The following is a 117,608-nucleotide window of genomic DNA, read 5'->3' on the forward strand; positions in this document are numbered from 1 at the left end:
ACTCCAAATTTACTTGAAAGGCTCGTGATCTGCGAGTCCGGCCATGCTATTGGCTATTATCCCACCCCAAATGAGGCCAAGCTAGAAAATTCCACTCTGCACAATCCAGAATGTAAGAACATGAATCTGGTGTATAGTTCACAGTTACAATCCTGATTCTTATTTCAAGCACGGAGGTTTCTGATATGAGCCTCTGCTTCCTTACGGCAGTGTTTACACCCCTTTAGACTTAGGAGGAGCACACAAAAATATCTGACCGTGACATCAGTCCCAGGCCTGGATGTGCATAATGAAGTTATTCAGCTGTTAAAGCCACCTTTTATTCAAAAGCAAGAGTCAGCCCAAATTTAAGGCTACGTTTAATGTGTAATGATGCAGAGTTTTAGGTATACTCTGCCAATCGTTACAGCACCAGATAGTTTTTTTTTTTCCTTCCAGAAAAGAGCTCTCTTTCCTGTTGTTCCTCCTTCTTCCTTCATTACTCATTTTTGCAGACATTTCTAAAAATGTATTTCTGGAAAAGTTTATTAATGAATATTTGAAAGGATGAAGTCATGCTTGTTATTTATGTAGATCAATCAAGTGTCTTTGCTTCTCAAAGATTTTATGTACTTTCCAAATCATGTTGATTTACCAGGTTGATTGAACTGACTTATGAGAACGGAGAAGAAATCTGTGCTAAACAGAAAGACAACAACAACAAAAAACAGCAACAAAAAAGAGAAATTAAATGGGAAAGATATCCACATGTTATTGCTGGTGCTTCATTTTCCAAATACACCAGGCATATAACTTGTCAACGAATGCCTTTGAGTGAGCTGTTTTGTTCAAGTTCGAGAAGGCAGGCTCAGTGTTATCTTAGGTTTAAATTTCAGTTTCAACGGCGTGACACCAAAGCAATATTGGCTTATTTTCTTGTGAAGAATGACATTGCTGCCTTGTCTAACATGAATAAAATGCACTGTCACTAAAATTTTGAAAGCAAACAATAGCTCCTTCTTTATTCTTTCCAGAGACTATCCCACATTCCCCACCAACCACAGCTATGCTGGAACTGTCTCTTGTAAAGACGGTGCAGGTAAACCGGGCTCAATTTTTGTCTGATAGGACAAAAAGCTTTTCCTTATGAAGTACCTGTTTCATAGGTGCCTACTTACAAGCTGATCCAGTCTTCCTGCTAATCAAAAAGAAAACTAAGTAGAGGTCATTGCTTGAGTCTCAGATATAAAGCACCTTTTTCAATTGTTTAATTCTTGAAGCTCTTCTTGCAATTTTTTCAATGTTTCCTGAATTACTGGTACAAAACATGGACACAATATTTAGCAAGCAATCACATTAACGTCAAACTAGAATCCGTATGTGTACTCAATATTGCCTTGTAGTCAAATCCAGAAAACGATCCTTTTGCCAAATGAGCTGATATTCACATAACTTTTTCAGACCCATCTGTTTTATTCCCGTGACTTTTAGAGATTATATACAGTTACTGCTTCCTGAGAAGGAGCTACATTTTAGTGCACATTCTTTTTTTCCAGGTATACAAGCTTATGTCTGATTCCGTTAAAATAAATCTCATTTGCTTATGTATGAGGTCAGTATGAGATTCAGATCCAAGACAGCCTCTCTTCATCACTTACCTCCAGCTGACAGACTTTGTCAGGACTTACTTTGTGGGAAGGCCTTTCAGGTTGACATGACTACTTGAGTGCCAGCGACCACAACTCCTTTCGAACCCCTTTAGACATACCCCCAGTGGATAATGATTTTCTGTTTAAAATATTACAAGTTTAGATCTGCTGGGTAGACAGTTTTATACTACTTAATGCAGACAGCCTTGTTTTTGAACCATTCCTAGTTTCTTTAGCCAGGGCATCAGGTAGTATTGAATCAGTCCCATACAGCAGTCCCACCAGTCCCTCGGACAGCCTCCCTGGTCTCTGCCAGCACAGCCAGGCCAGGAGAGTCCCCTCGTGGAGCCGAGGCACATGAATACAGAAGCGGTGTTTCTGCTGGCATAAGTACCACTTTCTCACGCTCAGACATGAACCAAAGCCAATGAAGCCACTCTCCTATCGACCTAGATGTAATCACAGCAGGAGTTTGGCCATGTGTAGTTGTATCCCAGGCAAGATGATTACGCTGGCAAAAGTCTGCAAAGTACTACTCATTACTTTAAATCTTTATCTACCGAGCTTTGCCTCTCAGAAACAAAAAGGTTGATTTGATGAGATATTTATTCCATAAATTCATGCTTAGGGTTGATTAAAGCAATAAGTAAACCTGTATATACAAACATTCAATTACTTCCCTGGGATTGACAATCTATTACTAAACCACCTCATTTAGTTCTTTCTAAACATTAGGTAGCATTAGTGCTCTTATTCGGAAGGTGTTTCGTGTTTCAAACCTATTCATATCAGTGTTAATTGAGAAGAGAAAGACTCAGTTAGCTCTCTATCTGCTTTACAGCAAAAACATTGGTATCAGCTAGTCGACAAATATTTGCTTGAGAACGGTGGAAAAGTATTTCATCATGTGTTCTGTCTGCAATATTTGTCTTTTTCCCAAGTGCAGTACAGGAATATTTGATACAAACCTTTTCTGCCTCTTTATCGTCAACTTTGCTGTATCATGCGATGGAGCAACATTATTTTCAAGGTTCCTTTGTTCTCAGTATACATTAAAAAATAATACCTACAGCCACATTTCTACTGTGCTTTACTCGGCTGGCCACATTTCAGCTAACCTTCTATAGCAGTATCCGTTTGCCTTCTTTGCAGCATTAAAGGTCATTCGCTTCTTTTTCCTCCCAAATTGGCTTTTATAGATCTGCATATAAACCCAACCCCATACAGGCCTCAAGGAATACAAACGGCCCATCTCCCAGAACTGTAAATATCATAAAATCCCTGGTCAGCTATGGCACCGTTAAGTAATTCAGTTGCAAAATTCAGTTCCACCTGTCTCAAAACCATATAATCACTGTTTGATTTGAAGAAGAAAAATAGGCTTTTCGAGTTCCCTGTTGTGAAGGCAACCTACAAAGTAACTCTCGCCTGCAGCACCCCTGCCTCCCAGGTCTGCATTCATACAAAGTCTAGATGAAGCTTTTAGATTCTGTTACAACTTGGATTTTCTATCAGTCCCTCTCATCCTGCGCTAAAGTACAGCCCAGAACAGGAACAAGTTTTAGCTCAGAGGAGTCAGAATGAATGAAAAAATAAAAAAGGGGAAGGAAATTACTAGAAGCTGTAAAATAGAACTTAGGCTGCTGGTTTGAGTTTCACGTCCAACCTAACTCCTGGATTTTGTGGTGCGTTTTCCCGAGGCGCCGAGGTGAACACGTCTTCTTCCCAGTTTAAGCACAGCCCAGCGTATGACGGGCGCTTCGGGTGGGTCGAGATTAAACGGTGAGAGATCACGTAGCTGGTTGACCCTGTCGCGGCCTTTTCACAGGGAAGGTCAGGAGAGGAGAACATACTTCTGAAAGGATGAGAGAAACAGCCTGAGCATATACAAAGGAGAAAAGGCGCCTGCAGTACCCGAAGACCTAACACACAATTAATCTGGTCTTTTATTCCTCATTTTGCACTTCACACCGCCTTTCCGCGCTCTCAAGAAGAGCAGCGCTACGGTTAACCCCAAGACCTCGACCACCCTCCCAACCTGCTGCCTCACAAGATCCACCCATGGAAACACCTGCATGTTAGGCCCCGTAACAGGGCCGACACAACGACGCACGGAAAAGTTTCAAGCTTCCCAGCCCTCTCCCACCACCCGGGGTTTCAGACCCCAGGGCAACGCCGGGGAGACGGGGAAGGAAGGCGCGACGGAGCGCGGCGCGGCCTTCGCTGGTCCCTTCCCTTCCCCTCGGCCGCGGCCGCCGGCGGCAACCTCGCACCGCGAGCGCCTTGCCGTTGCCAGCGTTTTGCTCCCAAAGCGCCTCTTCTCACGCCTCCTGGCGGCTGCCGAGGCCGTTGTGGCGGGCAGCACTCGCCCCGGCGGCGAGCGCTGCCAGGCGGCCCACGCTGCGGCCGCGGGGGGGGGGGGGGGAGGAGGAGGAGGAGGAGGAGGAGGCGGCGGCTGAGGCTGCCGTCGCGCCGCCCGTGAGGCCACCGGCCGAGCTAACGGCTCCCCGCAGCCGGGCAGGCGGCGGCCGCGGCCCGCCCCGCCCGGCGGGTGTTGGCGGGGCCGTGGGCGGCGCTCTGCCGCGCCACAGCCATGGCGGCGGCGGCGGCGGCGGTTCGTTGCGCGCCGTGGCGAGGCGGCCTGCGGCGCTGGTACCGCACGGAGCGCGGCGTCTACGGCTACAAGCCGCGCAAGGCGGCGGGCGGCGGCGCAGCCCCCGCGGCGCCGCAGCCGCACGGCCGAGCAGGTCGGGGCACCCCCCCCCCCCCATCCCCTTTCGCCGCGGTCCGGGCAGCGGGCGAGGCGCTGCCGCCCCCCCCCCCCCGCCATGCTGCGGTGCGGAGGCGGCGGGAGCGCGGTGCCCGGCGCGGCCTGCTGCGCGGGGAAACGGCCTCTTGCCTGAGGCGCCCCGCGCCGCTGTTACTGCTCGGTTGTCCTGGGCTCGCCTTGCTCAGGTTGTTATAACCGCTGAGCTGTTTCCCTCGGTTCTCGGGGAAGCGTAAAATTTTGGTGTGAAGCCTGTAAAACGCCATAGGCGGGAAATAATTGCGCGCGGAGCGCTGAAACGGCTTTAGGGAGCGTTGCTTGTGTGGAGCTTTTTTGCTCCTTATAAAAGTACCTGAGCCGTGAGCCTGAGTGGGTTCGGGTGAGCGGGGGAAGTCGTTTTCTTTTTTCATTTTTTACCCATAATGTACCTAAGTACAGATAATTCTCTCCCATAGCAGTGAGTGCGACGCTGCTAGCTGTATAGCGCAGAAAATAATCCCCCACCGAAAACTCTCTGCTGTAGAGGAGAGTCGCGGCCGTGCTACGGCCGAGGCGACGCTGATGCGAGCTGCGCGCGCCGGTTAACGTGATCGGCCTAGGGTCAGGAACGAAAACTGTGCGTTAGGTCCCCGGGGGGGACCCAGGCCCGTCGCTCTGTAGCCGGCTGGGTAAGCGAGGGAAGCGTTAATGCAGTTTTCTAACGTTAAATTTTAAAATTAGTTTTTCTAAGCGCGTTCTTGATGAGAGCGTTACGTCGGCCTGTTGCAGGACGCAGTCGAGACAGTGACCGGTTTGAACGCTCAGACTGCATAAAAACAGGCGACGCAGAAGGCCAACAGCTCAAACAGAAGTGTCAAAGACATAACGGTGTGCAAGAGTCTCACTCCGAGACTCTCTTGTTTTGGAAAATGAAAGACTTCAGACCCTTTATCGGAGGGGCAAAAAAAAAAAAAAAAAGCATTAAAAACATTAGAAACACAGTCTGAGCTGATGCATGTAATTCAAGCAGGAAGCTTCTGCTCGCTCTCCTGCTGGTTAACAGTTGACCCCGCTGGTCTGTGCTCTGTGCCCGCTGATAGTAACATCGTGTGCGTGACCTTTCTGTCGGTCACGTTTTGCTAGTGTTGATACGTCTTTGACCTCGAAGCAAGGAAGGCTTCAGCACTGCGTTGATAGCGTCTGTTGAAAAATATGTTCACGTAATTACGTTTTTAGTATGTCTGGCTCAGCATAGGGATAGTGTCCTGGCTGTTATCTTTTAAGATTTTCTACTAGAAACTCATCCTTGAAAAGATCACTGTTTTCTTAAATCTGTTTTAAGCTGTTTCCTGATTAGCTTAAGGAATTAGTATTTGACTGGAGATTCTTTGTGTTGAACAAAGTCTTAACGGACATGAAATCTAATTGTCATCTTCAGGGAGTGTGTGCAATTAGTGACCGTCCAGATTCTCCTCTTAGTTTATCTTGCAGCAAGTCCAGTATGAATGCTGATCAGTATTTCTGTGTGTAACAGAGCTAACGAGTGCTACATTCCTCTGTTTCTAAATCTGTCCACGCTCCAAGGACTCCAGCTCCTCTCATTTTGGCCCCACTATCAAAGACTGTATTTTGCAGTTGCTGTAGTAGTAGCTGGTTGTCCGTGATGCATATGCTATTGGCCTGTGGCTCCTGGCTACACTTTTATTAGGTTGTAGGAACTAAATTATTGGTGAGACTCTACTGTCCTGTCACTCAAACAAGGAATAGGGAAGCACAGGTGGTCTGATTGAGTCAGCTAGGGAAATAAGACTTTACACGTTGATCCCTTAGCCATTTTCGAGTTGAACATATCCATTGTTGTAAAGAGATTTCATGGAAAATAAAGTAGCTTTGCACGTGCTTACAGGAGCCTAACTATGAGGGGAACCATGAGGGAAAATGTAGACTGTACTTACTTGAAAATTTGACAGGTGAGCAGATCTAGCAATTTGATGTTGGGAGCTGTTGTCATGAGCTAATTATGGTAGAAGCCAGCCTCAGTACTGGCTGAGAGATGATGATGATCTTGATGATTTGGGTGGGGAAATAGACCAAGGAAAGACCAGCAATGTAGGTTTGATACTGTAAAGAAAAAGGAGGGATATGGAGTGGGGTGATAGGGTGAAAACAACTGACTGGAAAAATTATCTTTCCAGTCACAAGCTTGATGAATATCAGTGGGCAGCATACCCCTGTGTTGGTGCTGTAAATGGAGTAAGCATGAGCACTTGTGCTATACTGTCCTGTTTTCTTTTTGTGCTTAGTTGACCATGGTCTTGCTCGTTTAATAACTGCATACTCCGAACATGGCCACAAAGCGGCGAAAATAAACCCGTTATTTGCTGGCCAAGCTGTTATGAACATGGTACCTGAAATTCGAGAGCTGACAGAAGTTCTTCAAGGGCCTTTCGTTACCACAGGTGAGTCTGCAATCTTTTCACAGCAAATTGCAGCTGTGTCCTCTGCAGAGGAGCCAAGTATTTAACGGTGGTTCAATCAGTAACGTACTGTTGGACAGAAAATTGTCAACTTCACCCGACTTATGTGCTTACTGTACAAGTCATTGTATAATGAGTGGCCACCTTCTAGCATCTTTGGAAACGATGCAAATTTTCACTTGTTCTTACAGCTACTGAGGTTATACATTAATTGCTTTTGTTACTGTAACACTCCATATTTTAGCGTGATGTTTGACACTGCAGTGCAAATGCCAGGGCACTGGGATAGAAGTGAAGACTTCTTGTCTTTTCTTGGATCTCTCTGACTCTCACTGTGGCCTTGAGCAACCGAGAGTTTCTCTCTCCATGCTTTATTTCCTCCGTCTGCAAAATAGGTGTTTATTTGCTTGTGATGCAACTGCGATTGCATTGTCATCTCTCTGAGCCTCAAGATACCGAGTGGTATATATCGAGTCGCAAAAACACTAACTCGGTGTCATTCATGGCAAGCTCTTACAGAAAAGCATTTAGGACGCTTTATTAGTGAGGCAGTGAGGCCCACGTATTAATAATACTGAAGTGTGCTTATAAAGACTTTCCGAAGAATTTTGTTTTTAAAGGAAGGATGGGAAGACAAAACATGAAATTTTACTCTCAGAAGGTTAATGTAATTGCAAGACAACAATTTAGTCCTTAGTGGCTTTTTCTCTTCCTGAAGTGGCTAATACATTTCTTTCTGACCAGGGCTTCTAAACATGGGAAAAGAAGAGGCCTCCCTAGAGGATGTGTTGACATACCTTGACCATATATACTGCGGGCATATTTCCATAGAAACAAGCCAGCTCGCAACCTTGGAGGAGAGAAAATGGTTTGCTAAAAGGTTTGAAGAGTTAAAACAGGAAGCATTTACAACTGAAGAGAAAAAGCATTTGTCCAAACTGATGCTGGAGTCCCAGGTATCGTATTCACTATTATTTGATTGTAAGAGAGCTGTGGAGTCTGTCACGGCCCCTCTGCTGTCGTGAACATTGTTCAAGCAGAGAACAAAAAAGAACGATCCCTGTCCTGAAAGACTTTGAGAAATATGAGTATGTGAGAGGGAGAAATGCAAGGTTTTGTCTGACAGATCTTGATCGAGTTTGTTGCTGAGTTTACTTGGCAGCCATTACTGAAAGAAATAGCAATGTTTTATGGTTAGTACTGATTACTTCGGAAGTTAGTCCTATGAAAATATTTTTAGCCAGTTCCAAATTCAAAAGACTTTTGTGACTACAGAGAACATGTATTGTTGGTAAGGTATATTCTTGTAACATGTGCTGTAACAGCTGGAGACACAAAAAAGACCTTACAAAGCCCAGAGTAATCAATATTAAAAAGTGAAATTCTCTCAGACCAATGGTCTGACAGCTTGTTTTAAATGTTACTGACCAGAACACAAGATTAGCCAGAGCCATATGAAAGTTTGTGCTCCAATTTAGCTGTTCTGTGTTTTGCTTTCACTGTCAGCCTCGTTCTGTTTTGCTTTACGAGCGTTAAAGCACAGTCTCTCTCAAGTTTGCTGCCTTTCAGCAAAGGAACCGTTGTCCAATGCATTCTGTAAGGACAGTGAGAGATTTGTGCTTGCAACGTGTATAGATTTGAGTGTTTTACGGAATTAATAGAGGTATTTCTATACTGTGAAAAATTTTCTTTTTTCTCCTCTCTCTCCCTGCCTAATCCAGAAAGATGCAAAGGTAGAAGAGCAGGATCTGGGAAGGTGTCCCTGTTTCCAGTTTTCCAAGTGGAAGGAATATTAAATGTCATACTTACCAATGACTAAACAGAAGCATAGGGCACATTTCATTGCTTTCTTGCCTCTTTCGCAGTTAGAGGAATTTGTTAGTGGCACAGGAGGGTGAAATCAGGACTCTGATGAATCCCTTGTTGACTTCAACATGACCAGAACTCTGCTCAGACCGTAGAAGTTACACCTGAAAGGAAAAGCTGCTTTTGTGCGTGATTAGTTCTCTGTACGCTGTTCCTTAGAACTGAGTGTTGCTTCGCTAGAAGATGTTCAGCAGTTGGCACAGGTCTCTGGCTGTTGCTCGGTCTTCCCTTCTCCGTTACGCTCTTAGTCTGTTTTCAGTTTTGAGTTGGAAAACACTGTAGAAACATGTAGCACTCCAAAACTTTGCCGCTTGTGAAAGCTATCTAGGAGTAGATGAATGGAGAGTAGTGGGAGGAGTGAGAGGAAACTGAAATAAGTCCAGATTGTTTTATTTTCCTTCTCTCAAGCGTTCTTCCACCTATGTACCAAGGATTGTGTCTGATAGTAATCAAAGTGAAACATGGTACTGCCGTAGCTCCTAAAACAGGTAAACTATTAAGGAGTTTACAAATTTCCTTGCTGTCGCGTTTCTGTAGGTGTCTCCTTCCATGTTAGAGAGAGACAGTTTGGTCCTTAATCCAACAGTTTTCTGCCTAAGAGGAGATGCTAGCTGATTTCTTGCATTCATCACAGCTTTTGGTCTTAGAACGTGTGGGTGGAGAATGAGCTGAAACTCTCCAAGGGTATGCTTACCTTTGTGTGCCATAAAGGTACAAACATAAATGATGTTTCAGTTCTATAAACTGAACGGTGCTGTTTAAAACAGCCTAATACACAAGTTCCCCTGTTTTTAATAGGAGTTTGATCACTTCTTAGCCACAAAGTTTGCCACAGTGAAGAGATACGGTGGTGAAGGAGCAGAGAGTATGATGGGTTTCTTCCATGAGTTGTTCAAGATGTGCGCGTACAGCGGTGTGACAGATATCATTCTTGGAATGCCTCATCGTGGAAGACTTAATCTCCTCACAGGCTTACTTCAGCTTCCACCTGAGGTAGAGGTTTTCAATCTCGTTGGCAGTTGCTCTGTGTCTGGTTTATTTTTCAGTGAAATAATAATGCAAAAGCTTGTCCTGTTGCTAACGCTTGAGCAATAAATAAGTTAACTTGTGAGAAAACATATTCCTTCCTGTCAGTAATTTAGCCAGATCTCCCCAGGAGACTCCTAAGAAAACTAATAAAGGAGTTCATGCTGTTTTCGGAAGCATCTTGACGATGGAAGCAGTAGTAGGGCGTACAATTCTGAAAATGTTTTTCTTTTGTGTCAATGAATTGGAAAGAGGATGTGCTTTAACCAGGTTTGTTTCCATGCAGCTCATGTTCCGTAAGATGCGTGGTTTGAGCGAGTTTCCAGAGAATTCACCAGCCATTGGGGACGTTCTCTCGCACCTGACATCTTCTGTAGATCTCGACTTTGGTTCACACAGGCCAGTGCATGTCACCTTACTACCTAACCCCTCACATTTAGAAGCAATCAGTCCAGTGGCCGTGGGCAAGACACGGGGAAGGCAGCAGACTTTGCTTGATGGAGATTACTCCCCAGAGAGCTCTGCACAGCCTGGAGACAGAGTCATTTGCCTGCAGGTATTTTGCTCACAATCTAACTGAACTGTATGAGACTTCCCTAGGCTAGCATGTAAACAGAAATGGTGTATATAAAAATATCAAAGAAGCCTGAATTAATATAGAAAATGAAGAACTGGGATTGTTTTTATGGAAAAGGAGGAGGGAAAGGAAGATTTCTAGGTGGCACAAGTGACACTGTTGATATTTAAACAATTCCACTTTTAAGATTTCCAAAGAACTGACTCTGATGCCTTCCTTGAGGTTAAGGCTACTCTGCACCAAAAGCCACGTGTGTCTTTTTCCTCACAGACCACGTCTACATTTAAGCTACCACTGTTAGCCTTCTTTTAAACTAAAGTGGCCAGGTGAAAAACTAGCAACAAGGTTGCAAAAGCTACAGAAGAGTTTAGAAGTTAGCCATCTTATCATGGTACTGTTAAAATAAGTCTTTTCTTGCCTGCTGGAATTAGTTCTTGCTCCTTTAGCTGTCTTTTATAGTCGTGGAAGCAGTCCTAAACAGTTATTTGGTAACTTTTCTTTCCTTGCATTCAGAGATACAAGTGGTCATTCTCTTAAATGCTTTTAAAGCCTGGAGTAGATAGGATTTGGGGCAGAGCTGTGTTCCTGCCACACATAACGAACATGGGGGAAGTTGCTGGTGAAAGTGACTATGTGTTTTGGTTAAATAAATGCTTTACTTCCCTCTGGAAGGAGGTTAATACCGAGGAAAGAAACAGAAAGGAGTATCTGAAATACTGAGAGAACTGAAGGCAGGCAAGTTCAGCTTTAAATAGTTTAACTGATTCTTATTCCAAAAAAAAAAAAAAAAAGCTTCTGGAAAGCTTTTGGGCATGTGAGTCCAGGAAGAAAAGCTTGTTGCCTGATCCTCTCCCCTCCCCCCAATCTTTTAATGCAGTTATAGTAGTCAGTCTGATAAGGCACTATTATTTCTTACGTTCTGCCAGGGTCGTAATCTTAGATCATCGCACTGTAATAATGAGAATACTGTGCCTCTTTGAACAAAGTTCTTCAGGAGAAAGGAGACCTTTCGTATAACTTAGTTGTGATCATGTCTTTAAGAAGCCCCCCCCCCCCCCCCCCCCCAAAAAAAAAAAAAAAAGTGAGGGGTAAATTTTTACGCTTGTGACTGTTAACTGGTCTCATTCAGCCAATCTAGAGGAAAGTTAGAAAAGCAGACACCTCCTCTTTCAGAATCTTGATTCTGAAGTTTCTCTAGGGGCTTCTGTTTCATAGCACTTTCTGAGCTAGGTCTCTCTAGAAACATTAAGTCTAGAAACTGTCATTTGAAGTTTTTTCTGGCATTCATTCTGCTCTTCCACTAGCTTAAGTGCCGGAGCTTAAAGGTAAAATGAGCAAAGATCATCTAAGGTGCTGGTGTCAGTGAAGCAGGAGCAGTGACTCTAGTTGTCCAAGGTCTGAAGATCCTCTTTTCTGGAACTTCCGTGTCTTTGGAATCTGACAACTGTAAAACTCTTCCTTGGATAACTACCGTGATGTCTAACTTTCCATCTCTGCTGGAAAAAAGCAGTTTTTTCCCCTTCTCCCAGATCTTGATTCCACCTCCAGGACATCAAGCAACTGTTGGTGTATATGATTTAAACTAAAGTCTAGGAATAAGATCTGCCTGAAATAAATTTCACGTTTGATATTCCAATGTCACAGTCACTGTTTCGGGAATGCAAGTTGGTGATGACTTTGTTTTTATGCTCTTTCCCAATGCTGCCTGCAATAAACACATGCTAGCAGAAACTACTTAACGTATTGCTGGACTATGTAGAATCCTACCCGCAGCAGAAGATTTAAATGCTCTGGGGTAAGAGACACCTGTGAAGAGTCCTGTGTAGCTGTGTAGATGGCTGGTGACGCACTTAGTCACGCTGCCTGTGGACTATAATGCTTTGGGATGTACTGAAGGCCATAAAGTTCTTCCAGATGTTCTAGCTCATTCGCGTGGTATCTCTGAGAAATATAGTCTTCGTAGGCAGCAGAAGAAACCAGAAGAGAAAAGTGAAAAAAACAGCACTTTAGGAACAAGCATAACGTGGTAAGGGGTAGAGTGGGGATGCTCTGTTGGCTCTTTCTTGCAATGGTTAACTTTGTTTTTCTGCTACGCCCTTTTTCAAAAGTATATATTAGAACTGTATAAAACTCAGTGCTGCCATTTCACTGGTCCACCCAGTTCACTAGTTTCACATCTCTACTCTTTTCAGAGTGTGCTTATACCCCCAAAAATCTCTTCTAAGCCTTGAAGCCATTAGCCCATAACTAGAAAGTAAAACTGTCATCTGATTTTAATAAGAAACTACATCAACCTGCTAATCTTTCAGGACTTTGATCTGCGAAGTATCACATCTGCGTTCTAAGAAAACTGTGTATCCGAGTCATCAGTGGAGAACTAGCTCTAGTTTCAAAGCAAGTCTTTCACTCGTTCTGGTATCTCTAGCCTTGGAAACCCGACCTGAACGTCACAGCTGTTTCTCTTCCCCCTTCCGATCCATTTTTTATTTGCGAGGTTTATTTGCAATTTTGAAGCTTAAGAACCTAGCTTTTATGCCCTTCTCAAGCCTTTCATTTGCTTTCACGTGCTTCCTTCAGTTCCTCTTCTGCTCCCTTTCCTAATGTGTCTGTTCTTGTCTCTATTTAGTAAGGTGTGAGTAGGCACAGATCACTTGCAGTTCACCACCATTTAGCTTTCAGCAAAGAGCATAGTACATCCTTTGGCAAATAGCTTGGCTTTGTTCATTGGTCAGTAACTGGCTAATGATTGTTGCAGCTTTGCTGTAGCCTTGATACTAGCGATACACTCATGGGCTGATTTTAAGAGATCATAGGTCTGTTCCAAGTACACGTGAGCTCAGGCAGTACATGGACAGATGTTTGCTGCTATGGCCTTCATTTGTGATAAGATTACATACATTCTGAAATCGTGAACGCGGTAGTCGGAATGAGGGGTAAGAACTGGATACGGGTAGAACTGTTTCTATTCCACCTACTCAGTTTAAAAGGTCTTGCATATTGAGTTGTTTTGATTTTGCTATTCCTCCGTTTATTTTTCTAATGAGACTTTTCCATCTTCTTCCTTAATATAGGTTCACGGTGATGCTGCTTTCTCTGGGCAAGGGATTGTTCCTGAAACACTGACCCTCTCTAATCTACCACATTTCAGAGTTGGTGGGAGCATCCATTTGATTGTTAATAACCAGCTGGGCTACACCACTCCTGCAGAGCGAGGAAGGTCATCTCTGTACTGTAGTGATATTGGTATGTATAGAGGAATCAGAAAGGGATTGTCTAGTGTGTCAGGAAGGATTTTAAACTTCAGTATGGATATATGCTATGTATTCTCATCTGGGCTTTTTATAGCAAGTGCTCACAGGCTCTAGGGAATTAATCTAACTTCATTTTTCTAATAGACTAGCAATTCAAATTATTATTGGTTATTACCTCCTACTCGCAAAAATTCAAATACTTAAAACGTGCCCTCCTTGCCTGCTTCATGGCAAAGACTAAACATCAATGGAAAATCTTGTCACATTTTTGCAGGATGTTGTAAAATACTTGCAAGGTTACAGTGGAGTCTTTGTATTCATTTAACTTTTGCCATGGCGTTGACAAGTTTTAAAAATGTGTGGTATAATAGATACATACTGAGTATGTCTTATTGAATTTAACAAAAACCTTCCCAATGTGTTTTTGGAGGAAGTTTATTAGTCAGATTCTCCTTCATTTTTCTGTTTTGGTTGTTACCAGACGAACTTGCTGAGCTTTTAATTGAAAGATGAGGCTGATGCCATTTCTAAGCTTAAACTAAAAGCCTTTTGTTCTGGACTGTTCTCTCTTACTGATTAACAGATGTATTGTGACCACCAAGATCTCCTAAAATTAAAAATGTGCTAGCATATATCTATATGACTAACATCTAATGATTGCCTTATGGTTTCATCAGATTAAACAGGTAAATTCATTAGATCTGTTAAAATAGATGGTAAGTGGCGGTATTCTTCTTTTCTTTAACTTTTTTTTTTTTCTCTGCATCCTTAGTTTTCTACTTTTCTTATCTGGCTAGTGGAGGGGGTGTTACTCATTTGGCCTTCAGGTTTTTGTAAGGGAGGGAAACTTCACCCACGTGGGTCAGAAATGGCTGAAGCAACTTAATTTCCCAGAAGCTGGGAATGTAAAATACAAGAGAAGCGCTCCATTACTGGGAACATTTGCAGCCAAATTGCCAATAGGAAAGAGTATTTGTTGTGACTCATGAATTTTTATAGTGCTCTCTTAATGACGAGACCTTTCTGCCTGGAATTGCAATGGCTAGAATGACTAGTTACAAGGGCAAGATTGTTTCTGGCCTGTATGGAATACATAGGGGTGATAACTTATGTAAGAAGGAAACAAATCTCTCTTCCCCCCTCCCCGCCCCCCCCCCCCCGAAAGAGAGGTGATTGAGAAGTTCTCTCTGATTCCCTGCGGACTTCGATCCAGATTAAGTGGATGTGGGAGCTGTGTGTAGAAAGCCATCTAGGAATTTAGTGCTGGTTTGAAGAAAAAAAAAAAATTTTATTCTAGCTATAACAAATACAACAGGTTGAACCAATTGCACCTTCTCTCAGGGAAGACTTCTGCCTCTTTTCCCTTGCTGTTAAGAGCATCTTTTGTGGGTTTTGTTTTGTTAAATACGCTACACAAAAGTTGCCTGTGCATCTCGGCTGAGCATGTCTGTGTCCGTTTTTTTTTGGAAAGAGTTCGGTGTGATTGTGGTTGTTATGTTTTGAATCCCTGACCAGGTAAAATTGTCGGGTGTGCAGTTATCCACGTGAACGGGGATGATCCTGAAGAAGTTGTCCGTGCCACACGACTAGCTGTCGAGTACCAACGCCAGTTCCGCGGGGATGTGGTAGTAGACTTGCTGTGCTACAGACAGTGGGGCCACAATGAACTTGATGAGCCGTTCTTCACTAACCCCAGCATGTACAAAATCATCAGGTAAGGGTAACACCACCACCTGATGGAGGAACCCAAAATGTACCACCTAAATATTGTACAGAACTGTAATAGAAAGTCTGTTGTATAATGAAGATCCTTCGCTGTACTGACAAGTGGTAACGTAAGTGTAGCTACGCTTTTGCAGCCCTTGATTAAGGCCCGAGTATGATAATGGTGTATTAATGAAGATAACCACTAGGGTTGGTTCTTGAATATGCAGCTTGGTGCCTCATAGAGAAATATCTTGCATCTTAGATTTCAAATACTTGATTGCTCACAATCAGAAGGCAAAATTGTCTCCTGTGTGCAGGAGGGAAGGGTAGACACAGAGGGAGAGCTGTGTGCTAGAAGCCTGTGCAGTAGCTTTCTCATCTTTTTCTGGTTCTGCTGGTTCAATGGGAGCCTTGTCTTTGTGAGCAGGTAAATATATCCAAATTCCATCCTGATCCCCAAAACAAGCACATAACGTAAAAGTATATTGGTCAATAAATTCTGTTCTTTTAGATGAAGCATTTGGGGAATGGATGCCTTGATTCTTAGCTGTTACTGAAGTTGTGCTGTGAGTTTGTCTGAAGAGTATGTGCAGGATGGAAAGGGTCACACCGACTGGGAGGCTTTTTTGTACTTGCTTTTAGCTGTAGCTGCCAATTACAGGCACTTTTTAAAGGCCAATAAGGCACGTGTCCAAGAGAATTGTTATCCTTCTTAAAATGCCAGGAAAGCAAGCGTGAATGAGCATAATGTACCAGGTCACCGTTTATTTCAATTTTTCATGGTATCTGCCAATAATAAGGTGGTATTTCCTTGTTGCTGCAGTGACACTGTCTTCGGGCTCAAAGTCTGTGGGGTTTGATTCCCTTCTTGACAGATCCCGTAAGAGTATCCCAGACACATACGCAGAACACCTAATAGCTGCTGGGCTCATGACTGAGGCTGAAGTATCTGAAATAAAGACAACATACTATTCTAAGCTGAACGATCATCTTGCCAACATGACTTTGTATAGTCCACCTCCTACCAACCTGCAGGCTCACTGGAAAGGCCTGGTCGAGCCTTCTGCTAAAATCACCACTTGGGACACAGGTATGCCTGTGCCACTTCTCCAGTTTATTGGAATCAAGTCTGTAGAGGTGCCTGAAGAACTCCAGATGCACAGCCATCTTCTGAAGACTTACGCACAGGTCAGTAGAGCATAATGATGACCTGCTTCTAGCCCATTGCTCAAAGATACAACCTGATACAGAAAAACTCTAGCATAACAAGGATGTCAATTAAAGAATAGCAAAGTCTTCTGTAGGGCAAACAGCTTGCTTTCACTCCTTTCCCCTTCCCACCCCAGGGCTGGGATTATGCCATTTTTCTCCTGGATTTGAAGAAAACCCTGTCTTCTTCCCAGGCCAGACCAAATACTTAATACTGTTATTTTGAAAGTGTTTTGTCACAGTAGAAAAAAAAAAAAGCATGTAGAAAATATGGCTTGTTATTCTTGCAAATAATAGAAACCATTGTGATAGATTGCTATAATTTATGTACTTAATGATTATAATGAGTACCTTGTGAGAGAGTGAATCAGGAAATTGGTAACAGTGTATGCAGTTTCTGAAGCCAGTAGTAGGTGTTTACGTATGTATACGTGAACAGGTACATACACATGAAAGTCCCTGTGTCTGAGCGCTAGTAACTTGGCATGCCATGATTAGATTGGTTTGGGTCTGATACTACGTGAATGTTTCCCTATGATGAATGATGGCCACGGGCTGGTGTCTGACTGGCAGCGATAGAGAGGCCATGAGTTGGGTATTTTAGAAGACTAACTGTTCTTGTCTCCCCAGGTCAAGGCGAGAAAACCTTGTCTGGGTACAGTCGTTTCTCTGCCGTTCTGCAGACCAGAACGAGGAAATTCTGGAGACTGAAATGCCTATACCTGGCGTCTGTCAGCACTATTAATTCGGCCAATGAAGAGTATGTTAAAAGCACAGTCCGTGCTGTGCTTAGATTTTAAGACTAATACCTAATTTGTCAGTCCAGAGTTCACTAATTGTATAAGTGAACGCATGGGTAATCCACGGTTCTGTGGTCTGTAGGCATCCTTCTTCAGGATGTGCAGGAATAGAGTACATGTATTCCAAACCAATCTAAGTTGGTTGCGTTTCTCTCTATGCTTTTTTTATTTCTAGCTTCTAATGTTGATCTGTCACAAGAAGAGATACGAATGGAAAAAGGCAAAATACTAACTTTTCCTTGTTGTTTATTTGTTTAGTCAAGAGTACAAAAAATAGAGGAAGGAAAAAAGCTGGACTGGGCAACAGCGGAAGCTTTAGCCTTTGGTTCGCTACTGAGCCAAGGTAAGAGGCAACTAGACAGCAGACAATTAAAAATGATTTTTTTTTTTTTTGCTTGAAGATAATAAAATATAATATTAGCCTTCCAAGGCATTTCTAAGTTCAGAAAGTGATACGATGTATGCATTAGACGGTTTGCATCTACATGATACTAAAATAAGGTAAATGAGTCCTGTGTGCCACTAATCCTTATAGGTTAGGTACTCAAAGTCTTCAAACAATTGTTGCGCCAACACGCGCACACGCACTCCCACAGAAGGTGGTGCATAGCACTAAGCACGTGAGCAGGGCAGCTGATGTCAGTGGGGCATCCCGTATGCTTACCTTTAAGAGAATGTATTTTTCTAGAATTTTTTTCCCTCTTCCTTAGCCTGAATTCAAATACCCATTTACGTATGATACAGGATGCACACGTTTTGCGATTTCCTTCAGCAAATTAAACCACTTACCACAAAAGAATTTTCAGCTGCAGAGAAGAGTAATTAGAGGTGTCTAAGTCTGCCTGTGCTTGTGAGTTGGAGCTGCTGGTTGTTAAGAATTCCCACTCGTTTTGATGCAGCTGAGGAGTAGAATTTTAACAAGAGAAGTGATATTTAGAGGTAGGGAGTTGTTGTCCTGCATGTGTTTTTTTTTTCTTATATGATTTACTAATCCAGCGTTTTGCTTATTGCTTGACAAGGTTTTAATATCAGACTAAGCGGACAAGATGTTGGCAGAGGAACCTTTAGCCAACGACATGCGATGTTGGTTTGCCAAGAGACAGATGATACCTACATACCTCTCAATCATATGTCCCCAGACCAGAAGGGTTTCGTAGAGGTAGGTTCTGTGGTCTGCAGGGCCCCCCTGTTTACGTTGTGCCGAAATAGAACGCATATATTCCAAAGCTGCTGAGGCAGGTATGTCCAGGCTATGTATGTAGCTTGGATAGTCTGACAAACCCCAGATATGGAGGCATAAAAACTGACAAGGCACTCCCACCCTGTGTGAATAAGAGGAGGAAATTTGTGTGCACAGCACGTAGCTGCTATCATGTAGGTTGCACCCGATTCTGGGTTACCGAGAGCCTGGCTAGAGGATGTCATTGATTTATGTTTTACTGAGGTGCATCCATAGGTGTAGTACATGGTTAGTTACCCTCTTTAAAAAAATTAACAAGGGGTTCCGCTTTTCCTTGGAGATCAGCTACTCTTCTCCCCTCAGTGTCTTCATTCAAAAGCAAAAAAAGAGGTGACTCTGAATTGCTTTAGGACTACATATCCTCAGTGTACCTAGCACTGAAGTGCCTGGTTCCAAAGGTTCTTAAACCTGAGCTGTCTTCTTTCTCACCGGCTTCTCCCAACAATTTCCCTTTGTTAGGTGAGTAACAGTCCCTTGTCTGAAGAAGCTGTGCTTGGCTTTGAATATGGAATGAGTATTGAGAGCCCCAAGTTACTGCCCATTTGGGAAGCTCAGTTTGGTGACTTCTTTAATGGAGCCCAGATAATATTTGACACTTTCATCTCTGGAGGTGAGTGTACAAGGAGCTAATACATTTAAAATAAAGCATATGTAGTAAGCATATCCGTAGCGAATCCTTTGGCTTTAAAGTAAAGGTACAAGGTGTTGAGAAAAGAAATCAGTTTGATCAGGAAGTCTATGAGCTTGCCTATGCGGTCCCAACTTCAGTGTTGCTGTTCTATTATGACAATCCATCCAAAAACGAAAGACATCCCCTTGGCAGAAGACCATCATTCCAAAAGGGCACTTGATTAGGCCTTGGATTTTTGTTTTTTCTTCCCCTCTTACATATATGTATGTAGTTTACTGTATAGGTATTTGATAGCTTTTTCAGCTGTACCCAAATGCCTTCATGAAGCATCTGAAAAATGGGTGATGCAGAAGGAAAACTGTGATTATAAAAACAACAGAAAAAGAAAAACAACCGACTCAGTGAAAATCTTGCAAACCTCTCAATTTGACTCTAGCACATTTGCTGAATGTTCAGATGTTGCAAAAAGACCTTTCAGAGCACCAACGGGCTGAGCAAATGCTAAGCTGGATTTCTGGAGTTTGTAAAGGTCCACAGTTTTGGTATCTAGTCTCAGTTAGACCTCTGCACTCCCTCTGTAATGGGAGATGGAAGCTGCCAGAGGACCCCTCATCCCCCGCCAGTCCTCAACATGCATTTCCGGCTGGGAAGAATTGCCCTCTGGTTGTGATTATAATATTTTAAGTAGGGCAGGAGCTCTGGCAGAGCCCTTGGAAGCTAGCCCCTAGCTAGCACCACCAGGTTAGCTAGGACTGGCTCACAGGCTGGTGCCAGGAACATACCAGCACAGGACCACATGATGCATTATACAGAAGATCTGCAATAAATCTTATTTTTTACTGAGGAGGGTTACCTGTGAGGACCCCTGTAAATCAGGAGGACAATCCCATTAAGAGGATTCTTGCATGATGTGGTGGTATTTCTGTGCAAGTTTAAAAGCTTTCACTGATTCCCTGCTTTATGTGGAGGCTTAAAAATCTTATGAAAGTCCTAAGTTACTTGACAACGTGAGAAGCTTCAGATCATCCTGTGTGCTGAGTCATAATTGTGAATTTCATGGCTAAATGCCAGCATATTTCAAGGTTGTATTTAATGATGTAGCAAATAACTCCCCCCCCCTCCCTCGCCTCGAGTAGTTTATGCAAAGTAATATGTCTTTCTGGGCTTTATTCTGTGGAAATCATTCTTCTTCCTCATCATGTCTTTTCAGGTGAAGCAAAATGGCTTCTGCAGAGTGGAATAGTAATTCTTCTTCCCCATGGCTATGATGGTGCAGGCCCTGAGCACTCTTCCTGCCGTATGGAACGTTTCTTACAGGTATCTGCCACGCTGGTCAGATTCACATATCCCTGTCACAGCACTCCAGTGCTCTGGGAGTCCTGTCACAAGATGCCACATTCGTCATGTACCTCCTGGCGGTATCAGAAGCTGGAGGTTTACCAGGATCACACTGTCAGGATGAGATATGATTGGGCTGGGCTGGAAGGGGAGAGGAAGAAAGGAGACCGTGAGGAGAAAGTGCAGGTCTGGAGATGGGAGGAAGTAGTTCCTGTGTAAATGCTGCCGCAGCAGCTCTAGTGCAGTATCCTGATCGAATCACGCGATAAATACTTGCGTATAAATAAATACTTGCTGTTCCCTCTGAGTTATCTTCCCAAGTTGGTGTGTGGTAACGTGAAATTCGGTGACATGAAATTCACACGTTTGCAGAGGGCACCTGGCCTTTGCAAACACCCCTTGTGGGATGTGCATCAGTACTACCTGCTGTCCCTTTTCGCACTGGTGTTCTTCAGCAGTGTCATTTTACAATGGAATGAGTCCAGTGGCAAGACAGAATCGCTGTGTTGCCAATAGCAGACCTCTAAGGGGGTCTTCTGTAAGCCACTCAGAGATGTTCCATAGAGCATACAAAGAGAAGGCTGGACACAATTAAATATTGGTAAGTAAATCTGTGGCACGTTTTGACAGAAAATAGCCACTATTGTACCCTTGCGACTGTATCGGTAACTAAATGAAAGGCTTTTCATCTAAATAATGACTTGAGGAGATGTTTGCTGCGTGTTTAGAGGGATGCTGCCATTCTTATGAACAAGTCATGGCCTTTTCTCGGTCAGAAAAACTGTCATGTCCTGGTTAAGAAGTAGTTGAAATTGGTGGTTCAGATATAATCTTATGAGTTGAATACTAGAGCCCGTTTCTTTTTTGAAGTTGCTCTTCCCTTGTAATCAGTGCCTGAATTGGAATATTTGGTCTCCTACTCTTACAAGCAGTAGTGAGCGTACCTTATGTGCCTGGATTCTGTCCTGCAGGTTTGGCTCACTGCTTATTTCTTGACAAGATATTACTATGTTTTCCTTATGTAGATGTGTGACAGTGCAGAAGAGGGAGTTGACGGGGACCAGGTGAACATGTCAGTTGTGCATCCCACCACCCCAGCACAGTATTTCCATTTACTGCGGCGGCAAATGGTCCGAAACTTCAGGAAACCTCTGATTGTTGTATCTCCCAAAGTGCTACTCAGGCTCCCAGTAAGCGGAAAAACCTTATTCTCCTTTTTCTTTGTTTTTCTCCTCTTCCTCCTGCTCTTCTCTGTCCTCTTCCTTTTTCCTCTTTGTTTTTCTGTTATGTTGTCCTCTCTATTTGGGGGTCAAATCAATGGGGTTTTGCCTGGCAGGATAGATTGAGGAAAAAAAGTTAGGTGGAGATGAGCCAGAAATGGGGTTGAGTCTGGTGGTTTTCTTGAGAATCTTATTGTCCTACCTTTCACCTGTGAGAAAGGGAACGAGGAGGAGAAGGAGAGGGAAGACTGTTTGGTTTTTTTTTATTGTGCTTGTCAAAACCCTGTGCTTGTCAAAACCCTGTCTCAGTATCTTTTCTCTAACCCTGGCCAGAGGGAAGAGGCAGCAAGGTTTGGTAACTTCCAGCTATCTCCCATTTAGGCTGCTGTGTCCAGTTTTGAAGAAATGGCTCCAAGGACAACATTTAAGCCCATCATCGGTGACTCCTCAGTAGATCCTAAAAGGTAGCTTTACTTTCTTGCAGGAAAGCCTAGAAATTAAATCTTGCTCCCTTTTCCCCAGCTCAGTTTTGAGGTGACGTGAAAGAGATGACATCTGAGGGGAAAAGCCTCTGTAGGGTGGCTGACATGGAGTTTTGTTCATTTCTAAATGGCAAATCTGCTCTCCTTTTCCTGTGTCTACTTGTTAACAGTTATTGTATCTGTCTGCTTAATAGTTGCGTATTCAGGCCTTTGGTCCTTGCCCCCAAGGATAAGAATGTAATGTAACATTGTAGTCCCAGAAGTACCCAAGTTTGATGGTGTCTTTAATGTTTACATCATCACCCACAATCAGAAGGCTGGAAGTGTCTTGGCGTCTTGATTTTCTAAGCAGAGTGGTGAGAGACAAAGGGTGAGGTGTCTCTCCTTGCCTTTGTCCATTAAGGTTAGTCCACCAAGACCTCTTTTGTTGTTGGAGAGAACTGTCTACCTCCAGCAGGCAGTCCGTCTTTGGGACAGGAGAGAATTGTCCTCTGGAGGACAATCTCTGGAGGATTCCCTCTGGTTCATTCTCTTCAGTGTAGATGATTAGCTTTTAGACTAGATGTTTCAGTTTTAGATAGTTAAAGCTAAGAGAGACTGAATCCTATTGTATGTAGCTTTCCCGGGATTACTGAAGAAACAGGACCTCTGGGCCCTGGCACAGTTGTGCCCAAAGGTTAATTTGTCAGCTCTTGGTGGGAGGGAGGGTAAGGCAAAGAAGAGAAGAAATGGTCTAGGGTAGCAATTTAGCTCCATAACATTGTCTTTAAAGTTTGGTTATTTTTTGTTTAAAGTGCAAGACTGTTTTGCACAGAATTTTTGTAAAACAGTAAAGTTGGAGGCATTCCTGTTTTTTCTTTAGTGTCACCCAAGTAGTTCTCTGTTCTGGCAAACATTACTATGCTTTGGTGAAACAAAGAGAGACCCTAGGAGAGAAACAACACAACACAGCTATTGTGAGACTTGAAGAACTGTGTCCTTTCCCTCTGGAAGCTCTACAGCAAGAGCTGAGCAAATACAGCCGTGCCAAAGGTCAGCCAGATTTTTACCTTTGTGTTTCCAAACTCTTTGAAGTACTGAACTAAATCTGTTGTCCGCCTTTTAGCGTGAAAAGTTGTAGTAGCTTTTTCCTCTTTGTTCCTTCCCCCATACTTCTAATGTTTCTATAAGACCAGTCTTTGCCCCTTGTGCTGAAAGAACTTATGTCTATGCTATTGTTAACGTCTGTGAACTGCTACTAAAAATCAGAGTAACCCATTTGGGGCACTTTTGCATTGGTGTTTGCTGTCTAGTCCTTTAAGTTGGAGAACCAGAGAAAGTAGTTTTTGAAAATGGAAGAAAAAAAGAAGAACGTGGCCACAGCATACCCTCATGATGGTCATACTTTTTGGTTTGGCTGCAGCAAGCTATGACCTGCAAAGGAATCCAGCCTGGTGAGCCTTCATTTCAAAGGTGGTGCCAGGGCAAAAAAAAACGCAGAAGTGCTACAACAGAAAAAGTTGGGTTTTTTGAGCTCTTGGAAAGACAAACGCGTGTATTTGTAGTGTGCCCTTATCTTTCCTTTAGACTTTATCTGGAGTCAGGAAGAGCCACAGAACATGGGTCCATGGTCCTTTGTGTCGCCACGGTTTGAAAAGCAGTTAGGAGTTAAGGTAAGGTGTCCACATGGTGCTTTAGTCTTTAAAAGTTTGTTCTCTTCCTTGACTGCAAAATTCTGTGGTGCAGATACAGAAAACTAATCCTAATGCCTAAACCAAAATTGTGTTCTCATTTAGACTACTTAAGCTTTTTATAGCACCATTTACTGGTGATGAGCAGGACTGGAGCTTCCTTTCACTAGGTGCTTAGTCTACCAAAAAAAAAAAAAAATCAGTCTAAGTAAATAGGATGAACAGAGATCCCAGGTAAGAAACAACATGTTTGACATGGCACAGCATGTAGGAGGAGACTCCAAAGCAGCTGTTCTTTGTGGCAGACTGCAGGCTATAAGGTTATTGGAGTCATGGTCTTTGGAAGAGGGAGGATAACTCCTGAATTACTTCCAGCTGGAACTGACGGATGTCTGACAATAGGTTATCACCATGTCATCAGAGGACTTCAGAATATGGTCCTGTGTTTGTGCTTTGTTAATCATTTCCTCCTGACTCTAATTTCAGCTCCGTCTTGTGAGTAGACCTCCTTTACCAGCCCCAGCAGTTGGCATTGGAACCCTGCACCACCAGCAGCAGGAAGACATTCTTACCAACACATTTGTCTAAGAGCTTTCAGTGGACAGACTACTTCTGCTGTCGGTGATGTTTGTTACCTCCTCCTGTGAAGAAGAACAAAAGCCAGACTCTTAATTCTCTAAGACAGAAAACAAATGGAACAAATTTTGTAATGAGGAACCAAACTTTACATGTAGAGATACGTGAGGATGACAGCTGATGCCTGTTACTCTAGATATTTCTTGTCCTCTTATATTTTCTACAGCCGATCTTTTAAAAGGAAAAAAAAAGTCCAGGGGGCAGAGCAGTGAGGTGGCTATAAAATACCTTGTGTCAGGTTGCTTATCTGCACTTGACAGTTCACTGGGATGGTGCATGTGTAAAAATGGTTTCTTATTTCCATAGAAGTGCTAGTGCTGTTTGTTTGAATAAATGCTGCCCCGTGCCTGGGAATCAGCCATTTCTGTAGCAGTGTTGTGGGGTTTCTCATTCCTTTTCCTAGGGGCCAGGAATTAAATTTGTTGCAGCAGTTGGTGCTCTTCCCAAGGCATGTTCTGAAGGAGGTGAGAGCTGTTAAAGCACGTTTCCTGGGGTGACCTCACAGGACAGGCCCTGAAGGCTTCAGGCACCTGAACCTGGGTGTTTCTCCCACCTGGAGAAGCAGCACCTTCATATCAAGCTTGCAAGGTGCGAGGCTTGCTGCAGGGCTCTTGTATTTTAGAACCCTCATAGAGGCTTAGAACCAGTTTCTGGAGGCTAGCCTGAAGGGTGGTGCTGTCTCCTATCCAAGAAAACTTTTCTCCATTTCCCTTCTCCTTTGTTTTTTAACCTTAAGGTTGTAGTGTTAAATTGGTCCATTGGTTTAGTTTTCTGCGTTGACAAGGAATTTGTAACTTCTCTTTGGTTTTACCAGTGAGAAGTATGTTTAACAGACCATCTTTTTTCCAGTTCCACGCTCTGTGCTCTTTCGCCATTTCAGGTGAATGTGACTTGTTTTCAAGGGGTTTCTTCTGCTCACTTTCTTCCTTCAGTGGTCCCCAGTTTCCATACAAATTCTTGCTTGTGTTGTAAGAAGGCTGAAGTTGTGACCAAGTAAGAGCAGCAGAAAGGATCCAAAACGAGCAAGCTAAACGGAGAAGTGCAACAAGGCAGGCCGCAAAGAGTTTGCAGGGCAACTTTCGAAAAAGTGTAACAGTGAGGCCTCTTTCAAATGCACTAGAAACTTGAAGGGTGAGAGGCAGGGGAATTAGCCCCATCAACAAGATGGGGCTGTAGAAAAAAATCTCATGTGTTTTCCTGATTTTTATTTATTTATTTACTTGTTTGGGTTTTTTTTTTTTTTAGCAGAAAAGGGTATCCTCCATCTGTAGGCTTGCTAGGAGGTTCCTCAGCCAGAACTCTTTGCAGTGTAGGTATCGGAGGCTCTATCTTCAAAAGGTGTATTAATAAAACAGATTATAGAACAAATCTGTGAAATGAAGAGCAGGAGACGACAGAACACGAAGGCTGTCAGCCAGGTTTTCTGAAGGAGCTGGTGTGATACAGGTGTTTGAGCTACTTGCAGAAGTTCCCAAAGTGCAGACCGCATACAAACAGAAGGATTTCTCTTTCTACCACTGTTAGCACATTTCTAAATTTTGTGAGAAAATGTATTGGTTTGCAAACAAAACAAAACAAAAAAACAACCAGTATTAAACTGTGAGCGGGTATTTAAATCATGGTCTCCTACACAGTGATTTGAACTGTTCCCTTTGAAGCATTCCAGACTTGATCCAAAGCAGTATGGATTTAGTCCCAGCTTCCTAGCTGTCCTATCCAATAGATGAAGCTGTCTGTTATGAATTCCAGCTCCTTAGATGATCGTCTGTCATCTCTTTCAAACTCTTATGCTGAAAAGTTCCTCAGTCTCCTTTCCTTCAATTTAAAATTGAACTTTCCAGGCCCCAGTAGCCTTTCTCTAATGAGTCACACTTAAGAATCATGTAGTTTGGAAGAGCTATAGGCCAAGCTCCTACTGAAAACAGGCCCAATAAGAGCAAGTTATGCAGAGCCTTTTCCTGTCAAGTTTTGAGCAGCTCCAAGTATGGGGATTCCACAGCCCCTCTTTGGTCCCATGTCCTGTTGTGTGACTGCCTTCAGGGTGAAAATTTTTTTTTTCTCATCAAGTCTGCATTTCCAGTGTCCCTGCATCCTTTTGTTGTCTCTTAAATCTTCCGTGGTGCACTACTAGGAAAAGTCTGGCTCTGTCTTCTCTACATCCTCCCACTAGGTAGTTGTAGATAGCAATAAGATTCCCCGTGAACCTTCTCTTCTCAAGTGTCAGCAAACCCAGTTCTCCTAGCCTCTCTTTGTATGTCATATCCCCCAGTCTCTCACCATCCTGGTGCCCTTCTGCTGGACTTGATCCAGCACACCGATGTCTGTCTTGTATGAGGGACCCAAAACTGGACACGGTTCCCGGATGTGGTCTCAAAAGTGCTGAATAGAGAGGAAGAACCACTCGCTTGACATGCTGCAATGCATGTGTGCTGCACTTGTATGCAACCCACGTATGTAAGCAGTTGACCTTCTTTGCTGCAAGGGCTTTCCTGACGCCTGTTGAAGTTACTGTATGCCAGGTCCCTCGGGTCTTTTTGAGCAAAGCTGCCTCCCAGACAGGCTGCCCCCAGCCTGTCCTGCTGCGTGGTGTTATTCTTTCCCACATACAGAACTTGGCATTTGCCTTCGTGAGGTTCCTGTCAGCCTATTTTTGCAAACTGTCCCCAGTCCCTCTAAATAGCAGCCCTGCCCTTCCACGTATCAACAGCTCCCCCCACCAATTTGGTGTCACCTGCTGAGAGTGCCCTTCATCTTATCATACTGGTTGTCAATAAAGGTATCAAGTCCCTTTGAGGGGAGTGTCTTCTCAAACGTTTCAGCCATAACACAACACAACAATCTGAAGTTTGCTCACCAGTTCAAGCAATCAAACTGGAGAGGAGGGAGGAAAGGGAGACTGCCAGGCAAATTGGGTCCGACTGTCACTGCCTCCATTTCAGGAAGACTTTCTCCAGGCTCCCACCTTGTCTTCTCCAAGTTAAGGACGCTCTCTTGACCTGAGATACACAAGAAATGTAGGAGGATGAACGGACAAGGGCAGGTTTAGATTTTTCTGCTCGTTGATGAAAGTACCTCTCTTTACCTTGGAGCAGTTTGTAGTTCTCTTACCGCAGTAACCTGTAGCAGAGGTGGACTGTTGGTTTAACATTTACATGACTTTCTGTCTTAAGTTTGCTTTACAAGCAACGTTCATAACAATTTCTAAGGCGGAATTTTATTTTATGAAATGCGCTAGCAAAAATAAGTATGCAAGATCTCTGGCTCCCTACCATTCAAAAAAGAAAAAAAGGCAGGCTCTTCGTCCAATGCTTTTCAGACCCCTTTCTTTCTGTGAAGGTCTGGAAACTACACCAGCGTGTGGTTGCCTTTTTTCCTTCCCAATAAAGGTGTACTACTTTTTCTTGATAATGGCTTTCCTAGAAGCATGGCTGCTGTCACGAGAAGAACTCAACAGCTTTGCGTGCTCTTTTTATGGTCTTTAAAGGTTATATGAAATTGTAGCTCAGCATTTTTTGAAATATGGCATAAAAAAACCATAGCTTACAGGTAGCACCCTTTTCTGCAGGGGGAAAGGGGTCAGGATTTGGTTTCCCACGTACAGTCCTTGAAGAACAGCAGTGGGGTAGGACTCTTGTGATTTCTCTCCCTTCCCCTAGCAGCTGGGGTGGTGTAGGCCTTGGAAGAGCTGCAGGTGGATGTGTGGTTTGTTGCCAGTGATTTTCGAATTGTCTCTCAGGGGGGTGGTCAAAGTTTTTCCTGCCTGAAAGGAAAATCTTTACAAATGAAAAGCTAATTCTCACTTAAAATCCTAAATGTCAGAGAAAAAACCTAAATGACAGAGATTGCACCAACTGCAACAGAACCTTGCACTTCTGTAGCACAAAGCGGATAAAGAGCCATGAAAGTTTCTAGGAATTTTCTTCTTTGTGATGAGGTAAAGACAGGCTGGATGGCTTGATTTTTCCTCTGGTGGTTTTCAAATCTTTATTTTTCCCAGGAACATCAGAGCTTACAGCATTCTTCATATTCCCCCCCTCCCCCCCCCAATAAAAAAACAACAGAACAAGTACAATTCCACATGAAACACTTTCAGGATATCAATGCCCCTGCCCCTCCTCTCCCCCAGAACCCCCAAGACACTTCAAGATACCGTAATCTTACTGGATAGACCCTGTTTGTAGTAGGCTCTCATTAGCTTGAGAAAACTCAGGATTTTCTTCTCCTGCTGGGTCACAGGCTGATATCCAGCCTGGCTTAAAGGTCCGTGGGCCTCCAAGGCTTCCCCCATCTCATTTCCACCTATTGCAGTCATTTTGTGGCTCTCCAGGTTCACACGTCATTCGTGCTCTCCGGAGGGGCCTCTTTGTGACCTGGTAACCCAGAGAGACACGGTCCTGAAGCACTGAGCTGCCAAATGACCTGAGAGGAGTGGAAAGCTGTTGCCTTGAGATGCGCATGAGCATAGTCAAATGCTGGAGGACTGAGCTCCATAGCCTAAGAATCCTAGGGCTCTCCTGGGGCACCACATGCCAGAGGGCCATGCCTGCCTTCCCTGGGCTCTGTTTGGGAACCAGGGCCCTGGCAAAAAGACACAAACTGGAGCTGGTCTAGAGGCACAGCCTGTTAGCCTTGGAGAACCTCTGCTCTAGCAACAAGACAAGGTGAGCAGGAGGGGAAGGTGACAGTGACACGCAAAGGAAAGACAGGCCACAGAAAGCTGAGCCTTCACAAGCAAGGAGTGACCACGGGTCTTTCCATTCCCTTTCCTCCTCCACAGAGTGGTTTTGCTTTCCTCCTCAGTATGTGGGAACTCCATGTCCTTTTGGAGGGCTAGTGTGAGTGCCAATTAGAGCTCCCTAAGGGCTCTGACGGTTTCACTGAGCTTCCTAATGAGAGTTAGTGGGGAGCAATGGCATGGGAACAGTCTCCACAGGGATGAGAGAGAGCCAGGAACACCAGACTGGCAGGGCCTAGGGGAACAAACAGTGCTGCTGTTTGGAGACCCCTGTCCACAGGAAAAGAGAAGTAGTAGCTCTAGGGAAAGCAAAGGGGAAAGAAGAGCTGTCCATTTTCCAGTAGCCCCAGAGCGGATCAGAAAGCCATGCCAAGAGCAGAGGACTTTTGGCAGTTGGGTTGCTGGAGAGGTGAGCACTTTTCAGCACAGGACAGCAGGAAGTCAATTGGATGCAGAGATGCCAAGGCGCCGAAGACTCCCGAAGCAGTGAGAACGAGCAGCCACAGTGCCCAAACTGCCATGGGGAACATGGCTTTGGGTCCTAGCTGATGCAGGCTGGCAGGCAGGGCTTTTAAGGACTGGACACTGCTGGGGTGAGAAGGGCTGGGAGTGCCCCAGGGCACAGCTCAGTGCCCCGGGGGGCTACCAGGCAGCCAGGAGCCCCCTGACTACATACACCCATTGAGGCAACCCCTTGGGTGCCCCAGGAGCGGGGAGAGGAGGCTGAAGGACTCCTAGAGCATCTGTGTGGGCCCAAGCTCGGCCAGGGACATTTATGGGCTGTGGAAAATCCTGTCTGGGGAGAAAAGCAACCCACCATTTTATATGGAAAAGAAAGATCCCCTCTACAAACCTGACTGGGAGCAAAACAACCAACCCAACTTCTTACGTGGAAACGGCAGAAATGTTCGCAAGCCCTTCTGAATCACAACTGCTGCAAAATTTGCGTGATATAAGGCAAATACAGAGCAAATGCCTTGCTCACAGAAAGTGACTGGAAACCATTTTGCTTTGCAGTAATCTAAGGAGGTGAAACAGAGTTGCTCCCCAGTAACAAAGTCCCCGCGCTGGGAGAAGGTCCTGGGCTCTGATGGTGACGGCAGGGAGGATGCGCAAAGAGCCAGAGTCCCCTGCTCCAGCCACCATCCTACCACCTCTCCACACAAATAATTTTCCCTTGAAAAATAGGTATCTAATTCTTTTCTCGAACTTCTAGTTATAAGCAGAACACCAAGCTGCCCTCATCCCAGCTGCTTGCTAGGCTTTGAACAGGATCCTGTCCAGATCCCTGTCCGATCCCTCCTCCTTGGTCTCTTTCGCCCCTCTCCTTCTGCTATTGCCTGTCCATTAAAGCCAAAGACTTGAACAGCTGCCATCGCCAAGCGCTCTTTTTATAGCACCCTTTCTGCAAGGGCATTTGGCTTGTGAAAGAAGTTAATGTAAAATGCTTCCTCAAAGAAGTTACATTTTGGGTGTCCAGCAGAAAGGTGAATGACCTGCGACTTTCCTCTCCTTGGAAGTGATATTTGTGACCCAGGTTGCTGGGCATTGAGAAAATGAGCCTCAGCTGATGAAACCAAATGCCTCCTGCTCCCTTCTTCTGAGAAAAGTTTGGGAAAAAAAGAAAAAAATCCCCCAAAACATTCCTGTCGAGCAGCTAAAGCAAAGGGCACCTGGCTGGAGTGTGCCCTGTGTTTCCTCTGTTTCTCTTCTCCCCTCTGGCAAGAAAGAAACCCTGAGTCTTTTGCTCCTGTTGCAGTGGCTTTTTGGGGCTCTGAGAGGGAGAGGATAGCCCTGTGGCATGGGGGACACTGGGCAGCATGGAGGAGCCTGAGCCCCTGCTCCAACTGCCCAGGAGCTGTCAGAGGGAAAAATATTTCTCTGTAAAGGCGGTGAAATCTCCAGTCTTCTCCCTTGCAGAAATGCCACCCTTCCCTTGCCCCAGCTGCTTCTAGGCTGAACTTTGGGCTTTGTCTGGGACTTGTGCCTCTCTGAGCACAGAGACTGATTTTATTTATTTTTAAATAGAAATCAAAAAAAAGCCCTAATCTAAGCGTACCAAATTCATGGTTGCTAACCGGTGGTCCAGGCCTTCAGTAAGATGGAGAAGCCCTCAGTGATGCCCCTGCGCTCAGGTGGCCAAGGCCAACCACCGCTCTGCCGAGATGTCCCTGAGGTTTCTCCTCAATGCCCCTGCAGGGCTTGAGACATTTCAGTTGTCTCTCCTGAGTATTATATTACTACCCTTTTTCTTCTGCTTGTGTGTCTTTCAACTCAATACGTTTTGAAGGAATGCTAAAAAAGCCCTTTGCCCACTTGTCCCAAGCACCGTGAAGTTGTCACCTCCCTAATGAATAACCTCTGTCAGCTTGCTGGATTTGTTAGGTTTGTCCCCTTAAATGGTAGAAAATTATGTTATCAAAGTTATTTGAGGGGTCATGCTTGAATAAACCAAACCCACCATCAGCAAAAGACGTTTCCCAAAAGAGCCAAGTGGCGTTTAACCAAATTGGGCACTTCCACATCTTCCACATGTGAAGTCATAGCATGTTAGGAGCAGACAAGGCTGAGGCTGAGATTCAGCTTTGCCTGGGGGAACTGCTCCAAAAAGCTGCTCTGAAGCATGGCTTTGTATCTTACTCTCATTAGTTCACGCATTCATTCTTTATATGACTTTATATGACTCGGAAATAACTCTAATCTCTGTGCTGTACTGTACTGTTGCACATAGCTTCATTAGCAAATCTGTCTCAGTGACGTGAAATAATATTTCTTTCACCTTGTTCTAGCATTTTGTTTTAAAAGAGCTACTTCAATCCGTTCTGAATAGCTTTATCTAATCAAGACATATTCCAGTTTAAACTTCTGCTGTGAGCTTTCTGAGGATTTCTTACCATGTTGTTCAGGCAGCATTTCTTCCAGGAAGAAATCACCTTTCCTGAGAACACCTAGAGCTCTTTACTTCTTACTGATTTTAATGACCAATCTTATCCAATAACAGCAGCTGCTGTTTTAAAGGAATTTGGTTACATTTTGTTTAGATAGAAGAAAACATTTGGGGTGTTTGCTGAAGGCTTTCCTTAACGCAGATAGGCACCTGTGTGCCGTGCCATGCCGTGGAGCCCCTCAGGGATGCCACCATAAGGAAGGGGAAGCTTTGGCACTGCTACCTTTGGTATTGCCAATACCACATTCATCTACAGATTATTCCTGTTTCGTTGATGGCTAACGGCTACCAGGAGCAAGGGAAAGCGCTCGGTGCGTTAGGGATTAACACCGCTTCTCCCAGCGATTGTGGATGCACGCAAGGCTGTCTCCCCCTGCGCTGAGCTCTGCAGGCAGATCTGGCTGACTGACTAACTGAAAACCAACGGGAAGGTTTGGAGTGGGAAACCAATGAAAGAAAGGAAACTGAGACCTGTGGGACCTGTAGCTCTTGCGAAGGACTCAAAGGAAAATGATGTACCTGATTTAAAAGCGTTAACAGAAAAGAGGCAAAGAAATCGTGCAAGCTCTTTGTGCAGTAGAAGGTAGCAATCAGGTAAAGGCTCAGGGACAGAAAACTGTTAGAGATGCGTTAATGCAAATGACAGGCGCTGGGTTACTGCAGCAGATGGGGTGCTGCTTGCTGCGGGGCCTGAGTCAGCGGCGCCTGCAGCATCACCTCTCCCACTACATCTGTTCACACACACTTGCAGCAGGACCCAAGCTCGCGTGTCCGTGTCTGTCAGTGTCGCCTGCCCGTGACGCATGTCCGTGTATCGGTGTCATGCGTGTCAGTGTCCATGTCGCATGTCCGTGTCGCGTCTCCGTCTATCGGTGTCATGCGTGTCAGTGTCCATGTCGCGTGTCCGTGTCGCGTGTCCGTGTATCGGTGTCATGTGTGTCAGTGTCCATGTCGCGTGTCCATGTCTGTCAGTGTCGCGTGTCCGTGTCGTGTGTCCGGGTATCGGTGTATTGCGTGTCAGTGTCCATGTCGCCTGTCCGTGTCTGTCAGTGTCACGCGTCCGTGTCTGTCAGTGTCATGTGTCCGTGTATCGGTGTCATGCATGTCAGGGTCCATGTCACGTGTCCTGTCAGCGTCGCGTGTCCGTGTCGCGTGTCTGTGTTTTGGTGTCATGCGTGTCAGTGTCCATGTCACGTGTCCTGCCAGCGTCGCGTGTCCATGTCGCGTGTCCGTGTATCGGTGTCATGCGTGTCAGGGTCCATGTCATGTGTCCTGTCAGTGTTGCGTGTCCGTGTCGCGTGTCTGTGTTTCGGTGTCATGCGTGTCAGTGTCCATGTCACGTGTCCTGCCAGCGTCGCGTGTCCGTGTCGCGTGTCTGTGTTTTGGTGTCATGCGTGTCAGTGTCCATGTCACGTGTCCTGTCAGCGTCGCGTGTCCGTGTCACGTGTCCGTGTTTCGGTGTCATGCGTGTCAGGGTCCATGCCACGTGTCCTGCCAGTGTCGTGTGTCCGTGCCGCGTGTCCGTGTTTCGGTGTCATGCGTGTCAGGGTCCATGCCACGTGTCCTGCCAGCGTCGCGTGTCCATGTCGCGTGTCCGTGTTTTGGTGTCATGCGTGTCAGGGTCCATGTCATGTGTCCTGTCAGTGTTGCGTGTCCGTGTCGCGTGTCTGTGTTTCGGTGTCATGCGTGTCAGTGTCCATGTCACGTGTCCTGCCAGCGTCGCGTGTCCGTGTCGCGTGTCTGTGTTTTGGTGTCATGCGTGTCAGTGTCCATGTCACGTGTCCTGTCAGCGTCGCGTGTCCGTGTCACGTGTCCGTGTTTCGGTGTCATGCGTGTCAGGGTCCATGCCACGTGTCCTGCCAGTGTCGTGTGTCCGTGCCGCGTGTCCGTGTTTCGGTGTCATGCGTGTCAGGGTCCATGCCACGTGTCCTGCCAGCGTCGCGTGTCCGTGTCACGTGTCTGTGTTTCGGTGTCATGCGTGTCAGGGTCCATGTCACGTGTCCTGTCAGCGTCGCGTGTCCGTGTCACGTGTCCGTGTTTCGGTGTCATGCGTGTCAGGGTCCATGCCACGTGTCCTGCCAGTGTCGTGTGTCCGTGTCACGTGTCTGTGTTTCGGTGTCATGCGTGTCAGTGTCCATGCCACGTGTCCTGTCAGCGTCGCGTGTCCGTGTCGCGTGTCTGTGTTTCGGTGTCATGCGTGTCAGGGTCCATGCCACGTGTCCTGTCAGCGTCGTGTGTCCGTGTCGCGTGTCCGTGTTTCGGTGTCATGCGTGTCAGGGTCCATGTCACGTGTCCTGTCAGCGTCGCGTGTCCGTGTCGCGTGTCTGTGTTTTGGTGTCATGCGTGTCAGGGTCCATGCCACGTGTCCTGCCAGCGTCGCGTGTCCATGTCGCGTGTCCGTGTTTTGGTGTCATGCGTGTCAGGGTCCATGTCATGTGTCCTGTCAGTGTTGCGTGTCCGTGTCGCGTGTCTGTGTTTCGGTGTCATGCGTGTCAGTGTCCATGTCACGTGTCCTGCCAGCGTCGCGTGTCCGTGTCGCGTGTCTGTGTTTTGGTGTCATGCGTGTCAGTGTCCATGTCACGTGTCCTGTCAGCGTCGCGTGTCCGTGTCACGTGTCCGTGTTTCGGTGTCATGCGTGTCAGGGTCCATGCCACGTGTCCTGCCAGCGTCGCGTGTCCATGTCGCGTGTCCGTGTTTTGGTGTCATGCGTGTCAGTGTCCATGTCATGTGTCCTGTCAGTGTTGCGTGTCCGTGTCGCGTGTCTGTGTTTCGGTGTCATGCGTGTCAGTGTCCATGTCACGTGTCCTGCCAGCGTCGCGTGTCCGTGTCGCGTGTCTGTGTTTTGGTGTCATGCGTGTCAGTGTCCATGTCACGTGTCCTGTCAGCGTCGCGTGTCCGTGTCACGTGTCCGTGTTTCGGTGTCATGCGTGTCAGGGTCCATGCCACGTGTCCTGCCAGTGTCGTGTGTCCGTGTCACGTGTCTGTGTTTCGGTGTCATGCGTGTCAGTGTCCATGCCACGTGTCCTGTCAGCGTCGCGTGTCCGTGTCACGTGTCCGTGTTTCGGTGTCATGCGTGTCAGGGTCCATGCCACGTGTCCTGCCAGTGTCGTGTGTCCGTGCCGCGTGTCCGTGTTTCGGTGTCATGCGTGTCAGTGTCCGTGTCGCCTGTCCGTGTGTCAGTGCTGTCTGTCGCGTGCCCAGGGGTCAGTGTCGTGAGTGTCGCGTCTCCGTGTGCCTGTGCCAGTGTCCGTGTCCCTGTGTTAATGTCATGTCCGTCGCGTGTCTGTGGGGCCGTGTCGCGGCCCTGTCGTGGCCGTGTCGCGCGGCCGGGCTGCCGCACAGCCCGCTGGGAGCCGGCCCCGCCCCGCCCCGCCCGGCAGCCGGCCCCGCCCCCAGGCCTCGCCCCGCCCCATCGCGGGGCACAACGGCTCCTCTGGGTCCTTAGTCGCTTTAGCTGCCCGGAGACCGCCTGAACCGGCGGGTAGCAGCGATGCTCTCCCTGCTCCCGTCGCTCGGCGGAGGGGAGGGGAGCGGCGCGGCGCTGCGGCGCCGCCCGTGGCCGCCATATCGCTTCTCCCCGTCGCGCGGGGCGGCGCCCTGCCCTCAGGGAGGAATAGTCGTCCGCGGCGATGCCTGCGCGTCAGGAGGCTCGCGGGGAGGGGTTGGGTCCTGCGTCCGGCGTCACGTGAGGGCGCCGGCCGGCGGCGGCGGGAGCGGCGGGAGGGGAGCGGCGCGGCGCGGCGCGGCGGTGAGAGCGGCCGAGGGAGGCGGGCGCCTGGCCGCCCGCCGCCGCCGCCATGGGCAGTGAGTACGGGCCGGGGCCGGGGCCGGGGCCGGGGCCGGGGCGGAGCGGCGGGCGAGGGAGGCGCTGCCGGGCTGAGGCGGCACCGCTCTTTCTGCCGGCCTGGATCCCCTCCGTGAAGAGGCCCCGCTTGCGGGCCGCGGTGCGCGAGCCTCCGCGAGGGTTTGGGGTTAGGAGAGGAGGCGCTCGGCCAGGCGGAGTGGGGCGCAGGGAGGTAAAAATGTCCTTTCCGCGCGAGCTGTAGGTGGCCTCACCCGCGGTGTCGCGGATGCGCTTTCCTGAAGAGGGGCTGATGAGCGGTTTCTGTGGTTGTCCGTATCTTCTGGCGCTGGGGATGACGTGCAAGTACTAGCCACCAAAAAGCCTGTGTTTCAGGATGTTTTCGGTCGAAGAGCTTTTCGGGTGTTTTTAAAGGAGAGCTGGTGAAGAGGGGTGCATCAGGCGTTGAAGCAAAAGCCACAAAGTCCTAGTCAGTTAATAGCTGCAGTGATTTGAACTAAGTTTTCTAATTTGTCTTTATTTTAGAGATTTACTTTGCACCGAGCGCAAGATGTCAGCCTCTGTGCGGGTACTCTTTGATGTCAGCATGCTTTGTTTTGGCTTATAACTAGCACGGAATGATACTAGGTCACTTATTTTTAGATGAAATATAATTTAGTTCATTTCTGGTGATTCACGTGGTGCTGCCTCTCATCTAAAATGATGCTAAACCAGCCTAGGGGGAAAAAAAGGGGGCAAATCGATATCTGATGTTTAAAACAGTTTTGCCCTATTTTGATCTGGTTTAAAAAAAAAAAAAAGGGCATCGATTTTACAGGCATTGAATTAGGTGTTAACGAAATAGAATTCACTTATCAAGCATTTTTATTTAAATTTTGGTTTTTCTCTCCTGAAGTTAAATAAAATTATATGGAGTTTTATGAGTGTATATAAGTTCATTAATACATTCCTCTCTCTTCTTTTCTCTTTTTCTTTGAACAGTTAAATTTTTAGAAGTTATTAAACCATTCTGTGCAGTTTTACCTGAGATCCAGAAACCAGAAAGGAAGGTGAGCAGCACATTACGTTTTTACTTCTGTTGATTCACTGGTAAGACAATGTAGTCATATTTGAGTCCAAACTCCACTATAAATATAGACAGTGAGCGCTACAGTAAGACATACTCTTTTACGAGGAGGGGCAAGGAGTCTAACTTAACGTAACAGAATTACCACGATGATGACTGTCTTACTCTGGTAAGATGGCTCTGATAAGTTGTTCTAGTGGGTAATTATACTAACTTGTTTTTCTAAAGTGTCATGTTTCTAGGCTAAATTTTACTTTCAGCTTCCTATGATTGTATTTGCTTTTATATTCTAGAGCAAAGTTTTCATGCTTTTTTTCCCTGTGGGTACAACTGTTGTCAATGGCTTTGAGTACTGGTGGTAATGCCAGGCTTTGGGCTGGCTTACCTATTACTTTGAAAAGACTTGTGCCATAATTTAGGAACTAGAAATTTAGTTCTTTCTTTCCCACGTAATATTTTCTACTCCAATAGCTATATGTCTCTTTGGTGAAGTTGGACAGTGATCTGTGAGGTATTCCGGGTAATTACTCCCAGTTTACCTACTGTATGTACCACTTTGTTCTGAAATAGATGAGCTGACTTCAGTTACAGCTGTTCTGTTTACTCCTTTAGCCGTAGAACCTCCTCACAGTCCTCTATGCATTTTCTAGATCAAAATTAGTTAATTTCTGTAGATTAAGGTGATACTTGCCCTATCAGAAAATCATTTTTTCGTTTCCTAATTTGAGGCTTAAAAAGACTCAGGCAAACACACATCACCTAGGTTACAAAGGTGGCAATTAGAATAACAGATGTACCTAATAGTCACCATCGTGACTGGTATGAAAATTTCATAATTGATAAATACTAATTTTTATTCTTAAAAGAAAGTGCGTAGCTGAGAGCATGGCACTATAGCTTCTCTTCAAGAGAATCTCCTTACGCTGATGAGAGATTCTGGAAGGTCAGGAATGGCTGCAGAGATGGTCGTGCCAGTAACCATAGTTGAGTATGCTAGATTGACAGGAAAAGATAGAACAAGATCTGCTGATTATTCCTCCTTGGGACTCATATTTAAGAAGATAGGGATTTATTCCTTGGCTCTTTGCCCCATCTGTCTTTCCTTGTTGCCTGCCAGTATCTTTCCCTCTCAGGACAGGTCTCCAAATAAATGATTTCAGTCAGACAAAGGCATCTGCACAGCAGGAACCTCCAGAACCAAACCCTGTTTGCTACAATTAGGATGCACGTGACTTATATGGAAGTACCCACTCTTGTTTCTGCAGCAGTGAACCTTAGTGCAGTCTTCCGGTGCTGGTTTCTGACACGTCTTTGATTGGCCACATCCAGCTATGCCATTATCTCTGGTGAAATGGATGGGTAGAGGAAGCTAAGACAAGTCTGTAGATGTTGACGTTTCTGTAATTCTCAGGGCCAGTTGTGGGTTTTCACTTTGTTTCTTCCTGCTCCCTTTCAACTTGTCGGAGTGGAGGAGAGGCTGTGTCTGTGTCCCCCATCAGCAGATGAAGGTGCTGAAATTCCTGTCCTTGCTCCTTGGCTCACTTTCTTTTTCACTGTCTAGGTCAGTGACTGCCAGTTGTCAGCCTTGTAGAAATCTGAGATGAAAACATGCTTGGGAACATCTTTCCTAGACTGAAGAGCCCTTTGTCTGACTGTTTTAAATGATATCGCTTGCTTGCGTATGGCCTACTGAGTGACCTAGGTTAATTCTTATAACCTGTCCTCTTTGTTATCTGTTGTTTTCTTGCAAGCTGTCACTGGTAGCCATCATTAGTAACCATTTTAGCGGGTTGGTTACGGCCAAGGCAAGAAACAAAAATATCGAAATAGGAAAAAAAGCTATTTTCTATAAACTTTTGTTGATTGTTGAATGAAGATAAAGTTCTGGTTCAATTAGGCTCCCGCTGAACTGTGTTCCTGTTCTTTTTGGTGACAAGTTTTATTTTTCTGGCACTAAGGAGTATTAGTTTTGTGTTTTGGTCAAGTTCATTGACAGAAGCAATTGCTGCTTTTTGTAGTTATTCGTATTGGTTTATGTTCCCCTTGTATGCGCAGACTTCCCTAAGAAACGGAACAGACTGTTCAGAACAGCAAGAAGATGGTGCTTAAGTCACTTGACTTCAACAAGTGAGAAAAATGTTGAAGGAATGAAATGTCCAATTGGATCTGATCAGATGATGAAACATATTGTCTCTGTGCTCGTTATTGTTTGTGGTTGAAGAATCTTGATACCCCTTTGTATTTTGCTGTTCCTGGCATATGGCTTCAGGGACTGTTACTTGTGAATGAAGTGTGATTTGGGTAATACAGAATTTCTCTAATGCTTGCATTCACCATAGTTATAAAGAGAGTCAGAGGTGCTGCAGAGCCTGATACCTCAGAAGCTAAGGTTTAACTGTTGTGCTGCAGAGTTAATTCTGTTTAGCATATTATAGTGTTCTACTTAGCATTTTTGTGTTTGAAAGTCTGCACTTAAAATCTGAAGTATAGAATTCAGACAGCACTTGGTAAAGTCTGTTAGCGCTGCGTAAAATCTAACATAAGATACTGTTTGCTGCTGTCATTATCATTATTTTTTTAACTTTGTACTGTAAGTATTTTTAGCACCTGGCCTCTTTTTTTTTTTTTTTTTTTTTTTTAAGAGTGGGGCTATATCAGTAAATACATTAAATTACTGGGCTTGTTTTCCCTCTAAGTAAGTGTATGCTTTTAATTATAAAGATACAAACTTTTTCTTTTCCTGGTCTTAAGAAGTTGCACTGCTGTATCAATTCATATCTTCTCATTTGAGGGTGTTCAGGACCTATGAAATGAGGCACTAATCCTTTTTCTTGTTACTTCTGTGCATGCAGATTCAGTGGCTGGAGGCAGCAACTAGTACTTCTGCCACTTCTATCTTACGTGTTAGTTCACGTCACATTTTAGTAGTTGCTGTGCTCTTGGCTGCAGTGAACATCCCAGTGTATGGGATAAGCTCGTAGAGCAGAGGTGCGAACTGGACTATAACACTGAATCTTTGCTCTCTTGAACTCTTCAAGTGCATTTCCTTCTGTCTCAGGCTTTAAGTAGTCTCCTGATTAGAAATTAGATCTTCTATTCTTGCACCTGGAACTAGTTACAGTACTATGGCTCGATGTTCTGACCCCGGGGTTCTCTTCCATACATTAGTGACTGATTGTCAGTGATCTGACAATCTTTTAAAAGTAATAAATGAATTGCAGAGCTAGAAATGCTTTGGAAGGAAAAAGTCTGAAAACGACTTTGTGGTTTGTGTCCATGAACATCATGGTGAATTTAAGCTTCTTCTTAACTTCACTCTAAATATTTCAAGTTACTATTCAAAACTCATGGTTCTTCTGGTTCTTTTATTGCTTGCCTTCACTGCAGTTAAATCTCTTTCGAAACATTCTCATACTTTAGTCTAATAACTTCCAGCATTACAAAATAATGCCTCCGTTCCCTTGAAACGAAGAGTTGGAATCGTTAGAATCACTGAAGATTAAGGGTTGTTTGTTTTTTTGAATTAATCTTTCAAGTTTGTTAAGGTATGTCTGTATTTGTAGCTCATGCTGGTGTTTTTCTATAAAAACGCACTTTGTTAGATTATTATAGATAAAATATGTTCTGCTAACTCAATTCAATATCAGGTGCACTGCCATATCCCTTGAGTTTTCTTTGACGACACAGAAGCCCCATGAGCGTATCTCTGCATAAGAGCTGAAAATCATATTAAAAATAATTTCTAATGAGAAAAGATGCTTTCTAGTTTAATGTGTTCATGTTTAATTCTGAGTGATGTAACATTTAGTACTAATATGGTAGTAGAAAGAAAATTATAGATACAACGAACACGTTAATTGCTATCTACGTTCTGTTCCTTAGATCCAGTTCAGAGAGAAGGTACTATGGACGGCTATCACACTCTTCATTTTCTTAGTATGCTGCCAGGTAGGTACTGATATCCTTCTTGTAACACAAAAAAAAATGTTCTGTGCATGTAATATATGCAAAATGAGTGTATAAAATACGCTCTGTGTATATAAATAATGCTAAAAGTGTGAGAAATTCTTGTTTTATGCTGACCTAACAGTTTCAGTTATATAGTGTTAGCAGTGGCAGGGTTAAAAATGAGGTAGAAGCGGGTGCTTTTACTTGGTTCTTCTTGAACAACCTCATGTGTTGTAAAGATTGCAGGAAAAGTATTTAAGTTGACATTTACAACTTGGTCTTTGTGAAAGTACTGACAAATAAGTTAGCTAAAACTCTCCAAAATACGGGTCTTTGTAAACATTCCCATAATCTTTATTACTCATAGTTACAAGAGTTCCTAGAACCTGTACTTGGGTTATAGATGGGTAATATTTTTTTTTTTTTTTTTTTAGAGAGTACTTAGATATTGCACAAAATTAGTGTCCATGTATTGCTGCATTTTTTTAAAGAACATTTAGTCCTGTTAGATCGTTTAAAATGAACCTGGCATCTCCAGAATCAACCTTTTAGTTTATGAACTTGAATTTATGCTTTACACTCCGAGTCTGGAGCAGTAGTTTAATAATTTTGATGTTTAGAGCAGTGAATGGCTATTGAAAGGCTGAAAAGCAGCTCTCGTAGGTACCTGTTTTTGTGTATCTAGAGACAGAAGAACGTGTATTTTATCTGTATTTCTTAGCTGCAGACTAGAGTGCAGTAATCTAGAAAAACATAGATTTCGGATTGTGTGCACACCCAGTCTGCTGCTTTCCTAATTAACGAGACTTTAGAAGCTTGGAAAGATACATGCATTGCAGTTTATGCTATATTTTTAATTTGTATTGAAAATAAATGTTCATGACCCTTAAAAAATTAATGCTTTTTTTCTCTCTCCTTAGAAATGCTTAGTTACTCTTTGCTTTATTTTTGTAAAACTCAAAATTGCTACAAAAACGTTGATGAAATAAATAACGGCATATTGTATAATGTTTTTAGGGTCTTAATGATTTGTGGTAGCTAACCTATTTATTTTATGTGTTTTCTGTTTTCTTCAGGGGATTGTATTACTCCCTAGCTGCATCTAACAGGCGTTCATGTTTTCACCTTTAGTCATCGGGCTAATGTGTTTTGAATCCCCTTTGTAGAGATTTCTGCTTTTTTCTGTAGAAGAATCTTAGGTTCCATAGTGGAGACCTCTGAGTCATACCTCAGTTGGAGGATTAAAATAAGTGGTGTCAGTATCTCTGTTAATGTATATTCTAGTTTAGTTTAAATTACAAAAAAAAAAAAAATTGGAATGAATTATTCTAAACCGTACAATAGTGGAGTCATTACAAGCTAGGATTCTTGGATTAAGGCAAGCTCTCTTTGTATATATGCTTAATACTGCCATGTGCTTCAACAGATACCTTTGTTTGGAATCATGTCATCAGACTCTGCAGATCCTTTCTATTGGATGCGAGTCATTCTTGCATCAAACAGAGGTTAGTAGATCAGTTCGTTCTTCTCTGTTTTGAATCAGCATAAACAGACTGGAATAAAAATTGGTGGCTGTTAAACTGATCTTGAAATACTAAATGTCGCACGACCCAGATGTCTAGTTGAAACGCTTTGAAAAGTGCTTAACACAGATGTAATGTTTTGTATTCATAATTGACTTGATCTCTGAGGAATACTTTATCATAGGAACGGGGTTTCGTTTGACATGTAAACGAGATTCATTTTGATCCTCAACTTTAGGGCTGATTCTGTTTCAAACGTAGAACCATCTTTTTCTGATTAATTTGTGGGACGTTGTCTTCCCCTCACCCCGGCTAACGAACCGCAGTAGTATGCGCTATGAGAGCCTCGACTAGAAAACGCCTTACACTTGCAGGTCAACAATGCCTCATAATATTTTGGCAATGTTACGAGTGAGTAATTTTACAGGTGGGAAAGCTAAGGGCAGAGACATAGTTTACCTTTAGTGAAGTCAACCTAACTTTTTTTAAAATAGACAACTGTACCCCAACCAAACGTATAAGAACTTTTGTACTCATGCTAGATATCTGAAACTAAGATGGGTGACCTAGCATGCATGACTTTAAATGAGAATGCTGACCTCATCTGTGTCTTAGAAAATTGATTGGAAGCAAGAAAATCAGTGGCACCCTCTAATGTGAAGGTACAAATTATTTAGGAATGGCAGAGTGGGTCATACTGGTGAAGGTAATAAATTAAGGTAAATAATTTAGCTGTTTCAAATTTTACTGCAGAATTTGTGTATAAACAATCTGTATCTCAGTAGTAGCGTGTGATGCCAAATATACTATCCACTGCGCAAGCCAGGTTGGGGTTAGTGGCCAAGAAAAGACTAGAAAGGCTGTGAAGGCAACAAAAAAGGGGAGCGGGAAATTTAATTTACACCTAATTCCACTGACTGGATGTCGTTGTAGGATGTGAAATGAAGGCTAATGTTTTTGATATCCTAATGTTCTTGCTTGTTGGAAAAGTAGAGATTTCCTTGAGAGAGGACATATTTGATGCAGTACCGAGCGGTATGTAAATGTTAAGATGGAAGTGTGAAAGAACCAGAATATGATCATGACTTAAATTTTTTACTTTTTAGTAAGGAAAAAACCCAATATATTAAACGTTTAAAAAAAAAAAAACATAAAATGAGGAATTTGGTAGTGAAAAGGAAATGAAAAGAAAACTCCAGACAGGAGGGGAGGCACTTAAAAACACTGAACTTTAAGTTCAGATTACTTATCAAAGGCTCTTCAGGGAACTTGTGGGATAAGAGGGAAGACCTGCTAATGGCTTAAGAACTGTTGAAAGAATACAAAGAAATGTCTGTATAAATCCATAGGGTGCCACAAATTGAATATTGCATGCAGTTCTAATCCACCATCCCATGAAGGACATAGTGGATCTAGAAAACACTCAGGAAAAGACAACAGGGCAAATCTAAGGTAGGAGTTAATATATAGAAAGACATCCTAAATAAATGAGGTTTCTTCACATATAATGTGTTATGTCCCAGATGTCTTTAAAACCTTGATCTCTGGGAAAAAAAGTGAATGGGGAATGGATGATCACTTTTTCTCATAGTGTAACGGGGTAGGGGCAGCCAATGTGATTAGTAAGCAGCAGATCTAACACAGAATAGTTGGAGAAGATGCAAGATGCAGCTTCTGAGTAATTTAATTTATAGGAAAAGGGGCAGAGTGATACTTCCCGCAAAGAAGGGGCCCTGTTCAGAGACAGATTGTGAGGATACGTAATTTTCTAGTCTGATCAGCTATGAATATCCTTTTTCTACTTCCTGATCTTTCGCATGACCCTTCAGACCTTGCCTCTCATGTCACTAATTCTCCAGTCTGCAATGGCTAAGTACTTTTGTGTTAATAATTTTGCTGCTAACTTTATGATGGGTCACAAATATGCTACACGTAAGAGCAGAGTTATGCTTGGGTGTTCAGAGTTCAAAATAATTGTGAGATGATTCTCGTCTTGTTCTTCCTAGTGGGTATTGCAACTTAACTTCAGAAAAAATATATACTTTTTTATATCCCTTGAGTAACCACATAAAAGATGGTTAAGAAGTAATTTGATTTGGCTTAATTTAGTAGTAAACTTTTAAAATGTATCCTCACACAAACTTTTTTTCTTAGATTTAAAGTTCCACCTTGGGAAATGTTGGAAAGATTGATCACTTGCTAGTTTTGCTTCTTAATTTTCATCCATATTTTCAGTATTTTCTTTTTCTAAGCTTGCAGCATCTTCAGAGAGAAGAGATTTACTGAATTTACTGAAGGAAAAATTAAGTTTCAGAAATGATCTTTTTTGTAACACTGTTGCACTAAAAAGATCACGTGGAGGAATGTTTCTGTGTTAAGGTGGGAGAGTATTTTTTCAGGCAAAAGGTGAGCTTTTTCTCCCTGACTTTCATTGCTTTGAGTAGATTCAGTTCTGCTTCCATAGCACTTTGATACCTCCTGCAGTTTATATTATAGTGCTTCAACAAGATCTTGCTGGGAATATATCTGAATCACAGTATTTGGTGATAGTGCTGGTGTTGTAGGTGTGGCAGTCTGAGGATGTAAGCAAAATGAATTCTGCTCTGCTTTTTATTATACCAGGTGAAGTAGGTGGGGGGGGAAAAAAACAGACAGATTTTCTGGTACGTGAGTACATGCTGCAGAGGTAGCGTTTTATGAAGTCGTACCTTCCTGATTAAGTTGTATACCATTGGAAAGTTGATACCTAGCTGACATTATGCTACTTGGTGAGATGGCAGAGTAGAACATCTTAATGACATGGGTTTTTTTGTTAAAGATTGGTTTAATCCTAAACTCATGTGCTTTTAACTAGAGTCATATGCCACTCTCAGAATCACTGAACTCCTGTGGATCTGCAACATCTTTCTTGTAGTCTTCACAACTAAGCTTTTTGAAAATGTGACAGTTGCAGCTGAAGCAGTGAGAACCGAGGAATGAGAGGGCTTTTTCCAGTGAAAGCTTCCTTGCTATGGTATACCAAAAAGCTAGCTATGTAACTTGCTTAGCTTCAATGTGCATCAAACTTCAGTGTTAGCACAGTTTCAAAAAAATATTTAAAGTGAAAGGCTATATATGTTTCCTCATGCTGCCTTCAAAATTACAGATTTTAACACAGCATCCTTTGTATGAGGAGATGATATGGGTCTCTTTTTGATTATCCTGTTATTTGAATACATGTTTGAAGGGTTACGGAAAATGTTCTCTATAGGTCAGAAACCTTTCAACAGGCCTAATAGCCTCAGTTTATAATCCCTTAGGAGAGATTCTTGAACTGCAGTTGTATTAATTTTTATTTCTATTCAGGTACGTTGATGGAATTGGGTATTTCACCCATTGTGACATCTGGTTTGATAATGCAGCTGCTAGCTGGAGCAAAAATCATTGAAGTTGGTGATACTCCAAAAGACAGAGCCTTGTTCAATGGAGCCCAGAAATGTAAGCACTGTTCTGATTAAAACTGACAAGCATATCTTTAATCTTGGGAAAGCAGCCTACCTAAGTAAAATACTAGGTGTGAGATTTCTTTAGTAGGTGAATTCAGATATTTTTAAAGGATTTGCTTTCTCTCTTGTTTTAGTATTTGGGATGATTATTACCATTGGGCAAGCCATTGTGTATGTTATGACTGGAATGTATGGAGATCCTGCTGAAATGGGTGCTGGAATTTGTCTTCTTATTATAATCCAGGTTTGTAACGGGCTATTTTGTGTGTAACTGGGACTGGTTAGCTACGGTATAGCTGGAGGGGGAAAAAAGGCTTTTTTCTTTCCATGTCTGGTTGGCTTTTATTTATTTGCTTATTTGTAACGCCATAAAGCATGATCCTTTCTATCTATTTATAAACATATATGGGAAATTCTAAATCTTACCTAAGGGAGGAGAAAGTTGGGATAATTAATGTCACAAATGTTTCAGAAAGGAGTGGCTGTTTATTAATTCCTGTATTTGGAATCAGACTTTGAAAGCACCTTAATACTGTTAAGTACCACAGAGGATTTCTGATTAAAGGATACAGATGCAGCTTTGGGACATTAATCCTGTAGAGCAAAGTAAATGCACAAACTTAAACACTTTTTTGAAAAAAGCACTTCCTGAGTAACCTGTTTGTTTGCTAGCATCAGTGTCGAAGTCACAGAAAATATTACAAGGTGAGATGTGTAGGCATGTGTACAAGAGAAGGCAAAAGTACTGCTTCAATGGTGCTTAGAGTAAATGCTTAATGATCAGTCTCTCCACTATGATGAAAACACTGAGGCATGGAATTAATTCGCGACTTGAATTATGCTTGTTTCTGCTCTGTTTTGTTTCTTTTCCTACAGCTGTTTGTTGCTGGTTTGATTGTGCTGCTGTTAGATGAGTTGCTACAGAAAGGTTACGGCTTGGGGTCTGGTATTTCCCTGTTTATTGCTACCAATATCTGTGAAACTATTGTCTGGAAGGCTTTTAGTCCCACTACGATTAACACTGGTAGAGGTACGTGTCCCGTTACAATTAGTTACGACGCATTTCAGTGGATGTATACTACACAAAGTTTTGATAACCATCTGATAAATATCTGATTAAAAAGTTGTTTTAATGTGTCACGGTTAGCCCCTAAAATCAATTGTCTAACGGTGAAGATGAAAATGTTGTCTGACTTAATTAGAATAACTACCTGAAGATTAACCTCTGTTTTTTAAGGCAGTGTTTGCCTTTGATTTGAATTGCAGTAGTTAAAATGGGAACAGTAGCCCCTTGGCTGAAGATTTTTTGCATTTCCATCTTATCTTAGCATAATTTAGCCCAAGAGCAATGCGCTCTTATGGCCAAGAAGGTCAATGGGATCCTGGGCTGCATTAGGCAGAGTGTTGCCAGCAGGTCGAGGGAGGTGATCCTCCCCCTCTACTCAGCCCTGGGGAGGCCTCACCTGCAGTACTGTGTCCAGTGCTGGGCTCCCCAGGACAAGAGACACATGGCACTGCTGCAGAGAGTCCAGCGGAGGGCTACAAAGATGATGACGGGACTGGAGCATCTCTCCTAAGAGGAAAGGCTGAGAGAGCTGGGACTCTTCAGCCTGGAGAAGAGAAGACTTGGGCAGAATCTCATCAATGTGTACAAGTATCTGAAGGGAGGGTGTCAAGAGGATGGGGCCAGACTCTTCTCCGTGGTGCCCAGTGACAGGACAAGAGGCAACGGGCAGAAACTGAACCACAGGCAGTTCCATCCGAACCTGAGGAAAAACTTCTTTGCTGTGAGGGTGACAGAGCCCTGGAAGAGGTTGCCCCGAGAGGTAGTGGAGTCTCCTTTGCTGGAGATACTCAGAACCTGCCTGGATGCGATACTGGGAAGTGTGCTCTAGAGGACCCTGCTTGAGCAGGGAGGTTGGACTAGATGATCTCCAGAGGTCCCTTCCAACCTCAACCGTTCTGTGATTAATAAGTTCCGAGATTAATTTAGAAATAGAAAAGATAATAGATTCTGTTTGTTCAGGGGAATTGTTTATGATCCAAGTGTTGTCTGTGGCTACAGGTTATAGTTAGTGCCTCCAAATTACTCTAAGCCTATTTGATATGTCAGAGTGCCCTCTGTCCATTTCTCAGCCATTCTTTGACCATATCTGGTTGTCTTGAGACTATGGATTTAGCAAATCAAGATACAACCCGTACCTGCGTCAAGAAGTTCAGTAGTTTAATGCATATATTTGAAATCCTGAGACGTGTTTTTCATTTGCTTTAATTTTCACCTCTGATTTCTATCACGTCCGTTTGTTGTGGTTTATTACTTTTTCATAGCTACTTTTCTCCTCTTTTGTTATTTTTCTTCTATTCTTCCCCATGCCCCCAGAAAATAAAAGGAAAAGTCTGTTTTTCTCACGTATGTGAGAATTCTAGTTTTTTATTGTCAGTAATGTTTGACAGATGATTCTGAATTACACAAACGAAAAGAAACTCCTAGATCATGATATATTTGTTGTAACAGGATTTCTGTCCTATTATATCTGATTATATATGTGTGTAATTTTTAAAACTGTAAATTAAAGCCAGATCTCTTTTGTTTAAAGAATCACATCTTCCTTTTGAAAACCTTGATTTTCTTTTATTGCTTTATGCAGGAACGGAGTTTGAGGGTGCTGTGATTGCATTATTTCATCTTCTGGCCACACGAACGGACAAAGTCCGTGCTTTGCGGGAGGCCTTCTACCGACAGAATTTGCCCAATCTGATGAATCTGATTGCTACAGTATTTGTGTTTGCAGTAGTCATATATTTCCAGGTAAAATGCAAAATTCCTCATAGCAGAAGTGCTTATGAAGAAGTGCATGGACTCTAGACACTGCATTCGTTGAGCAAAAAATTATTGCAAAAGTTGCACTAGAATAACTGAAGTATCCTAGCTTTGAGTAAGGAGCTTCCTTCATTCTATTTTTCTTTCAATACTGTTATTTCTGTAACATAACTCTGCAATAATACGGCTGTTAAAATTTATAGCCAGAAGGACTTTTACTCAGGTAGGGATGTAATCTCACTAGAGCGTTCTGTTAAACGCCACACCCGCTATGAGACTTCTTTTTACTAAAACCGGATTCTGAGACTGCAGTGTTTTTTTTATCATACAAATAATATACTTAATATTCATAGTTAACGTAAAAGATTATTTTCAGATAGAGCTACAGAACCTTGCTGCTTTGGGGTTTGCATGATATAGATTTGTTCTAGAGAACAACAGTGCGGTTAATGCGTAGCTTACTGGGTTTTTTCCCTATTTTTTTCTCTAAATATTCAGCTCTCTGTTTTTAAATTTGAGTGTTCATTAAAATGGATGCTAAAGGATATCCATATGGTATTTTTTGCTAATAAAATATCTTTTTTTTTTAAGCTGTTGGGACTGAGTGCTGGCAAAAAGTTGGAATTCTCTGTTTTTTAAATGCAGCTTTTCTTGGGCCTACTCAGATAGGAGCCTAACTCATAAACAGAATGTGCTGATGCTGACTAGTTAAAAGCCATTCGAGGTTTTTATCGAGCCCTATGCTACAAAGTAATTGTATTTTAGAGGAATACCATTAAGCAGATGAGAGATTATGTTTATGTAAAAAGTATGTAGTACAACCAAGCAGTAACGCTTAGAAATCCTCAAAATTTCTAATCTGGATTGTAGCAGAAGGCCTTTGGGCTTTACTGTTCCATACCTTGCACTCCTTATTTTTATCTAGCAAAAACTATCTTACAGGAATAGCTTTGAAGCATACTAGGAGTACCTGCTATCTTAGAAATAAACTTGGTGCATTTGTGTTCTTTCCTTTAGGGATTTCGTGTTGATTTACCTATCAAGTCTGCACGATATCGTGGACAATACAGCAGCTATCCTATCAAGCTCTTTTATACCTCTAACATTCCCATCATTCTGCAATCTGCCTTAGTTTCAAACCTCTATGTTATATCTCAGATGCTGTCTGTTCGTTTCAGTGGCAACTTCTTGGTGAACTTATTAGGACAGTGGGCAGTAAGTATTTTACCACTTCCTATAGAAATATATGTATATTTATATTTCCCTTTGTTGTAAAACTTTGCTATTTTACCCATGGAATACTTCTTTTTAACACTTACATGTAAATGCCATTTTAAACATGGAAGAACTATTCCTCCATAAATGTAGATAGCAATGTGAGAGATCTGTGAGCAATAACTAATTTCCTTTTTCTTCCTCTTTCGTAGGATGTCAGTGGTGGTGGCCCTGCTAGGTCCTATCCTGTTGGTGGCCTCTGCTACTATTTGTCTCCTCCAGAATCCATGGGTGCAATATTTGAGGATCCTGTCCATGTAATAGTTTACATAATTTTTATGTTGGGATCCTGTGCGTTCTTCTCAAAAACTTGGATTGAGGTATCTGGATCATCAGCAAAAGATGTAGGTGTTCTGATGAGCGTGCCTAATTATTATGTTTTCAGATGTAGCCTCTAACTTAGAACTGACTAGTTTATAGCTGATCACAGTTATTACTCTGACTAAATATCAGCTGATTATGAAACAGTGAAGTAGTTTCATAAAATTATATTTCTGCAGGTTGCCAAGCAACTCAAAGAACAGCAAATGGTGATGAGAGGCCACAGGGATACCTCAATGGTTCATGAGCTTAACAGGTAAGAAAATGCTAGCTTCCAACAGCGCTGCTGTACTGGGTGGTGGAAAGTGGGACTGGGGAGGTGTCAACTGGAGCAGATGCTCTCTGAAAAATCAGAGACTTGTTTCCACTGCAAATCTCAAGTTTTTTCCTATTCAACTGTCTTCTTTCCTGATAAGGTGAAAGATGTTTATAGCAGTAATTAAGAGATTATCCTATAGTTTCTTTTGTTTAAGCAGAAAATAAGGCAGGGATTTGGGATAAATCTCTTCCATCTTTGTGAAAGGAAAATACCTTGACTTTTACAGGTGCTTAATTTACTATTACTGAACGAAGATGACAGTACAATAGTGGTATTTTCTGCAGTATGCAAAGTCTGCAGAAATATATGGTGGAAAGACAGATTTATCCCTACATAGATATAACATTTAGATGTCAAAGCAGTTGTTCTTGGTTCTTTTGAAGGTCCGTACCATGCATATATACAAAATTGTTATACTATTAATTTAAAAACTTTGCCAGTATTAAATGGTTCACATAGTTTTTCTACTGGCAAATATGTATCTTAGTTTCTACGCTTTGTGTACATATAATTTAGAAGATTTTTGAGAGTTTATGGCCAAGTTGCAGCTCGGAAGTTCTGTAAATATGCTGGCTGTTTTTTTCTGTATAGATGTATTGCTAGGCCCCTTGGATGAAAAGGAATGATTATGAATACTTTTTTTTTTTTTTTTTTTTGCTACAGGTATATCCCTACAGCAGCTGCATTTGGTGGTTTGTGCATTGGTGCCCTTTCAGTATTAGCTGACTTCCTTGGAGCCATTGGGTCAGGCACTGGCATTCTGCTTGCAGTCACCATTATTTATCAGTATTTTGAAATATTTGTAAAAGAACAGGCTGAAGTTGGAGGAGTAGGTGCACTATTTTTCTAGATGTCCAAATATTTCATGGTTTGTGTGAAAGAGAAAGTATTTTGACAACATGCATCATTTAGTCCAATAACGCTATTTTCCTTTTACTTGTTTTAAAGTGCTATGTGCCCCATTATTGCAATGGGCATTGAGCAACGCCTGTGTGCAGCATTAGTACCAGCTGCCTTAAGAATAAAGTTTACATTATCTTGTTTAAGTATATCTAGTGTTGCCTGTAATGCTGGAAACCGATTCATCTACCTTGCTGTTCAGACACTACAGTGGGATGGTAAAATGTATCAGTTCGATATTGGTAAACATTTTTGCACACAGCATTAAAATGTTAAATTTATTTCCCTGTTCCTGGTAGGAAAAAAAATCTGAGTTCAGATTGTCACATGCCATTATTCTTGACAGAATTTATTTGTAACCTGTATTTTACATGAATCTTTAAAATACTTTTATAACTTGCATTTCCCCGTTATTGAACTCGGCACTCCTTATTCCTTTGTGGTATCTCCACCTAGGCACTATTCTCTTAGCTCTGAGGGTGGACAAGCAAACATTTTACCTGAGACTGGTACTCATCTCACCTATGAACTGGTTCTGTGGTGGATTGCTGCATTGCGAGGCCCAGAGACTTCAGTTTCTTGTGCTGGGCTTCCTGTGAGACAGCACAGTAGCTGCTGTCATGCTAGCAGGTCAGCCCAGTAGTTTTGTTTAAAACATGTACTTGTGATAACTGTGCCACCGAAACTTCATGTCCACTTTGCTTTTGTGATTCTAAAGAACGAGGCCAGATTCCTAAAGCAGTGTTCATAGAAGGGAAAGCGCGGGGGAACACGGTTCCTGCTGAAAATTTATTTATGTTGCTGCAGTTTACAGCGGCAATGTAACAAGTGTAAACATTAGACAATAAACTTATTTAATTAAGCTCTCTCCTGTGTCTTATCTGTGCAAGATACAATTCATATGTATTTTCTGATTAACATGCTTTGTTAATGAGTTAGGTCTGGAAGGCTCCCCTTTTCTCTGTTTCTCCTTTCTCTTTCCAGAATATAATTCTGATGAGATTTGTCATTAGGGCTGCTAAAAGCTTGTTTTCTCCTATCAAAATCATTGACCTTTCTGCTTAGCTATGAGCAAAGGCTTTTTCTCTTTGATTTCACACTTTGATCTTTTCTCTCTTCTCACATTTAAGTTGAAAGTAACCTGGTGTTGTTATTTATGCAGGTGGAATCTTGGGCAAGATTTCTACTTAATTTCTTAGACGGGAAAATCTTGCTAATTATGCTTGCTAATCCAACTTATTTCAGAGGCAAGACTTTGATACTAGCAGGTGCTTATTATGACACTCAGATACAAACCTTTAAGTTGTGGTGGTTGTGTGCATAAGTAGTTAGTATATTGTCACACAGTCAACTGCTTCTGAAGGCTTGTTTGGCAAATCACCTAGAGATGAGTAGAGTAAAATAAAGGACTAGTTACGTGAAAGTGTTGCAAGGAGAGAGAGAGAACTGTAAGGATATGCTATCTATCTCAGTTAACTCATACCTTAAACAGCATCAGTCAACCATTTTGGTTTGCACCAGCAGATATTCTGTTGTCATCGTCAGAGTCTGTATTTTCCTAGATTAAACAATACCTGGATCAGACAAACCAGTTTTCTCTCCAGCTAGTTTAGTTCGGGCTGGGGGAATGAGGCAACATCTTCAGGTGTAAATCATAAAAGAAAGTGCCTGAAACTGCACTTTCAAGTGTATTCGGAGTATGCATGTTGTGTCCTTGTGCAGCTTTTGCTGCTCCTGTTGCAGAAAATTACATGTAGTTGTTTAAAGATGCTGCTTGTGCATGTGGCCAAAAGAGTAATGTGCTCTTCCTGCTATCTGAGTTCAAGTTAATGTTAAGTAGATAAGCTGTCTATCTTCCTTGTTTTGAGCAGGTGTTACAACACCAACTAGTCACTTAAGTGTCTTCTGTATCCTGAAATGTAAGTGTAGTGATGGAATAGAGGAGGGAGAAATAAGCCATTTTGAAAATTAAACTGCATTTTTATTACGATTATTCTATCAAGGCTTGAAAGACTGAGCAGTTAGAAGAAATATTTTAAGTCAGTTACGTAATTCCAGATAAAAATATCAGAATCATTCCTACAAATACTTTTTTTTGACTCCGCAAGTAATGCGAAGGATCTTTATTACACCAAGAGTTATACTTCTAAGCCATCTAAACCGGGCAGTTTTCAACTACATTTCTCACTGTGCAGCTTTAGAACTTCATAAAAGGAACTTGGAGCGGTTGTTCTGTTGCACGTTTCAGTGCCAATGCATAAGTATAAACTCTGGCATCCACTGCAATATGTTCTTCTGCTACTAGTTCTGCAAACAAACAAACAAAAAAAAAGAAATGCTGTTAAAACTTCCCCTCTCCATAAATCTAATTAAATCCATTACTAAACTGAAGATATATAGCAGTCTACAAAGCAATTATTTATGCTAACACCTAATGCTATAACCAATCCTGTTATTTGGCCAAGTCTGAGTTTTTTGTTTAAGATTTAGTGTTCTAGGGTGAGAGAATGTCATCAAAGAGCTATGAGAAGAGAAGCTAAGGGTTTCTTAAAGCTTACATTAGTGCATTTAATGTGTCAGAGAGCTCTTACCATCAATTCTTTGCAGTAGGTCATTCTTTGGAAGTGAGATAACTTCCACATATTCTAGGAGAGAAGAAAAAAACGTGTGTGTTTTTTTTTTTTTCTTCATATACCTTTCAATTAGTTAACATAAGGGAAGTCTACCTTGGTCTCATTTCATGCAACTTAGAGGAAGAAACAAAGTGGAATCATGCTTATCGTCATCTAAAATCTGTGAGCCTTCAGACATGAATAAGGCAATTAAATGGGGGGGGGGGGTAGGGTGGGGTAGGACCAGCAGGCACTTAAAAAGCAGGTTTAGCAGAAAGAAATGGGGAAAGAATCAGGAAAAATTCAACGCAGCTAACACGCATGCAGGATGAGAGGGCCTTTCTGAAAGGAGACTGTCTCCCTTCTAAAACTGGATAACATCACACTGTTAAAAATCGAGTTTTGTTTTGCTTAACTGGTATGATAATGGCTTTTTGGATATATTTGACTGAAAGCCAAAGCAGCACAGTATGTAAAGAACAAAGGGCTTGTTCCTGATGTTCTGGATGAATTTGTTTTCCTATACCTCCCCAGTGAGTCCACTATCTGAATTAGTTGTCTCTGGGGCTTAGTCTACAGCTGTTTTGGATTTAAGTAGCTTATATGGCATTCTGGTGCTAAACTTGAAGATACTTGATGTGATAACGCCCAACAGGACTTTTCAGGTGTAGGCCAAAGTCAATGGAATATGTGCTTGGTTAGCATCATATCAGCACTGTACAGAAAATTAAGCAAGCCCAAACTAAAAACAGAGTTTAAACTGACACAGTTTCTGAGTAAAGCCTGCTATAGGAAGATCACACTTGACCTTACTGTTACTGGGAGCACAGTTATATGAGTAACATACCTCCATCATCTGTAAATAAAAAAAGAAAGTCAGGGGTTTTGAAATACACTAGACTTTATAACTAAAACCATAAAAGTGTTTTCATATCTGACTGTGAGTGAAACCATAGTTACTTCCAGGGTCAAGCCACAACTAAGAGTAAGGAAGATCTAAGTTCACAGGTGCTTATGGCCCTCATTGATGTTTGGCACCTACACTTCTGATTCTGAATATGCCAACACCTGACAGTTAGCATCCAAGCCCCAGTGAGTTTAGGGAAGAAACATGGTTCTTCTAACCTAAGACTGCAGGATAGGATCTGGGGCATTTAATTCTAGTCTCTAAGTCAGTAAGGACAGAAGAGAAGGATGCGATGACAGCGTTAGTTCCATTTAATCAATTGGTGAGTTAGTGTCTTCTAAGAATTTTCAAATAAATGGTACAAGACTCACCAAGTTTTTGCTTAGGTCTTATATTCTTAGCATCATCTCCATTAATGGTGACAGTCACAATGTGTGTTGTGCTGTTAGACAAACCTGGGTCCAAGCAGAGAGCTACAAACAAGCAAATGTACAGGTTCATTTCTCAAAAGCAGGAAATCAGACACCTTGACATTTTAACAAAAACGTAAGTTCATGCTGGAGGAGTTTGCACACGTTCTTAAAACTGATGCTTCTATAACTCTCATCTCCTTTTCTACAGGTTCCTTGTAAGACTTGCGTTTTTAGCACTTAAGTTTACTTTTCCTTCTATTTCCTACAGTGTCCTTCCTTTCTTCCCCCTACTGCAAAAATTACATGCTAGCCTGTAAATTAAACTGTAAACAAAAATTCCCCTACAGACTTCCTCAGGCACCAATACTGAAGTCTAATTCTGCCATCAGCAGTCTCTATCCCTCTCAGCTCCCAGCACACAGTTGTATCCTGTAACCAAGAGCTAAGTTTATCTGTTAACAATGACATTTACTTGAAATCATGCCTAAGTTGGCTCACCTTTCTCCCTTCTCACAAGTTTTAAGATCCTAGTTTTGCCTTCATTTTGTGTTAGGTAGGAAGCACTAGATTAAGAGCAATCGTGTTCCAATTTACTCCAATTTTGTTCTGCTTTCTTCTTGCCTGTTAGACAACCTGAGTCTTGTTATCTTCTCACGGCTGAAATGAGGGCTCTCTCCTACTCTGAAACTGCATCATGCAGCTGTTGTTTTCTCCCTGAGTGAGTTCATGATTCAGATTGAGTGACTGAGTGATTGTTCAGATTGAGTCCAGCGATTTAGACCTTTACACTAAAATGCCAAATCACAGCTTGATATGTTGCTTTTGTGTAAAGGATCTTAACTCATAGCAAAGTTTTCCTCTATAGACTTCACACTGTTACTTTAGCCCTGTTTGTGTAACAGGCGTTCAGCAACTGACAAAGGCTCATTGATTCAGCCACAGCCTACTACTCTCTGCTAATCTAAGTAGTCAGATTTTTTCCCTTAAATTTAGCATCTGTCAGACACAGAATTAGCTTTGAATGGGAAAGAAAAAGAAAAAAAAAATGCAGAGACCTGGAGTACATTCAACAACTTCCCCCGTGTATCCAGTTTCTTCCTCCAACTCTCGCAACGCAGCACTTTCCGCAGTCTCATTTTCCTCAATGAGGCCTGTGAGATAAATATTACATGAGAACATGTTAAAAGTCAGCACTTGTGCACAGCATCCAGCGTGAAATCTAACCAGCTTTACAAATGAGGTAAAACATCCTCATTGCCCTGTTTTTACAGAGGGAGATACTGAGGCATTAGGAAGGATTCAACTTCCTGAATTCGTCGTTGCTGCTGCCCCTGCCTTCAACTGATCATCTCATGGATCATGCCACCTCCCTAGAAGATGGCATTAATATCCTCATGAGGGAAAGAAGCCAAATTCTTTGGCTCTTACAGAGAGGAGGAGTGAAGGGAGATGAGAGTATTCTACCAGACTACTGTGCAAAATCTCTCCAATATGCTAAAATGAACCTCGTTTATTTTGTATTCCTCATTATCAAATATTCCTATTTTTGAATAGCACACTGCGCTACAGGGACCACCACTCATTTCTCCTTGGAGCTACTTCTTCAAGGCTGACATTCCAAGCACACTTAAAATAAACTGTATAATCTTAATATTTCAGTTACTTACCTGCAGGAAATTCCAAGCAATAGCCGCTAATTGGAGGCCTGAACTGTTTCACTAGGACAATGCAGTCATAGTGGAGAGTTCTCTGCAGGATAGCTATCACTGCTACACCTACCAGCAGAAAGACAAGACACCACCACACAGTACTTGAGCGTATCAGACAGTGAGGGTTTATTGCTAGATCTGGGAAGGAACCTGAGGACTGTAAAACTGAGCATTAAAATGACAAGCATTTAGATGCCTGCTCCAAAATCCTGAACTATGAATTTAAGCTCTTTATATGATGCATGGTGAGACACAGAAGCCTAAAACGGGACCTTCAGAAAAACCAGCAAACCAGAGGCACGTGTCCAAGCAAGAATGAGCCTCAGCCCACTTGAAGCGAGGGAAGGGCTCTCTGGCCTGCAGAGGCTGCTTGGAAATCGTTGCGAACCCTCTCCTATGCTCCCTTCACCGCTAAATCACAGCCCTTGTTTGCCCAAAGAGAATCATATCCCTAGTCCCTAACGGCAGACCCAGTCCATCAGTCTGTGAGCCGTTCTGCTGCAGGGCACCCATCACATCTTTGAAAGTGTTCCATTGCTCTAAAGTTAATACAATGATCTTGGGAAAACACTCGAGCCAGCAAGGTTCTGATTCTTCAGCTTTTAAGGCAGCTTTTTGTTAAAGCGCACTTGCTCAGTGATAAGGCACACGACACAAGCCCTGCTGAACTCTATGTTCTGCGTTCTCCTTCATTTTTAATATATAAGCTCTGAGTCTGCACCACGTTATGGCTGTTCTACACAACTCTTGAGCATCAGAAGGATTTTCACAAGAAAAAAATGCGAACAGCAACAACAAAAAAAAAATCACCCTTGCCTTACCATCAGCTGAAATGCCCTTTTTCTTGAGAGCACGCTTTACAGTTTCCCAAGTTCTGCTCAGCACGGAGAAAAGACAAAATTGATACATTAAAAGCATCAATATACAGTTCATTTGTAAAAGTCTGCTTCTACCCTTGTTACACTCATTCAAAAGCAAAATATACCATCATACAGTGAGGCCCCATAAGACAGCAGCTGCCCTCAGGCAACCTCTGTCATATATCAGCACTTCAAAATGTCTGTAACATAATTCTGTTTTACTTACTTAAGGGAGGGAGAGAGAGAACAGATAACTACTGATTGTTTAAGATCACCAAAAATAAGGGAAAGACAAGAACGATCATCACAGAGCAGGCAAGTCTTATAAAAGAGACCCTGGAAAACTGCAAAACAAAGCAAGTTATATACTGAACATGTCAGATTTTGTGAGTTTTGTCCTGCACTATCAAGAGGGGAAAAGGAGCCCTTAATGAAGAACAAGAAAAGCCAAAGAAAGGATTCTCTGGTCATCATCGTCTATTGCAAAGCTAGAACTTATGTCTACAGCATCTTTGCAAGGAACAGGAAGTATAAGATAAACCAAGGGCCAACGTGCTCAGAAGGATTCAGGGGCCAAATTGGATCCCACATGCTAACGCGTCTGCTAGAGCAAGACTTTTCCTGTGAACAGTATGAACTACAAAGGAATTGCACAATGGCTCAATCTTGTGTTGAGTACTAGGCTTGCAGGGCTCATATTCTCTAGCCTGTGGGCCAGGTCATAAAAGGTGGCACGCTACAGGAATCCGAAACGTCAGAGAAACAATTACCTGGTTTTACCAAAGGCATCAACGTAAGTTGTTTCTTCAAGCTTCACCCATTTTTTTTCTACAATTACCTAAAAAAAAAAGAGAATTGTTTGTTAAGTAAACTACAAGATTAATCCCAAAGAGATTGGGGGGCGAGGGGGAAGAGACAACACAACTTTTTTTTATCCTTTTGAAGACATAAAAATCTCAGCATCAGAATATCTGCAGAAACCTGTAATAACATTCCTGCAGTCACTAGGAAAGAGCATTTACTCCATGTTATTGAATAGGAATAGAAAATAATCCCAATAACTTTAACATGACTTTTATAACCAAGTTATGAAGTCAAGAGGGTTTTATGTACAGAGAAGTCCTAGCCCTCCATCTTTTTAGAATGACTTTGCAAAGGTCAAGTTTCAGCTGAAAAAGGAAAAGGGGCACTGGATTGTGCAGGCTTCAGCTGTGCTTGTGATTACGAGTGCCCACTTATCAGATAGCACGGCCTAGTAGCTAAGCATGTAACACCAAAAACTAAATTATTTTGAAACTTTCTTTGCAGTGATCTCAGACTGTGGCCTTGGGTCAATGCTGTCCCCTTTAACTGCAAGCAGTGACACATACCCACCCTTTTGAGAGCTGAGACCTGCCCTTCTGAGAGCTTGGCATTACTGTTGTTATAAAATAAAAACGTCTTTTCGGAGCCAAATGAGTTTATTTGCCCTGCAGTGTTTCCCCAGCTTTTATGCAAATCCTTACAGAGGGAGAAAACTAGGTATTAGCCTGCAGCTTATTTCATTTAGTGTAACTTGTATTTTAAGCTATAGGAGTAAAGCAGACTTTGCTTAAGGATGTAGGCAGACAAGAGGCTTGTCTCTGGAATGACGCATCGAGTTGGCAATAGAGCTGGCTGCAGAAATCATAATTAATCAATACAGTGACAAAATGGCTTCCTATGGTCTAATGACAAACACACTGCTGACAATATTGGAGGATATAAAAGGAAGGAAAAGAGGAAGGAAAATCAGGGACTGCAGTGAAGAATGAAGGTCCAGAGGCCGAGGACAATTCACGTGGCTGGGACCAGTGTAGCCACACAGACTGTGAACTTACATTGAAAGATTCACCAACTAAAAAGAAAAGATGAAGAAAAACCGAAAAAGGTATTTTCATTCATGGAAAGATATTTTATAATATTTCTACGTAAGAGGAGTTGGAAGTGGAGAGCAACGCGCTCCTAAAATGGCTTTCTAATGGATTTGTGGTCACAGAAATAGCCAGAAAGGAGAAGATGAAGTTTACTATCCCTTTATAGGTAAGTAAATCTGTTTAGAAGGATTCAAGTGTATTTGAAATAGCTTTGCATTCACTCCTAAATCATAACAAAACTAGAGTACGCGAAAACCCAAAAGAGAAAGATGAAAACGATGTTCCATGTTGGCCAAGGAGAGGAACCTACTTACTACAGTTAAGCGAACAAACAACACAGCCAAATGCAGCTGTTTGATTTAATGATTGTTTTTCAAAACATTGCAGCAAACACAAAGGACTAGATTACTGATCGAGGCCCCATATTGTTGCAGCATTCAACAGAACTAGCAGATCATTACCCCTGTTGCCAACATATTGTTTGCTAAGCACAAAGGGGAAAACAGCTGAAATGAGAACCACATCCCTTTGTCCTCTGGAAGCCTAGAGGGAAAAGAAATCTCCAAGTCAGTAAGAAATCAGACCTACCCACCCACCCCCCCCCCCAAAAAAAAAAAAAAGAGGAAAACAAGGAAAACAAAAGAGAAAACGTGGGTTTTATGTGTATAAAACAAAAAGTCAAACAAAGTGTCTTGTTTTCGTCAGGTATTCTTAAGCACAACTTTTGGCCTCTACTATCATGGGCCAATAATTAATGTACTACAGACCACGTAGCATAAATATTTATAATGGAAGAGTTCCAGAATCCCCTAAAGCGAGGTGAAACCCTTGCTACAAGGTGAGAGAACTGAAAGCTGCCAGGTTTCCCTAGAAGAAAAAGCAAACTTTATTGTCACTCACCTTGTTGGGTGCACAACCAAATCCTCTGGAAGCAGGCACAGAAGCATAACTTCTGCTTTGCAAAATCTCCTAATTAGGGCCTAAGGATACTTTCTAGAGTGTGTTCTGCTAGCCATGCACAGTTTGTTTTTATTATTTTACCTATTGCTAAAATGGGCAAAAAAAAAAAACCACACACACACACACACACACTACTTTTGCTCACAATAGCCTGACGATGGGTTCCCAGAAGCAGACAGAGGGAAACGTGATCAGCAACTGCTTTCATGAAAAAAGATACTATAATATCGGTCCATGTGGTTACTGAAGCAGTACAGACACGCTTCCAATATAAGGGTCACCGGCAGAGGGATGGTAAATACTCTCCTCAACCAAGGCCACAAAATGACTGAAAAAGCTACGCTGCTTAAAAAATATGATATCTCGTTACAACCTTTTAATGCCACTTTTTAGTGCAATATCCTGAAGCAGAGGAACTAAGGCATTATGAGAAAAAAGAGGATGAAATTAAAACGTAACCCGCAAAAACATGTTCTGTCCAAAGTTTTCAACTGAGGAAGGAAGGCTGAATAAAAGAAGTAAGACCGGTGTTAGAACACTGTAAAACTGTTGCCAAACCTGCATTTAACACCAATGTTTTAACTGAACTTTTAGACGTTCAGTTAAAAGAGAACAGAAACAAGTATTAGCAGTTTCAATTAGGGTGAAAAAAGCCCCTGAAGTAACCTCAGAATTCCTTCCCTAGGACCTGGTGTTTCCTGATTCAGTCAAGATAATATGTAAGCACAACGGTTTTGAAAAACCTTTACTACCTCCTTAGCAGTATCTGTAAACAGCAATTTTCTAATTTCCAGCCCTTTCAGAAAGCATCAAAAAAGGTACAAGCATAAACATTTAAGGCAACTGTTTGCAATTCCTCTAAGAAGACTGGAAACTGTAGGCTCAGTTTCAGGACCCACCCAGTTCTGTAGTCTCTCGCAGGTAGCAGCCTTATTTCCAAACACTGAGAGAGCCTGAACAGACAACTCAAGAAACAGCTGTAAAATGACCGATGCATAGCAGCAGCTTTAAATAACTCAATCCTGCAGATTCTCTCCCCCCATTAATAACCTGTATGATTATTTTACAGAGAGAATTACCAATCCTTCATCTGGCCCTTTTTTAACTGTATGATCATCATGAAGTGTTTCGTCCAAATACGTTTTACAAACATGCAGCATCTACAACATTTCCTTACTCTGCATTCACAAACATTCTGGACAGTCTTAAATAATTGTTATTTAACAATAAAACGTGTCAAAACCAAGCATGTTCTACCTCTTCTTTGATGACGGATTGTCTAGCTGATTTTGGAACCTCTGTGGATGTCTCAGCTGCCATTTCCAGGGATGTCAGGCTCTCCCCCTCCTGTACAAAGTCCAGACTACTATGAAACAAAGTCAACATTTGCTTTCAAAGTAAAGTTAAAAGGTTAATTTTGCATTCTAAATTAACAAATCAGGTTTGCTGAAGAAACTTAGGGACATGTGATGGCGAGCGCAATTCACATTCAGAGCAAATGATTCTAAGCGGAAGTTTGGGGCAAATACCTGACTTAGGAATATTACCAATTACATATCAGCTACGGAGTAGCTGTGCTAGCTGAAGATACCCTCCTTAACTGCTCAAAGGTCAGGTGTGGTCAGAGGCACGCAGGGACAAAGTTGCTCTCTCTTAGTCAAAATGTTTCATTTTGATCTCAGCGAAGCCCTCTGTGAACTGAGCATTACCGCAAGGGGACTAAACACAGCGCTGGGAGAGCGGAAAAAAATTTGAGCCAGAAGGACTTTGTGAGTAAAACCTGTCCACTGTTGAGAAGGAACCATCACCTCCTCCACTGAACACACATCACAAACACGTATGGAAGCAAGCCCATCCTGCCCCCAAGAGACAAGGTCAAAAAAGGCACCTGTATGTTGCAAGTCGAGGTGGCACGTAGCCTTAGCGTGATCAAAGCATGTCAGTCTCTCTTGCTAGAAGTGATGCGGCTAACACTGTGCAAACGACAGCGGGACGTATGCCCGGAGCAAGGCTCCAGTCCGGGGCTCGATGCCTCAACGTTGAGTCCTAAGGATCCCTGCGAAGATAAGATTCTCCACTCACTCTCTAACCCCATCTTAGCCAAAAGGCACACTGGGCAGGAGAACAATATGATGCCTTGGACATTCACCACTAAAATCTCAAGCTGAATCTGTGAAATGTCATATGTGAGCTCAGCAATGAGCTCTGTCTCACTGCAAACCTACCGGGCACTTTCAGGACACAGGCTGTTATTCAGGGAAGCTCATCTTTAAGTTGTAATACTGAAGTGCTGAAAATCAACGTGAATTATAAGGAGAAAGTCAGTGTACAGAAGCAAGCCAGTTTAAACACCAAGAGAGAGGAGATGATCTTAGAGGTTTTTGTCATTTTTAGAGTTGATTTAAGGCTATAAACATTTCATGAAGTCAACAGGAATCTTCTCAATGACTTCAGTTAGAGTTTAATAAGGCTCTGTGGGGTCTCTGGCAATGCACAGTATCGGAATAATAAGTGAGTGCTCACTTTCTCTGTCACACCTGACTTTAGCACTTTCATCTTTTGACCTCATTTTTTATCTTTCCCTCATAACATCCGCCGTATATTTCTGAAACATTAAGAACGTGCAGCTACATCAGTTTTCTTACGTACAAGATTTACATTTTAACTCCACAAAATAGGTTAAAGGAATAAAAAGGACAAAATATTTCTGGTTAAAATACTACCAGCAGGAATAGAAGTAACATATACGTCCAGTTCTTCAGGATGCACGCAGGACAGGCTCTTGCTTAAATCAAAAGACAGCCTTGTTGGATGAAGCACTTCAGAGTGATCAAACTTCAAGTTGTCTTTATGTAACATGAAACCTGAAAAAGAACCCTGACTTATTAAATCCAATCCTGTTATTTCAGAATTATGTTTTGTAATCCTTTCCTAAAGCAATGGAGCTCCATCTTAAAACTAGGTAGGTTTACTACCTACGTACTTTACTACTAGCCTTAGGAAAAGCTGTTCCAAAACACCGCTTGCTTGTATCTTCCAATTTCTAGCCCATGTTAGTTCACAATTAGCTTTTACCCATGTGTTCTTGAGCTAGCAATGTCTGACATTCTCTTCACTTGGGAAGTAAGAGATGCAGCTGAATATTGGTCACGGCATCTCTCCGTGACTCTAAAACACAAGACCAAACTTTGCACCAAATCTATGCAGAAGAGCAGCCCAGTATACTGTTTTCAAGAGGTTCCTGGTCACCCAGAGGGAAGGGTCAAAGTAGGCCAAATGCCCTAGACATCTAGCTGTAAAACTCGTACGTATCCTGTTATGAAAACTGGCATGCTTTTCAGTCCAGTTCACATTGGTTGGACAGAATTGTAGCCTTTTGACTGACAATATATACATATCAAGAGATTAGACAATAAAACATATCATTCTTAACCTTTTTTGCCAGGCTAAATAAGTTTTCCTCTTTCAGTCTCCTCTCAAAGAAATCTCATTCCATTGATCTGTATCAGTAGATCTTTCTGTATCAGTAGATCTTTCTCCAACATGGACTATTAGAGTTGTCCCCACAATCCCCTGAGGAGCTTTATTAAAGCTTTGTAGAACAATACTGATACTTTCCTATATCAATTACAAATACATCCTAGGACTTCATCTCATGACAGAAGCTCTTTCTGCACAGCTTGTTCTCATCTGCAGGAGACAGTCAAGAACAGTTTGCCAAGAAAATTACAAAAAATTAGTGAAGAGAGCCTCGGTGGTTTGAATTACCACCAAAACCTAAAAGAGGTGAAAACGAGAGGAGGACCCCTCTACTTCAGCTCATGTACTTTTCATCTTCACCACTAGTGGGTGCAATAACTCTATGAGTGACATTTTAGTGCAGACACTAGACAAAAGTTCTCCCCAAAAATTCATTTTCCCATATTCATTTTACTGTATAAAAGTGAGAATGTCTGTTATTAGAAAGCTGAAATATCATTTGTTTAATTGGAGGCTGCAGTTCCAGGACTCACATTAGTTATACTGCCAAGAGCCAACCGAGGCCTGCGAATCTGCTTACGGAATAGCCAAGCGACTGGGGCTTTACATTAATATAACCAAGTCACGACTGATGGATCAGCTTTTCTAAAGCACTTTCCAGAAGGTTTTATCTGATCCGAGCTATGTACCCCAGCTGACAGCAACCAGACTGAATGGAAACTCAGCCACGGTGTCCAAGCTCAAGACAGAACAAAATAAAGAAGCTGCTTGGTCTCTGAGGGTCCCTGATTTCAAAGAACATGCAAAAGGGACCCTGTCAACTATTTTACGCACAATTTAACCAACAGCACTTTAACGTATGCGCACTCAAGATAAACATAACTAAAAGCCTCTGAGTCACTTTAATCCACTAACTTGTTACCACCAGTCCGTGCGCTCATATTTCGCCAGTATGAATTTAGCAACGAAATTAATTAATTCGCAGAAGTTGATGGGGGGGGGGGGGAAGTGTGTGTGTGTGGGGGAGGAATCATTTAGCAGCGTGGACGGCTCACTCAGCATTGAATGAAATATAGGAAAATAACTGTTTTTTGCCCTATAGATGAGGAGAAAAAAAAAGAAAACCCAAGACACAAAGTGTTTTGTGTAGGCAGAAAACGGGTTGCGAAGAACCTCGACGTTATCCTCGACCCTCCTGTCGGGCGATGCGAGAGGAGCTGAACGACGACGAGGCCGCGTGGAAAGCTGCGGATGGGGACGAGCCCGGCTGAGCTGACCCGTAACCGTCACCCCTCGGCGGCTGCACCTCTGCAGGGTAAAAAAGACGCAGAAGCAAGGAGAGACAAGGCCAGGCCCACGGGGCTTTAAATGAAAGGGGTTTTTCCGCCTCTCGCACGCCTCTGCCCCAAACAGGAGGCAACGCGGCCCTGTCCGGGGGACGAAGGGAAGCCCTGTCTTCGCCGAGCCGCTGTGTAAGGCTGCGAGGGAGGGCACACCGCACAAACATCCGCAAAGCACGAAAATAAAGGCTGTTAAGCGGCGAAAGAACGGCAGCGTTTTTAAGGCCGTCGGGTTTTTAACGTAACCTTCCCCCCCCCCCCCCCCTTCCCCGGCCCGGGACACAGGCGCACACGTACGAGGCCGGGACAGCGGTCCGGGGGCGGTACAGCCGCAGCCTGGCGGAGCAGGAGGCCCTCGGGAGCGGGACGGGCCCTCGGCCGGGGCTGCGGCTGGGCCGGGCCGGGCGGGAACCGGGCGGGAACCGGGCGGGAACCGGGCGGCGGCGGCCGGGTGCGCCGCCGATCGCGGTCCGGGTGCGCCGCCGCTCCGGGTCCGGGTGCGCCGCCGCTCCGGGTCCGGGTGCGCCGCCGATCGCGGCGGGAGGTTCCGGGCGGAGCGGGCACTTCCGGGAGCGGCGGGGCGAAGCGGGTCGGGCCGGGCCGAGGGAGGAGGAGGAAGAGGAGGATGAAGAAGGAGCAGGTGCTGCACTGTCAGTTTTCTGTGTGGTACCCGCTCTTCCGGGCCGTCACCATCCGCAGGTGAGGGTGCTTGGGCTGGGTACGTGGGGCTCGGCTGGGTCCGGTCCGGTCCGGTCCTGTTAGGAGCAGTGGGGGAGAGGAGAGACTGTGGGGCCGGGCTGGGCATGGAGTGGGGGGAAGGCTGTGGGGCTGGGCATGGCGGGGGGGGGGGAAGGCTGTGGGGCCGGGCTGGGCATGGCGGGGGGGGGAAGGCTGTGGGGCCGGGTTGGGCATGGAGTGGGGGGAAGGCTGTGGGGCCGGGTTGGGCTGGGGCATGGAGGAGGGAGAAGGCTGTGGGGCCGGCCTGGGCTGGGGGGGGGAAGGCTGTGGGGCTGGGCATGGCGGGGGGGGGAAGGCTGTGGGGCTGGGCTGGGCATGGCGGGGGGGGGAAGGCTGTGGGGCCGGGCTGGGGCATGGTGTGGGGGGGAAGGCTGTGGGGCCGGGCTGGGGCATGGTGTGGGGGGGAAGGCTGTGGGGCCGGGCTGGGGCATGGTGTGGGGGGGGGAAGGCTGTGGGGCCGGGCTGGGGCATGGTGTGGGGGGGGAAGGCTGTGGGGCCGGGCTGGGGCATGGTGGGGGGGGGAAGGCTGTGGGGCCGGGCTGGGGCATGGTGGGGGGGGGAAGGCTGTGGGGCCGGGCATGGTGTGGGGGGGAAGGCTGTGGGGCTGGGCTGGGCATGGTGGGGGGGGGAAGGCTGTGGGGCCGGGCATGGTGTGGGGGGGAAGGCTGTGGGGCTGGGCTGGGCATGGTGTGGGGGGGAAGGCTGTGGGGCTGGGCTGGGCATGGTGTGGGGGGGGAAGGCTGTGGGGCTGGGCTGGGCATGGTGTGGGGGGGGAAGGCTGTGGGGCTGGGCATGGTGTGGGGGGGGAAGGCTGTGGGGCTGGGCATGGTGGGGGGGGGAAGGCTGTGGGGCTGGGCATGGTGTGGGGGGGGAAGGCTGTGGGGCTGGGCATGGTGTGGGGGGGGAAGGCTGTGGGGCTGGGCATGGTGTGGGGGGGGAAGGCTGTGGGGCTGGGCATGGTGTGGGGGGGGAAGGCTGTGGGGCTGGGCATGGTGTGGGGGGGGAAGGCTGTGGGGCTGGGCATGGTGTGGGGGGGGAAGGCTGTGGGGCTGGGCATGGTGTGGGGGGGGAAGGCTGTGGGGCTGGGCATGGTGTGGGGGGGGAAGGCTGTGGGGCTGGGCATGGTGTGGGGGGGGAAGGCTGTGGGGCTGGGCATGGTGTGGGGGGGAAGGCTGTGGGGCTGGGCATGGTGTGGGGGGAAGGCTGTGGGGCCGGGCTGGGCATGGAGCGGGGAAGGCTGTGGGGCCGGGCTGGGCATGGCGTGGGGGGGGAAGGCTGTGGGGCTGGGGGGGGTTGGCGGTTAGGGAGTGTTTGGGGCTGGGCCAGGCTGGAGGTGGGGAAATGGTGTGGGGCTTTTGGGGGAAATATTTGGGTGGGCTGGGTTGGGGCATGGAGATTCAAGCTCTTGTGTGGGGCTGCTTCTCTTCCCCCCACCCCCAGTGGAGACCAAGCCGTCAGCTGGAGGTCCCTGGGGCTGGGATCTTGAAGACCCTCCCCACTGACTCCCTCCGGCACTGCCTCGCTGTCGGCAGAGCCCGCTGTACTCTGCTTTTGGGAAGGGATGAGAGAGGAGAAAGAAGGAACCTTTTCCATAGTGTTAGAGAATAGAACGTACCATTATTGAAATATTTTTCTATTAAAAAAAATTATTTTTATCTAACTTTAACAAACTTATTATTAAAGTTATTTTCTTTTTGGTCCAGTGTTATACTTCCCCTGCCAGAGAATGTGAAAGAATATTTGCTGGATGATGGAACACTTGTGGTTTCTGGAAGGTAAAGAGCGTTGTTCCTGCCCCTTCAACGAATACTGTTTTGTATTTGCATCTAGAAATTTGCATAATGAGTTTTGTAAATTTGACCGGTCTGGCTGCAGTAAACCTAATACTGTGTGAACATGTGAACGGGCTATTAGTAAACATGTGAACGTGTGTATTAGCTAACGCGAGAACAACATGATAAGGTCAGTGCCTGATGCAAATCCTAAAATCCATGTAATATACTTGATTCTAGACCAGCTGGGGACAGTTCTCTTCAGTTTTCTCTGCCTTTCTATGCAGAGCCAGCCTATTTTTGGGGTTTCGGTGCACGGCTTGCTGATTTTTGCTTGGTTGCTTTGGTATAGTTAGCTCCGGTTCTAATGCTTGAGGTGTGCCACGCCACTCGTGTGCCTGCAGCCTTGTTCAGCAATGACACGTCATTACTAGAATTTAACTCTTAGTAAGATAAACTAAAATAAATATCAAATCTTACTAATTATTGAGCTTGTGTGATCATTTGAATACATGTAATCTGTGCGCAGGACTAGGCCTAATGTCCTACGTATACACCTGTGCCAAGGTTTTTGGATGTAGAAGGATGCAGTAGATAGATGTAAGAAAGAGAAGTTAAGAATTGTTTGTTCTTACTTTGAGACCTTGAAACAGTAAGTATCCAGAAAATTAGAATTGTTTTTTTGAACAGTTTTGAGTAAAAGTAATGTTGTCACCTGCTTCTACTTAATTATGTAATCTGTTTAGCCACAGCCGTGTAACTTGTAATCAGACTTCAGAAAAGCTGAAACTGATGGTTTGAGTGTGCAGCTATGGCTCATGAACAATTTCTGCTGTCTTCAGTGGCGTGATGGACAGCTGTATAATAGATTTAAGTTACATTTTAAAGCTGTTTCCATTTTAAAATCCTTCTAAAAAGACAGTTTTTCTGTGAGCTAGAAGTTGATGTGATCTTCCTACGGTCAAGGCGAACATCAGTTTTAAACCTCAGTGAGTCAGTATCTGACCTTCTAGATCTCAAAAACTGAAATGATAGTTTAATCCCCGTGGAAGTGCGTTAAGGAACTGTGGAGACTTAGCTTGTTGTAAATTGGCTTTTTACTAACACCGCTTAGCTGCAGAGATGTTATTTGAACTTATCCTACTTGCTACACTGACTTGCTGTAAATAAGTCTTTTTGAATGACGTGGTCTTCTACTTTTAAAATCTTTATGCTCAGTGGTGTTGTCTAGAGAACTTCAAAAATCATCTTCATAGGAATATTTGCAATCAAGTGCCTCCTACCAGATATGCTGCTATTTACAACAGCTAATCTCCTATGTGCAGAAAAAGGAACTTCTCATGAAGAAGTTAGTGACCCTGAAACCAAATTCTGTAGCCTGCGTGAACGTTTACAAACTGTAGGATCTTTTTTTGAATTTTACAAGTTTGTGCTTGGAAAAGGAATGGGCAGGGCAGCATAGAATAAAGTGAACTTGTAGAGAATGCTGCTGAATTCATGCTGTTGTGAGAGTGCAGGAAACTTTCAGAGACAATGATTAATAGACCCTTGAAGAAGGTTGAATTATGGTGTTTTCAGAGCAGAAAGTGATCTGCTAATTGGAATGAAGCAAAAAGTTTTGGATAGGGCCCAAGTCTAATGCCAAGGTGTTCTGTCTTCACTTTTTTTTTACTGACTTGCTCTGATTTCTCTGCCAGGTGTTGTGAGGCTTAATCCACTTATGAAAGCATTTTGAGATCAATAGCCGATATGTGCTGTGCAATCCCAATATATCTGGTCAAGTCACGCTCCAGTGCTCAAAGTTTTCCTCCCCTTCCCTCCCCCCACCTTGTTGTTTTAGAGAAGATCCGCCAACTCATTCTCAAGAGGGGAGTGATGACGAAGCAGAGGAAATACAGGTCAGTGAAAAATGTAACTTAATGTGAAATCTATTGAGAATATTTGTCAGTATCAATATTCAACCACTTTGGCCTAGTTCATAGGGAGGATAGTATGTCACAAAAATAATAATGGCATGTTTTTTGCTATGAAAAACTTACAACCATGGTTATGTATACAGGGGTGTCAGAGAAGACTTAAAATGTTTCTGTGCTCTTTCACACAAAACTTCTAAAAAATCTTTGTAATTGTCATAATAAGTAGCGAACGTTTAAGGGTGTTGCAATTGAAATTAACACCGTTTCAGGCTCCAAAAAATTAGGAGAAGTGGGTTTGGAGGAGTTATTTCAAGGAACAGAGAAAGTCTCTGAGGCCATAACAGATCACAGGAGTAACCCAGAAGAAAAACCCTGAGAAACGTTGTGAGCCCAAGATGACAAAAGGTACAAAAAGAAAGTGAAAAAGGAGTAGTTTCACCTGTAGATGAAACTGTTGAATCCTGTGTCTAAGGTTGCAAGTGCTGGAGATAAGCTTTAGACAGGCAAGACTGCATTGAGTCCTCAAATGTCCATATTTCTGGCGTAAATCACAATCAGCATTCATAGGTGACTTCTTATATCTGTAGTTTAAATTAGTGCTGATGCTGAACCGAAGCACTGATGGTTTTTTGGGACTTCCAGAGGATGTCTTCTGTCCTTTTTCGTGTGGAGACGAGACACAATTTTTCCTTTCCTAATTTACTGTGGTAATAATTGCAGGATGGTGAGATTATGCTACAGAAGCTCCAGGCCGGTGATTTGATCTGCAAGTTGTAGGAAGCCATACAGATTTTGATGTTCTCCTAAATTATAAAGGCTGTCTCAAACCAGTGACCTTTGATTTGTTTTTTGTTTTTAACAGTGGTCAGATGATGAGAATACTACAACGCTTAAGGTAAGGAGCTGTGAAAGCCGAACATGTGGGTTTGTCAGCAGCGTTCGTTCTGCGGTCTTCTGATGTAGGCTCATTGCTAGAGTTGGAGATATACGTTGCTGTAATTAACGTTCTCCGGGCTATCCTAGATGGACGGCAGCGCAGATGTCTGTAACTTTAAAAATGTTTGAATGGCTTAATTTTATTTAACTAAAAATAAAATGTTGCGTTTCTTCTTCCCCAAGAATCACACGCTTGTTAGACTGTAGGAAATGAACTGAAATATGGCGCTAAATATAGCTGTCTTTCATTCTCACCACTTTGAATATCCCCCGATTACTTAATCAGACTGGATACAGAAGAAATGAAGTCTCTGTGGCTCAATTTTCACAGCTCTTCTCTTACACCTTTGCCATTATTTCCTCCTAAGTTCCTTTCTATCGTCGTTTTCCCTTTCCTTGTCTTTTTGTTCTCCTTGTATTGTGCCTGGCTTAGAATCAGGATCATGATGGATAGGAACCAGGCTTCTTTGATCTATTTTTACATCTTTTTTTGAAACTTGCTATTGCGCCATCATTGTCAGAATTAATGTTTTTGCACCACTTGTCTGCCATTGATACTAATACTTCAGTCATATTAGCTCCCTGATGTTCAACAGTGTTGAATAACTCGCATTGGATTAGACACGATATAAACACTCGCTCCTGCTTTGAGTTGCATGTATGCTAACGCACAATTTATAGCATGCATTAGTATTAAGATATACGCTAACTTTGCGCATTAACAGCTTCAGTTCAGATGCCTAAACTTTGGTGGAATAGATGCCTGAGACTGGCAACCGCAATATGCATACCACAATCTTGTTCCGAATAATTTACATAAAGTCACATGTTGTTACATTGCTGAGGAAGTAACACCAGGCTTTTGAATCAGGTTTCATAATAGAGTACAACACAATAGGAGAAAAATATAATTGGGAAGTATGGTATGCGTTGAAAGGGTATAGGCCAAGTGATTTCAGTTTAGCTAGGTAAGGATTGTGTCCGGTATGTGGATTGCAGTTTTGCAGTTAATGTATATGGCTTCTTAATTGGAGCTATAATTGCAAGAGTTTTTATTTCTGAAAAATTGAACAGTAGGCGAGTGGATTTTTAACAAAGGTTAAGCGTTTAAGCATTGCGAGCTTAGTCTGCAGATAACAAGTGGTTTGGATATCACCTCCTAGGATTTGCTATTAAACCGGCTTAATTGTGTAACTGATTGGTGCCTTGTTCCACTGAGCTCAATGGAGGTTTTTGTCATTCATCAAAACTGGAACCTTGAAAACAGTTAATTACGGGAGTGGTTTGTGCCTGTGGCTATTTCCTATGCAAGCATATCTACGTTTGGTCCAATAAGAGACTCAAAAAAATGGAACTTCATAACGTACTCTATATCTTTTTCTAAGTTTGGTAGATGATTGCTCTAAAGACTCCATCCGTGGCAAACATGCTTCCCCTACCTGAAAACTAAGGGCTACTTTGAGGCCAGGGAGTGAACGGGAACAGTCTTCTGTGCTTCTTAGTGTTCCTCTGTTACCACTTTGGCAGTGATGGAGAAGATGGAGAAGGAGCCGATCTAGAGTGCAGAAGAGTGGGGAGCTGCAGCTGGAGTAAGGGCAGAATATAAGAATGGATGAGCTAGCTCCGTGGCTGAACGGAGAGACGCTAGGGAATATAACATGTGATGAGTAGTGGGAGAGGCTGGAGACTGCTCCTGCATTCACCGTCAACCTAGGGCACTCATATTTTACTAACAGCAAATCCTAGGTTATAATTCTCCGTTAGTTTCTTCACTCAAGGAGCAGTAAGGTGGGCTGTGATTCTGATTTGATAACCCAACCCAGTCATCGGGTAGAACTTGTTTTCCCTGCCTCCTCTATATTCTAAAGAGGAGTTTAGAGTATAGGAGTACAAAAAATTACATATTTAAAAAAAAATACGTTAATATTGACGGTTGCAAGGTCAAGCATTCGGAAGTTACGAAATGTTAGAATTAAACTGGTTTATGCTGCCTTAGAGCTGTCCTCCCGGGCATACTTCTTCACTGGTATTAATCAAATGACGTGATAGTAATATCTCTCCAGGGAGGTTTCGTACGTACTGCTATTGCTTATCTCGCCTGACTTCTGACTTCTGTCAAAACAAGAGACGATTGGATCAGAATGCAGTGCTGGAAGAATTTTACTTTTTGCAGGAATGACTAGAATTGCCTGAAGCTCTAAAAATAAAATCAAGAAAGAGAATTACTTGTTCAGTTTTCAAGTAGAGTTTCCTGTGGAGGCTAGGTAATGCGCTAAGGAGTGATTCAGAATGTTTATACATATACAAATGTTCAATCTAGGTCATTGCACTGAAACGTATTTTTTGTTTGTTTAAATGTGTCTGCGCTGGGAGGAGGGGCAAGGGAGAGCTGTTATGATGTATGAAACTGTTTTATCACTTGGGTGACTGCAAGCAGTTAGCTTTAGCCTAGATGTTATCTTTGAGTGACATTTATTAAAAATAGGCAGAAACAGTATTCCTATATACTGTTCACTGTAAATCCTATTACATGAGAAGTCGTTGGTGTGTGTCTGAAATGCTTTCATAGTATTTTAAAGGTCAGCAATCTAATTTTTACATTGTGCTCCATTCTGAGGGTGGAATTTATAGCATCCTGAGGAGTTTTTTTCCCCGTTTTATGCTTACAGTACTTGTTTCAGTGTATGTCGTATTCTTTATAAGTCAAAGTCTTCCAGTACATCCCGTATCTTTCCAGTGCTTCCTGTCTTTGGAAATAAGTTAACATATAGTAATGAAGTGCTACTTTAAGACCTAATTTAAGAGCTGATTATTGGAAGTATTACCAACAACACCTTGTAAAACTAAAACTTAAATGAAGAACAGTAACTCAAATTCTCTGTGAATTGGTCTGTTTACTTTTGCTCTCTTATCTAATTCCTCAACGCAGTTAGAACTACCAGAAAACAGTACTGATCTTTCTACCTTTTAATGCTTTGACAGGATGCTGCAATGTTTGCATTGCAAACTTTTTCAAGGAGATGCCTCATTCTAAACAAACTACTTCTGGAAGTTATTTAATTTTTTTTTAATCTTCTTGGATGTTATTTACATAAATAAAGCAGAGAAACTTGAAAATGATTTATTCTACTAATTCATTATTTTTATGGAGGACTTAGCTCATGATTTTTGGATGAGGTTATTCTTTCTTGAGTATGTATTCCTAGTGTTATTTGTAAGGTGATTGCCCTTGATTATTAAATGTGCTGGAATCGATTTTTTTTTTCTGTTGTTCTTTATTCAGGCACCAGAATTTCCTGAGTTTACAGCTAAAGTCCAAGAAGCAATAAGTTCCTTGGGAGGCAGTGTTTTTCCTAAACTGAACTGGAGTGCTCCAAGGGTAAGAATGCTGACCCTTAAAACTTGTAACAGATATTATCACAAGTTCTTTTTTGTTTTCTCTTGATACATTGGAAAGTAGAAGAGGCTGGTGGCTCTGATAAAGGGAGGAATGATAGATATCAGTAAGTGTGATACAGCATATTGTTCTGGTATATTAGAGCTAGATGGTGCACTGTTTGAGGCTAACCCTAGGCAGCGCTGTCTCTATACATAAAGATTCTGCATCCTTCTCGTAGATAATAGTGAGGGTGAGACTTCCCTCATTTGGAATATTCGCTGAAAATTTTGAGATTAAAGAGAAAAACAATTTTTAAAAAGCAATAAACTTCCTTCAAGTTATTTTTAGTTACTGTAAGTATTCCTTAAGGATGAGGCATATCTGAATGTTTTTGTTTCATGTTCCCAAAGGAGATTTCTGTCTGAGCGTTCCAGGAAAGTGCCTGGAAGTAGTAAGGGGAAAGCTCAGTTTTTAAATAGATTTGCTCTGCTTTCAGCAGAGTATTAACTAAGAAAATGAGTAGCTATTCCAAGTTTCTTGTAACAGCTGATGAAGCTTTCCTCAGAATCTCCCCCGCCCCTCCCTCCCTCCGAAAGTGTTTTCTGCTTGTATTTCAAATGTAGACAATATTTAGTGCAGATAGATCTGTAGCTTGTGTTCCTTCCTACTACTAAAGGTGCATTTTGGATAACCTGCTTGTTTTTTTTTTTTTAATTTAGGATGCCTACTGGATAGCAATGAATAGCTCTCTGAAATGTAAAACTCTCAGTGACATCTTTCTACTCTTCAAAAGTTCAGACTTCATTACTCGTGACCTCACTCAGCCGTAAGTAGATTTCTAGCAGACAGAATCTTATTTTTAACCAGTCAGAAAACCCCAAGCCTCTGAGGGTAACATTTCAGTTCCTTTGATAGCTCTTATTTACTGAAAAATAACTGTAAACATCTGATATGAAATTTCATATATTTGTTTCAACGTTGTGTATCGGACCAGTTTCAGGTACAGTATGAAAGAGTTTGTTCTTTGATGTTTTTTCTTCCACCTTTCCTTCTTCTTTTTCTCCTTCCACCATGCAAAAATAAATTCCAGGTTCAGTTTAGCGCAGAGAATTCTGTGAGGCAAATTATCGTCAGTGTTACTTACCAAAAGTGAGCCTTTTCTAGTAAACCAGAATTGTTTATCGTCTCAACTGGTGGAGAAACAGGCTTCATTCTATTCTTATACTTAATTCTCTTACTTTTAATATGCAAATGAGTGAAAAGCAAAACGGGAAGAGTATCATGTACTCGGCTACTACTACTTTAATATATGAAGTGACACTATGGATTAACACTATTTTTACTGAGTTGCTTTCCAGAGCAAATCCTATTTTATTGTTTTGGTGGATTTTTGTTTTGTTTTTTTGCCTTCCCACTGCTCTTAGTGTTTCCTTCTTGCTAGCTATCCTACTGTTGACAGTTTTTCTGATAATGCAGTATGACTTTGTTATGTCCCTTTCAAATTTTAAAGCTGTTGAAGTTTGTGTGGTTGCTTGGAAGGAGCCTGAGACTTCTGTTAATGCATTTCTAGACCGCCTTCTGAATCCCAGTTCTTGTAGTTCTTGAACAAATGCACCCCCAGGAACGTGACTAGATTTAATGATTACAGCCAAAATGTGAATACGGTATGACTGGGGTGTGTTTTATCTGCCAACATAAATAGAATACTTGATTGGATAGGAACAGTTTCCTCCTGTAATATCCATATCTGATTCCTATGACTCATTTCCAAATATTACCTTTTCTGGAAAAAATGAAAATTATTGGAATTTAATGTTCTTGTTACTATTATTTTTGTCAGAGAAAACAGAATTCTAAGACAAAGGACAGGGATAATCTGCTGCTCAGATTCCTGAAAGATTGTTTTCTAGTAATTGTTCAACGCTTATTTATATTACTGCAATATCTAGGAGACTCAGTCAAGTGCAAGGGCCTTTTTCTAGGTACTTCACAGAGAGATAACAAGCATAATTGTCGTGTCTTAAGTAGCTTATGACTGAGTAAGATTTGTCTTGTCTAAAACAGGAAACCGATTACCTCGTTGTTGTGCAACTGCCTTCCTTTTTATTTATGCAACCTTGTAACACCTTTTTTTTTCCATCTTCTGGAGCATTAAAGAATCAATAGGTAGCAACATCCTTACCCTCATCCCCGCATTCTTTATGGAGCGCAAGCACTGTTGTCAGTCCAATACACGTACCAAGTGTTCTGTGGTGTCTAACCTGCGATAATGGGAGGTGGAAGGGAGAGACTGAGAAAGAGGTTGAAATGAGAGGATGGGTTTGAAAAGTACGTTGGACTAGGGAAATGAGCGTTGCAAACATGTATTTATGGGGCCGTGGAGAATGAAAGGGATGGGGGAGATGAGAAAATCTGTAGTCTGCATTTCGGAGATGAGTGAATAGTGATTCTCAGGAGACGTCGGTGGTTTGCTAAGGAGCTGTCTTTGGTTCCTGGTGGTAATGGCAGGCCAGGCCATTTGGAGGGGGCCTCAGGGTGGTTCTCAGGTCTATAAGGCTTGAACTCTAAAATCTAATCTGTGTTCTTTGTCGTGACTCCTCTCAGAAATGAGTCTTCTGGGTCTCAAAAGATCTGTATTCTGCATACTGAGTCCTTTGTGGATATTAAATGACAATTATTTTTGTATCCTGCTATCCTCTCGTATAAAGAGCATCAGCAAAAAGTGCTGTGAGCTCCTTGGAGAATTCCTGTTTGGTTATTCACGTTCTAAGGAGTTTGGAACACAATCAAGGGCTTAGCAAGCACCGTTTGATTTAAGAGATGTGGCGATGTTATGATTCTCTGTGCTCTTAGCTAATGCCGTTTGCAGAGCAGAATGAGTTAGCCAGACCACCTTCACTGAAATTGGAGTGTTTTCTCTCATGGCTTTTATCTCTCATCAGGCAAGGTTAGCGCCTCAGCCGTTCACCTTGCCCTCTGCAGGCAGCACTGACTTCTTCATGGTGGAGACAACGGATGGGTTCTAGCTTCTGTGCCGTGAGTTTCACAGCATGGGTGTTAACCTAAACCATCAGTAATTTCAGCTTACGTTCACACCAGACTAAGAACAGTAGTGGCTGAGCAGCCTGTAGCAGACACGCTCTCTTCTGCTGTGGAAGTAACCTCTAGCAGAAAGATGATACCTGAAATTGCTCTAGCTAAACCCCTTCACGCTCATTTTCCAGAGTGCTAAGACGGCGTACACAGTCAGCTACTGCAGCTCCGCCACTGGTGGTGATTAAGTCAACCTTGTGACTTGATTGGGGGATTATCACCTAAACTAAAGGCAAAAATGCTGTTTCTTTTTTAAAAAAAACTGTTATGTTTATTTCCCTTTCTAAAAAGCCTAATGTTGTGTCGGTATAGAATTAGATTGTGTTTTTGCCAGAATGGGCTGTATTTTGTTGCAAGGCAATACAGCCTTGCACCTCCATCGATTTGAGTGGAAATTGTACTTAAGGTGAGGGGAATATTTATCCACGTGTCTATAAAACTTTTTGGTCTCTGAGTATTATGTTTTATGATTATTTTCTATTTGAATAGAACACGTACTATTATCCAGTCTGTGCATGGTATTTCTAAACTGCTAAGCTCTTCATACAAAATGTCCCTATCCAAAGGGTGAAGTGATCACTGCTGAATCACAAAGGCGGTCTTCATTAATTAAGCTATTGATTAGCTGCCAGCTCCCTAGTCCTTAGCAAGCAGAAATTAAAAATGTAGCTGGCATAAGAAAATAAAATGCTGAACAAATGAGAATTGGTACATAATATATCCAAATCACTTGGAATGGCTAGTCAGAGGGAGGAGAAGGGATAAAATATGCTCTTTCTACTTTTTTCATTAATATTCACCGTGCTATATAAGTATCTTGCCCTGCATACATAACAGCCAAATGTTGTATGCTCTGCCTTTTTATGTTCAACTGTCTTGTCTTAAAAAAAAAAAAAAAAATCCACTTCCTGGGTCATAATGTAGAAAAGACTTCGCATGGCAATTTGGAGATCTGTTTCTAAACGCAGCTTTGCCAGTGACTTGCTGTGGGACTTAAGGCGAACTGCTTTCTGTGCCTGTTTCTTCCTCTCTTCTTTCCTGTTTGCTTATCTGGTGCTGGCCTGTAGGTTGTTTAGGTCAGGGAAGTGCCCTTGCTGTCGTTATTAACTGTCTCAAGTTCTGAGAAAATTCCAGCTATGCAATACTTCGATACAAGCCATTTAAAAAGTACAGCCTTAGTCAAAGCTTATCTAGTATGTTCAGTATATTTGCATAATTTAAATGTTTGGATTCTCTCATGATGTTGACTCTCTTTGGCTTAAAAGTTCAGAATAATGATTTAACTTTCCATTTAGAACAAGAAAAAATTAACAAAGGCTTCTGAGCAGTGCGCTCATTAATGTAATCAGTGTTGTTTCTGCTTCAAGTAAGCTTTGTGTTTTACTTGATTGAGTTCACAGAAAACTCGTGGGTGTTGTGATCCTTAACTTTTCAGTTTTTTAATGTAAGCTTTCAAAAACCTAGTGGTGTGGATAGATGATAAAAAAAAAATCCATTTCTCATAGGGATTTCTGTTCAGTGATTAAATCTCCTCTTTTGAACAAAAATTCCTTTGACGGCCTATACAGTGTATCTTATATATACATATATATATATATATACAGTTGTTATAGTGTAGGTTTCTTCCTTGTTTTTAGAACATTTGGGCTACGTTTTGTTGAGACATGAAAATCTACCTTGAGACTGGTATAAGTAGTGGCAGTAATGCTAATGATATGATAATACCCTTTCAATTATAAGATAGGCTTGTTTTCTCACGTTTGTTAGTAAAACCTTGGGATTTTGCAGAACTTTGTTCCTGTTCTCCAATATGATGCTGAGTGTTTCAGATCTGCCGATGTTAATATTGGGATGTTGAACCCTACAGCATCCCTACAGTTGTTTAATAATCACAATGGTAGAGAAAAAAACATGTCTTGCAAGACCAACCTTGTTCATATAATGCAAAAGATGTTCTCTTTCTGGGTCGCCCTTTCTCCTAGCATAGAGGGGGCGGTCTGAGTCACGTAGCAGTATAACTGTTGTCTGACATCCAAACTGTGAATTGACTTCAGTATTTTAATTAACCTGCTGTTTCTATGGGCCTGTTACTTCTTGAAGTTCATTCTTGAAAACTCTCTGAGAAGCTGGTGAGGCAGGTAGAGTAAAGAGTCTAGCAGTAGTCACTCAACCCTGCTTAAGCCCAGGATGCTATATTGCAGGAATGAAGGGAGTCTGTGTGCTAACTTTAGTAGGTAAGAAACGACTTCCAGGTTAACAAAGCCAGTGGGCAAGGGAGAAGTTTCCAAATGTGTTGTCAATATGCAGGACACAAGAGCATCAGGGGAGATGCACTTTTCTATTTAGGTGTTTATGAGAGGACTTGGTTAAATTTTAAGTGCTTATTTCAGAAAACAAATCAGAAAGTCTGCTCTTGAGAGTTTAGCCCACTAGACTCTTAAGAACATTGCTTGGTTTTAAAACCTAGCAAATATTTCAATACTTTTTTTTTTTTACGTTAGCACTCTCGTTACATTTTTGAACCTAGCCTTCTTCCAAATATTGGATCACAAAGTTCTCTGGTTGCCCAGAACTAGATGACCATGAAATCTCTAAAGCAATTAGTATGAGCAACTAACTTCCTGACTCTCTTTAGTCAAATATGATGGATAATCCTTGGAGGAACCCCATCCAGGAGGTGCAGGCTGGATGTGCCCCAAGCGCATGGAGACCACTCAGTGCAGCAGACAGCACAGCAGCCAAGTGCCTTAGACCAGAACAGTAATGCTACCAGGTATTGATGGTGCTTGTGTTTTACCCAAGTCTTCTAGCCAGAACACTTGCTAGGATGTGAACGACTGAGATGATGTCCTACGCACAGTATTGTTTAATCAGTTTTACATTAGATAGTAATTTAAATTTAATTACAACCTCCTTTCTTCCTCTGCTCTGCTCCCTCAGCCAGCCCAAAATGATCTGAGCAAAGGCTGACTACGGAGAGCTTTTCTTCTACTTATTTTCAGAGTCTGTTTTGTTTTCTTTCTAATTTTTGTTCTCTGAGAGAAAGCTAAAAAGTATTTGAGGTTCCAAACTTAACCTGTTTCTGCCTGTGACTGTTAACTGGAAAATATTCATTCTTTTTTTAGTGGGAAATTATAAAGTTTTTCTAAGACTTAGAGGAATAACAACTTGTGTCCTCCTGAGAGAACATAGGAGACAGTGTGGGCTCATGAAGATGTGACTTGGCACTCAGGATATCCTGTTACAAGAACTGTAGCTGTTAGTTTAGACATTAATTTTACCTATTTCAAGGCAAACCATTCCACATGGGAGGATGTGGAAAATGAGGCTGGTTTTTTTTTTTTTTTTGGTGAGATTTTACCCACCTCCCCGTTTTACCTAGGAATTTATGGAATATGTAGTACAAGATCCTTTTTTGAATGCTATATTAATCTCCTATGGGCCTTAGTTGGATACATGCAGTAAAGTTCAATATTCAAGAAATAAAGATGCAGTTCAAAGGCCGTTAGAAATTTCTCCTTGATTTGTTTTTATTGAAGTTTTAAATTAGGCTGTGGGATAATAGCAGGGGAACTTGTCAGGTACAAGATAACTCTTACAAGTCTCATTATTTTTTTAATAGTTTGTTATTATATGCAGACTAATCTCTGATTTGTAAATCAGTTTATGGCTCTCTTAGCGGGATAGGTACTGGAGGTCTTATAAACATTCTTAAATCACTTTTCTCAGAGTACTGAAAACTGAAGTGCATGACTGCTTCGTGTAACGTCCTGTTGTGTCAAGTGTATGCATTTGGAGCTTAACATGCATGTTGATCCTTCTCTTGTTGACATCCAAGTATAAACCTGTAAACAAGCTGTTGACCACAAGCTTTATAAGCTATGGAGTTTAATTCCTTCATTCTTGCTGGTGTTCATAACAGCGATTTTCAGAAGCTTCGGAAAAGAGAGTCCGGATAGCTTTAAATTTTGCGTTCCTGAAGTGTCTCTGAATGCTCTTTGAAGTAGCTGCAGGCCTGAATAGGAGGCAGGTTAAAGAAACCCTGCTTTAACCTTTTGCCCCTAACTTTCAAAAGGCAACATGTAATGGATGAATTGAGCTGTGTGCAATCAGTTAATGCCATAGTAAGGTTGGTATAAATACGTAGGTGCAACTACATCAAGTTGCACCTCATTTACACAGAAAGCTGGGGGGTCTGAGTAAGGCTTTTTTGACAAAAACTCATAGTATTCAGAAGAAAAATGAGGACAGAGAGGACTGTGGCTTGAGTTTTTGTCTTTCACTGCATTTTTTTTCCCCACCTCCCTTATACTCAGGCCTGTGTCATTAAGGCTCAAGGAAAACGTTTCTGTGTCTTGCGGTGTTTTCTTCCATGTTTATCACTGTGTGTGTTTGCTTGGTTTGGTAGCAATGTCTAAGCAGTTGGCGTGACTTGGGATGGCATACAAGGATTTAATTTTATGACTTGCAAGGAAAGATATCTTCCTCCACGTACCCAACCCTCAAATATTTCAGAGGGGGCTTAGGAGTATTTAATTCTGATTGATCATAAGACTGGAAAATATTGTAAGAGTGCATTTTACTGGAATGGACCGGACTGCAGATTCCCCAGTCTCAAGTGTGGAAGTCCATGAAAGGTAATACAGGACTGAGCCAGCTCCACGTGCTGGACTTCAGCTGCCCTTTATATATGGCTTATGGATATTTTGGGGGCGGAGGAGGGAGATGTTTATTTGAGCATGGTAAACATATGATGATAATGCTAAACTCGGAATTCCTGCAGGCTGTCGTGAATTTGCTTCTATCATCTTGACAGATCTCCAGTTGCTGGAAATATAAACCATAGCTGATGTATGTTATCTGTTTACATAGGCTTGCAGATATACATGATTTGTTTGATTACAGTATTTTGGAACGCATGCCTGCTATCGCCTTTTCTCGTGTGTTTGTGTGGTGGATAATAAAGCCTAAACCAAAACGTGTGAAATTTATTTTTGTTGGCAGCTCGTTGAGTGAGCTCTTAGGATAGCTCGCTGCTTCAAACTCAAGGTTGTGCAGCCACGTCTTACAACTGCAATGCTTGTACAAGAGATGCCAGACTTGTGGATTACTTAACCAAGTTCAGCGCTGAAGGCAGATTGCATAAAAGTTGCCATTTAAGCATATTGCTCTGCTGTGACCCTTTATACAGCTCTGTTTACATCAAAGTAGTTTGTTGCCAGTAGGGTCAGGGAGTACCCTCGGAAGGAAAATGCATGTTTTTTTGATAACTGCTTTTGAAAGTTACAGGATTTATTGTAAGGCTTGCTGTATAAAACTGAGAGCCTACACAGTTGTTGGCTTGGGTATAAGTGCTTCCATTCTTGATAGTTCCTGAATGGTGGCGCAAAGAGTCAGATAATCACAAGGGATGAAATATTGGCATCTGCCTGCAGTTTTGGAAATAGTTTTGTTTATTCGTGCTCTTGAGAGCTATTTTTCTACAGGTATTTCTTAATGCTGTTAATTTAGAAAGACACCATGCTGTGGTATCAAGAGGGTCGAGTGGTGCTGTTTTGCGTCCTTTAATCATGGAAATGAAAATAGTCCTGAGTTGCTGTAAGACATAAATGTGTCTCAGTTGTTGGGTTTGGGAAGTTAAACATCAAAATTGCTAGGAAATACATGTCACAATAGATTGTTAGTATGGTTCTTTGAGAATCTGGTTGTGCTAGTATAACCATAAAGAAGAAAGGAACAGCACTGATAATTCAGACAAAAGGCTTGGCAATGAAAAATACTCCCTTTTTAGCTAAATTCCTGCCTAAATTAAAGGCTTCCAGATTACACTAGATAAAAAGATGATTTTTTTTTTCCTTGATAGTCCTTGGAAAGAGGCTTGTTATTGACATACTGAACTCACTGAGTTTGTACATCTTGGATATACTTTAGCGTGACCTTTTGTGATTCACAATTCAGGTTTATTTTTCTCACTGTGGCTAAAATCTTATATGTAAAAGCTGATTTTGATGCATGTGACTTATTTTTTCCAGATTTATTCACTGCACTGATGATTCCCCTGATCCGTCCTTGGACTACGAGGTAAGACTCTTTGCTTGATTTCTAGGTAATTTAAATGAATTACTCACAGATAGGCTGCCATTTGTGCTTGGGCATGTGCCAATAATGTTTTATTTATTTTGTTGCTGGGGCAGCGGGGAGATGCCTGGTGAAGAACTGTAGGGCATAAGGAGTTTTTTTAATTACGGGTCGGCGATGAGCTGTAGTTCAGGCTTTTGAAGCTGCTTTGTAGTTTCCTCTAATGTCTGTTAGGTTTTGTCAGGAAGCACAAGCTCAGTAGCTGGAAATCATTTGTTCTCCATAACGTGCTTCTTGTGAACATCACAACTGAGGTTACTAAGGGAAGCTAGCTGTAGTGGCTGTGGATGTCCTGGCTACTAAGGGCTGAATTGGTTCTATCTTGTTATGCACGTTCATTGCCAGATTAAAACCTTTGGTTAGTGATTTAAAGATGTTTTAAACTGTTCATGTGGTGCTATTGGTTTTATTATAGCATCTAGTCATGTCTCTAGTAATAATTTTGTGTGTAAATATAGCATTTGTCATCATCCTGTAGGCTTAAAGCGCTTTAGAAAAGTGAGCGAACCCTGTGCCTCAAAGCACTATCTTAATGTGCTTTAAAAAGGTGGGGTATCTGAAAGTTGGGACAAAGATGTTCATGTTCACATTGTAGTTAGGAGTGTCAACTTTGATTGTTGAGTTTTCCATTACAGTCGATAGGTGTTGGGAGATTCCAATGCCCGTGAACAGTAATTGAGGCCCTCAAAATAACAAATCTGTCTGAACGCTTCACGTTAGGAAATACAGAAACTTCATAAAGTGCCAGAGATAATGCCTTAATTACCAGGCAGTCTGCTATTGACTATAATGGTTTGGTTACTATTTCTATCCTGTGTGCTTATTTTAATGGATTTGCGCCTTCAAAGGCATCACAGAATCCTGCTTGGGTGTTGTATCCCAGAATAGACGTTGATTTGGTTAAATTTAATTCTGCTCATCAGCTCCTTTGACTAGAGGGCAACTTCCTGCCAATTCCATGAGAGATCTGTTGTGCTGTACAGCAGGATTTTTTATTTTCCATGCTTTAACATTAATGTAACTTTGAAATTCTTATTAGAAATTTCTTGGTTATAAATGTACAAAGTGGAAGATTATAGGATAATTAAGGTGGGAAGGGACTTCAGGTGATGTCTAGTCCAACCTCCTGCTCAAAGCCAGGTCAGCTATGAGCTCGAACCAGGTTGCTCAGGGCTTTATCAAGTCTAGTCTTGAAAACCTCAATGGATGGAGACTGCGCAACCTCTCCAGGCAAGCTGTTCAAATGCTTGGTTATCCTCATGGTGAAAAAATTCATGTCCAGTGTGAACCTCTTTTGCTTTAGCTTATGCCACCTACCTGTTGTCATCCCAGGAAGGACTTGGTAGTGTTGCTTTTCATCGTTGTATTTATTGTGATGTGTGCTGCTACAGAATTGCTTTGATCCTAGCTAACATTCAATGAAAAATACAGAGAAAAATTGAGGAGCATATGCATTAATAATTCCTGTAATGTAAATCTTGGATTAAATAAAATTGAATGGAAAACAAGTTTTGTTTTGTTTTCAAATGTCTGCCCTATATCTTCCTAAACTATGAAAGTCTGGTTGTTTTTGTTCAGTCGTGGTGACTATTGAATGCAGTCGATGTTAGTAGGCTGTTTATGACCAGTGGCAGAGGGCGTATGAATGTAGCAGATATATTCAAGGCTCTCGAACCATATCTGGAGTTCCAGACGTACATACTGACGTAACAGCATGCTCTAAACATGTAACCGTGGAAAGAGGTGACACATCAAATTATTTTCTAGGCATCAGTGTTGAAATATTTTCACCTTCAAAAAAGGGTCTCTAATGGGTAAAATTATAGCCTATTGGGTTCATTTTTGTCTTTACGTTCTCTTTACAGGTAAATTAGTAATAAACAAAATAACTTTTTGAAGTATTTGCTAAGATAATTAAATGGACTGATGGTTGAGTGTGTTTTTTTTTTTTCCCTTGTATCAGGAATAACCTCAGAGGGTTGTGTTATAATTACAGTAAAACTGTTGGAAGAACTAGGAGGTATGCCTGAAGACAAAACATTACCTGTTATCTTTCTGAAACAATGCTTTGTCATTTGTTTTTTTTCCTCTGTAGCTCGTTCTTCGAAAATGGTGTGAGCTGATCCCTGGTGCGGAATTCAGATGCTTTGTCAAAGAAAACAAGCTTATAGGTGAGGATTTTCTTAAAGATTAAAGTATTCAGTGAAATTCTTAAGAGTTGCTCTGATTTCTTTAATCAGTGTTATGTCTGAAGATGCTTTTTCCTTGCCACACTGCATTTCTGGAATTCTTCCCCCCCCCCCCCCGCCTTGTTTCTGTAATTTTAAAAAGTGGTATGCCAAGTTTCCTTTTATATCTGAAAGCCTGCCAAGATATTACGGCCAATATTACTGTGAGAAATTCTTGACTCTAATTGCTAATTCAGAAACTTCATCCAAATGCTGTTATGCAAGCAATTCCTTTATATTCAGGAGCATACTGAATCATAGCCTACTTGGAGAAGGAGTACAGAGGCAGTTGGGTATTATGTTGACGGTGTGAGTACATTTGGATATTGTATGTGGAAAGTTTAGGGGGTCAGAACATGTCCACAGGTTTCCTAGGTGTCTGAACTCGATTTATAGTCAGTGGAGCTTAGTTAGCAAAGCAGTTGGCCCATCGCTCCGGGTTAAAAACCTGAGTGTGGAATGTTTCAAATGGCACGGAACAGCTAGGGTATCCAAAACATATGCAGAGAGCTGGCAGATACATCGGGAGACCCATGGGAGACCTGTGACGGCTTGAGGACAGGCAGATTATGCTGGAGAATGTGTTTTAGGCCATTGAACTGTGCTTATGTTTGTGCTTTGGGGTCAGATGAATTCAACTCCTCTAGCTGTACTGACTTCTCTGACTATAATGGGCGATTAGACATCTAGTGCACATGTAGACACTTGAAGTGAGGATTTTAATTTTGGACTGAATTCCATCCCACATTTCTGGAGATTTAATTAGTTTTTGCTGTGGTTTGCCATGGAATCTATCATGAACAGAACTGTAGATAGTACAGAGCCTGTGCACGTTTGCCCTATCTAGACAGAATTGTTATAGTTAAAACTCTTCTAGCATAGGAAATGATGTTGAACTATTGTAGCAATGATGTAGCAAAGCTCTAATACAGAATTCATAGGAAGGAAGATGATTTTTTTTGGTACAGAATGAAATCAGTTTCACTTGCTCTATCTTATACCTGCATATTCACGAGCACCAAGATGCATGTGTCCAAGTAGCCTGTCCAGGATTCCTTGTGATGAAAAAGAGATGAAGGGGTATCACATACCTAGTCCTCATTGTTTCTCCTGGGTTCTTCTCAAGGGGGTGACTACCTGCTTGTTTTGGATGTGGCTTTTTGTACGAGTTGGGAGCTGACAGTGATTTGTGTCTCCATCCTGTCCCCCTGCTCTCAGTCATCAGGAACTGCCCTTTGTCCCCTGATCTGGGTGTCCTATAAAAGCTGCACATAGATCTTTTGGGATCTGCTAATCTAGGTGCTGATCTTATAACCGTTCTTATAACGCTTCTTCTGATGTTCCTTCTGGTACTTCCACACTCATCTTCCCGTTCATACCAGTCATAGGGTTTATATTACAGTTCTCTGAGACAGAGTTTATCTTGCTAATAGCAGAGATTCTCCATTAAGCCAGGGTGAAGGAGGAAGAGCTGAATCCTGTCCTTTATGCGGTGCTGCGGTGCCACAACTGACAAGATATTCATCACTGTAATAGCCTCTAAAACATTTGAATGTAGGATTATTATAGAATGTATATGTCCAGTGATGTTTCAAATACCGCGCAGCATGGTGTTTTTTTAAGGTAGCAATTCAGCTGCATGTCGGAAGACAGCTCCAAGCTTTTTCATGACTTATTCCTGTGCTCTTAAAATTAATAAGCCTATCAGTCAAGCTAAGGAGTGGTACTTGCATGGTGTAGTGAGTGCTCTTCCAGTTAGGCGTCTGCATCCCCCTGAGATGCTGCTGTCTTTTGTTTTTAGACCTGAGTTAAACTTTGCAGGGATGTTGATAGTTCTGAGTTGCACTGACTTTGTAAACTTGACGTTTTATATGAGCTCTTTGAAAGAGCACTACTTTGGAGGTATTCAGCATCGTCTTATGGTAAGATGCGATCTCTGATGTGTTCCATATATGACTAAAATAGCAAGCTGCCAACATTGATGCATCTTCCTTGGGAGAGTCTGGCTTTTTGCTTCCATAAATAGCATAAGTTACTCATTCTATAGTGATCAGTACGTCTTGATTTGACCTGTTTCCAGCAGGGTATTGCAGTGGCTTGCTTATGTTTGCGTATCCTGTATCAGAACTTCTGTCACCCTAAGATACGTGTTAAGGGTATAATCCTCTTGATGTCAGCTTAACCTATTGTCTTGCGGACAAGCACATGTCTGAAAGTAAGAGCTTCAGATGCAGTTGGGGTAGTTTATCTAACGTCAGGTATACAGTAAAACCCGCAGGGGGAGTGAATGGAAAAAATTAATGTATTAGGTCGCATGCTATTGTGGTGAATTTTTACAAGACCCTTTTGTCAATACTAAGATGTACGGTTTCACCTATAGTGTCTTATCAAGGAGGTACGTTTTGTTCCATGCTTAATGAATCAGTTACATGAGAATCTCCAAGGCACACAGCTAGGATCTGTCATCTTAGCTAAGGTGCCTGCAAGCCTGGCCCTTTCATTTCACGGTTCCAAATTCTAATCTCTATTTTTGATGTGCGGAATGGAAAAGGTTTTTGCCCAGAGTAACCAGGGCGAATAGAACTGAAACAAATAAAAAAACAATTGAAAACTTAAACTCCGGAGAAGGTTCCCCCTGAAATTCACTTAAAAATAGTCAAAGTGTGTACAAGTAAAATAAGGTTTGCAGAACGTGGGACAGGACTGTTTAAGCAAAAGTTTTGTAATGGAAGCGCTTCAAGTATTGGAGAATAAAGCCAAACAGTAAGGCGTTGTTAATAATTTAAACTTGGGAGTACCTATCTTCTCAAAAGTAGATGACAACATGCATCTCTAACTGCATTTTGACTGTTTGTTTTTTTTTTTGCGTGTCTGAAGCTTTGTAATCGACTAAAATTATTCACAGGTATATCACAAAGAGACTACACTCAATACTATGATCATATCTCTACGCAACATGAGGAGATCTGTAGATCAATACAGGAGTTTTTCCAGAGAAACATACAGTATAAATTCTTGGATGAAGACTGTAAGTATCTTAAGGCTTGGGTTGGAAAAGGAAGCACAGAGGAGGGAGGGAAGGTGTTTATGAAGGTTTTAAAGTGCCTGTTGTACACATAGTTACAAAGAGTTAAAAACAGAAATGGAGGATCTGCCTTTTTGAAGTTCTTCTGCACAGTACTTTCCTGGGAGTTTTGACTTTGAAAGGACTTGCAGGGCCAATTCCATAGAAATAAGACCTGTTGTCCTGCCTCCTTGCTAAGCCAGGCTTGTTTCTTCTACAGCACACCAAAATTTCAGTGTGCTAAATTTGGATTCACTGCTGGAGATCAGTGAAAAACTGTTGTTTCTCAACAAGAGATGACATCCCCAGTATTCTAAGTCTGTGGATGTGTATTTGTGTCTTCATGCTGATGCCAGCTGCTGCTTTCACAGGGCTTGGTTCTTTTTAATCTGGGAGAGTCTTAATACCCTTGTAGTTAGAGCATGCAGAGCGATGCAGTTTCTTGAATAATGATAAAATTGGGAACAAGAAAAACTAAAGGAATAGGCTGGAGCTTTTCAGGAAAACAAGGCTATTGAGTGAAAGACTCTTTCAAATAGCATCATTTTGCCCTCTGAAAGTGTTCTCCCCCCCCAACCCCCCCATTACTTACTTTGAGTTAAGAAAAGTTCAAGATCTCAGTACTGGGATAAGAAATACTTTAAAAAAAAAAAAAAACCCTTCAATAAGATACAAAATAGGAAAACATTATTGGTAAAGATGTTGGCAAAGGTTTGCTGCTCAAGTATTGCTGTATTCCTTGAAGAAAGGATTTGGAGGTTTCTTTTCAAGAAGTTGTATACATTTCTAACGAAATATTGATGCACGGCATTTTAGCTGATCAGACCTTTGAATAAAGGCCAGAGTATTTGAAGAATTTCTACTACCTCTAAGCAGCCCAGGTAAATTTTCTCAGTTTGTAAATGTGGTGTCCTTTGAAAATTTCATTTAGAAACAGTTTCCTGACATGGTTTAGTGACTGTAGAATAGTGTTTTGTTGTGATGGATGTCTGGGGTGGTGAAAAGTAGGATGGAGAAATTTAAATTGGCCTCTATGGACTGAGCCTTGTTTTAGTAAAACACATAAACGTAAGCGTGTTATTGGTCGGTTATGTTGTCCCTGGTAAAGCTCTGAATACTGAGCCTTTTGGTAAGTTTTGAGCGTGGTTAATGGTTCTGCTGAGCCAACAGAGCAGTCAGATCTGTCCTGTCTGACTTTCTCAAAAGGGTACCTTCTAATGGCGATCTGCTTTATTCAAATTTTAATCAAGGTTCCTTTATTTCAGTCCAGACAGCTTATCAAGAGACACTGCTTGGAGAAGACTAGTAGTCTGGAAGTCAGTATACTAATTTAATAGATCTCTAGCCCTAAAGTTTTGAAAGGAAATCAATCATGCAATTATGACATTTTGATTACTGTCTGTTTTAATTTTCCTGTATGTTCCAACATAATTTTAGATGGTATATAATCAACTGATAAGAATAAGGGCAGTATTTTTAGATAGAGATGCCTAGATTTAGGCTCTGAAACTGCCGTCTAGTGAACTGAAAGATCTGAAGTCTGTCATCTTATGTAAGGTAAATAAAACTATGCCATCTGAATTACCAGCTGGGAAAAGAAGACTTCAGGGTGACAGTCTGGGATGAAGGTTTGTTCCTTCATCCTTGTAACCTTTCGGTCTTGGACACCAAATGCTGGTGACCTATCTTCTGCAGAGAAATGCCATGCAAAAACGTTCTGTTTTTTCCCCTCCCTTTTTTCATCCCCTAGCATATGCCTTGAGGCACTGTCTGGCAGCATGTGTGGTGCTAACAATGAAAATCTGGGTTTGCCTGTTTGTTTGTTTTTAAAAGGAGAGGTATTAAATTTTTCTCTAACTTCTTGCTTCATTGGGGCTTTCAAGGTGGTTTGCTCTGCTTTTTCCAGTTGGTTTTGGTAGCATCTCCAGATGGAAGAGCTGAGGCAGAGCAGCTGAGGCAGAGCAGCTGAAGCAGTGCAGAGTCGGAGCAGAACAATAACAGATGGGCAAATGCTTTTTAAATGCTTCTAAACGGTATTAGAACCTTCTAAATACCTTTCATAAAATCCCACTAAAAACAATCTTCCAGAGGTGTCAACGCTTACCCTAGAGTCGAACTCTCAGGTTTACTTGCAGTTGCTCGTAACTCAGGGCAAGTTTTAACCACGGCCTCACTGGCACACTGTTCTGAGCTGACCCCTGAGGAAGAGGGACCAGTTCAGGTCTTCCTCCCTGTTCAGTGTTTCCGAGTGTCCCGGACTAGTCATCCATGTGCCAATGAGTCTTAATGGTGATGTAAATCCCACTAAATACTGTCAGCTTCAATGATGAATGATCAATATTGCCATTGGCTTGCTTTGAACTGACAGGCATCGCTTTATAGGAAAGCTCAGATGAAAATTTTCCATTAATGGAACATGACTAGTGTGAGTACACAGTATGAGCAGCAAGTTCAGTTGAACAGTTAGAGGTCTAGGGTTGCTGTGCTCTTCTTTGCGTAGATGACTTAGCCATCTGAGGGTTTATCTCGCATGTATTAGGAAATCTCTTAACTAGCTGAAATATTCAGTTCCTTCTTTGTGAAGGAAGTGGCAATACAGCATTTGTATGAGGCTTCTCTACATCTAGCAGTTTTAATTTTTTTTCTGCTAAACTGGTACAACTGGTCAGGCCTGAATTCTTACCTGCTGATTTCCATAGCTGAATAGACAAGGCAAGGATTTGTTTAACCATACAGAACAGAAGCGAATAGAAAGATGCACGTACAAAGATTCATGCTTAATTAAGTCAGTGGGAGGAACAACGATGTAGCTGCACAAGGCAACTTTGCTTAAATTGCAAGGCAAATTTGCTTAAACCATCTAAACTTTGCTTAAAAGCAAAGGGTCCGTTTGAAAGAGCTGTTGATAGTCAGTAGGTGTGCTGTAACTGCTCTACGTTATATTGAACGTAGCCATTTCACTGCTGCCTCGTTCTCAAGCGTACCCACTGCCCCCTTTTTTCCTTCCATTTGTTTTGTCTCGTTATCTGCTGAAGTCGTAATCTCTTTGAGGCAGGAACTTTCTCTTATTAAATGTTTGTGCACTGGCTAGCACAATGGAGCCTTGATCCTTCCTTGAAGTTCCTCCGTTCTGCTGTAGAACAAACAGCAGTAATGTTGAAGATAAGCTCCTCGCTATGCTAGGAGTTAATCAAATGTTCATTGAGGGGGAAAAAAACCAGCAGAATAAACCAGCATTAAATAGAAAAGCCCAGCAGACAATCTCTCTCAGTGCGTTAACAATGGTTCTTGAAATGTTTTTATTCCCTCTTGGAAATGAACCTAATTCTGGCTTGCAGTTTCTGAGATGTATTGACTTTGCAGACTATGCTGTGTACGCAATTATCTACTTAGGTTTAGACATCTTATGTGGACTTTTATATCTTTTAAAATTAACACTGCTTTTTCCTCCTTTTCAGTTGTTTTCGATGTGTACAGAGACAGCAGGGTAAGTGACCAATAGGTTATATATTTCTGTAGCAATGAACTGTTTATTGTGTGGAAATTGTATCTGAAGAGTTGGAGAGATGAAACCAGTAATAGCTTCATCTTCCAGGAAGTGGTCCTGGCAAAAGATGAATGATTTCACTTTAACATTCCCTTCCACAGTTCTGTTTCTGTTGGACACTGTCCACGGTAGGAGAATAAGAGGATTAGGGGTGTGAGTATGTCTGTTCCAGTGATGTAATTATTTTGTAGATCTCTTCCTCCGAAAAAGTAGTCTGTTTTAAAGCACATAGCTTTGGCTTCAGCTGTAATTCTGTCAGATCAATGACTCTACTGAAGTTTTCTTTTAAGATTGGTTTGTACTTAATATCATGCTGTATCACCAAGCAGTTTCAGTGAAGCACTACCTGTTAATTAAGGTTCCCTCTATGCAGTGCCTGTTTTAAGTGTGTTTGACAGAAACGTATCTGAACGTTCAGCCAGAGTGGCTGAGCTATTTCAGAAAAATATGGGATGTGGGGGATGTTTTGCCTGCCCCCCCCCCCCCCCGCCCCAAATTGGGGGAATCTTACCACTTTCCTTTCCAAAAATCATTCCTTGGGCATGTTTTCTATGATGTTCATCCCTATAGCACCTTAACTCTTTCGAACTAATCATGAATATTTCTTTAGAATATTTTTGAAGCTAGGAAAAAATAACTCTCCCCTCATATATGGGAGTCCAGGTTACAAACAGATAATCATCAAAAGATTGTATGAATGTTGGGTGCCTGGTTTTAGTTTAAGACAGATAGAATGTAATTTTTTTCTTTTCAAATTGCTCCAGCTGTAGCTCTGAGTGCTCAGCAAATTGGAACCTTGAAAATCCAGACACTGACAGAGCTTGGGGAGAAAAATCCCATCCTAACTTCAGATACCTATATCTGAGTCAGTCGCCTGGACCTCTTCTACTAGTCAGTGGACAGAAGCAGGTCAGATAAACTGTGATACGCACACGTGCACGCACATACGCGTGCACGCAAGCACACACGCAGAGGCTTAAAAGAAACCAAAACCTGAAATGCATTATGTTAGTCTTAAATTTCAAAATCTGATTTTTGGAATCCTGTGATTGCATGAGAATTAAATATTTGCTTTAGCTTAAATTGTCTTTCCAAATAATCCTAAACCAGAAACGCAATAAAATAGTCCCAAATGCTGTACACGTTTATAAGTCTTGCTGTTTGAATTGCGTACAATTTCGGGATTGCTAAAGTCTTTATTTTAAGTGGTTGAGCTGGGAATATCTGTAGGAAATCCTGATTCTGTGATCATTGCTAAAGTATTCTGTGATTATATAACAGTAAATCATGCCATAGTTTGCAAAACAGAAACTAAATAGGGATGTCTCTCATGTGGAAGATAACTACTGCGTTGTTACTCAGCACAGCTTTTAGCGTAGGTACCTAAAAACCAGGCTGCAGGCTAAAAACAGCCATGCTAAATGTTCATGAAAATTACCTGCCTAGGCACAAATCGTCAGACTTGAGGATGCTCCCTGGCAACGTGAGGAGCGAAACTTTAGCATCTGACTGACTTCTGCCTTCGGGTACTCTGCCTCACAGCTGAAGCATGAAGACAGATTATTTAAGTAAAAGATTTTCAGTCTCTCTGGTCTCAAATGAGCAGTGTTTCTTCATCTGTCAGGATAACGTAGCTGTGTGTAGGTATCTCTGTGTCTTCTACTCTCAGGTCTTGTAAACTGCCAGATAGACCTTTGTGTGTCAAATCCTCCTTTCACACATACTTTTGTGGTTTGCAACTGTATTATTCACCGCTCCCCACGTACGTGAGTTACAGGCAGCAAAAGAGCAGTGTGTGTGTGGCTGACTGTGACTAATTTCCAGAGCCTGTGCCCTGACCGGACTGGTTGCGTGGCAAGCTCACCTGCAGAAAGAGAGAAACGCCCAGTATCTACTTATTTGAAATTCTTCCAATGGTAAATATTCAACTTGCAGAATCTGGTTGTTTGATATGGTTGTGAATGAGAGCAACGCCCTCCACGTGCTTCCTTTTGGGTACTTGGGAGACTGCAGAGTAGGCTGCCACCCGTCTCGCTCATTTAGCTGGAGGATGGACTAGAAGCAGCGGTGGCCTGGTTGAGAACAGGCTTTTCTAGGTCTGTTTTTTCCCCTTATACTCTCTGTGCGGCTCTCATCTGAGCTAGCTCTTGACTTGGCAGGCAAATAATCTTTTAAGGGATATACGCAGGCATACAGTCTTAAAAGCCGGATGATCTGGAGGCCTGGCCCTGGCGAGGTTATGTTGCTGGGCTGGGTGGCCTGTTTTCGTCAGGATATACTTTTTTTTTTCCCGCTAGCAATTCACAGTCGTTACGCAACAGCTGGCAAGCGAACACCTGAGAGTCAGCTCTGCTATGAGTTGCTCTTTGCACATCTCCCAGGTCTTACAGCTGGTAAATGCGATTTAGCGTGGTGACTTGTCATGAACAAAGAAACGTAATGAGTGGCTTCAGAGCACCAGTAGTTCTCAACTCCTGTTAACGTGGAAACGAACGCCGGCGTCTCTTTACCCAGTGTCTCTTCACCCGAGTGCCGCGCTTTGTGTGAACCTGCAGCTGAAGTCAGGGAAATGCGAGAATTCAGTTTGCATTTTATCTATCTTTTAACTTCCTTTTAACAGTCTTTTTCGCAGGCACTTGCTTTCAGCAGCATGCTGCTTAATGTTTTAGTAAAATAAAGCATGAAGCCTTGATATGATAAATCTATTTCATCCTGTTTTAGGATGAGCAAATGTTATGCTGTTTGGTTTTGTTTTTTCCCCTCCAGCTATGCAGAACTTTGCATATGTGCCTTGTGCGTTTCTGTGCCTTCATATGACAAAGATTACCAGTACCAGAAGATTACAGTTAAATAGCTTTACTACTGCTGTGTAGTTACACACTGCAAGTCATCTTAAACTACATTTAAATCACGGAATTGCATGTTGGATTTGAAAGAGTATTTAATCTTAAAGAAGGTTTGGTTACTGACCCGGAGTTATGTGCATTCCCTTTAAATGTTCCCTCTCAGGCCTCATTATATTTTAGTCTTTTTGTCGCTTTCCGTCAATTTGCAAATATCAAAGCTCAGTGTAGATGTAAGACAGCCTCTAGGAGGTGGTTGGTGTTGTGGATGGAGCGCTGCTGTCTGCAGGGAGGGAGGAAAAGTGCCAGGGTGCTCGCAGAAACCAGCTGTTGCTTTCACTAGTCGCAAGAGCAATTCTCCTTTTTTCCGGGGTAGATCTCTTCTCTAGAGAAATGGTCTCAAGTTCCTGTGAAAAGCTGTTTCATGTTCTTGGGGTGGGAGGAGTCCCGGTGAAAGCCTTTCACAGGGAAATCCTTTCATTAAGTATACACATTCCTGATCCAAGGAAAGATCCTCTGAACTGCAGAGTGAACTTTGCCAGCCGTTGCTTCTGCCTGTGATTAAATTGGTTCATTAGCTTGTTTTTTCTAGTGCGATAGGATGAATCTAAACTAGAAATTCCTCCTCCTGATGCCTTTGAGCTATCAAGAAGTTGCTATTAGCAAAAGCAGAACATCACTTATAATGAGAGTTTGTGACCGAGTTTTGAAGAGGAGCAGAGATGGAAAGTGATAGCAGAGCTTGCCCCTGTTTGCTTTCTGCACCCACGGTGTCAATGTTGTTTCAAAGGTGTCGCAGTTTAGCCATGCAGGTTTGCCTCTGCTTTTTCACCCTTCGGAAGCAAGTAAGAAACAGCTCAAGTGTGCGGCCCTGCCGTTTGCAGTTTCTCTTGTAGCTGTCTGGTTTCAGGACTGCCATTGCAAAGCTGAGCTCGTGCATTGGCTCCTTAAAGCTCGCTCTGTGACGGCTCTACCCTGTTGATCCACCCTGAGCGAGACCCACAAAAGTCTGCGCGCAACCACACAGCTGCAAGCCGTTGTGTTGGCCCGCTGCCAGGTTAGGAGTCATGTCACTTGTTTCAGCTGTGTTGGGACTCCCCCCACTTGCTTTGGTAAGTCAGCGTGGATCGTAACAGGCTGCCTTTAGCTCCTAGCCAGAGCGTTTCTGTTCTGTGCTATTGCATGGGTTTCCACTGCAGCGCCTGTGGGGGTGCGTTAGGCAGCGTGGGTGGGAGAGGAAGTCTCCATATTACTCTGAGTGAAGGCTTCAAAGGGATCTTCATCGGCTAGAAAACAGATGGCTGTGGTTTAAATCATTACAGATGTTTGCGGGTTGGATCAAGATAGGAAGGATCGCTAAAGGAAGAAGATCCTTCAGCGATGAGGGAAGGAGAGAGAAGGCAAAGTGAGTTTTTAGTAGCTACGCAGTCTTCAGGTTTGGTTTTTGGTTCCAACTGGCTGTTGATGAATTCAGAAAAAGCCTTCAGTCGCTTTTGTATTACAGAAACCCTTTTCTCCTCATATTTGGTAGAATCTGATTTCTTCCAGATGCAATACCTGTTTTTCAGCTTCTTAGTACCAGCTGTATTCATGTTTCATTGTAAGTGATTATAATGCTTTTGTTCTGTTAGAATAGGTGATGCTTTTCTGGGTAAGAGAAGGTGGCCTAGTGCTGGGGTTGTAGCTTGAGATGACTCAGAGGATGCAAACTATTTCTTGCTCTTTAGCGACTTCTCTTTTACCTCAACTAAGTCATGTTGGTCTCTCTGTTCTCATTTTTCAGTTGTAAAACAGGCATGCTGTGTTGTCCGTACTACCAGGGCTATTTGGAGCATGAACGTATTAAAGACGAGGCAGGAGTAGCTAGTCTGAACTACTGGTAGTGGTTATATTAAAAACGACTTTAAGTTATTTGTTATTTTTCTGTCTGTGTGATACCTTTCAACTTACATGATCTCCAGTAGCGTTTTACAGACCTTGCTCTGTATTCTTTAAAGACGATCCCTTCTGAGACCAAGAACAGCAATCCTGGAGACTGCTGAATGGGCAGCAGTGCTGAGGTAGCTTTTGACAGAAGATGAAATCCCTGTTTACGTTTCCCCCCTCGCCTTGTTCATGCTATCTGGGGATCTTCAAAAACCATGGAGCTTTGACGGAACTTCTGTAGACTCATCTGAAAGCAGCTCACGTAGGAAGTCACTTTGAGCTCTGTCTGATCTTCTATTAAAAAAATAAAAATTAAAAAAGATATAATAAGCCAAAGCTTGATGTGTTTTAAAACTATAAGTGACATATTTAATGTAATATATATTAGAATATTTTAAGTGGGTAAGAATGGGTGGATATTTTTGTCATGTCTTCTTTTAGTCTTTAAAGACTAAGTGCGTTACAGTAAGATGAATGTACGTGTGTTTGGATTTTCTGGTTGCGTTGCAAATTCTCTGGTTTGTTTTAATTCCTTCGTTGTTATATTGCAGGGTAAGATTTGGCTAATAGATTTTAACCCCTTTGGTGAAGTAACAGACTCACTGCTGTTTACATGGGATGAACTGATCTCTGGGAAAAACTTGAAAGGCGACCAGAGTGAAGAGGAAGCCACAGAACAGGTACAGTCCTGCTGTGAAAGGAGGCTGGCTGGTGAATCCGCGAGGCGGTTTGGCCTCAGGTCCTTCTTTGTTACAATAAAATTGATATTCAGATTCCACTGAAGTAAATGCATGCCCTAAACTCTTGAAATGTAAACTCTTTGGAAGTATCCATTTAGACAGCGCTTAATTTCAACAAGTACCATTTCCTAGTTTTAGATGCATACGTGGAAATTTGTAGCTCAGACAGCACAAGCCCTCGTTACAGCTTTGACCATGTTGCGAAGAAGGTGCCCTGAAACTTGAGATTTTTTGCCTAGTCTTGATATGTCTTACATTTCTTTCCATTTTGATTTTATCTCTTAAAATCTGTTACATTTTATTTATTCACTTAAAGTTCTGCTTTGTTCCTAGTCCTTGTCATGTAATCTCCCCAAGCTTTAGATTTATGTTTGATGGGATACAAAAAGAAGCTGAAATTCTGTATCTTCCTCCTATCAAGTACCCTCAGGGAAGCCTTGTCCTTTGGTTGAACTCCCTGGACTTGCAGAGCAGGGCTGTCCTATCCCTGGTCCCAGCTGCATTGCCTCTATACAAAATAACTCCCTGTTAATAGAGGGAGGGAAGAACAGTCTTCATTTATTAGTAACAGCTTTTTCCTCGTTGCATGACTGAGACTCCAGTCGTCCAACCTAAACGTGACTACTTGGATGACTGGATAGAAGATTTAAAGTAGCAAGTTCCTTGCTCTTCTTGTGAAACACTCGTTGGTTATCTGAGGAGAGTTGGCTAGTCGGACAGCGTGGGCTGCTCTTCAGTGTCTAGCTGCTAAATTGCATTAGGAGTAACTGAAACGACATGCTTTATTGAGCTTATTTTAAAATCTGAGCTCGCTCTTCAGTTTCTTCACCGTTTTTGTAACTCATTTAGAGGGAGATATACTTGTCGTGCTGCTGACCGTTCATGCTGTTATCTCATAGTTTCATAATGTGGCTCTTCCCGTATGAAAATCCTTTCTGTGGGCCTTTCTGCTAAAAGTTGTCTCCTTTGTTAAAACACAGTCTAATTCTTGAGCCATCCGTGGGAATGCTATCCAGCAAATTTTGTTTGGAAGATTTCTTGGCGTCAGAAGTTTTACAGAGCTTGTCTGATGTAACCCTGAGTGACAGTTATATTTGTAAAGATGGATTTAAGCAAGAAACTTGTGAAGACAGATTTAGGGTTTTTATTATGAAGGTTCTCTGTGTCCACATGCTAAGGTAGGTGCTATTGCCCAAAGTTCTCGATGGCTCTGTTGTTATGGCCCTATTATAAATTTATGTATATTACTGATATGAAAAATAATTCATACATTCTAGAGACTTTGAAGTGAGGACAGGAACGCCTTTACATGGTGATTAGTAATACTAACTCTTGCTCATAAGTAGGCAGAGTTTTTATAAGAAAAGTTAAAATTGGTAGGGTGCAAAGTAGTTGAGTGAGTACCGAATAAACTCATTGGCAAGGTGACTCAGACAATCTCCCTGAGGAGTTTAAAAAACATCACAAATATTATTCACAGACACTGTTTGTTTCTGTGTTATCCAATATCTTTCCCAAAGGACTATCCAGTTTTCCGTTGTACGAACAGCAAAGTTACTGTCCAGCCTAGCCCATACCTGAGTTACCGACTGCCGAAAGATTTTGTGGACCTTTCTACAGGAGAGGATGTTCACAAATTAATTGACTTTCTTAAACTGGTAAGCAGCAGAGTAAAAATTTCTGACCTCCCATCTCTGTGAAATGGGAACATCGAAGTGCCTGCAATTGTGCTTTTGCAATTAACCCAGAAAATGTAATGGGTGGAGCCCTAATGCGGTACATTGGGCTGATTTTTTTTCGTCTTCTAGTAATGAAGATCAAGCTGTCATACTGATTTCACTTCATCTGATTTTATCTTTAGGGGAAGCAATGAATGTAATTTGACAAACGTTACTGAAGAACCTGACTGTTTTTATTTAAATATAAATGCAGATAGAGACTAAATGGAAATCTAGTTCTTGATTGACTGAAAGCTAATGCTTTTAAGAACTTTTTTTGAAAGCTGGAAGAGAATTATTTCAGAGAAAACGTCAACAATTTGGTGCTGCACCTTTTTTTTTTCTCCAGATGAAAGGACATTTTTTGGTACCTTTGGAAACAGTTCTCCATTACATCTTTATAAGGTGGCGGGGGGAGGAGGAAATTGGGTTGCCTTCATGTAGACCACTGAGTTCTGCATCATGTTTTCTGTGTGGTGTTTTTTTTTTTTTATTGGTTAACATATGGTGCTAATTTTATTCTTTACCGTAAATAAAATACCATACCTTTTTGGGGGAAGGAGTGTGTGGGGAGAAAGAAATTTGATGTTGCTGTGTTTTGTCTGCTAGAAACATTATCACCTGCCATTCAAAAAGTGATTTTGAAATACAGTCTAATTTCCAGCATATCTCAAAGGTACTTGTAGTGACTTATTACTTTAATTTCTGATAATTGTGTCCTAACTTGATCAACTCTTTTCTTTCCTTGACAGAAAAGAAATCAGCAAGATGACGACTGAGCTATCAAGAAGTGTTGTGTTGCATTGCATTACAAGCAAGAAATGTGGCAAAAGCCATATTTAGCATAATTATTAAACTATCAATTGAAAGAAAATCTGCTTTTTTCTATTTAATGAAAGAACTGAAGAGCTGCATATCCTGTGGGTTGGTTTATATAAAAGTGTAGAAAAGCTTTTCCATGGAAGTGTGAAGGGTCAACCTGAGCCCTCATTGGATTCCAGGTTAGATGCAAGTATACCGTGGTGCATGCAAGCAACAATTTGAGTGCAGCTGAACGACTGACTTCCCATCTCAATGTTGTTTAAAAAAAAAAAGTATATATATATATATATATATATATGCCATTGAAATTGTAGGAGTCTTCAGTGATAAATATTACAATATGTAACTCTTGTGCAATGAAAACATCGAGTATGCTTTATACTTAGACACAATTTTGCTTAAAATACAGCATAGTTGCAAGGAAACAAAGGAATGTACACTTTTTCTGTAGTAATCTTTTAAAATTGTAAACTGACTTAAAGTTTTGGGAGCACTTATCCTTCCTGTTTGTAAAAAAGTGGAGAAGGGATTCTTTTTCTTAATTCTCAAGGTTAATACTTCATTTCAGAGAACAGATATAGTAGGCTATGTAGTTTTAAGAAGTTCTGCATTTTAGGTATTTGTTGAAATTCTGAATGCGTTTCAGGTGAAGTAATATTTTCACACTGCAGCCATGAACTTTTTAAAGCATCAGATTTCATTCTGGGATAGTACAGTTTTCTTGAAACTTTTTTTTTCTTTTTTTTCTTTTTTAAACATGTTTAAGTATCAGTCATCAGCTGTGGAGATTTAATATAATAGTTAAACCTAACATAAACCTGTTATGTGGAGCTTTATATGTGGACTCAAATCTTGTTTCTTTTGTATCAAATCTCTTGAAGTTTCTTACGAAAGTGATTACACCTTCAGCTCTTATAATTCTGGATTTATTTGGCATTTCCTGTTCTGTGTATAAAAGGAAGCTTGAGTAAAAATTTGGGGAAACAGAAGCTCTATTACTTTGTTACTGACTGCTGTTATTTTTGGGGCGGGGAGTAAATCAGTATCAGCCTGAGAACCAATGAACTTTTGGATGTATGTATTTGCGTGGCCATCAGTAATTTGTTAACAAGATGCACAATTCTAACTGAAATGAGAAGAAATTCAGAGGTGCTTATAGCCCCCTGGAAACTGGCTCCTGTTTCAACCAGTTTTGTCTTACTCTTTGTATATGAAGCTGTTCATCTCTTCTTTGCCTTGCTTTTGCTGGCAAATTGATAGGACGCTCAAGAGTTACAATCGGTACTTAGATGTTAAATCCTTTCTTACTCTCTTTATGTAGCTTCAGTTTTGAATGAACGCTTACATGGTTGAAGAGGATGCAGACTGTGAATTCTATTCTACTATATACAATTTCAAATATCTTTTATTGTTTACTGCCCTTGAAAGGGAGGAATAGCAGATTATCACTCCTGGCGTCTGAAAGTGAGGAAGAGAAATAATAAAGCTGTTCCAAAGCTTCCTTCTGCAGCAATGGAATCTCCTTCTCAATAGGTTTTTGTACACAAATTAGACTAATATTAACCCAGAATATTAGTTACCCCATATCATAGCTGCCTGCGCTGGATACTTGCCAGGTGTCAGGAGCAGCTTGATGGGACCTTATGCACTCTTAAGCTTCCCTCTAGCTGAGTAGGCTGCAGCAGCAGGCTTTTAGCTGTCCTTTATTTCATAGCTTTATTATTCATCCTGAAAATAGCATTCCCGAATGAATTGCCCATAGTTAGTGCAAAACTCTTGGACTCGCTGGCAGCTTTCGTACGCTTCCAGGATCTCTGGTGGCTTGTGGGTGCTCTGCATTCACAGTTCATCTCTTCTGGAACAAACGGCAGTGAGATTGGACACTGGCTTTGCACATGGCTTAATGGTTTTGCTTGTGGTCAGTCTAAGCTTGTCCTCTAGTTAAAGGACCACTATAATAACATGCTGTGTTGTTCCTACCCAGTGACCCCTGGCACAACCTCTGCCCCTCTGTCCCTCATCAGACGTGACAGCTGTTTAACACACTGGAAGACTTCTCTTTTTATATTCACATGCTGGTAATGAGTGAATTCAAAAGTCTGTTTCTTTTCCCCCTGTGTAACAGATGACCAATCTGAATTAATGCACTGCTGAGCTGAGCAACCAAATACTGATAACTAACTTTATTTCAGGGTTGCAGGAACTTATGCCACTTCCCTTGGGCTCAGTCTCAATGAAGAACCACAAAAGGTAGCGGAGCAGAAAGACCAGCCCCATCTTCAGGTCTTGACACAGAAAGAGTCTCCACTATGAAACATTTGTTCTACATAATCAGGTTCCGTAAAGTGTCATATCCCCTCAGTTTAATTATATCCTTCATGTTTATTCTCCTGCTTTCTTCAGCTTCTGATTACCATATCTTGACTTCTTTGTCTGCTAGATTAAAGATCCCTCTTTTAAAAGGATTCTCATCACATAGGACCTTTTGGGCTGTAGGGACAATTAACAAACATACTGCTCCTGGAGAGGTGAGGAAGCTAATGTTGCTACATTTTTAAAAAAAAAAAAAAAAAAAAAAAAAAAAAGATCAGAGCAGTTTGAACAGGATGGGACACTGTTTTAGTTCTCTTCCAGGTCATAATAAAATTGGTTTCTACCTGTAACCATCATATAGAAATTTGGAAATGCAAAATTCTGGTTCTTCAGGCCCTTGTTCATGGGATTCTATGATATGATCACCGTTCACTGCGTAAGGATTATGTACTATATAGTCTTAGCTGTGTGCTTAAAATGTTATATAAAGATATTTCTAACCTCACCTAGGTGGTAAATATGAGAAGCTTTAGAGGGAGGGTGCATGCACAGACTCTTTATACAGGTTGTATGCTTGCCAGGCTGTGGCCTCTTAAAAAGTCTGGCTATGTCGGAGGGCTGAAGTGTAATGAGGCAGACTCGCTGCTTGGATTGTAGCTCCGCCGGGAGTGCCAAAGAAAGTTCTTCATTATTTCTCAGCCAATGGCTGCAATATTTAATCTCCCAGATGGGTAACAGTGATCACTGTTCCATCAATCCCGAAGCAGTGCTTATTAACGCACACTGGCTCAGTTCAGGATTCAGAATAATGCTCTGTCCCTTGTGTTTGTACTCCTTTGACTCTTCTTCTTTCCCAGTGTTGTCTTCGTTTTCTGACCCACAGTCTAGTATTTGGGTAAGTGTTTAGAATAAGAAGCAGCATGGGTAATACTGATTTGAATTTTAAAAATCACCTTTCCGCGTCCACTTTTATCCCCTCTTCAGAAGATATTTTTCTGATGTAATTTTCCTGAGCATAGTGCTCTATAATATCTGAAAAGAAACCTAAAAATGAGGGAAGAACTTTTCCCCGTCTCTGTGTGCCAGTAAAACGAATACCACTTACTGGATCCTGGTCCCATTCTATGGCTTGTAAAATCTTCATAACTGCATCTGACATTCTTAGCTAGAAATTTCGTATATCGCTGTCATTGTGCACACATGCAGCCGATGCCCGGGACTTGCACAGTGCTCGGCAGAAAAAAGGTACTCAATGAGACACAGTTCAGACACCCATTTACGCAATGCAGACCATTAGGCTAAGTGATCAGTTGTAGGTCTTCATGAGAGCAGTACCTGGCGCAAGGTTTCCAAAAGTGGTTGGAGCTGGCATCAGTGGTAGCGTGGAGACGGGTATGGCACTAACCTGGGTAAAAGTAGTTTCGGGTACCGTCGTGCACATTTGAGTAAATTTAGTCTTCATATACTGCTGACTTCTGAAATGTCCAATAGCTGGAGAAGACCCTAAGATCGCTGCCAGTGAATGTAATGGGCCAATCAGCCTGCCATCTGGTAAATAGTTTTAGCCTTGTAGGCCACGGATATGCAGTTCAGGCTGTGTTTGGATAGCAAATCTATCACTTCAGGAAATTACGTTGTACCAAAATACATATCTTTGGTTAAGAGAAGATGGGCCATTAAGTATAACAGAGGGACAGACCATGGTGCTTCTGATTCATGATGAGTCCATGCTAATGCTGATATTTAGAGGCTTAATAAATTCAACTCTCCTAATAACAGGAGCTTACCTGGATGTTCAGTTTACAAGATCTTGATTGCTCTTTGAATTTTATTATCTCTATGAGAGAAGAAAGTCTTCCAACTCACAGTCATCCTGAAATTCTATACAGTTAAAATAGGACGTGTCACCAAAACTGGCTTATTTTGTGCAGACCAGAAGTTTTCTCCTTAAGAGTCCTTAAGCAGTAATGTGTCGTTACAGATCTCTGTTGTAAAGAGATTGACACAGCAGAATGAGTTTGGGTTTTCTGGGACTTCCTACAGTTGTGTGCTAACTGTTGTGGTCACATACTCTCTGGGGTACTCGGCGTGTTCTGACTGCCCGAGGAGCTTCTTAAGAGCTGATCAGGCGTTTTCCAACAGTGTGTTTTGGCAGATTGTGGGGAAAGGTTGGTTGGCCAAACGCGCTAACTTCTCAAAACCTTTTTTTCGTGGGACCATCCTCGTTACAACTAAACTCCTTTCAGGAGGGATTTTGACTCCTAAGACAGCATTTCTGGCCAAGAGAAAGAAAACAATTGGTGCCTGGTTTTGGTAGTTTTCAGGGCTCAAGTCCAGGTAATGGAGTAGCGCTTAAACTTTGGTTTCTGTCATACACAAACCAGGATTGCCACACGTGGGATTTTGTGTCCCCAAGTCGGGATTCTGGCTTCTGGCTGAGATTCTGGGATGAGAGTCTATATCCTGACAGACTGTCACATTTTATAAATGTAAATGAAGTTATATATTGGCACTGGGATTGGAAGAGACAGCAGGGAGAAGGAAGCAACGTTAAGCTAAAATGTCTGTGCACTGATATGAGGAGTATGAGCAACATACGGGAGAACGGGCTTTCAGAAGACGTAGGATGTTATTCTAGAGTCAGCTATTTTAGATTAGATTGAAGCTAAAAAGTGGCTAAAAATGTAAAACAGAGATAATTCGGGTGAAAGCGGCTGCAGAGTTAGTATCTGATGTTGTCAAGAAAGGGGTGAGATGAGAGAAGTGGAATAAGGACCGCAGAAAGCAGTTTCTGGGTGTGGGTGATGGTGGCTGGGTCAATCTGGAAGATGATGGGTGTAACAGAGAAACTGCAGAGCTGCTTTTTAATGGCACCACAGCAAGCTCTTGATGTGAAGGAAAAATGGCATAGCAGGGACTTTTAGAGATCGATCAGAATGAAACTATGAAAAGTGGAAGGAATGGCACATGATTAAGTGTGAAAAGTTGAGGGGATGGAGAAAAAATGATGGATGATTCAGAGAAAGCTGATGCATTTAATGTTTTCTTTGCTTCACTGCACCACGCTTACAAGCAAAAGAAGGCAATAGACTCTAATAAAAATTATCACAACGCAGTAGAGATATTGCACTTGGAATAGTTACTGGTACGTAGTCACACAGCGGGTGTTTCAAGTGAGACCGGTGTACAATTTATTGTGGAGCTTGTATTTTTCCATAACTTCATTAACGGCTTGAGTGGTAAAATAAATAGCCCGTATAAAATCTGTGCTTGCCACCAATTTGCGAATGCACGTGGGCACTTGAGGGCTCTGGCAGGATTCAAAATGGCCATAATGCACAGGAAAAATGGCTTGAAAGCAACAAGAGGAAATTTGATAAAGGTGAGTGTGAAGTACCGTCCTTGGAAGGAGAAATCAGACAGTCAAGTACAAAATGGGGAAATAACTGGCGGAGCGGCAGTACAGCAGTGTGGGTGGGTTGCAGGAGATCCCATTAACGCAAGTCAACAAGAGGCTCCGGGAGGGGAAAAAGGCAGGTGTCATGCTGGACTAGCAGGAGAGATGTATGAAAGAAATGAGATTTTTTTAGTTGATGTGATGATAACGTACTGCTATATATCCAATTTGAGGCACTATATTTCACGAAATACGTCAGTTATTGGAGAGGGTCCAGAGGGAAGATAAATGATCACAAGAAAACATGACTCATTAGGGAAGACGAAATGTGAATCCTCCAGTATGAAAACTGGTGCTGAGCTCTGTGTCCTTTGTAAAAGAAGTTAGCTTAATATGAAGCAAAGATGAGCTGGGAGGGATCTCAGAGGGAAAACACTCTAATTCAAGCACTAAGACAAGCTCCATGGGACAACCGCTGGGGAATCTGTAGGTTGGGTGACACCTGTCAGCATTGCGTGGTTGATCTTACTTGAGATCCTTCCTGATCCTACTTCTTCAGGACTCGGTGAATATTTCCGCCTATCCAGTGACACCCCCCTCTCCCCCCCCCCCGGCTTCAAATGCTCCTCCGAGGTTGTATCCATACTTTTCCTTTGACTTCAGATAGGAGGCCTCAGTGCTTTCCTGCTTGCTCGTGGCTCCCTCTGTTTGTTTTGGGGCTGCAACGGTTCAGCCCTCCTGTCCACCTGAGAGCACAGGGTGAAGAGGCGGGCGAGTGAAACATGTTATGCAACATAAGCATTAGCCAAATTTTCTTGCAGAAATCTACCCAATCTCTTTTTCTCTTTTTCTTTTTCTTTTTCTTTTTCTTTTTTCTTTTTTCTTTTTTCTTTTTCTTTTTCTTTTTTCTTTTTTCTTTTTCTTTTTTCTTTTTTTCTGTTTTTCTTTTACCTGACCGCAAAGAAAGAAATGAGAAAGTCCAAATCCTGCTGCAGTGTCCAGATCTGGTTGAATTTGACAGCAGCTTTGACCCTGACTTCAGCAAGGCTGTGATTCCAGCTGTGGCAACGGGTTTGGTTTTTCCACCTCTTCCAGGGGAAAAGTTCAACATCAAGTAAGCCAGTGTCAGTGAAGAGCAATTAGTGTCTCATAGCAACCATTTGATTGGCATTACTGATCTGCAAAAGCCCTGGTGGGCTTGATGATAGATGTTGATTGCCCGGAGACAGGCTTTCTTCTGGCAGTAAGGGGAGAAAACTCATCTGGCACCTTTTGTATTCTCATACCCCTGGGAAAGGGATAGCAGATCTTTTGAGGAGGAGATGCGGATTAGGATCTGGTGAGTAAAAAGGGGGGAGAGCATTGGGTTCACAGTCCTTGGGCTTAAAGTGTTTGCCTGTGACCAAGCAGGATTTGGTGTTCTTCAGAGCATACAGCAGATACACTTAGTAAGGAATGAAAAAGAGGCACTATCGTTGTTTGTTGATGATTCTTAATGATGGAAAATGAGGTGTGTGTTTGCCTGTCTGTTGTCTATTGCCTGTTTTCCTATCCCCTTTTCTAATCTATTACTAATTTTAATCTCAATTGAAGAAGAGCTTTCTTAAGAATACCGAGAGGCAGCTAGATGGAGAGAAAGGCAAGAGCGAGATGCTCCTACTGCAGGAGAAGCTGCCGAGTTGGCCTTTCTAGCAGACAGCAGGGAATCCACGAGAAAAATCTATCATGAATGCCCCAACTGCGGACAAACCTTCAGGCAGAGTTTCAGGCACAAAAGGATCAAATCTCAAGACCTAAATCTATGCGAGACTTGCCTATATTCTGCTGCCTAGCTGATAACCTTCACACATGTTTCAAGTTTGTCAGAAATGTTTGACCATCGAAGAACTTTACTGAATCTGGACATTTTCAACTCGTTAATGCCATTTTTTCATCAATCAGGCCAATCTCACTCTAAGCAGCAAGCGGTGATCGATGACCCTGTTGGCAGTCTCAGAGCACGTGAGATTTCTTTACTGAATTCTCCATCAGGGAAGCCATATGGGTTTCTCGATAAAACACTTGTCTCCTTAAATGCCTCGGCAAACTGTCAATGAGCAACCTTTCCTCTCTTGTTCCCTCCAGGTCAGGCTTTGTGGTTTGCATGGGTTGCTGTGCCTGTGTTTTAGGGAAAAGGATGTTTGTGCACAAACTTGTGAAGAACGGACGCGGTGTAGCACGCGCGCTGCAAGCCGTCGCCAAAGGCGGCCTTCCGCTAGCACGGGTTTGAGGGTAAGCGCGAGAGCTTACGAAGGACGGCGGCTGCTCCGCTCCGAGTTCTCCGGATGAGGCACAGAAACGGCTGCATAATATTTGGACATCTGGGTCTTATATTTCTCCGAATGTAAGTACAAACCCACTGTGGAAATAATTCAGCCTGAGATTCTTCCTGGCATGCAAATAGTTTATTCTGTTTGATGTTAATTTCCTAAGCAAAAGATCATTTGCTTCTCTTTAATATGGACATATAATTTCTGAACTTCAATTATGTTGTTTCAATACATATAGCAAAGATAATTCTCCTTAATTATTACCTTGAGCACATGGCTGCAGATGCTGTTTACATATCTTTTTTGCAGTAGGGAAATCTGTGTTAGTCCTAAATTTTGAAGCGTTTTTTTGTTATCTGGGGTGCTAATAAATTAGTCAGCCTACAGCTTTCATGTGTCAGGAGATAAGGGCTGCAATGACTTCATAGTTGCAGAACCCTCTTTAAAATTAACGCAGGAGAAAAATAGGACCTGGCCCTGAAATAGATTAACTGGAGTCATTCCAGCTACCTGCAACTGCTACATGCAGTACACATCAGTCTTATGGCTGACATTTGTAACTAGAAAGACAAGCTGCTGTTTGGAAATCTCTGGAGCCCACGAACTGTGTTGCCGACAGGTGACATGTTTCACAGAATCACAGAATGGTTGGGTCTGGCAGGCACCTCTGGAGATCGTCTGGTCCAGCCCTCGTGGTTGCCCAGCTGGGTTTTGAGTATCTGCAAGGGTGGAGACTACACAGCCTCTCTGGGCAACTTGTTCCGGTGTTCAACCACCCTCACAGCAAGAAAGTTTTTTCTTATGTTCAGATGGACCTTCCTGTGTTTCCGTTGGTGCCTATTGCCTCCCGTCCTGTCACAGGGCGGCACTGAGAGGAGTCCGGCCCATATGCTTTACGCCCTCCTATCAGATGTTTGTACACATTGATAAGATCACACTGAGCCTTCTCTTCTCCAGGCTGAAGAGTCCCAGCTCTCTCAGCCTGTCTTCAAATGAGAGATGCGCCATTTGCTTTGGAGGTTTTGTCAGTAAAGACCTCTCAGAGCAAAAGGTCCTCCCCCGGACAGGAGGTTCTCCCTTGCATTCTCTGTCTACTGTAATGATGTCTTACAGCAACAGGGACCTCCCCAAGTGGTCTTCTCCCATTCCTTCTTCCAGCTCGAGGCTGGAAGGAGTGTCAGGAATGGAGGCATGGTGGCAGGATGATCATGTTATGCTGAGTTTGAGGTCTACAGGCCTGAAGAGGCCTGTAAAATATGAAGAAAAAAAACCAGTGGCTTTCTGACTTTCTCACTTAACAGAGCCTTCTCCAGCACAAGCAGAGAATCTCAGGCAGGAAATCTGTGCTTCTTGCCTCAGTTAGCTCTTGCAGGTGCCTAAGTATCCATCCATGATCTCCAGGGACTCCTTGATGGGCTGAAAACCGCAGCGCTAGGCAAGGAGCAGCAGGTCTCCCCTGAGAGAATATTTCTTCATGCCACCACCTTTCTCTCCCGCAGTAGCCTATGTGACTCAGCGTGAGGGAGTTACGGCTCCCAGAAGAAGCCCTGTGCTCCTGGCGCATCCAGCTGTGAATTGAGAGGATCTTCAGGGGAAGAACTGCGGGATCAGCCATCAGCTATGGGAAAAGGATCAGAAGGAGCTGAAGCAGAGACTGAAACAAATAAATACAATAAATTATTCTGTGAACAGAAGAATTAGTAAAGTCTGTTTCCCGAAGGGGTTTATAGTCCCTGACTCCCTTGTGTTAAGCTCGCATCCCTCCCATATCCCTTGTATTTCCTCATGCTTTTGCCTCTCTCTTGTGTTCCTCAGCCATAGGCAAGGCAGGTGACAACATGTTGGAGCTAATTTTGAGCTGTGCATGGGCTCACTAGCTCATGGGGTGTTTGGTCAGCCAGAAGGACAATCTGTCCTCATACTGTGGTATTAGGGAAAGCATTAGTTTCAGATTCTCTTTTTCCTCTTCCCAGCTGCTGTTTTCCACAAAACATGTAGGTTACTGAGCACTGGAACAGGTTGCCCCTAGAGGCTGTGGAGTGTCCATCTTTGGAGATATTCCAAAGTTGTCTGGTCACAGTGCTGGCCAACGTGCTCTAGGTGACCCTGCTTGAGCAGGGGGGTTGAACTAGCTGATCTCCAGAGGTCCCTTCCAACCTCAACCATTTTGTGGTTCTGTGAATTTCATATCTTTGATTTTTAGCCATCAAAGCTGGTTGAAATTGGCTGCCAAACTGTTTATGGGGATAGACAGAGAGAGCAATCACACAAGCCCTGTATCTTAAGGAAACTAGGCTAAAAATAAGGGTGCATTTTGCATCTCAATGTCTATATGCATCTTTCTTACAAATCTGGGCTCCTGGCTCCAAGTGGGTCACATCCATCACGCTGTCTTCAGAGCTGTGCGCACAGGAGCTGATTTTGGATCCTAATATTTTACAAAATTTTCCATGATCCTCAAACAGCTTGTTAAACCAGATGATCCTTGCTGTATACGTCTTACTAATGGTTTCCATTCACAGATCCAGCACTTGTTTCTCCCAGTAAGGCAACAATCCCAGTTCAGATGTGAGTTTTCTAATCAGTAGGGCTAAGTGCATCTTTAAATTGAACTAATTAATAAGAAACAAAAAGAGCCATTAACGTTAGATGCTAACACACGTGATGACTTCAGAAAGAAAGTTGCTTTCATGACTCTATTAAAATACATTTTGCAAAATTTGGCTCCTAGCCTATACTTTTTTCTTCCTGTTTGGTAATTTCTGTTACACTACCATTCAGGTCTTTTAAAAGCCGTTTTCATTTTGTTGGCAAATATTTCTAAACTGTATCTTTTGGCAAAAGTAAATATGAATAATTTGGAGGAAAATTAAGATAATGATTTTGGATTCCTAGCAATTGAAATCCAACCCTAGACAAAATTCAATCAACTTTATTAGTCTGAAATTCATCTTGATTTCCGATGTTACTTATTTGGTCTGGGAGGGACTACGCAGAAGAAAGAAAATAGAGGGTAGAAAATAAGTAGCGTGGAATAGAGAGATGAAAATGGAGAACAGAAAAGAAGAGAGAGATGGTGATCTTGATCCATCCAGTACTTGAACAAATGTTTTAAACTTGGCCAGAATTTCTATTAAACTGTATCCTGCTATAGCCAAGGATGCAGTTCCCTTTAAAATGATGAATTTGTCGATTCTGAGCTGAACCTTTCTTTCAATGAGACTCCTTGCACTGGGTAAAGTTGAACACAAGCTTAAGTGGGTGTATATGTATTTCTGAGTCTGGGGCTTCGATATAAAGAATATAAAAAAAAGGAGTACATAAGTACAAATATACAGGCAATAAGGTATCTTTGGGGTAGAATATGGTAACTCCTTGTTCCAGCTTGGGCGTTTTAGCTGTGCTTTGGGTATGTGGGTGGAGATGGTTTATGAATGTTGCTACTGTACGTTGAACTTAGTGCAGAGTCATGTAAGAGCATTTTTCTTAAATAGTGGCATCCTGGGAAACCTGGACGGATTGCAGCCCCCTCCCGTGCACCTGAAACCTCTGCAGGAACCTCACACCTTCTCGAGGCTGAGCACCCAGTGAGGATTAGGAGAAGGGGAGCATTAAGGGCAGGCAGATTTATTTCAATTTGCTGGCGGGGGGGCTCTCTGCAAGATGGCATCGTCCAGGGTAAGGTCTCTGGGATTGGACCTGTCCTTGAGGTTGAGGGAAAATATGTTGCAAAGGTAGTTACATGTGTAGTATTAAAAAAAAAAAAAAAGGCAACACAATGATGGACTGTTCCTTGACGCTTATTTTTAAGAGTGTAGGTTATTTTGTTACATCTGTAAGCCAAAAAAAAAAAAAAAAAAGGAGATCCAAGTGTATTTTGGATATAAATTGATAGTATGAAAGCAAGGAATTTGGCTCACAGATGTCATTGGTGCTTGACCATGCAAATTAGGTGTGCACGTAACCAACTTCTGCTACGGTTGGTGGTGAGCGAGGAAGCAGAACTAGCCAGCAAACTCGATGCTCATAACATGGCAATGAAGGCCAGCTAAGCAATTAGCTAGATCTCGTCAGTGTGTCCTGTGCTCAGCCGGACAGCCAAAGACAATATACTAATGGAATGTATTTTGGAGCTCTTTTCGCTGCTCTTCACAGCAGGCATCAGCACTCCCAGGTTGGGCTGCCGGTGCTGCAGCTTTTGGGCCTCTGCTGCGGGGTGGCCACAGGCTGCCAGGGTGCTGAGGGTCTCCCCTGAGCATCTCAAAACTATGTTTGAAGCCTCTGCAAGTCCTTACAATTCCCAGTCCAGTTTTTTAATGCTCAGAGGTCATGGACTTTTCTGGTCTCCTTCCTCCCTCCTCCTGGCTTCATTCATTTCCCTCTGCAGAACCATTTCCATCCTCCAAATGTGAACTTTATTAAATTGTGTTCATAGCTCATTAGGGCTTGCCAATTCATCCAAGGCTGCACGAAAGCTAATATTCCTCGTGAAGAGCCATTAAAGCAAGAGTGCTCAAGAAGAAAGGCTCTTGCTGGCCTGCTCAGACCCTTGGCAATGGGCTGCAGCACCAGCACCCTAACAGGCACCTTCGTTTCACGGTGCTCAGCACCAGCAAGATGTGCTTGGACGCGCAAGGCCAGACCCAGATGGGGCCGGAGCACCCTCAGCTCCTGCTCCAGCAATGAGCCATCTTTGCAAAGCCACCTTTTTGGATGGGTGTGACTTTCTGTCTTTGTGGTGTGAATTAATATAAATATAATGGCGTTGTAGCACTTTAATTAATTGTACCGTTGCACCGGTTGTTGTCCTGCTTTTCTATGTAAATAAGGACTAAATCACTAAAGCAATCATGGGCTGCAGATACGCAGACTCCAACTTTTTTCGTTAAGGCTCCTTGTTAAGTTGCTTCCTAAAATAATGGCTATTTCTATGTTAGTCCTGGTGGAGTCTGCCTCAGTTACAGCCCTTGAGGCACTAAAGCAGCATCATTTCTTAGATAGTTTGTAAAACATCTGGAAACGTGATGGGAAGCAGAAAAAAATATTGTTCCCTATTGGGCAAAAACCCACGTTTTTCCAAGGGTTTAGACGTTAAATCCAGGACTCCTGTGTGCACTGCTTCAGCAGAAAGACCTGTTTTCTACAGCAGGTTTTAATGAGCGTATGGGGACCGCTGTCAGCCCAGCCGAGGTTGGGGAACTGGTTGTGTGTTTCTGTCGTTTTGTTGAACCTCGTGTGAGAGCTGGGCACCCAGCATAGGAAAAAGGAAAAAATAGCTTTTCATCTTTTGAATTGAGAATGTAGGAAACCAGTCATTAATTCAGACTTTCAGCTGTGCCAAGAAAGCAGGAAAAAGCAATGTTTTCTTATGATTAGGAGAACAAGCTGTTATTGTATGCATTGGGAGAGGTACCTGCTAACAGGCCTTTAGACTCCTCCCCGGCCCCAAAGAGGAATAGTTGCCCTTTCATTTCAGATACAAGAGCGCAAATAAAAGTGCTTCTTAGCACATCAGGGATAGCTAACCTGCCCAAAGCTGCAGAGGCTTCCTGCCCCTCACCGCTTGGAGATGGGTTTATGGTCTTGTGAAAGCTTATATCCTTTTAAAAAAGCCTAGTTAGCTGTGAATGCGCTTATCCACGGAAACGTCTTTTCCCCTTGAACTACTGCTAAATTCTCATTCTGGGTTGTCTCTTTGTCAAAATTGTCAGCGGTTTCCCAAGATGAATTATGCAATTTGCTAAGAATATTATTTTCTTAGTAAGCTTTAATTATGTTTTATGGACTGTCTCTTGTTCCTGTATACTGCACTGTAAACAGCAGTGTCAACTTACCTTTTGAATATCTCTATAATTTGACTTTCTTTAGATCTCTGCGTGTTTATGAAAACTCCAAGACTAACTGGGAACAGCTATATTTTCCCAGATTATTAATTTTCCCCGAAAATTTTACCGAGGTCGCTCTGTGTCAGCTTCAAACTGATTTTCGAGAAGGACTGATAACGTGTCTCCTTCCGGTTTGTCGGTCGCCACTTGGCACTTTGAATGCGGAAGTTAGGAATGAAAAACCATCACGTGCAATCGGACACCACTGCAAATCCTTGCTGTGAAGTTCCCTGGTATTAATCTGGCACGGAAATTGCATCAGCCTCCAGGCTGTGTGCCCTGCTCTCCGCCTGGACTTCAGGGAGGTGAATAGTCCCCTCTGCTTGCCTTGAATAAACCTTGTGGCTGAGCTTAAAGAGAAGCTGGCAGTAGGGCAGGAAAAAACATGGTGCTAGGACTGAATGAATCTTCATATATTGCTCATCCATATCTTTTTTTCCTACCCAATAATCCAACAGGAATATTTATTACAAGGAGGAACTGTCCCAAACCTGTAGCTTCAAGATGCACCCCTGTGTCAGCAGTGAATGCACCCACTCCTCCCCAACCCCAGCCACCCTCGAGGGTTTATTTGTTGTAAAAATTGCCTCTTAAAAGGAAAATATTCCTGCTATTTAAACACCTGTGTGCTGACACGGCTGTCGGCCTGGCTTTTTCTACTCTGTATCACCTCCTGTGTCTCTGAAGTCCTTTCTCTGTTATGGACTTAGGACGTCACTGGTTATAATCCTGTGGTCTGGGTGTCGTAAAACCCTTCCTCTGCCCTTGGGCGCAGGTGGACGGAGGGGTCTGCGTCTGCTGGCAGCTGCTCGTATGCTCCCAGAGCCAGCAGGAAGGTGCTTTAAGGATAGCAAAGGCTTGTGTGTGTCATTTCAGCTGCCTTTCCTGGAGGGAGAAGTGGCATGGAAGTAAGGGGGGGGGGGGACGGGAAAATGGCAGCCACGTGGAGGGGTTGGTCTGGAAATTTGGTGGGTAATGAGAAAAATAAATGAGCACGTAGTGGATGGGAAACGTCGTGGGGGTGGCTATCGCAGCCATGCATGTGAGCCTGCTTCCTGGAAGAGAGCTGCTTAACTGAACAGCTCTTTGTGCTTTTAGCCCGTGACCAGCACAGAGCAGCCCAGGGTACAAGGAGACCCATGTCAAGGCGCTATACTAAGACTTTCAGCTCGTGGCCTTCAGTAGATCCTTTTTGCTTTAACAGTCTGAAACTGCCTGAGCAGTGGCACTGTCTAAAACCATCTAATGATCTAACTTGCCCTGATGATATTGGGCAAGAGGACAAGGAGCCAGGCTCCCTTTTAGACATACTGCCTTTGCAATGCTACTAGAAATGACCACAGTTTGTACGAGAGCTTTTGGGTGGAATTTGTCTTCTCTGCCCCTGTCTAAAGGTGAGGAGCTAAGCAAGCAGCCCAGTTTTGCTTCACAGCGAATGCTGAGCAACAGGTACCTCCATCCCACTCCAAGGTAGGTGTCCAAGATGGATCAGATGAATCTTCTGCCCAGGAGTCCCCATCTTTCTGCATGGTGCCTGCAACGATGCTGGATGATGCTTGTGTGTTTTCCTGAGGAGAGACTGGAGGGCTTGGCAGGAGGGTGGAAGTAGCTGTGGCTGTCTGCGTTGAGGTATATTCATCAGATAAAGAAACCCAACTGTTTCAGGAAGGGCAATGTCACCTGCAATGTCTGACCCTGGTTTCTGGGGTTCTTGGTTAAGGCTAACTAAGACTGATAAAACTGTGAGTTGTGTAACACTCCAGGGGAGTGCACAATCCCTCTAGAGAAGAAAGTGTAATGTTTCCAAGAATCTGCACACTGCATTTTGTGCATCATCAGACTTGAAATGAAAAGAATGTGTGTATGGCAGTTTACATGGGAGTTACACTGGCAGAAAGCTTCGATTTCCTCTGAGATCTTTAAACATATAAATCGCTGCAATGTCATTCAATTTGCCCAGCTAGCTCTTGCAGGTTTGCCCCAATATTTGTAACCAACACCTGGGTCGTTAACATCCAAGGCTCAGCCTGCCTGTTCGCTTCTGAGCACGCGAATGAATCAAATCAAACCGCAGTTGCAAGCGAAACTGAAGAAGCACGATGGGCCGTGACGCCCTGGACCTCGAACGGCTGAGGTTCATGCTTCAGTTTTGGTAGAGAACATCTGCCAAGGTTCATTTCAGAACAAACTCTGTCATTCAGATACTTAAAGTCTTACCATGGTGATGTAAACAGCATAGGACTTGCTCTGGAGCATGACCCAAGGGAAAGATAGTTAAGCTTTAAAGTGAGGTTAAATAGGGATAAAGCAAAGGCCACGCAGGGCAGGGAACTTTTTTGTTAAGGCGATTCTGTGATGTAGCACAGGGCGAAGTCTAGGTTTTGCTGCCATGATACAGGAGCAAAAGTAAGGTTTTGGTTTTTTTTTAAGCGGAATCCGATTTGCACGGTGTAAACTTTCTTATGAGATGGGAGACACTTGCCTGATGAGAAGTCTCTTCAACTCCAACCCATGGAAAAAAAATAAGAATCTATACTTATTAATTCAAATCAGAACTGGGAGTCCTGCACCAAGGAGAGCTGTAGCTTGGAAAGAAGACATGTGCCAGACTCCATGAGGCTTGCTAAGGCCTTTGCTGCTGAATTGACATGGAAATGCTTGGAAAGGTAGACGATGGTACACAGCACAGACCCTCCAGCTAACTTGCATTCTCCTGCTTGCTCAGTGCTAAGTAGATCTTCTCTGAGCTCAGTCATCACAGCCGATGGCCCTGGAGATACGCTGACACAGCAAAACGCAGTTCAGTCCCATTTGAAAAGTGACTACATTTCTCTTTGGGCACTGCTGGTGGGAAGGGAGGTCGGTGACTGGGCTGGCTAATGGAGTGGGGAAAGAAAGGCCAAAAGCCACAACAGAGGCAGAGGAGGAAGGAAGGAAGGAAGGTGCAACCCAGAAGGTCTTAACTCAATAGCGTGATGAGAAGCGCAAGGTGGTGGGAAGACTTATCTTGGGAAAGGTGTTT

General features: G+C 42.6%; 4 protein-coding genes and 1 long non-coding RNA gene across 16 annotated transcripts; 3 read left to right on the top strand and 2 right to left on the bottom strand.

Moving 5' to 3' along the window:
* Nucleotides 1–2,216: 2,216 nt before the first annotated feature.
* On the bottom strand, nt 2,217–4,174 carry LOC104149406 (uncharacterized). The gene is made up of 2 exons (XR_011135268.1): nt 3,902–4,174; nt 2,217–3,483 (listed from the first exon to the last, which is right to left on the bottom strand). It is a non-coding gene; the product is annotated as an uncharacterized lncRNA (long non-coding RNA).
* Nucleotides 4,175–4,176: 2 nt separating this feature from the next.
* On the top strand, nt 4,177–24,873 carry DHTKD1 (dehydrogenase E1 and transketolase domain containing 1). Of its 2 annotated transcripts, XM_068912070.1 has the most exons (17): nt 4,177–4,375; nt 6,678–6,833; nt 7,596–7,807; nt 9,516–9,710; nt 10,030–10,299; nt 13,392–13,563; nt 15,087–15,285; nt 16,154–16,466; nt 17,546–17,630; nt 18,307–18,446; nt 18,987–19,137; nt 20,369–20,475; nt 21,522–21,686; nt 22,098–22,180; nt 23,061–23,230; nt 23,765–23,850; nt 24,355–24,873. In XM_068912070.1, the coding sequence occupies exons 1-17, from the start codon at nt 4,222–4,224 to the stop codon at nt 24,454–24,456; spliced, it is 2,760 nt and encodes a 919-aa protein (XP_068768171.1). In that variant the 5' UTR covers nt 4,177–4,221; the 3' UTR covers nt 24,457–24,873. The 2 variants fall into 2 exon arrangements, with proteins under 2 accessions (XP_068768171.1, XP_068768250.1); XM_068912149.1 differs by lacking the exon at nt 9,516–9,710 and having other exon boundaries at nt 4,191–4,375.
* Nucleotides 24,874–35,866: 10,993 nt separating this feature from the next.
* On the top strand, nt 35,867–52,513 carry SEC61A2 (SEC61 translocon subunit alpha 2). Of its 2 annotated transcripts, XM_068912456.1 has the most exons (12): nt 35,867–35,990; nt 36,970–37,037; nt 40,937–41,002; nt 42,429–42,507; nt 45,871–46,002; nt 46,145–46,254; nt 46,887–47,040; nt 48,659–48,819; nt 49,849–50,046; nt 50,259–50,450; nt 50,607–50,683; nt 51,410–52,513. In XM_068912456.1, exons 1-12 carry the CDS (start codon nt 35,984–35,986, stop codon nt 51,594–51,596), a joined length of 1,431 nt encoding a protein of 476 aa, XP_068768557.1. In that variant the 5' UTR covers nt 35,867–35,983; the 3' UTR covers nt 51,597–52,513. The 2 variants fall into 2 exon arrangements, with proteins under 2 accessions (XP_068768557.1, XP_068768643.1); XM_068912542.1 differs by lacking the exons at nt 35,867–35,990; nt 36,970–37,037; nt 40,937–41,002; nt 42,429–42,507 and adding an exon at nt 44,785–44,931.
* Nucleotides 52,514–53,602: 1,089 nt separating this feature from the next.
* On the bottom strand, nt 53,603–66,349 carry NUDT5 (nudix hydrolase 5). Of its 10 annotated transcripts, XM_068913301.1 has the most exons (14): nt 66,219–66,349; nt 66,120–66,158; nt 65,656–65,790; nt 63,726–63,866; nt 63,228–63,292; nt 62,891–63,058; nt 62,260–62,349; nt 58,918–58,985; nt 58,109–58,161; nt 57,246–57,353; nt 56,634–56,729; nt 55,537–55,638; nt 54,238–54,291; nt 53,603–53,953 (listed from the first exon to the last, which is right to left on the bottom strand). In XM_068913301.1, the coding sequence occupies exons 7-14, from the start codon at nt 62,320–62,322 to the stop codon at nt 53,844–53,846; spliced, it is 654 nt and encodes a 217-aa protein (XP_068769402.1). In that variant the 5' UTR covers nt 62,323–62,349; nt 62,891–63,058; nt 63,228–63,292; nt 63,726–63,866; nt 65,656–65,790; nt 66,120–66,158; nt 66,219–66,349; the 3' UTR covers nt 53,603–53,843. The 10 variants fall into 10 exon arrangements, with proteins under 10 accessions (XP_068769402.1, XP_068769152.1, XP_068769641.1 ...); XM_068913051.1 differs by lacking the exon at nt 63,228–63,292; XM_068913540.1 differs by lacking the exon at nt 63,228–63,292 and having other exon boundaries at nt 62,260–62,368.
* Nucleotides 66,266–100,734, top strand: CDC123 (cell division cycle 123). Its single transcript, XM_068912657.1, has 13 exons — nt 66,266–66,521; nt 68,264–68,335; nt 70,173–70,230; nt 71,111–71,143; nt 74,468–74,563; nt 75,283–75,389; nt 83,689–83,737; nt 85,890–85,965; nt 88,928–89,050; nt 92,545–92,573; nt 97,954–98,082; nt 99,663–99,800; nt 100,613–100,734. Exons 1-13 carry the CDS (start codon nt 66,448–66,450, stop codon nt 100,637–100,639), a joined length of 1,011 nt encoding a protein of 336 aa, XP_068768758.1. The 5' UTR covers nt 66,266–66,447; the 3' UTR covers nt 100,640–100,734.
* The last annotated feature ends 16,874 nt before the right edge of the window (nt 100,735–117,608 follow it).

The sequence above is a fragment of the Struthio camelus genome, chromosome 1 (assembly GCF_040807025.1).
Source record: "Struthio camelus isolate bStrCam1 chromosome 1, bStrCam1.hap1, whole genome shotgun sequence".
In the NCBI taxonomy this organism is placed as follows: Eukaryota; Metazoa; Chordata; class Aves; order Struthioniformes; family Struthionidae; genus Struthio; species Struthio camelus.

Bases quoted from the DNA above. Each gene is read 5' to 3' on its own strand.
- DHTKD1 (XM_068912070.1), top strand. From the start codon at position 4,222: ATGGCGGCGGCGGCGGCGGCGGTTCGTTGCGCGCCGTGGCGAGGCGGC. The intron at 21,687-22,097 runs GTAAGCGGAAAA...TCTCCCATTTAG, and splicing joins AAGTGCTACTCAGGCTCCCA to GCTGCTGTGTCCAGTTTTGA. The intron at 23,851-24,354 runs GTAAGGTGTCCA...CTCTAATTTCAG, and splicing joins AAAAGCAGTTAGGAGTTAAG to CTCCGTCTTGTGAGTAGACC.
- SEC61A2 (XM_068912456.1), top strand. The intron at 41,003-42,428 runs GTAGGTACTGAT...GTGCTTCAACAG, and splicing joins TTTTCTTAGTATGCTGCCAG to ATACCTTTGTTTGGAATCAT. The intron at 47,041-48,658 runs GTACGTGTCCCG...TGCTTTATGCAG, and splicing joins TACGATTAACACTGGTAGAG to GAACGGAGTTTGAGGGTGCT.
- NUDT5 (XM_068913051.1), bottom strand. From the start codon at position 62,322: ATGGCAGCTGAGACATCCACAGAGGTTCCAAAATCAGCTAGACAATCC. The intron at 55,639-56,633 runs GTCTCTGCATTT...GCTTGTTTGTAG, and splicing joins AGTTGTTGAATGTACTCCAG to CTCTCTGCTTGGACCCAGGT. The intron at 54,292-55,536 runs GTGAGTCTTGTA...CTTCTCTCCTAG, and splicing joins AAGACCTAAGCAAAAACTTG to AATATGTGGAAGTTATCTCA.
- CDC123 (XM_068912657.1), top strand. From the start codon at position 66,448: ATGAAGAAGGAGCAGGTGCTGCACTGTCAGTTTTCTGTGTGGTACCCG. The intron at 66,522-68,263 runs GTGAGGGTGCTT...TTTTTGGTCCAG, and splicing joins CGGGCCGTCACCATCCGCAG to TGTTATACTTCCCCTGCCAG. The intron at 83,738-85,889 runs GTAAGACTCTTT...TTTCCTCTGTAG, and splicing joins ATCCGTCCTTGGACTACGAG to CTCGTTCTTCGAAAATGGTG.